The following is a 144179-nucleotide window of genomic DNA, read 5'->3' as shown; positions in this document are numbered from 1 at the left end:
TTAATCTTATAATGGTATCCGAATTCGATCTTCATTATCTAATGCAGCAGCCTGCAGAAACTAATTTAACATTTTGCTATCCTCAGGTTATAACGTTTTTGCTACCCTCTTAGGCATATTATATGGCAATTTTTAAACTAAAATATTATTTATTAGCTTTAAATTCATATTTATATGGCTGTACGAATTTTTACACGAAATGTAATTTAGTATGTTAAAAAGTTCCCATCCTAGACTTCAGGGTGCTCAGGAAATCCGGTTCTCTGAATCCAAGTTTGTATCCGGATCACGTGAGAAATTTCTTGGGTTAATCCGGATATTTTGGGTCTCGTCTATACGTTCTTTATTTCAAAGGACAATACTTTCATTTTCATTTTAATATTCTCGTGTTTTGTAGTGGCAGTGTAGAATTTTCTCACAAATTCTGCCTATCCTTATACATCTATCCGTATTCTTTTTCATAGAAAGCATTAAGTATTTTAAATTGAAATTTCAAATATTTGTAATCAATACGAATTAAAATCAAAATCTAAAAATGTATTCAATTTTACTTTTTTGGCAAGTATATCGGGGTGGAGTGAGAGTTTGAGAGTGGCAGCATTAATCATTTTTTTAGTGTCCTCCAGTCGTAGAAATATGGAAACCGTAGCCCCGGCCACTCCTATTGTTGGTATGGTCGTGTAGATATGGAAAGAGACTCTCTTAATGTCCTCAGGGCTAAAAGGATTAAAAATATAAAATATATTCGCTCCATTATGCAATTATATTTTTCGAAAAGTGATTTTTTTTTCAATATTAACATTATCTACGAAAATGCAAATACAGGATACAAAGTTTTCATTGTCAAATATTTTTAAATGTTCAAATGGTTGTATTTCTCAAACGTAACTATTCAAATACATTTAATTAATTTATTTATTTTGAACAACACATGTTAAAATATTATTTATAAAATTATATAATTTTTTTTATCAGCGTTTACTATTTGATTATTTTTTCTTAATTGTATTATTAATTCAGAATTATTTTAAAAATATGTAAAATCTATAAAATTTTATTTAAAAAAATATTTTATGAAAGGGTTTTTTTTATTTTACTGATAATAATTTTGTGCTAGATAAGTTAAAAAATTTAGATAAATGAGAACAAATTAGCATGATTACGTTGCATTCTATTTTAAGGCGATATTATTCAGATTATTGTCAGATGAATGTTAAACGGATCATTCTACCACATTATTCTTTTTCGCTCTCACACTCTTATGCTGTAATTATTATCGGCATGTGATTTCTAAATAATTGCTATTTTCTTATATTTGCGAATGTAGCAGATGACAAAAATATTTCAATTAAATTTAAAAATGTGTAAGAAAGAGCAGTTTAACATTCATTTGACAATAATATCAGAGTAATTTTATCAATTTCGATATTCAAGTATCGTAATGCAACAGAATCTTGATAGATTGGATTGATGGAAGGCAAACGCAATACATGGGAGATCTGCCCATTTGGAAGGACTTTCTATGGAAAACTGAAACGGGCTCTTATTTAGGTGTAAGAAACACGAAGAAAACCCGAAAATTTCCACGTGCTTTCTTCAGGCGCGAACTCGCAACCAATGAACCACTGTTCAGTGGTTTTTACCATTCAGTCTGGTGGATAAAATTCATCAAGATCCAGCCCACACTGGTAGACAGAATGTTGATGAATTTGTTCGAATTTAACTTAATAAAGAGTTCAACTAATTTAATAAAAAGTTATTTCAGCTTTTAACAGAAAAATGTCAAAGTATGTTATATCTTTTTTTTTTTTTTTTTTTTTTTTAATTTAAAACTAGCGTGATTTTCAAAACTTATTGTTTTGATACTTTCTTATAAGCATGTAGACAACTACCTTATGATCGAAGAAATTTCAATTTAATTCTATAAATGAAAAAAATATTTTAAAGATAGATTTAAATTTTTAATGAAGTAGATTAGAATAATAATCATCGGTTAATGTAACCCTTGGTGCCAAGATGGCGGCGCTTCCGGTCGCCATCTTGGATTGGCCTGGAGACTGCGCGTTTAGCGCTATTTTGATCGGAGATCACGTGTCTCCGAAAATATAATAATCTAAGATAAAATATTGATGATAAAACAAAACATACTCACGTTAACGATTCCTTTTTTATATTCGATCCTACCCTTTTTTCCCTAGCTTGGTAGATTCCAATTTCAATTTTTGCATGTCCTTTCTTCCCTAATGTTGTCGTTTCTGCTTCAACCTTAGAGGAGTGTTTGGCTGCCTTTTTATTCATATTTGCTGTTGCCTTTTCCTATTCCTTCTCTATTTTCAGTATTTGCTTCTTATTAAAGTTCGGAAGTAGTGCAGACGGAACATATTGTAGAGCAAACCATTTCGGAGTTTTCTCAGTCTCTGGACACATCGCAACCAATTGTTTTGCGAAAAATTAGAAACTGTCTCCAGGTTTTCTTCATACTTATTCAGATATATGCTTCGGACAGTGCCGAATGCTGTAATTTCATTTTGCCGTACATTTCAAACAATTTGAGGGCGAACCGAAAGACAAAATACGACCAAAATGGACATTGCCAAATATGCTTTTGAATGTTTCCTTCGTATGCTGAATACTTATTACCACTTTTACAAAGCTTAGAAAACATGATTTTAAGTCGCTTCTATAGTATAATTTACATGTTTTAGCACACGAGTTGCATCTTGTACGAGTTCGTTGTAGTCCTAATTTTAAAGCAAATTTAAAGCCATTATTAATATCATTGTCCCACGCTAATTTCAAATATTCATTTTCATCTATCTATTAGAATTTACAGAGTTCGACCTAACAAAAATTCACCGGACCTCAGGGCCGGATCATCGCATAGACAAATGAGACAAATGTCTAGGGCCCGGTTTTTTGAAGAGCCAGGTCAAACTGTCTATTTTGAAAATATTTGCAAATAAGATAGTTTACTTTTCTAAATGTTTATATAAAGCTTATTCGTATTTATATACGAGTACTTACTTTTTAAAAATATATTGGCTTTTATATTGGCTTATCTTTTTCATTATTCAATTTACCTTTAATGGGTAAAATATTATATTATTTAAATATTAACAAAAAAGGTTAAATTAAACAATTAATATTTTAAGGTAACATTGTTATTGTATAACAACTTTTGTTAGACATTTAATAAAATAAATTTCAATTTTTTTAAATTTATAAATAAATTGTTCAAACGTTTCTAGAAAAACTAAAATTTATTGTTGTATATTAAATATTTTTTATTAATAAAAATTTGTTTTAGTTTTTCACATTATTTAGTTTTGTTTTATTTATTGTTTTATATTTTTCGTGTGCTCTATTTCTTGTGGGAGAGGGAAAGGGCCCGGTAAGAAGAAAATGTCTAGGGCCCCAAAGTGGGTTAATCCGGCCCTGCCGGACCTAATTTCTGCATAACTACTAGACACAAAATTATCAATAAATAAATAGAAAAATTAACAACATTTTTAGTTGTTATTTATATCAAATTCACAAATACTATCGTTTAAGAACAATATATTTACCTTTTTAACTTTTTTTGGAAAAACTATTGAAAAAATAAAAATAAAAAATTCCACTATAGATTAAACGCAACACTGTCAGTATCGTCTACCTACTGGTTAATTTGCACATTTCCACGAAAAACTACTGTCTACCACATCATATTTTACAAATTTGCATAATCTTTCACATTCTTTTTTTACATCACGTTAAACGTCATTACGTATTACGTCAGTAAATTACATGATAGCTCCCTCTATCGCTATTACCCCACGACACCCGGATTAGAGATTACCGGAAGTGCCGCCATCTTGGCACCAAGAGTAACATTAACCTAATCATCATATATATGAATACAGTAATGTTTGTAACGCTTTTAGGATCTAATAAACTTCCGCATAGATCCTAACAATTTACACATTTTTACAAAGCTATGGTTTAGGATTCCGGCCTTGACCCTTACTTTTATTAATTCATTCTCAAAAAAGATTTTTTTTACAAAAAAGGATAACATTTATACTTCTCTTGCTTTTCGCTAGAGACAGTACCGCCAACTTCAATTACTTTATCTTTTTGCAATAGTATTTTCTTACTAACTTTACGATATACTTTCAATGCCAACATTGCAATCCGTGCGAACTTTTTTGGGTTTTTTTCACGTGTCTAAAATCTAAATAGGAGCCAATTCCCTTGGACAGCTCTCCCAAGAGGCATCTATCTTCCCTTGGCAGATCGCCCAAGTATTGGGTTGCTTTTTAATACCAATCTAATTCGAAATAATAAAAGCGAATGTACTTAGAAATCGAGAAGAACCGCAAAAATATTTATATTAGTGACTAACTCGGTTGATCTCAAACATTCCGTTCCAATAATTCCCTACTCTAGTTTCTGGCGGTAATAATTTCCCAAATAATTTGTGTTTTATTTTATATACGTGCGAATAATTCGTATAGGCATAATTTTTTTAAAAATAGATTTTTGCATTCGTAAATATATATCAATACTAAAGCAAAATATATGAATTTATTTGAGATTTTTCTATAATAGAATTTAAAAGATAATTATCATCTCATAAAATTCATTAACAATGAGAATTTGAGAATAGAAATTTATAAAAGTAAAAGCAACTTTCTATATTTTTCATATTTTAGTTCTAAAATATGAAATAAAATAACCATTAAATAATTATGTGGCATCCTAGTCCTTGACTTCAATTGGGATCATTTAGCATCCAAAGTTTATTGTATAAATATGTGATTTTCGCTGCTTTAATTCATTCAAAGTTTAGATATAATTGAAACTAATTATTTCTAAACGTTTAATCATATATATAATTAAAAATAATTACACAAATCTACGTCGTACATTGACTAGGAAGAAATTTAGCAAACAAATCACTTTACATAAACGTTTTATAGTAAATTAATCATATATTTAACATAAAAATGTGACTAATCATTTGATTAATCTAAATAATTACTCATAAATAAAATAGCTTGCAAGTTAATATAGTTACCCGGAAGAAAATAGATAAAAGATAAAGTAAGAATGATACAGTATTAGGGTCTTGTATTGTACTTTACATTGAATTTGATTTTATCTATCCATAAGAAGCAGAAAAATATTATGGACGATAAGGTCATTTTTGCTTTTGTCAATGACGACGTGGTCTGACTCGAAATGAAATCATTTAACAAAAGTAATAAATAGGAATGCATGCTCATTGCCATGGATGTCTACTCATTTAGTGAATATTTTCACTTGTTTAATGAAATCGTTCACTAAACTATTTCGTATCGCGTGATATTCTTAACACATTGCCAATCATATAGGCTAATTAGAGACTAAACATCCTGAACTGAAACGAATTTAGACTAAACTTTCTCATAAAGTTATTTACGACCTGTTCAATCCATGTAAGAATGAATAACGAGAGTTAGAAAGAACAGAGAAAATTTGAAGTTGTCTTCCGCTTTTGCTTTAAACCGGAAGTATATCATGAATAATTAATTGATTGATTAACTCGAAGCGTAGGCAATTTTAAACTACATGCTGGACTACAATTAGGGGAAAGGTGGGCAATGACTCCCAACGAGCAATCCACTTTGGTATTTTGAAATAGAATGAATTGTGAATGCGTAATTGTTGTGTCCAGATAGCAAATGTCATAATAAGTCTATAATAACGTGGTGGTCGCTATCGGAAACAGAGTTTTTTTCTTTCATTCTTGTGTTGTTTTTGAGTTGATCTCTTAGAAAGTTTTGCAAATTTCGACTGAAGATAAGTACATTTTTATTTTAAATTGCTAGATTTAATCATTATGTGTATAAACTACATAGGCCTATATTTATTTTTCCATTCCTGCTTTTCGTTTAATTTACAATATGATGTTAGGCCAGAAAAAAGTATCAGATCCAATATGACAATGAAGGTAATGACGCTCAGTAAGCTAAGTTCAACAACCAGTACCTTTAGGTGAAATTTCACTCGTTTATTGTATTTCAAACAATACCAAATGGCGAAAATTAAGCAGACATAATAGAAAATTCACAAATTATAACAGCTACTCCAGAAAATCACAGACTAGAAGCGATAACAAGTTAAAAAGCGAAAAACTAAGAAGACCCAGACAAAAATGAAAAAAATTGGTCATACAAAGACTGCAGAGATGTAGAGACAGACGCCAAATATTGGGTTGTTCGGAAAGTAATTTCGTTTTTTTTATCACTAGAGGAATTAGATGTATTTTTACTAGCCAATTTTATTTTATACCATATTTTCATTATATACTTCGACAGCTGACATTTTAAGGCTTATTTGTAAAAAATTTTGTTTGATTCTGTGCAATTGTTTTTTTTTCGGTGTCCCATCAAATATGGAAAATCGAAAGCATCATTTTCGGCATATTTTGTTTTTTTTTATAACTAAAAAACCAAAATGTTGTTGAAACAAAAAAAAATTGTGGTACATGTTTGGAGAAGATGTGTTGAGAGAAAGACAGTGCCAAAACTGGTTTACAAAATTGCGTTCTGGCAATTTTAATATCGAAGATACACCACATTCTGGATGGCCATTTGAAGCCAATGAAAACAAAATAAGGGTACTGATTGAAGCAATCTGCCGTATAACAACACGTGAAATCACTAAGAGATTAAATCTGTTAAATTGAACCGTTTATTATTACTTAAAACGAATTGGTTCGTTTCAAAGCTTGATATATGGGTTCCACATGCTATTAACGAGAGATGCTCTCTATAGTGGGATTTTAAAGAAATTTCTTTTTTGAGCTTTTACCAGACAATTTGACAATTGATTCGAAAGTGTACTGACATCAAGTAAACAAATTGAGTAATATCATCGAACAGAAAAGGCCAGAATTAATCAACAAACAAACTGTAGTGTTTTACCATGATAATGCCAAATTTCACACAAGTTTGGTAACTCGTCAGAAACTGTTATAGCTTAGATGGGATGTATTATTTATCACACTAACCATATTTGCCAGATCGGGCACACTCAGATTATTACTTGTTCCGGTCTATACAAACTTTTTTTTAACTGTAAGACATTTACTTGAAATGACAATGTCAAAAATCACTTGAATCAGTTTTTTGTAAAGAACGATCAAAATTTTTATGAATGTGAAATCATGCTACTACCAGAAACAATGACAACAAGTATTTGACTAAACTGGTCAATATATAATTCAATAAAATATTTATTTATTATAAGAATACAGTCAAACCTGTTTTTATGCGCTCCTTTTATGTGCGATTTTTATTTGTGCGATTTTTTTAATGCGAATTTTTAATTTGTGCGGTATAGTTGGCGACTAGTCTCGTGCGATTCGTCATGTCTCACGTTGACTTATTATAGCTAAATAAACTTATTATAGCATAAATGCACTTATTATAGTAATATTATTGCATGAATATGCGAAAAATGAAATAATTTACTTTTTAAGTCAACAAAACACCACCTGGACAAAAATATGTAAAACAGACGATAGACCAGACGATGCAGTCAAGTGCTGACATCTGTTGTCAATAAATTCTATTTCGTACGGTTTTGAGTTATTTTCTATGTGAGACTTTTTTTATGCGGTCCCTGTTGACCGCATAAAAAAATTATTTTTTTAATTGTGTTGCGAAAACTATTATTTACAGCCATTCGTGAAGTTTCGTGAGATTTTTTTTAATGCGTTTTTTTTAATGCGGTCCCTATCCCCCGCATAAAAACAGGTTTGACTGTATTGCGTTTATTTTTCTATGGAAAAAACGAAATTACTTTCCGAACAGCCCAATAATTATAATGTGACTTTTGTTGTAAGTAAATCTACAAATGAAATTATGAGTGCCAAATTCTACCATTGAGCCGTAATACTCAACATGGTTGGCATTCCTGCTCGATGGATAGCGTTGGAAATTGATTAATCAAAGTTTTTATAATAACTTGTATGTAAAGTAAATAAAACCAAATTGTAAAGAACACTTTAAACGTATATTTTACTAATACAATTTTGATGTTTATATGAATTCGAGCGTGTTATTTTAGTTTTCTCTTAGGGGAACGGCATTACTTTACTTTCCCTTATATCCAATACGGGCAGACTTAGCACACGAATAACACTTGAAATATTATGCATTAAAATACTTTAGTGTTACTTTTTTCCTAATGTCACGAAACATGGGTTAGTCCTCAAATGGTTTATTAAGAAGTAAAATATACAAGTACATTTGAAACAAAATATTTTTGTCTACATTGGAAATTAATGTAAAATCATTTAATTATTAATAAATTAATTAATTAAATTTTGTTTTATGTTGTATACTTGATTATGACTTGGTTTATTTCATCATATATATATATATATGATGAAATAAACCAAGTCATAATCAAGTATACAACATATTACTGTAAATGGAGTGGGGAGGAAATATATACAACATTCCAAAATCCGAAACACGTCCGGTTTCAAGCATTTTAGATACAGGATTGCTAGCCTGTATTCATTTTGTACTTAAAATGTAAACGTTAGATTGTTATACAATTATTATATATTTTAAATATACTTTTTAAAGTAAAATATAAAAGTAATAAACTCGTTCTTTATGTTATTAACTTGCTGCTCTGAGGTTCAGGTCAGACATCGGAAATTTTTATGAATGGTTTGATCAGGATATGTGGGATCTTGGCCCTCTCCACCCAGTAGGGTAGAGACTCCTATTGTCGACCGCTTCCAGTAATTGACCACGTAAACCGAAATCCGTGCATAATTAATCCATTTGAATAGGTTTGGGCGAGCTATCTTCACAGAGAGAATCATTACAGAATCCCATTCTTAATGACTTGTAAAAATAACAGGCCGCAATAATTTTTCTCACGGGGATGAGAAAAATTATTGCTCAACACCCTTTCTGATAGCAACTAGCTACCTATAGTATTGTCAGGTGTTTAAAAGACAACGAATGCTTCAGCGTTTCAGGTGCGTATTTTCTACAGAATGCTTATTATCGAGCTCGCTTAATTGTTTTTCTGGGTGGTAAACTATCAAAGCATCTATCGTAGCTAATAATTTGCGTCAATTCTGATCTAATAAGTAAAAAATGAGGTAGTCGACTACTGGTTAATATTTAAATATGAAGCCAATTAAAATCATCCATAAAAACTGAAAATAACAAGATTAACAGTTGTATAATTCATAAGTGTCAAAGCATAAAAATACCACTAGTAAAAAGCAAAGTCCAAAAACGCAAAGTCCATCAGTATATGGAGAAAGCACTCTCTGCTATTAGAGGCCGAAAAATGTCTATCAGAGCCGCATGAAATTCTGAAAATTCTGAAACTAATCAATTCGATTTAAATCTATTTTCAGTAATTCCATATACATCATCACATGGAAACGTGCCTCTTGGATTTCTTCTTCATTTGTATTAGCCACGACCAATTACTACAAAAAAAAAAAAAAAAAAAAAAAAACGAAAAAGATGTCCACCAAATGCTTCAAAGTCATGTAGAGAGTTCATATTAAAAAAAAGAAAGTACAAAACAGAAAAATAATAAAGGAGAAAAATGGAAAGACTGATTAAAAAAAAACATGATGGATTTTCCAGGAAATGTAATGACTGAGGAGGTAAACGCAAAACAGTCCTTGCATCGCTAAATATAAATGCAGTTGGAATCACAGAGAAGCAAATGTGTGTAAGTTCTGCCGAGGGTTTAGATAGTGACACAGAAATGGATAAACTAAAGAATTTTGGCTGCGACTATTGTAGCAGATAGTACGATATGAAATGTTCACCAACAGCAGAAACCTCTTATGATGTTGCTGCAACAATGCAGCTCATATGAGATGTTTGTGTAGTAAATAAACTATAATTCATATATATTAAATTTAAATTAATACTATAGAAATTTTTTATTGAATAAAATAAGAAATAAATAGCTATTGATAATGCTAAACGCCATCAATAATAAAAAGGAGTTTTTCGGATTTGTTCATGCGTCTAACACTTAAATAGAGGCGTTTTCCCATAGACAGTCCTCCCAAGATGCCTCCCCGTTGGCAGATCGCTTATGTATTGTCTTATTTCATTAATTCAGTTCAATACAAGTTGTCCCAAATGAATGCCTAGACTCCGTAGAACATGGAATAAATGCCTTCTTAGTGCCCAAAGGGCGAAAAGAGTAAAAAAATAAAAAATAAATAAATAAATCGCCGTTTGAGAAAACACGAACCTCATGTACTGTAATGTTAGACCTATGAATAAACTCATGCCTGACTTTTAAAAATGCTATATTTAGTTTTCAATTTTTAATAAATAATTTTATTATACATTAATATAAAACTTTACATAAATTATAACTTCCAGAAATAAATCGCTCATAACATTATTTTGAAGGTATCAACATATGGTATTTTTATTTAATCAATATTTACAACAATGGTACTTTCAAAATTGGCATTTGGCATCGAGTTTAAACGGAAGTGTAGTTTGTATTTCCTGTAAATGGTGTTTTACTTGATTCTTATCTCTTATTTAAAATATAGGTTATATTAATATGTTTACAGATCCGGGAAAGCAATCCTAGGAATTTTTTATGGTAGTTTGTTCCGGTTTGTCGATTCTCTTCCTCATCACCCCGCCAAAAAATCATGAAATATTCTACACTGGTACCAACTGCAAGGAGTAGCATTTAATCAGACTGATGTCTGAATGACCAAATGCCAATCGTTACAGTAATAATAATTATGAATAAGTGATTATAATAAAATAGTTAATAGATATTTCTTTGCAATTAATTGTTCATTTTTTAAGATTTTTATATTGCAAACAAATATAGATCGATTAGAAAGCTATTATATTTAATAAATTATTGCTGAATCTAAATGAGGAATCCAAAATTTTTTCACATATACATTATCTCTAATAAGAAAGATGTAAATCAACCTTATATTTATTCAAATCTGACAGGAGACATCTTTAATATTAAGATGTTAAATGTATAAATTTGCTATTCTGTATATTCGGCTGGATGATGGAGGATGAAGCCCAGAAACGTCGGATCTTGTTCGTAACCATAAAGCCGTTCCCAATTATAGGATCGGTCTTATCTGCTTATGATAAACCATTTTAGCGTTTATAAGCTGAAAGAGTTAAAAAGAAAACTTCGGAACTACAGTTTATAGGATCTATAAAAATTTTAGAATTAAAAATACTGATCATTAAAATATCATATTTTTCTAGCTTGGATCAATCGACTGTGTAATAACAATCTAGTCTATCTACGTGAGAGATTCGGATTCGAATCTAATTCAGACCATCTCATGAAATTCTGAACTAGAGGTAAAAGAAATGGATCCGTTATATTGGCATAATTGCTGCCAAAATACTGGTTATAATATTCTGATGCCTCGTTTAAGCCAATTAATTGATTAATTATATATTTTTTCACGAAAATAGGGAATTCAGATTAGGGAGAAAATGGAAAAAATTTTTACAGTAAATTGATTTTTTTTCGGAATGTAAACGTTAATTACAGAGCAAAATAACAGTAACGGAAAGTTTATTTGAAATTATTGATATCAATTATGCATAAAAATAAGAAATACGGAACAAAAATTGAAAATTATGCATAATAAATGAAATATTTCTAATGATAATATTATAGGAGTGGATTAAATAGAAGCGGAAGGATGAATTGTGAATTATCTCTTTGCTTCCTGCCAGCATATGTACTGCAACCTGGTAGATAAAATAGGTGGAGCTTTGCCGGGTATATCCGACCGAATAAAGGAACAGGTTGCAAAATAACGTTTCCTATAATTATTACACTAAAAATGCCCTTCCGACAATGTTTAAATAACATTATTATGATTTTATATTTCCATTTATTTCAAAAATGCAAAGGAATATACTTTTAACAAAACATTATTATTCTCATTATTTGTTTCTAGTTTAATAATGAATAATTTAATATAAAAATTGTTTGCAGTTACTAATCGTTATAAATAACAAAAATTAAACTTAATTCTAATTAAATTAAATTAACTTAATTCCCGGGAAATCTATTTCAATTATTTCGAAATTATAACTGTATAAACTAGTATGAAGGGTGACGTAACGTGGGCGATCTGCCAGTACTTTAGGGAAGACTTCTATGGGATACTGTCCCTTATTTTGAGGTTATATACGTAAAGAAAATCCAGAAAATTCAAGCCCATTGTTCAGGCGCAAACCTATGTCTAGTGTTCGGTGATGTTACATTGTACACAACGATGTTAATATTAAAGATAACTCCAAAATTTTGTCTTTTACATAAAAAAAAAAAATGATATAAAGGCAATAAAAATTAAAGTTACTTTTAATTGCTGGTGAAAAATCTGTTTTTATTGTTCAATTGATTTTTATTCATACATTTTCATGTTTACCGAGAAGAGTTGGATCCCATGTTTGTGAATAACACATGCCACCACATCTCACTCCTCTCAAGCTCTAATTATGGGCACTTGGAGTTTTATGCCGAAATCATGTATAAAAAATCGAGATAGATAACACTATAACATGTATTTTCACGCATGTAAAACTGTACGAAATTCGTGCTAAAATAAAAAACGATTACTAGAATTTTCCCTTTTCTGTAGAGTTAATGGAAAATATTAATAAATATTCTCTCCTTTCATGTAAGAATATATATATATATATTCAATACAGAAATAGGGATATTTTCTTTTTTATTTTCAATGTGTTATGCTTAACAAGACCGGTTCTGATGCTTCAGCTTCAATAAAAATGGATTTTAATTTCGGTTTTTCATTCATGGAACTCAAACAATAAAATTCTTATATTTTATTTAAACATTTACTGTTTTACATTTTTTCCTATTACAATAAACAAAAAATATTATTGTAAATTTTAATTCTAATTTTTAGAAAAATATATAAAAAAGGTCAAGACATTGTTACAGAAAAATACGCAGTGATAATAAAATATGAAGCATTTCATTAATTATTCCACTAATTAATTAAATATTTAATAGTAAAATTGGATAATCAATAATAAGGCTTTAATCCAAATAAATAATTTCTTTATTTAATTTTTGATTTGTCTTTAAAGCAAACATTAAGACAATTTTGAAAGATTATATATTTTAACGAGCAATTACTTATTGTGACATCATCACAATAATATAATATACCCCTATATATTATTTTAATATATAATATTTTAATGTATAGATAAGGTTACTATAGTTGCATGTATAATGGCTGGTTAGTAAATTCGGTTAGTAAAAATGACTTCCATTTTATAGGGATAGGAAAAACCTTAAGTTTTCTCTGCACCCGGGAAAATTTGCCAGCTCCTCTCTCGACGACTTTGCAGATATAGAATAAAAATTCAGTAAAAAATAGTATGATGAGACACCTAAGAAACGAAACCCCGGTCATAAACGGTTATATCCACGCATTAATGCAACTCTGAACAGAACAAATTTTTACTTTTTATGCGTGGAAAATTATTGTTGAGGTATAGAGACTAGGAAAAGTCGTGTTCACATATACTCTAGTCATGTGTTCACATCTCGATTCGAAAAATTGCGGATGCTCTTATCTCCAACACGTGTAAAAATCCAATGATTAAATCTATATTTGGTGTTAAGATTTCAATCTGTATTTAGAAATTACATATTAAAGTTTACCATTTTTTAACATTTAATAGTTCGATATTAAGTTTAATGTTGATTGTATTAACTATAATTTGTGGTGTCCCTAAATATATATCATACCGCATTTCTTTAAGTTATCGATTTATAACTAAGAAAAAAAATTAAATTTTAAATTGTTTTCATATTGTTTTAATGAAATTAAAACAATATGAAAACAATTTAAAATTTAATTTTTTTTCTTTAAGTGAATTTAAAGCTTCTGAATTGTCGAATATAAATGGAAATTTATAAATTGAATTGAAAATGCAGGATGCTTCCTAGTAGCAACTTTTAATGAACAGTATTTTCACTTTTAAGTCAGACAGTACTTTCATTTGATAATAATAGTGAATTCATGGTATTGTTGTATAATGTTATTTTTAGAAACGAATTGGGTTTTCACAGTATTTCCTTTCTATGAAATAACACATCTCTCTTTTTATTGGACAAGACAGTGCTACCAGGTCTTATCAGAGGGAAGTCATCAGAGCCATTTAATCTGGCGGTTTTCAGTTTTACCGCCGGCCAGCCTGAAATCCGCCAGATTTAATGGTCACGTGGAGTTTTCTGAGTTTTCTTCAAGTGTATAGCACTCAAATAGGGGCCAATTTCAAAGTCCTCCCAAAGGCACCCCTTGAAAGAATGTCCATGTGTTGTGTTACCTTATTCCATCAATCCGATGATGGAATTCTATCAATCTTTTCCTTTCATCACCAGTCATCATAAATCAAGTATATCTTTTCCCCTCTAAGTACTGTATGTCATCATACGATTCCCTTTACGTTTAAACCATTTACAAATACATAGGAATTATTTCAAACATTTCTTGATGACTGGGGAAAAAAATAAACGACGGGTGCAATCTTACATCATGAAAAATTCATTCCCTCCCCGATCGGCAATCATCAGATCAACTTCCCATAAACTTCTGCTATAAAGTTGAATGTGTTAGGGATGTGTTAAATATGTTCGCGGGCCGAAGTAACAATAGCCACTGGCCGGATTTTGCCCGGGACCATAGCGAGCAATATTAACTGTCAGTCTTTTCGGCGCAGATTTCGTGATTCCATATGCCTTCTGTCAAACCCACACCAGATTTTCCTGAAAGTGTATGGTCAGATCAATCTGAATCGACACAACCAACTTAATACTGTTCTTATTACTTTTTTTTCTTCTTATACTTTTAAATAGATTAAATAAAAATTAATAATAATTGGTATTTGATAAACGCGTATCGACAATAAAGCATGAAAAATCCTATATGAAATGTATCTTGCCAGCATAATTTTTTCAAATACCTCGGGTTTATTTATATTTACAACATCTTTTTATGCACTGAAGAGGGGTTGTAAATATAAATCAACCCGAAATGCATTTGTAATCCAATTTTGTAAAATAAAGATGTTTCTAATCGCAATGCTGTGAGGCAGGCTACCGAACAAGTTTTGAATTAAAGAGACACTTCATGTACAAGAATATATATTATTATCTGTTTCTTCTTATACTTTTGACAGTGTTTATGTCTCTCCTTCCATAAAATTTATATTAGAAGATCATTTTTAAAATTGGATATAGGACCACCACTGGCCGAGTGGATAAAACCACTAGACACTGGTTGGTTCCAATTGATCAGGTGCCAACCCACAGTTGGCACTTGATCAATTGGAAAGCCGCGAGTTTTTGGGTTTTCCTTACCTAAATAATGGTCATTTTCCATAGAAAGTCCTCCCGATACGCGCTGTACAGTACCTTCCCCTTAACAGATGGCTAAATATTGAATTGCTTTATTCCATCAATCCAACCCAATCCTTTCCTGCAATATTTATATCTGATAAATTTTTTTTGATATAAATATTGCAGGAAGAGATAAAATCACGATAAATAACTTAATGCATAAGATATTGAATACTATTAATAACAAAAATTTAAAAAGCGTAAGCATTGTAAGAATTTCAATAGTTGTTTTAATAAACTATTTTCGATGATCCTTTTTTACATAAAGTTGTTTCAAAATATTACTTCTTTTCATTGTTTAATTGTATAGGATGAATAAATTATGTTAGTAGACTATAGTTTGTGGATTCAAAGAATATTATTAAAATTGGATCTTTCAAAATTATCTGAATAATTTGTATTTTATCCTTTCTCAATTAAGTAGACTATGATCTTTGTCGCATCATTAATTACTAAAAATTTAATAAATTTTAGAAAAGAAATTTACATTTTGTAGTTAAAAAGTTCAAAAATTAACAAAAATGGTTAATACACAGATTTCTTGTATCAATAGATTACTGTTTGAACCCGCTTTATAGCTAAAAGATCTTGGAAATTAGCGTAATGGTGGACATTACGCCAATTTGATATCATTTTATACTTCACGTAGGTTATAGGAATGATTCAAATGTGTAAAAATGCACATTATTTCACAAAGAAAATTCAAAAATACTTTTATCATTAAAAATATTTACTCACAAATGAAAGAAAAGTTATTTACTATTTATATTAATAATACGAAATAAAAACATTAGAAATTAATAACTAGACAGGCAACAAAAATAAAGAGCTCTTCTTAGAATTAACCTTGGAAAAGATAAAACGAAGGAAGTGTTTCATTACCGAGAAAATGCATTTCGTTTTCGATATTATTATTTGCATATATGCATTTCTCTAAACACTATTTAAGCATTTTCTTTCGTTAAAATTGCAATGTTCTTATTAAATTTTCTTAATTGAAATTATGAAATAAAATTTAATTTATAATCTACCTAAATAATAAATGATATTCATATCTATATATGTAATATATTCTGTTACTTTAATACAATAAAATACCAAATTGTATAAGAGTAGATGGTTACATCTAATAAATAATAATAACTAGAAGTCATATTATAATTTTAATATCAGGGCTGTACTTAGGAATAAGAGCATGAGGCTCCAGAGGGGCCATATATCTGAAGATATGTTATAGATAATTTTTTATATCTGTATTAAAGTTTTTTTTACCTTTTATGTAATGAAGTAATAAGGTAAATAAACAATCATTGCAGTAAAATACAGGCATTCCTCGACTTTTGACGTTATGCGTACCTAAACATATGTACTGTACAGTACGAAAGGTGAATATTTAAAAGTCAAACAATAGTGATACATATTTATAGTGGGGGATCCCTATTCACTTAGCGGGTCTCTTTTCCAGTTGTTTTTTTTTTCTTTGAACAAACGAAATAAGAATGTTTCTTTATTAATTAAAAGCATTCTTAAATATTTTATTTTTTCTTAGTAAAAATAACATTAATTTATAGAAGTTGAAGCCATTACGGGCCTCCTAAGTTTTCTGTTCCTCCCTCTCGACGGCCTTGCCAATTGTAGAATCATCTATGATAAAACTGATAGTCCCATCTTGCGGCTCCCTTTGAAGTCCAACATTTTTGATTCAATGATTATTTGTAGGATGCGTATTTTACGAGTTATTTCAATGGATTGATTAAAATGGATTACCATGTACAATGTAATTGTAAACCTGAAACATTTCGCTAATTAATTGAAAATTATAGATTTTGTTTATGAAATCTTAATTATTAATAGCGTCTAGCATTTGCTTTAAAACATATTCTCATAGTATGAGGTTATTTAAATGAACAGAAGCTTGTAACTGGAGTTAAATGAGAACAGTTCTTATAAGTTTATTATGTTATAAACCCAGTGTATTTAAATATAAAACTAAATGGTAATATTAAGAACATATTCTGTAAAATAAGTCCATTTTAAGAATAAATATCGGTTATTTTAAAGACATTCAATAATGATTTATTTATCATAATGAGTAACTGTGGTCATTTGCGGTTGCTGTTATCTAAAGAAATATTCATTCGTTTCTAAAATATTTTGGGTAAAGTTAAGAATATCACTTTTCATTAAATAATTTTTAATATTTTACAAAATAATAACCAATTTTTATCATTTCTATTTTATATGAAATTTCATTAAACTTATAAATGCTCACATTAATCCAGGCTAGAATCTTTTGGAGGTGATTCTGCCACGGATGTGTCGAGCTCCATCTCTCACCATCCTGCCATTCCGTTGTAGACCTGAAAAAAGAAATAAAAAAAAAAAAGATTTTTTGGTGTCCAAAGGACAGAAAGAGTAATCAAAATCGAATCATTAATGAAAATTTCTGAATCCAAGATCGACGAGGAGAGGAATCCAGTCTATAGTCCAGGATCTGTATAGGGATCCAGGAAAAAATTCGTAAAATAAAATTTTTATTATAGAGTCTAGAAGATAAATTTATTTAATTTCAAGTACACGAAAGGAAAAAATGTGGTAAACCAACAGCGTGACATATGAAAATGGAATAGGATGATCCGGAAAGCTTTAACCTCAGACCGTGATTGTTTTCCACAGCCATGTATTACCAGTCCGAATTAGTGGTGAAAAATCCAGTTCCATTTCTGGAACTGAAACTGTTGGAACTGATCGGAGTGAAGAACTATTCCGACGGAACGGTTTCTCGGAACTGCTTAGTGTGTTGGATTAGACCAGTGAGTCCCAAAATGGGCGCTACCGCTCTTGAGGATGAGTAAATCTAGGAGCGATAAAGAACAAGGGAGTGGCAGGGGGCGCCAGAGGCAGATCAATCAGCAAGTACACAGAACTCGCCCGGGAACGGTATCTGTGGAGGATGGATAAAGTGCTTATTGTACCTGTCATTTTCTCCTCTACAGGTGTCATACCACACACACTAGACAAAAGTCTGGACACATTACAGTTGAATAGAAACAAATACATCACACTACGGAAGGCAACTATATTAAATATATGCCATATTATTAGGAAATTCCTGAATACAGACACACACACTGACACACTTATTTAAGTTTCGTCTTGTTTTGGTTGCTATGCCTTGACTCTGGTCAGGCAGAGTACAGTACACAGCAACCAGTGTCAACCAAGTATCATTCACTAAACCCAACATAATAATAATAATAATAATAATAACAACGAATTCTAATAAAAATATAAATTTTTAAAATATTTTTATAAATTTAAAATACTCAAAAGTAATTTCATTATTCTTAAAAACTCGTGAAACATTTTCATTTAGTTCAAGTTCAAATTCAGATTAAGAGTTTACTGTTCCGTGAAAAGCCGTATTCGTAAAAGTACAAAATGAAGAACGCGTTAGTAGTTCCGGCAGGAACTGTCTCGACACTTGTTTTACAACTGTTCCTAGTATTTCCGAGTCCGGAACGGTCCCGACCGGAACTACTCCTCTGGTCCGGATTGATGGCCGGATGGCCGAGAAGTTAAGGTGCAGGCCAGCCTACCAATCTGTAAACTCGAGAGGAAATTTGGAATTTTTCGGGAGGTAGTCCGTCTCGAACATGTCGAGCCCCGTCCTACACATGAATATATCCACAGTAAGCTCCACAACACCAGCGTCTCTATCAGTATAAATACTTGGTTTGTTACATTTTTATCTTAACTTCACAACAACACATTATCTCACTGAGAATTATTTATTAACTGTAACAAACGTTTTCACCCTGTTCTACAGGTCATCTTTAGGTTTTTAAAATTCCTGGAACATTGATAACTGTTCTTCTTGTATAGAACGGTTAAGAACACAAAATTCTTTGGAATATTGAGCTATATGAATCCAAAGAATAAATTACAATTATATATATACAATTTAAAATAACAAAATAATAAAATAGATAAAAAAGAAAACATTATGTTCACAATATCAGTTTTTGATTGTATGGACATTATGCACTATTCTCTGCATTGGCGTAGCCAGGATTTTGTTATGGGGGCCTAGTAGAGGCTGTAATTTTCTGGGGAGGGGCACTAGGTTAACTGGGGGTGGCCGTGCTGTAATTTTCTGAGGAGGGGCACCAGGTTAACTGCTTGGGGTCCGGGCTGTAATTTTCTGAGAAGAGGCACCAGGTTAACTGGGGGCACCCATGCTCCTTCCTGGCTACGCCCATGATTCTCTGATAAGTTCTTTTCAACCATACATTTCCGCGCTGCAGGTAATACCGTGGCATCCTTATAGTTTAAACATATTTCCAAAAGGTCACTTCTATAAATTTCAACTTTTTCCAAATTCATCGCTAATGTTGGTGAATGTACCGGTTTTATGATGTTTCGTTCCATTCTACCACTGATCATTCGCTTTTCGCCATTCTAGACAAAGCCGAACAATACCGCCCTTTCTCTATGTTACACGTGTGTTCTTTCTGTTCTTTCAGACGTTTATTAATGTTTCTGTTTGTAACCCCTATGTATTCTTTCTCCAAACCAATTGTTCATTTTTAAACAGGGATTTCTGTATATTCCAGCCTGCTCTCCTTTTTTAACTTTATCATTTCTTAAAAGGGTATACTGGTAAATGGTGGGCATTTTTATCATCGGACAGCCGAAATGAATGATTACGTGAAGAAATAGTAAGGCGTTTGGTTCAATAGAGCATTTTATACCGGTAGGTGTTTTAATAACGAATACATTGAAAGGAAAAACCTATAGAAAATAATTATTAAATTTTTAGCGCCATCTGCTGGAGATCGCGGGCATAACTAAAAAGCTTACAATCTGCCTTAAATGAAATAAAGCATAATACGATTTTTAAAAAAATTACAGCACTTAAATGAATAAAAAACCAAAAATTAAATTATTAATTTTTATGAATTTCATAATTTTAGTTTGTTTTGATAATTAAGTGAATTTAATGAAATTTTTAGTTTATTTACTTTATATTCAATTTCAAATATATTATGTTAATAAAACTATAAAATACATTAATGTAATGTAATTATATAATAGTTACTGTACTATAAATGTATAAAACTAATAACAATAATAGGCTAATTCGTAAAAAATTTGGTATATGCTAAACAAAAACATCAGACACATCTTTAGAGAGATCATTTACCACCATGACAGCATACTTATATTTTAGGAGCTGCTTAAATAAGGCTCTAACAAGTAAGTTATATTTCTGCACACGTAAAATGCGTTACTCAAAGTTGCAAAACGTAATATTTCACAGTTCTTATTTATCAAGTATTGTGTGTCTATGTAAGGTTAAAGTTTCATCAAAATCATAAGAATAAATCGAAGATATTGTATTTAGATGAAGAGAATAAATAAAAATATTATTTCCTCTAAAATCATTTTTATAAATTTCTTATATTGCTATTCATAAAATGAACTTAATAATAAATATAAATATCTATCAATACAATTTATAGTACATAAATTATTTGCTTATACACGTACAAAATATAGAGAAATGTAATTTGTGCAGTAATACATATTCATTTTCGTTCAATAATTAACTATAGGTGTGTTCAATTGGATGGAAAAAACACACTTTTACGTCAATTTGACGTCATTACGTCAGTTTTACAATAAAAATTCTAAAAATTGACGTCAAATTTACGTAAAAATATGCAGTATCCCAACCAATGTAACAGACCTTATAATATGCTAAAATTATCTAAATCTATCTTAAATAATCTAGAATGCTTTTGTTGATATGAATTTCTCTTTCGATATTTTTTGAATTCATATGTTTTTTTTTGTTATTTCGATAGAATTACAAATGATTTTAACGTAGCTGATGCACAATTAAAACACGAATAATGCATAAGATAAAATTCATCTATCGTTTTACCAGAAAATGGCGCCCTATTATGATGAGAAACTCTCTCGACCAATCATGGATGGCAATTGGCCATCCATGATTGGTCGAGAAAAAAGCCACGGAAAAACGTGTTGCTACTTTTATATCTAGGTCTTTACCGCGGCATGGAGATCTAGGTGACCATGGTATCCAGGGAATACTTATGATGATACCTTTATTTATAATGTTTGTTACTTTAAAACAAAAATAAATAAAATAATATATTTCGCCTGACTTCGATTAGGTAAGGTTAGGTAACTAAAGGCCCGAACGTGGCCGAGCGGTTCTGTCCCTGAACACTGGGAATTCGGTCGTGAGTTTGCGCCTCGCCCGGACGGGCTGGCCACGTGGAATTTTCCAGGTTTTCTCCATGTCTGTAACGCCTGAATAGGTCCTTTAAAAGACCTATTGGAAGGCATTTCTTTCCCGCGTAACATCGCGTATCCAGAGAAGGCAACGGGGCACCATTCTGGCAATAACTTCCTCTAGGACATCACTTGGCACGCAAATTAATCCCCCCCCGCATGTTTGCCGACCGACATCAGGGTGACCTGATATGGCACATGAAGAGAGAGAGAGAGAGAGGTAACTAAAGCAATTTAAGGTAGACCTAATTGAATAGCATTCTCCAAAAAAAAGACTAGAGACACATGCCTCGTCTTACCCGAATCTGCCTTCAGCAACATACAGCCTTAAAATCCCGGATAAGACACTAAGTATATATTTAGAAAAAAAGAATCTGTATTACAGGCCCATATTTAGCTGAGGCCCATTAGCTTTGCTTATTCTTATTATATATTAACTCGAATTTGAACCCTTTCTCTCAACGGCAAGCTTTACGTTTATGTTATCTGTTCATTTGCAAAAGTAACGTTCCGATTAATCTGTTTTTGCCTATTGTTAGCAGGTCTACCCCATAATGGAATCACCGATGGTCAAATGAATAAAGTTAATGAACACTGATGATCTCAGGTCCGCACTTGACCAACAGGCTTGCCATTTGGAGTTTTCTGGGTTTTCATAACGTGTTTAACACGTAAATGAAGACCAATTTCTCGTATAAAGTCTTGAAAGGAATTCCACTTGACAGATCGTCCATGTGTCGCGTTGTCATATTCCATAAACTATTAATTCCACAATGGAATCAACTATTCGTGAATTGGAAATGGAAAACGAAGTTTCTGTCAAAATTGTTAGTGAAAAATTATATGTTCCCTTCAGCATGAATGCAGTTCCTTCGCGGCAATAGACATGCTGAGATTTTTGATCGGTTCTAATCTACATTAAAATGTTAATTTTTTTAAAAAATTTTATGCTGGGAGTTTAAAGGAATTAAAAATAATATTGCTAACTTTTAAATTATAATTATATAATTTAATTCTATAAAAAATATAAATAATTTTGGAGGGAGGATATAAAAATGTTCCACGATTTGTACAGACGACAGAGGGCGCTGTAGGGTGTAAACATGTTGTCGGTATACAACGTGACTCGTAAAGAAGTAAAGAAAGCATTCGACGTCCTTAAAGGAGTTTTTGCTGTTAATAAACCAAAAAATACGCGTTGTGATGACGTTTCACGTATAATAACTCTCCAACTTAGTGATGGTGAATTTGTATTTTTAATAGTTTAATTTAAAACTACACTAGGATCTGATAAATACTTTGCTAGAAGTTATTTTTAGTTCATTCGTATATACACAAATGATTTCAAAGTAGCTTCTATCGATTGTTTTTCTTGCTGAAATCATTGTAAATCACAGATTTATGAATGATAATTTACTAAAATTATTCGAATCAAAGCTTCACGCTTTTATCTTCTTCACGGCTTTCCAGATTAAATTTGAAACTGTGAATTATAAATTATCTCAATGAAAACTCGTTCGTTTGAAAGTATTTAGTAAAGTAAATGATATGAGTTATCAAATAGTCTTAAAATGTTTCCAGTTTTTAAACTCAGAATATGCATTTTCAACTTGTATTAAATGTCAGTCAATGGCACTACAAATCATTTTATCATTAATAACAAATGATATCATTTTGGTCATTTGAAATTGTACAAAAACTATTTCACAAATGATAACATTTGAAAGTTATATGATATTTTTACTAAGGAAGAAGAAATATAGATGAATCCTTTAAAAAATTTTGAAATGAAAGTGTAAAAATAATTACATTAAGTTAGTTTTTGAAATGCAAATTTTATCAGAGTAAAAAAATATAAATGTAGATGAACTTTTATATACTTATAGTAAATATTATAGCAATATGGAATAATTTTCAATAAAATGATGAAGTTCTATAGAAATCATTCAAAAAGCACAATGCTAATAATTTTGAAAGAGATAGTTTATTACTTGATAAAATGTTTTATTTGTTGGCTCCTTAAAAATTTACTACTGTTGTGTCTTATGGATACTATAAATATGGAGTTGATTATCAATAGAAAATTAATCTATTGAAAATTTTAGATTATATTAAAAAATATTTTAAATTGTTATCTTGCATATTTTTATTTACAGATTTTGGCTTTCCTCTTCATGATTTTGGATTTAAAGTTCATCATAGTGGAAATTTGGAATATCCAGCAAGTGGTGTTTTAGGTAAAATTATGATATCAAATTAAAATTCTTATTAATGCCTATAAAATTATTACTTTGTTTAACTTTGTATAAACTAAAATATTTTTATTTGAATGTAATTTGAAAAATATAATTAAGAACAATCAAGCTTTTCTCCAGCCTGAAAAATTTAATTTGTGTTACAGCATATAAATGCCAACATACATGAAATCTTTCATACTTTTAAACATTATCCTGTAGAATTATTATACTGTTTCATACTTTTCAAATATAAGGGAACATTTAAATTGACAACTTGTATTTATAAGTTTATGATGTTTTTAAAACTAAAATTATAAAAAAACTGTCTTTTTCTGTTAATTTTTAACAAGATTAACACCAAAAGACAATATTTTTTAATTTTAGTTGTAAAATTTGGCATGCAATGCTGTTTTTATGTATTTATAATGTAATATGCATTTCTGATATATGAAAATACTAAAAATGTTGAGAGATTTTCATTAACATAATTAAAGTTTTTAATTGATTATGTTTAGTATATGAAATAAATAGTTATAGACTAATTTTTAACTTAAATTTATATTTTATTTAACTTTACTTACTCAGGTTTGTTATATATAACAGAGGGAATGTATGGCAATTGGTCACAAAATGACCACTTCAAGATTTTTACATTTTTGGACTCAGACCTTGAAATGTCTAGAAATGCAAAAATATTTGGGGTTGTTTTTTTGAATGTGTGGATGTTGTGTATGTGGCATGATTTTGTTTATTCTGAAGCTTAATAACTTCTTTGCTTTTTATCAAAAATTTCTGAAATTTTGCAGGGAGGTTTGTGTATTAGGGGGATTGATGCTATTAAATTTTGGTGATTAAAGGTTGAGGGGGTGGGGAGATAAGCGGTTGTATGTTGTATCTTGAGCAGGGTCGGACTTAATGATGATTTTACTTGTTTTTAGCATTTACAGTTTTTTTTAAAATCTACTCCTACCCTCAAAGTTTTTTTTTTGCCATTTATAATAGTTAAAAATATAAAAAGTTTTTTAATAAAATATCATAACAAATGGCACCACGCAAGCAGATTTAAATGTTGCCAGGAAAGTTCAGCAACTCATTGTTGGATTTTTTTTGTATAAATGAAGAGGAAGATCAAAATGACTACTAATATCAATTCATAAAAAAATACTTTCCAATTAAATGTTAAATATGAGAGAGTGTAAGACTAGACTAATTTTTAATTTTTGTAATTTGATTTATAATTATGATTCAAAGTATATTATTCAAAATAATTAGAAGCTATGTAATATGAGATTTTATTTATTAGCAAAATTAACATTTTCAGTCTAGTTTTAATATTTAGGATCTGTGCATAGTAGAGTTAGAGTTATTCTAAAAAATAATTCTTAATGAACATCAAAGCTATTAGCAGGAAACTCTAAAAGAATTATATATAACTTTTCTGTACCAGGAGTGATGCTGTTATCTTTGTTCAATACCTTGTAAGACTTACCAGTGCTCTAATGCACAATGTTTAATAAAGTATTTATAGTAAATGTGATTAAGTTTTCTTCTTTCATTATTTATTTGATCAGTAATTTAATTATAAAATAAAACTGTAAACTACTTACAGTGGTAATTAAGTCAATATTACAATATCCCCATTATTAAAAAATTTTAAACTAATATATAATTAGTCCAATGGTAAATATAAGATTAATTACAAATAATTTAATAAAAATAATAATTTAATTACATATTTTTAATAATATAAATATTTTTAACTTGTTATATTTTAGGCCTACACAATTTCCTCAAGTGAATGTTGGTAATGAAAGTTATACAACTGTTATTTGGTTGATAATAATTCAGAAAATAATGTAGTATATAACTTTGTTATTCATACATCCATGGGCATCTGTAGGGAGCAAACATGGTACTTGCCCCACTGGGATCGAGTAAAAAATTCCATAAATTATAATTGTCAAAGTGATGATTGTGAGATATGTAAACTTACGCCCTTGACCATGAGACACTTTGATGTACTACTGTATTTTATAATCTAGTGAAAAAAATTAAATAATCAAAATAAAAATTTATTGATATAATTACAGTATTTGTTTTCAAACTTTACCCCCTGGAAAAATTTTCTGCAGATATCCATACATACATCTTATAACTTTAAATTTTATGTTTTACACATATAGAGTAATGCTTAATGTAATCACTTTGGAACTCACTTAAATTGATAACAATAATAATAATAGATTTTAGTGAAAATTTTTTAGTTTTATTGATTCTCATATTAAAAGGACATGTTAAAAATTGTATAAAGTAAAATTTTATCAGATTTAGTTGTTATTATTAACTAATATTTAATTCATCCTGTACTAGCAGGAGCCTGTTTAAATTGATTGTTTATTCAATTAAAATACAATCAATCCAATCAGTTTATTTAAAATTTGGCATTCTACACAAAAATCATTAGTACAGCACCCGAACCATTGCACCTTTCTCAAATCTCTCTTTGGCAACATCATCTACAAGATGAGCTTTAATTTGACATTCAAACCATGTTTCTACCCTGAACTGTTCTCTCAAAGCTAGATAGTAATTGAGGTTTACCAAAATTGATATATAGAATTGTTTGCTGACTACAATCTTTAATAACAATAATTAAAGTAGGAAATGTCAATAATATAAACTACTGTATTTCAAGCAAATTACAATTAAAACAAGTTTAATATTTAAAGCATTGAATTATGACTGATAATTATTGCAGGTTATTAATCACATATTAAGACTGATAATATAAAAAACAGTTTAAAAATCCCTGTTTATCTAATGGTGATGATGTGACAATAAGTGAAAGTTTTGTGTGTATTTTAATTTGTGATTTGGGATGTGCTAATTTTGATTACACGAAACAACTGATAATATCTATGATTCAATAAGCAGAGTCTACGGTATATGCTATATTATGTTTTTAAGCTAATTTATTCATTTGTATTTTAACTTAATAGTTGAAACTTTGTCATTTTAATTCAAATAAAATTATAATCCTAATATTATACCACTTAGCTTTATTTTTCTGTACATTAAATTAAATATTATTTGCAGATTTAGATATAATTTATGGTGTTTTCAACTTTCATGAATATTTCAAAGGTTAAAAAGTAACAATGGGATCATGAATATGTAAAAATTACATGTGTCATGAACCAGAAGTTATGTAAACTTGAAGATGGCCTATAGAATAGGTTGAAAACGTCGGTTTTGTATCAAAATAAATAGTCTCAGCAAATTAAGGTGCTTTGTGAGGATTGTTTATTAATTAAGTCTACTGAGTGTAGTGTTGTGGTTTGTAAAGATTACTGTATAATTTTGATTCTTACATTAGATATATAATATGTTTTTTAAATTTTATTTTAGTCATTTCCATTTATAAATATTTTATTTTATGAAAATTAGAATTAAATAAAATATTTTTAAAATTTATTTATTCATGTATTTAATATTTATGTATTTATTTGTTTTATAATATAGTATGTGGTCTTGGTAAAACTGCAGAAAGTAAAATGAAATATATCTTAAAAGGAGAAAAGGTAATTCTAATCTGAAATGTCGTTTTATTTTAATTTTTTTCCAAGAATTTTTACTTTAATAAATTAATTATAATCAATATAAGCAATAACTTATTAATAATACAAAATGTTAAAATAAATTACAGGTCAAATAAATCAAAAATAGTCAAAAATCCAATCAAAGTCAAAAATAAATCAAACTTTCAATAAGACTTTTATTATGTTAATAATACAAGTATTTACAGAAACTTTCAAAATAAGCACATTCTGTAGCTTTTTATTTCTGCCAATGTTCATACATCTTGCAGCTCATTCTGCAAGATACAGTGGAACCTCACTTAACGAGCATAATTCGTTCCAGAGTCTTACTCGTAATGCGAAACACGTTAAGTGAAACAATTTTTTCCATAGAAATTAATGTAAAATGCGATAATGTGTTCCATGCCGAAAAAATGCTCAAATGTTTTATGTATAATGTTTATTCAAAAAAAAAATTGTACAATATACACTGTTAAAGAGCATGAATCATCATCATCTTTTCTTCTAGCGCAGAATGAACCATCCTGGAATGAAAATTCGATTTGCAGAAACAAAAAAAAATTACAGCTAATGTTTGATAAACACTCCAAACGATATGCCAAATTCTTGGGTTATGTAAAGGCTATAATTAAATGTTAGAAATTAATTAATTTCTAAAATTTAATTTGGAATCGGTCATTAAATTTAATGACCCAAGAATTTGGCATATTGGCATGTTTATTATATAAACGGGCTATGGTTGTTGATGTTTATAAGTAATATGTGTGAACACAAGTTTGGAAAACTATGTGATCACAAGTGACACTAAGATGCTAGTGGAACGAGTGCTAAACACACACTGATGGAGCATGCGCACAATTCGGGATTTCCCCTCTCCTCATCACTCATTATTCAAAATATCGCTCGTTAAGCAAGGCAAATTTTTACAATTTGTTTTGCTTGTTATGCGAAATACTTATTGTGCGAGGTGCTTGTTAAGGGAGGTTCCACTGTATATGAATTCCTTGGGGTGATCTCCGCAGTTGTTTTTACTTCTTTTGCTGATTTGAGTCTGTGACCTTTTTTTTAGTAGAACATTCATTTTGGAAAAGCTGTGAAAGTACAGGAAGTCCCATAAATAAGAAGGCTATGGCAGTATATGTATCTGGGATGTTTCAAATATGCAGTAACCTGGAGAGTGTAATGCACTAGGAGGATGATGATGATGATGATGATGTGAGGGAGAATCCAACATTTTGCTTGCCAGAGATAAGGCTTTTTTTTATTTTTATTTTACTGCATCACAGAAGTAACCAAAAATGCCAATGAATTTCTTGCACTTGTTAATGAGTTTACCATCAAGAACAAATTTGTGATGTATCAGGAGTTTCACATCGAAAAAAACCAAAAGCATTATCTTACCCTTTGGATCTGTTGAGACAATATTTTTTTCCCTTTGTGAAAAAGTGGCTTTCCATGTCAATGAGGTTTGTTATAAAAAAAGATCAGGTTTCATTGCCAATGATTATTCTGATTAGGATATCTGGATCTATATTAACTATGTCAGGAAGTTTTTCACTGATGACTGCCCATTCTTCATGCTCATCTGTTAAATTCCTCAGAACAATGTGAGAACTGATACAATACATTTTCAAGTCATAGTGAAGAATGGCTTCTATAGAACTATAAGAAATTCTTAAATGATGACTAGATCTATTGGCCTCTTTGTAAACTTAGAAAATCATTCCTTCATTTCTTGCTAAAGTTGTCCTATCTGAATGGGGATTGCCCTGTGTTGATTCAAAGCCTTCTTTAAAATGCTTATGTTTATATTAACACTGTTTTGTAAATACAAAACAATGTTAATATCATATGCTTTTTTATGCAGATTAAATGTTTCAATAGTTTTTATCATGTTTGATATAGAATTTAATACTGATTCATTGCTTGTTATGTGTTGTTTCAGAATTCTGACACTTCTCAACTACATACTTCAATACTTTTTGATGTTTTGTGCTTTAATACATCTGAATACAGATATCTACTGAACAAGTACTGATTGACATGTCTAAGAAAATGTTTTAACATATGCATGCTCACAATTACATATTTTCAGGCAACATCAAAAGTTCAGTTTATTTTTGACTCTCTCTAGTAATATATAAATTTATATATTGTAGTAACATTAATAAAACTAGTAAAACTAGTAAATAGCCAGGATGATAGTACATTTAAAGTTTATAAGAAAATTTTTATGAAGTTTAATACAGTGGGTGATTGGTTAATGAACAGTTCGGTTAACAAACAAATCGGATATCGGATAATGTACACTTTCATGAAAGGTTTTTATGTTCAGACAATGAACTCCTCACAGAACAAACACAAGAAGCGACATAAAATAATGAATACCGATTGGTCTTTCCTTGTCTTCGGGCAACAATTTGGAGTGCAGGAGACGTTAACATCAATGCTCATCCCAGTATATACTGATTGGATAGTATTCCTCCAAACTTTGAAACTCTCTCTTGTAATTCCAGCCTTTTATTTTTCTAACAGAAACAACTTTTTTATAGTATTTGCGAGACTGTCGGGCAGGCACTTGTTACGTTTTGCATCAGTTTTTATTTTTGAAAGGTGAGAGTACAATAGCAAATGTAGAGAGTGGACAGAAGATGTCTGATGTTGCTGGGCAGTATGACTTGAACAGGTCTACAGTAGGCCACAGTTCAATCTTATCTAAGAAAGATACTGTATAATCAAGAAGATTCAAGCAGCTTAAGGAGTAACAAAAAAACCACATCTGAGAAATACAGAACATTGAAGAGGTCATAATGGAACCTAAAATGGATCTGATGACAGAAGAATGCCAAGAACTCTTGAATGAAAAACACCAAGAAATTTGGCGAGATATGTTTTCTTCTGAAAAAGAGGATTAATGCCGATATCTGCCATTAAACATCTTTTAAAGAAGTGGGAGGATGTCAGAACAATGGTCTTAGAATGGCATCTTTAACCCCCACAAATGGAAAAAACATGACTAATAAAAATGCAAGACTGTGTATATATGTATTTATTATTACATATAAATAAACGTAGTAAGAAAGTATATATTTTTTATTTTCTGGGGTCTCCGGAACAAATTAATCAAATTTCCATAAAAACCTATGGTAAATCAATAATCAGTTAACAATTCGGATAGTGAACAAAGTCTTGGAACGGATTATGTTCGTTAACCGATCATCCACTGTAGAAGAAAATACAAAGCTGCTTTATTTTTCTTCATCATACATTTTTTCACACTTCAGGAACAAACAGTCTTATGGCAAAGTTGACCTTTTATTGTAGACTCTTATCCACCTCAATACGTAAAACATGTAAAAAAATTTTCTATTGGCAATGGCCTGTGTTTTTTTCTGCTAAAGTTTTTGTGAAAATTTTAAATTTATATATCATATTTTGTGACATGTAAATCATTGTTGTTTAAGATTCAAAGCTTCCTAAAGTTTTCCCAAAGACTAATAAATTTTATAGAATAGTATTGAGAGCTGACTTTATTTGTTCTTAGATATGCTCAAAATGAATTTGACATTTTCCTGATATAATATAGATCTTGTATTTAAAAGTTTTCTTCCAAAAATTAATGTGGTATTAATAAAAATTAAATTCTGAATTATGATTATTGTAATGACTATATTTTGATTTTTATAACAATATTGTTTTGGCTATCTATTGTATGCCATATTGTATGCCATATCTATTGTATATCATATTGTATGCCATATCTATTGTATGCTATCTATTGTATGCCATAAGCTAAAATGTGAACAGTATTATTTATGTAGTAAGACATTTTACATAAGATACTTTATTGTATAAAAATAATTTATCAAGTTAATAATCCAAAACCCTAAAACTATGAGTTTGAAAAGGAAAAAGCAGTTTTTTTAAAATCTATTATTTATCAATAAATCCTGTAATCCTATAAAAGTATAAATTTATTAAATTGTCTCTTAAATTTTCCAAATTTATTAAAATATTAATAAACTGGAAGAAAATTTAATCAAAGATTAACTCTGTTATATGATCAAAATTATTAAATTGAAAAATGAAGTCTTTCACTATGGGTCGCTATTGTACAAAAAATAAGTTTTCTTCTGACACATTGTAATGAATATTTCTTATAACATAAATGTATTTTATAATGTGTAGATAGGAAGTGGCAAAATATATACATCTACATATTTTCAAAATTCAAATTTAAAAAAGGAATAATTATTCAAACTAGATTTTAAAAGAAAATTCATTGTTAAGCTGTTCTATATGAAAATATTAAGAAGTCTGAAGATGGAATCAACATAGTTTCAAAAACAATAGAATATTCTAAAGCAGGGGTGTCTAACCTTTTTGTTTCACTGGGCAACATTGGAAGAAGTCATGGAGTTATGGGCCACAAGTATATTATATATACTTGTGGTCCAATCTTTAAATATATATACACCTATCCCTTGTTTTACACGGTACTTCTTTTACACGTTTTCGCTTTTACACGGTTTAAAAAATAAATGTAGAAAATAAACTGGCTATGATCAAAAGGAACAATTTTTAACTCTAATTTACATCTATATTTCAATCCACTTTAATTATATGTTATAGTTGATATTTAGGATACTAGGTGACAGTTTTATTTCAATCCGTCAAATAGTAACCGATAAACCGATATAGGGTATTTCCCCATACGCATGAAGTTGCATTCATTGCACATAGTTTTAAACCAAAAAATTTTAATTTTTCATATTCATAAGTAACAAACGATTACATTATTTTTAATTACATTTTTTACATTACATTACATTACACAATTACATTACATTTTTATGAATCTTTCAGATTTTATTTTTTGTTCCTTTGTACTTTGTATTTAATTAACAAAAGAATATATTTTTTTTTTTGCCTTTCAATATTTTTGTTTGATTTATGTACCTTTAAAAAATTGAAAAAATTCATAATTAATAAACAACGAAATTATGCGTTTTTTTGCATACTTTTCAATTTACACGGTTTTACATTCAAAAAGATACAAATTCGATTTACATGTTTTTCTCAGGAACCTATCTTCCGTGTAAATCGAGGGATAGGTGTACTTGTATATTTAAGGATTAACATATCTAGATTATAGTAATAAGTATTAAAACTTTATCACAAAAAAGGATATTTAAAAAAATTACTTCTACAGACACTTTCAATTTTTACTTAGAAATAGATAAATTCATTTATTATAAAGGAGACAAACAAAAATTTATTTGAAAAACACAAATATTTGTTTTATTTGGCTCTATAATTAATAAAAAAATGACAAAACACCATTTTCAAGTGCATTTTTTTTTCAACTAGTATATTTTTAAATAATATGTAGCTCAAAAAGTAGCCAGTGAGCCAAATGATATTTTTTACGCCAAACTGAAATGAATGGTAGCCAAATTTGGCACAAAGTAGCCAAATCTTGCAATAGTGGAAGGAATACTAAATAAAGCTGGAGTTGGAACTCAAAGGATTATAGACCCAAATGCGTGGAAAAGAGAGGAGGGAAAAAAGATAAAGTGAAGAAGTTGGAAAATTAATATTTGTCAATATTTGCATAACAGAAGATTTATTTAACCTTTCTCACTACTATTTATCTTTTGGCCTTTCTCTCTTTTTCCTTAATTTGGGGACTATAATCCTTTGAGTCACAACTCCTGCTTTATTTAATATTCCTTTCTCATTCACACATTTCCAAATATTTGAAAATATTTCTTTTCCACTCAAAAATAAAATATGTATGAAGGTTTATGGCTTTGTGAAACTTCTTTGTTGAGTTTATGCCGAAATAAATAAATAATAAAAAATTAAAAAATTTGTCGGTTTTGTTTATACATTTATTGGACCGCATGTGGCCTATGGGCCATGGGTTGGACACCCCTGTTCTAAAGACTTCTTTTTAAGTTGATTATACTTTATTAATTATCACATGGGGAAGTAAAGAATAATGAAATATTTTTATTTATTTGAGAGATTATTATAAGATTTCACTGACTAAATACATAACAGTATAAACTTCAATAAAATTGCTTTACAATATAAAATTTAAAAGCATAACTATAATTTTTTTAAAGTTTAACTACAGTATAATTGCTTTACAGTATATAACATTTAAAAATTATATTTATTATTTGAATGCTTATTAATGTAAAATCTATTTTAAAAATTTAGACATACAACATCACTATTAAACTTGGTCAAGCTACTGATACTCAAGACTTTCATGGAAATATTATTGAAGAAAAACCTTTTGGTAAGTACATATTTATGATTTTAAAGGTAATTATGGCATAATAATAATGCTATTTGATTACAATAAAAAATATTTTATAAGAAAATATAGTTACTTAGGAGTTGCCTAGAAGAAAAAATATAAAATTTGAAAGAGAAACAAAGAATATCTTTTATAGAAAATTACATTACGTTAAAATTATAAAATTAATAATAATATATTAAAAAGTGAGATTTTTTAAAGGATGTAATGATTAAGCTTCTTTGAAATTTTTTGAAATCAACTATTCATAGGCTGATGGAAGATTATCCTAGTTTCTGCAATTAATGATTTTAAGTTTATTTTGCAAATATTTATTGTTTCTGAAATTCTGTAGTTACTTAAAGGTTCAAGGGTTTGAGAATTGTTCCATAAAATACATTTTTATCAATAATTTCAAGTGTAATTGAACTGTAATCTCTTCTTACTGAAATCATTTGGATATACTTTCTGATTTTATTGGCTATTCATTTTTTTTTGGGTTCTGTATATGCTCTACATTGCTGTTATAATTTTTGTTTCTGATTTGAATTTTATATATTCTATTTGTCATTAGTGAGACACTACTTGTTTTAGCTTGTAAGCACTAAATTGGCCTTTCTCTATTGCTAGACTTATTACACCACTTTAGGACATTAAATTAGCCTTAGAAAATCACTTTATTATTTCAAAAATGAAGGCATTTTGGATCTAAGTCCCTCTTCAGCATGTTGTACAATAAATAATTTTGAGATTGATATTAGCACATTTATGAAAAATACAGTGACAATTGGTAAAATGACAATAATAAAATATTGGTTACAGATCAGAATTTCTATGTGTGATTTAACATGCTGATTTGGTGCTTAGAACATTAAAATCAAACAAGCAATAAGATGAAAAATATACTTAATAATAGACACTGTTAAAACAATAGAACAGAATAATAAACTGATACACTGCTAAACCGTAAAATAATAAATAAATAAACTGATATACTGTAAAATCAATAAGATGAACCAATAATTTGCAGTGCAAAAATAACAGTGTCTTTTATTAAATATATTTTTCATCTTATTGCTTGTTTGATTTTAATGTTCTAAGCACTGAATCAGCATGTTAAATCACACACAGAAATTCTGATCTGTAACCAATATTTTATCATTGTCATTTTACCAATCGTTGCAATTTCACTGTATTTTTCGTAAATGTGCTAACATCAATCTCAAAATTATTTATTGTACAACATGCTGAAGAGGGACTTAGGTCCAAAATGCATTCATTTTTGAAATAATAAAGTGATTTTCTAAGGCTAATTTGTCCTGTGGTGGTGTAATAAGTCTAGCAATAGAGAAAGGCCAATTTAATGCTTACAAGCTAATACGAAGACTAGACAAGAAGCATATCATAGTACTATTTGTTTTGTTATTGCACAAAATATGAAAGTGGATAAGATTCCTTTTAAGAGTTAATATGTTTTTTGGCTATCTGTTGTGCAAATTTGATAAGTTGGATGTCTGAAAAGCAGAGAAAACATGTTATAAGTGGATATGTATAACTAATGTATCAGAATTAGAGTTAGTAGAATTTTTCAGGAAATGACTAATATATTTTACAAACTCTTTTGAGTTGCTTGTCATTATATTATTTTAGAATAGTTGTCAATAAATTTTGTTAAAAAATAAAAATATAAAAAACAATTTAACTATATAACTTACCATTTTTCAGTTTTTGATAATTTTAATTATCATCTTAATTAAACTTAATAAAAAAGTTCATTTTTTGTAACTATGCCGGCCTTTCTTTATTACTAAACTTATTACACTGTCATTCAACACAAGAATACCTGGAAATCAATGATTTGTCTCCTGTATTTTGTCAAGCACTGTGATTTTATTGTACATTTCATAAATGTGTAGAATCAATTCCATAAATACCTAAGTTGAATTACAACCTTAAATTTTTACTTTTAACATAATCTAACTTATATGTTTTACAGTGGCGTAGCGAGGGGAGTGCAAGGGGGTATATTATGCACCAGGCGCCACTCACAGAGGGGTGCCCACATGGTCTCCAAGACAAACTATGTGTTTCTGGAGGGGGAGGGGGGTGCCAATAAAGTGTCGTGCCCCAGGTGCCAGTTATGTTTGCTATACCACTGATGTTTTATTTACTATAGTTACATTTTAAAAAGCTGATGAGGGACTTAAGGTCTGAAATGCATTCTTTTTGGAAATAAAGTGATTTTCTAAGGCTGGTCTTGTGTTGAATGACAGTGTAATGAGTCTAGTAATAAAGATAGGCTGACATAGTGCTTTCAAGTTTATACCCAAGACTAGACAAGAAGTGTATCATAGTAAAGTTCATTTCTGATACTGATTATCTTTGGAATTAAATTATTTTATTTTAATTAATTCAAAATTTTTTTTTAAATTCAAAATTGTCCCTGTAATGACATATATCATTTATTAATGAATAGTAATACTATATTTTTGTGCATATATATGTGTAAAAGATAATTTAAAGGGAGTGTGTTATATGCTGATTTTAAATTGCAATCATAAACTCGCACTTACAAAGCAATGGCTGCTCTCATAAGTGTCGGGCAGGTTATGCATAAGTTTATTTTTGTTCTAATTATTTTCTATAGACTATATGAGTACATCATCACAGCTTATATGCATGAAAATATGGTAACTAAAAATATGCTTTGTCTGCTCTCAAAATTTTATTGTTTTTATGAATGTGGGTTATAGTCAGGAAAGTAAGTAGTATATGTGAATTAATTTAATTTTTAGCCATTCAATAATTAAATACAGTGGTACTTTGTACTCAAACATAATTGTTCCAGAAGGTTGTTTGTGTGCTGATCTGTTTAAGCATTCATATTTCAAAACAACATTTTTCTGTCGTTGTTTTGAAATATGAGTTCTTTGAGAAGAGTTCGTAATATTTGTGAAACAGTTTAAAAGTTTTCATAGTTTTTAAAATAATTTATATGGCCTTATTTAATTTTTGAATAGTTAGAATTTAGAGATTTTTGTGACAAATATAAAATAATAATATAATGATTAACTGGTAGTAAATTTTTACAAATGAATTAATATTTAATAGATCACATAGACAGATATCAAATAGAGGAAGCCTTGAAGCTATTTCTTAGACCTATAAAATTAAAAAAAATTAATCCAAAAGCCTTAAAAATGGATTTAGGGCTTGATATTAAAGAAAAAAAAGAATGTAATATAATGTCTACATTGGTTATTGCTGATAAAATTAGTTGTACTGATATCAATCTACCATATATTTCACTAGGTAAGTGATTAGAATCAGATTTTTGTGACATAATTTTAAATGTATATTAATAAAATTGTTTTAATTAAAAATTATTTTGTAATTATTATTATTTTTTTAAAAATAAACTATATTTCCACAGAACTGGTTCATAGAAATCAATTTTATATAAGAAGTTTTGCCCATTATTTAGGAAATGGTGAGTTTTATTCTGATATAACTATGATAGTAAACCAAATATTTACACACCAGTTCATTTTGTTATGTATACATACAATGTAATTTTCCACTATGATTTTTTTCAACTTAGGAAATATGAAAACATTTCATTGAGAGGATATTTACTTTGCTTTACGTTCAGCTTTAAAATACAGCATTTATTCTTTGACTTTACATATGGTAATGTTCTAGGAGGAGAAGTAATTATTTTCTGCCAAACACCTGATTAAAATAAGCAATAAAACAATTAAACTTTGAAAAACAAACATTTTCAGTTAATTTAACTAGTCACCTTCAGGTTTGAACTACATATAATAATGGTTCAAAATAATTTGAACACAGTGCACATTCCATTTGAAATATGTCATATTATTAAATGACATTATTAAAATAAATGAATACCTGTGAAAATAACACACAAAACTGTACTAATAATAACCTAAAAAATAACAAAACCGTAAGGTTACATAAGTATATGAAGGTGCAATATAGAATTCTGACTTTACAGTCATGATTCTATATTGCACCTACAGTAATAATCTAGTGGTATAGTAGGCACTAAATGCTTGGTGGCTTCTGTACGACTAGATTATTTTATGGTCAAGATTCTATATTAAGGTGAGCTACAATATTCCTCAAAGTAAGAATCAATACTTTTTTTTTTTTTTTTTTTTTTTTAACTCTTTCTGCCCTGTGGGCACCAAGAGGGCCTCTTTTAGAGGAGCCCATTATGGGTTCGGCCAGGCCCACAATGGGGCGACCGGGTGGTGAGGGACGGGGCCCGACATATCCGAACGGACCACCCCCCGAAAATTTCATGGGGATTATTCGACTAGAATCAATACTTAGTATTGATATCTTTATAAGGAATTGATCCATCAATGAAATGTATTACTTTTTTATTTATATCTGAAGTGTACTATGAAGAGTACTAAATACACTTTAATGCATTTTCTAAATGAATTTAAAGTACCAAATAAATGAAATGCTGCAAATGTTAATAATATAATGTCAGAAATGCATTGTTATACAAATTTTTCTTTTTATATTTATTAAAAATTTACTTTTTTATGAAAAGTTTTCAATACATGTATAAGTATTGATGGAACAATAAGCAGCTTTTATGAAATTTTCAACTTGATGCTGTATTTTTTTTTACGTATTGAAATGCAATGAACGAAGTGAGCAAGCTTTCTTGGCAGTAACTCAAACAGACAAATTGCTGGAACACATTTTGCTAAGTATGACTTGACCAATTTGAACGAAATTTTGCACATTACTAGAAGTAATAAAATGGTGTATCATTCTAGGCCGAATTTTAAAATTTGATCTAGAACAGGAGATATTGGGTCAAATGCCATCCCCAAGTGAAGTCAATGGGAAAATTTTGTTCTTTGAATTTTAAAGAAAAACAAAAACATTGTATTTTATAATTTAATTTATTATAATCATATTTCAAATTTAAAGAATTTTCTGGAGGATTTTTCATTATATAAATAAATAAACACTAAATAGTTATTTGATGTAATATGAAACTGACTTTCAATAATGTTTTTATTTTTATTTTTTCATATTTATGAAGGTTAAAGCATTTTTTGAAATTATTTGATTTTTTCTATAAGAATAATTAAATGAATAAAATTAAAGTTAAAAATAGTTTTCTTATGTAAAGCTTAAGTTATTTAATTTTTTTATTATATTTTTTGATTTATATGTAAATGTATTTCTATAAATTATTTATTAATTGAATATTTTCAGTACTCAAAAGTTGTGCTCATGTTACATCCATAGAAAGAATGTCATATGGTATATATTCAAAGGAAGATGCTCTTGTTTCTTATGAGTGGTCATGGTCAAATATTCAAAAAGCCATAGAATTAAAACGTTCTTTACTTAATGAATATTGTAATAGTATGAAAAATCAAATTAAATAAAAGTTAATTTACTAATTTATGTTAAATGTTTATATAAAGAATTTATTATTGTATTTTTTATAAATCAAATTTTGCATAATATTAGTAAAATAGTCATCAAGTATAAAAAAAAACATCTCATTTGATTAACATCTCATTGCCAAATAATAAAATTGTCAAATTCATTCCTAAGCAATCAGACATTATTGGTGACAAATGCTTTTGATGCTTCTTTGCTTTCTAGTGAGATCATTGATTTACATTTTATGTTTCTAGCAAAAACATTTCAACTAAAAATTGTCAGAGAATTGTGCATCATTGTTACACAAATAAAAGTCATCAATGAAAGACAGAAAAGATCATCTTTAAATCCATAGATATGTGTTCTAAAAATTTGTATTAAAGAAATTTTACTTCTAAAATTGAAAAAATTTCATTTTGCAATTTGTTTCAAAATATAATACAGGGTCTTTCAAACAGAATGTTTAAATTACTCTGTACTTATATTAATTGTTATTTGAGAAGTATATGAAGTATACTACCTCTAGGAAATGCCATAAACTAAAATGGCAACCCCATAACAGAGAAGGCATTTTATATTCTATAGTCTAATTTTATATTAAAGTCAGAATCATTCATCATTGTGCAACATGCGTAATCTGCAGGAGCTGCACAATTTAATCTGCAGATTACTGTAGATTGATAATTTGTAGTGTGTTGGAAGACATGTATTGTGTGGAGTCTACAGTATTGTTTTCATGTTTCATGTAGATGATGCTCTGAGTAAGAAATTTTGGCATGTCTTGTGGATTGATAATGATATGTGTTAGGTGTTTAGCTAGTTCCTGGTGCAGTGATGTAAACTTTTTGTACCAAAAATTGTGATGTCTACACCAGGTGTTTTTCAGTTGTGTGTTCTGTTAACAGATTATTATTATTAAATAGTTAAGAAATTCTAAAGTGTCTCAAAGATCTATATAATGTGGGATCCTGCAGGTGTCTAGACACTACTCACCTTAATACCTCTTCCTTAATAATTGTGTAAAAGAATGTTTTGATTGAATTGTTGCATCCTATCATAATAATAGGAACTTGCTTGGATCACATTAATATATGAATAACTATCAATGAAAAGTATACACCATCTGATTTAAAGCAATGAGTGTCCTAAGATTAACAAACTATCTCAGACTGGAATGTAATACAGCATCGAATTGTTGACATCACCTTTCCCGTGACCCAAGAAGATCTCTAATTACAATCCAGTTGTGAGGAGGAAGATTCGAACCCAATCAGAATATTAGATGGAGGGACCCAATCTAAAGAGGGGTTTTCAGTTATTTTTGAACAAGTTTATTACAAGAGAAGTCAATGTAATAAGTGTTTATGCAAGTTTTTTATTTGTTCCGTTACTTCTGTAAATTGCCCAGAATTTCTGTTTCCATGAATTGAACATCTTTTTTTAACCATTTTGTCACCATTCATGTATGCAAACTTTCCAAACATCATCTAATGCTGCTGCTTTTCAGTTAAGCAGCTTCTGTTTCAGCCAACCAAATCCAAAGAAGTCAGGAGAATTGGCTTCACAGTTCTTCATGGGTATGTTCTTAATGACGTAGCTGTTTTCTGATAGAGCTATGAGAACCTCTATCAGCAATCGCTGATAGAGGTTCTCAAGATGATGATCGATCAATAGACAGGTGTGTGAGCTTGCTTTGTCATGATGCAGAAACACTTTGTGCATCTCAATAGGGTAAATATTAATATGTACTATACAGTACTGTAAATGGATTCTACCCACCTGGAAAGCCAGGGATTTTCATTGGTATTCGGAAAAAGTCGTGGAAAGTTAGGAAATTTTTCAAAAATTGCAGCATTGTCAAAAAACCCTCTGTATAACTCATTTTTCATATAGTGTGGCAGTGGTGTAGGCTAAATGGAAATTTTAGTCTCTTAAGCAAAATGCAATAAAGAGTACTCCGATGCTTAGCCCTCCATATTCATGATAGTATAGGAATTTTTTAAAACTTTTAATTTCCAATTTTTAAATTGAAATTGTTAGAAAATATAGGTAGGTATATTAAAAAATATTTGTTTTCATTGTAAGTAAACTTAATATCGAACAAAACGGAGAAACACATTCCAAAAGTAACCTACAAAAAGTTTTATAAACAAAATAAAAATTCTTATTTGTAACAAAATAACAAAGGTTAAAAAAATTACAGAATCACAAAGGAATTACAAAAATAATCACAGCAATTGCGTAATCGCATAACAATCAGTATTTTGGTTAAATAATTGAATTGATGGATAAGTTAATATACTCCCTATGACCACCAATTTAAAATCACAAGTTTATTATTTTTATTATTAAATATATATTGCATAAGTGATGCCATTGGATATTTTTTCTCGTCATATTGTTGGCTAACTACAGTCAGACCACTTTTTTTTCAAAACTGCAGAGTGAAACATTTCTGAAAAATCCCAATAAAATAGTTCCACAAACGAAGCAGCCGCAAAAATAAACAGATATTCATAAATATTATTATTTATATAATACACTGTTATAATATATATTAAAACTTGCAAAAGCCGGAACTGGATAGGACTTATTTTGTTTTCCGTGTATTTGGATTTCCTCCAATGACAGGATCTAGTCTTACTATTTTTCTATTACTTTCTACAAATGCCCTGAAAACATTTATTCACACTTTTATGGAGTTAGGTGAAAAAAATGAATTTCTTTACGATTTGCGTATAATTATCATTTGTTAGAGATGTCTGCATATGTTGTAAAGAATTTATATATGTATAATCAAATGAGCAAAGTTCAAGTCTAACGTCAGTGGGTCTCAGACAGAAAAATGGAAGTGTTAATGGATAAAGCGATCTTAATCTTGAAAGATAAATCTAACCGCTCACCAATTTTCTAGAACAATTATTACATCTTAGGAAATAAACCTTTATTAATAAGTGGAGGCGATGAATACACCTTAGACGGAGTGGATGTGGTTAGCATCCAAGTGTGATTTTTTCCCTTTCGCCATTCTCATAAAAACTAAATTCAGTTTCTGTAATTTTATTTTATTTATTGTTAGTACCCTATAGCTTTCCTTTCTTTTTTCAAACACTTGTTATAATTTGCAGCAAACTTTAATCTTGTTTTCGAATTTAGTACACCCTATATTTTCGGAATATACTTATTTCCTATTAATTTTATAGTGATGAAAAATACAGAACACGCGAGTTTCCGGCTTTTTCGCTTGTACAGTACTTCCCCGTATTTGGGTTGCAATAGTGCAATTTCTTTCCTTCCGTCCGCGACTCGTAGGTTCCGGCTTTCAGCAACATTTGTTAGGTTAATATTTGACTTTTCCACTTCCGGAAGTTTATGCCTTACTCAGGTTCTGTCTTTCATAGGTTTTATTGTTATTAAATTTCCTATGGTAGCTGTATTATATGTTGATCTAGTAATAGTCTCTTTAATCCGAAAAATATTGACGGTAGACTGCCTCACAGCTTAACAGGTTCCAAAAAACTCCTTTATTGCCTTTTTACAAATGCATTTCGGATCAGTATTATTTTTTCCGACCCCTCTTCAGTGCTATAAAACAAAATTTATATATTAACAAAACTAACGCGAGCAGAAAAAAGAAGAAACACTTTAAAAAAACCGTTTTTCAATACCTTAAGTTCTTCATATACTCCTTAACACTTGTACAGTACTTTGGAGTTCTGTTTACATTGCCTTCTAATCTTACTTTTAGAAGGCAATGTAATCAGTACTCGAAAGTACTGTACAAGTGTTAAGGAGTATATGAAGAACTTAAGGTATTGAAAAACGGTTTTTTTAAGGTGTTTCTTCTTTTTTCTGCTCGCGTTAGTTTTGTTAATATGTAAATTTTGTTTTATAGCACTGAAGAGGGGTCGGAAAAAATAATACTGATCCGAAATGCATTTGTAAAAAGGCAATAAAGGAGTTTTTTGGAACCTGTTAAGCTGTGAGGCAGTCTACCGTCAATATTTTTCGGATTAAAGAGACTATTATTGTAAAATAACAATACTTAATCTAGTAATAAGTGTTTAACGACTAGAAACAGTATAAAATGAATATACCGTCTTCATTTTAATTTGGAATAGTAAACGTTTATTTAAAATCGATCGTTTCTAGTCAGAAATACAAAAAATAAATAAATATTTTTCTTATGTAATTAAAAAATTCTCTTATGGCCCGTAAATGTCGAGCATAGTTTCTCTTTATTCTGATAACCTCGTTACTAAATAATACGTAAAATTTTACTAATAATTAAACTACTCGCTTATTGACCAGTAATATTTTTGTATATGTTTCTCTATATGTGCCCCTCTGTTTGTTTACGTTTGTAAGTGCTTAGAAAAAAGGTTATTAATGTAATATTTTTTTCTTACCAAAAAGAAATAAAGGGAACACGAAAAACAGAATTACATCTAAGCGATAATAAAACCCAGACTTTAGTGAAGGCCCACCAGTGGCCCAGTAGATGTACTCTTGTGTTCAGTACTCTTACTGAACACAAGAGTATTGTTGGTCGCGAGGTTCGCGCCTCACCAACGTGGATTTTTCCGGATGTTCATCATCTAAATAAGGGTATGTTTTCTATAGAAAGTCGTCAATCCCTGGTGTGTTGTGCTGCTTTATCCCATTACTCCAAATTCAACAAACAACGAATAAATAATTAGTTTTTGATTGAATAATGAAATATATTTTCTAGAATTAGAATTCGTGCTTCATGACATCAACATATGAGGCCTCTATCATGCTTATCACGGATTCGTCCAGACCCATATTGAGAGTGATGAGGGACGAGACCGACTATCAGAAACAAACTGCTTCGTGGAGTTCTTCACCTACCCGGATTCGATCCCGTGTCCTCTAGAGTGGCAGGCTGACCCTTTTCCTGCCTCAGTCATCCGAGCTATGATGATAGGCTACTATTTTAATACGTGGCCTTTTATCCTATTGGAATGAAATGAATTTGGCCAGTACGGTAGCGAGGAACAGGACATTCCAATCTTAATCTTAAATATTCCTGTATATGATAAATTATTAGGTCCTGCTCAGATTCCAATTTAGGCTTCATAATTACTGATCTTCTTAAAATCTTTGGTTCCATGAGAGCTTTCCAAAATGTCCAACTCGAACGTAAAAGCGAGTTGAACACTGCTCAACTCGCTTTTACGTTGGTTTTACGACCTGCTAAGGCGTAAAATATCATGGTCACGTGATTAAAAGCTTTTACGGTGAGGGGTTTTACGGCCCTTTTACGGCTAGTGGAGTCGCGGCCTTAGGTGCATACCAGTGTTCGATGATCTTATGACCTTTTAGAGTTGGTACCCATGTTTATCACCAAAGACTTTCAAACTATCGAATTCAGACGGCCGGATGGCCGAGCGGTAAAGGTGGCAGCCTACCGCTCTGGGGGACCCGGGATCGAATCCGAACGGGTCGAATAATCCCCAGGAATTTTTCGGGGGGTGGTCCGTTCGGATATGTCGGGCCCCGTCCCTCACCACCCGGTCGCCCCATTGTGGGCCTGGCCGAACCCATAATGGGCCTACTAAAAGAGGCCCTCTTAGTGCCCACAGGGCGGAAAAAGTTAAAAAAAAAAAACTATCGAATTCAAACTTGTGTGTAGACCTCGCCATTATGTAATTCTTATTGCTTGAGGATTTTTAGTTTAGTGATAAAAATTTAGTCAAACCTCTGAATAACGGCCACTGACGGGACATAAAAATAGTCGCTGTTATTGGGAGGTGGACTTTTTTTTGTAACTCTTTCCGCCCTGTGAGCACAAAGAGGGCCTTTCACAGCAAGCTCATTATGGGTTCGGCCAGGCCCACAATGGGGCGGCCGGGTGGTGAGGGACGGGGACCGACATATCCGGGCGGACCACCCCCCGAAAAATTACTGGTGATTTTCCAGATACGATCCCGGGTCCCCCAGGGCGGCAGCCTGATAACCTTGACCGCCCGATCGCTAAGGGAAGTGGACGTTATTGGAGGTTAATATAAATAAATAAAAATGAATTTATTTGCAGATAAACTTCGTAAATTTATTCCTTCTTCTATGCATTAACATAGAAAATTTCTATACTTATGCATAGAAATGGAAATAAGTGAACCCAACCTAATTTAATTATTTAAGGGGTTCACGCGAAGAGAGAGCTCAAAACAAAGGAAATGCTCGAACGCTGTCTTTTTACAGTTCAAATAGGCTACATTTGAATGCAATTTAAATTGTATTTCTGCTTATTTTCACTTGTTTTATTTGAACACACTCACTGTCGGAGTGTAAATTACACAAAATTATTGGTACAGTGATGATTTAACTGTATTCGTTTGGTCCGAATTGTGTACACTAAATGACGTTTAATAATGACGTCATTAATAACCTAGTACACTATTTAGACAAAAACAACGCACTTTATGTATAATTCTATTAATAAATTCTTTTAAACACACAAGAAATTTTCGTAAATACTATAAATAAATTTTCTGAATAAAAGAAAAAAATTTTTACGTAATAATTCGAAATAAATAATTAGAAAAATTTTTCGACCAATAAAAATCATTTCTTTTGATAATGGATAAATTAATATAATGAATAAGAACCGGTTCGATCCGGTTAGGCGCGAATTTGAAAGCAGGTTTATAAGCAGCCATTAGATAAGGAGTCGGTCGACCGTTTCCAATCAAAATGGCAGCAAAGAAGCGAGGAGGGAGGAAACGTGGTGCGGAAACCAAGAATCAAAACGAATCTAAAACTAAAAAGACCAATAATAATCCAGAAGAAACTACTAACGAAGAAGAGAAGGATACGAAGAATGAAGAAACAAATGACGTCGATGTAAAATCGGAAGAAGAAGCGAAGATGGAGAAAAGTGAAACGAAAACCGACGAGGAGGAAAAGAAAGTCGAAAATTCAAATAGTAAAGAAAAAACGTCTACACCACCTCTTAAGAGGGCCCTTCGTAGTAATAAAGGGGCACAGAATTCTAACACTCCTAAGAAAGAAAAGAAAGCAGCAACCAAGACAAGCAAACGTGGTCCAACAGTTGCCGCCGAATTTTGGTAAGGATTTATTATAACAGCAATAAACCCGCCATTTTTATATTTAAAATAAAAGAATTTCCACGCTAGTGTTTTTTTCTTTTTTAAGTCGAAATATCTTTGGAAACTTATACCTAATTATAAATTCTCATTTATATGAAATAATATACTTTATTAATTTTGAATTTTTAAATTAAGATAGATAGAATTTTCTATACGAATGATTTGGATGTAAGTACAAATTTAGAAAATGGGCTTAATGTCTTAATAATTTATTTATACTCTTTACAGAAGTAGAGAAATGAGTTGTTCGAATATAGAAGAATTTAAAATGTAAAGCTGGCGGATTGCTGCTATAGGTGTGTGCCGCTTAATGGTGTGACGAAGTTCCGTGTGATTATAGCGGAGCTGAAAAAGTGACGGTTGTCCGTACCTTTTCTTTGTTTAGATATGTTTTGATTTCCTAAATACTTTGCTTTATGCTACTTGATAAGTAGTATACTATATAGTATTAGTTGAGTAGTAGACTACACTAGTGCTGGCAACAAATCTAGTTTTTGGTAAAATGTGTTGCTAAAAACAAAATTAGTGTGAACTGACGATGACGTCGGTATGGTTATGGTATCGCCGTGTTTACGGTTATCCCCTGTATAATGCTAGTTAGGTTCTGAAAAAGTGCCATGTTATGTGAATCTGTGCTTTGAGAAACAAAGGACTAATACAATAATATAGGGTTCAAAAGTTAGCCAGAGTGTACAATTGTCTTTCGTAATTAAGAGAGATGCGTTTATTAAAGCAATTGATAATTAACTAACAATCGTAATCAAAAGTATTGCATGCTAATATTGTTTCTTCGCTGCTAAACGTCATTAAATGAGGATGTTTTCTTTTTGTCTGAGCTTTCTTGTTGACCTTAATCCCAGTTATCACCAACATTTTGCTTTTTCTCTGTTTTTTTTTCACAAAATCTGACAGGCAAATGCAAGCAAAGACAAAATCTTTAAAAATTTAATCTTTTTTATATAGTAACTTTTAATTTAATCTATAATACAAAGCACAACAACAGTCTTTCCGATTCATTTATAGTGCTATCGCCAATGATGGTGACACCTAGTTTATAAGAAAGCCGGAATAGGAAGCTGCGACAAGGAAGAAAAATTGTACAATCAATTCTTGTTACAGAAAGCTGGGCAAAAAGCATGAAACATGATATTGAAAATTTCAATATCAATGGGGAAAATATGAGACGACACATGCTTGCTTGAATAAAAAAGTATCGAATGATGGGGTTATGACATTTTGTCTTGAGATGTTCTCACACCATATTAGAGCAAAACTGTGTTGTATGGGAGATATTCTCAATTCTTGAACCATGTTAGAGCAAGAGAGTATTTTAGGAATGTTGTATTGTACAAGGTTTATCTGTAATTAGAAAAGCCTTACTGTCCTTAAAATTTATTATTATTTAAAGTCGTCTACGTGGACGTTATTTATTAATAGGACCGGATATTGCTACTACAGGTGATAAAATAAAGAAATTTTTCTGAATTAACTCTCATTACTGTGCCAATACACCAGTACAAGGTCCTATTAATAAATAACGTCCACGTAGACGACTTTAAATAATAAAGGTTTATCTGTACTTACCATTTTTTGACTTTTAGTTGGTAATAAAGTAAGCTTGGATTTAAAATGATTATATATAACTGATGCAACACTGAAATTTTCTGGTAGTAGATTAAAATTGAATGTGTTATAACCATAAAACTTGATTGTTCTGCATGGATGAAAGTGTAATATATTACTCTTACATATCACTATCAAAGATCTCAGAAGTTAAACAACACTGTAATACTCTCTGAAACTCATTATTTTTTGTGTGTATTTACACTGTAAAAGTTATTACATAACTTAGAAATCAATTTACTCACAACTTTGATTTTGTAACATAACACTTCATTCACTTATATCTTATACAAAGCATCAAATTATCATCCTTTTACTTTTTTAAAACAATATCGTATATCATTCATTTTTAAATTTTAAAATTAAAATTGACATGACAATTAGTGTGAATTAATTTTAAAATAAGTTTTCAAAAACTATTCTTCAGAATTTATCAATGTTGAAGAAACACTAACCTTTTTTTTTTTTTTTTTTTTTTTTTTTTTAGTGGAATACCAGCTGTGATATAGGCATATTTATTAATCTATGCTAGTATTTATTACAGCATTTTATTAATAATAAAATACTAATTTAATAAAATGCAATAATAAAACATTAATTTTGCTGAATTCAAAGATATTTTTTTTTTCAAAGTGATCAGTTTTCAAGAACTCTTGGTTTTTGCCAGCACTAGACTATCATATGAATTTATCTAAGTGTACTCTGCATTTAGCAGTCATCATAAAAGTTGCTTAGCAGCATATTTCTTGAAATGTATCACTGTCATTAAGTGCACATACCTGTATGTAACTATAGGCATGTTTTTGTTTGTCAACCAGTTTACATTTAACTGAAATGACTTCTAAAGCCATGGTCACACCATGTGATTTCCGGTTGTGCAGGCAACTGCAACCACAACGGCTGTTCTTGTTAACTAGTAAACCCCCTTCGAAAACCACTGTGACTGCAACCGCGACTAGAAACAAAAAGTTTGTTTTACTTGTACCAATTGCAAACGAACGTCCAATCAGCAAACGTCTTTGTGCCACATCATACAGTGACAACATTGAAAATAGTTCATCATCATTGCGGAAAGTTAGAGGATTGTTACTTTTACAGAATCGAGCTTATTCAGGCTCACGAATGCCTGTGGGATTTTAATTCTTTGTAAATCGTAGATTTTATCTCTTTGTGTATTCTCGAAGCTCTATGAAAATGATCGCCTTCTTTCTTTTATTCACTGCAGGAAAAGGAACTGCTTGCCATTTTAATAAGAAAAGTGGCGAAAATTCCATAAATACTCTGAAATAGAACGTAAACCGTTGGTAAACTCACGAAAGGGGTGTACTATAGATTACTCCCTATGGAATTTCAGGACTTTGATTATATATTTGAACTCGACCGAGACGAGTTCAACTGTACCCTATTTTTGGACCGAAGACGAAAAATAAAAAAGTTATCACGCTTTTTAAGTTACCATACTTTTTTAATGCTCTCATGCAGACGGCACCGTAGTTGCTAGTATTGCCATCTTGCTGTAAAGTCTGCAAACCGTGACGTCGGACTACGGTCATCTCCCGGAGCGTTAAACACGCGATACGAGAGCGGAGAGAGCGACGCGACTTCCGATCATCGCGCGATTGCCATTTTGGTTAATGTTACTTATGGCAGCGAACATGGTGGCCTGACTGACCTCTCGTATGGGCACCACCACACGTCGCCATGTGCTCAACAAGTGATCGATTCACAGTAGTTCTTGAACAAAGTAAAAAAAGAGGGAAAACGTCTACTAAAGGCAATTTTAACAGCAAGCAACGGGACTCCCGATTGTGATAGCGAGGCCGACTTAGCGGAGAGCGACGCGACTCCCTATCATCGCGTGATCGCCGAAAAAAGTATGATAACTTTTTTATTTTTTGTCTCCGGTCCAAAAGTAGAGTATCGTTGAACTCGTCTCGGTCCCCTGAGTTCAGATATATACCCAAACACACAAAATTCCATAGGGAGTAATCTATAGTATAGCCCACGAAAGTAGTCAAAAACAAGCTACTGTAATTTTATTGGTTTATTATGGGGTCATGTGTTTCTGAGTTGCAATGCCAGCGAACAATGTGGGACCATGAGAAGATGTGCGTGATTCGTGCTTGTTGCAGCTGCGGTCGCCTGTGCAGCTGGAAATCGCATGGTGTGACCACGGCTTAATACTTGATTGCTTTTTGTTTTTTTTATGTTCATTGGGAAAAATGCAGAAAATTGCTGTGTCAAACTTATCATACAGGAACACACATGGCAAAGAGAGTAGACTATTATTTAACACATTATTTCTGTACAAAGTGGTGGAGATACAGTTTGGGCTGTTTGCCCCTCTTTAGTCCTTTTTGTACAATTATAAATTCTGCATAATAAAATACATTAAATGTAATGTTTATTTAAATTACATATGCACAAAACACAAAAGAATGAAAGTTACCCGAAACAATATTTACTTGTGACTCCTGGATAAAAGGAGTAGAATTAAAACAAGAACAAATACAAGTGAAACTAAAATGAATTATGAATAATTTGATCTTTTTTTTTATTCTTAATTCATTCATTTTGGTAATCTTCATTTTTTTGTGTTTTGCACATATGTAATTTAAATAAACATTAAGTTTAATGTATTTGTGGGTAACCAGGGTTAGGACGGATGTCTTACCCTTTTCTTTGGCAACAGGTTTTTTTGAACCTGTCCACTTTGTCAGTGGATGGCGTGTTTACCTTTTATGATCCCATGAAGTGGGGATCAGTCAGGTTGAGTGGAGGAGGGAGAGAGGGGTTGTCAGTAAGGTGTAGGCAATATACCATAAAGGAATAAAGAACTTACCTTTCTTGTTAATGGTAAGTCCTTAACAAGAAAAACAAAAATTTAATGCTTAACAATTAAACAATTAATGAGATAACTTGGAAAGGCTGTATTTGATTTCGATCTCTTGTGTTTCCTCACGAGCCCAACTCTCGTGTACAATTTTTGGGGAGCCAAGAGAGTTACACGGATTTGATATCATACCTCTTAACAATTTGGCTGAGGTTTGAATATGTATCCTTTTCTTGGGTACCACTTAACTGTTGTCACCCAACTACGATAATGATCACTGGGGTGTGCACAAGATCAAACATTTGGAGAGACTGCTACAGAGGGTGGATGGATTGGTCTTATATTTGGATCGGCCTGGGAAAATTGCTCAGGTGACTGCATGTTGTCAAAGACGAAGGTTACCCTTAGCAGGTGTAGGGTCATAATGTTCCTGGGACAATGCAAAAGTAGTGACATCGGATGTCAACTGTAAACTCTGATTCGTGCAATACTAGAACGACAATATTTGTATGGGCGAATGTTGACGTTCTTGAAGGAAAGTTATAAACTTTTATCAGTTGTTGTGGATAAATTCTTAAGGGTTGTTGATGAGAAGGGTGACACTCAATCCCTTTTTCCAGCAATGTTATTTTAAAGATTATGTTAAGAAAGTAGTTAAAATATTTTGAAAATTAGGAAAAAAACATTCTTATAAAAGTCTGGATCTCACATATTTTATTACGCAGAATTTATAATTGTACAAAAAGGACTGAAGAGGGGCAAATAGCCCAAAATGCATCTCCACCACTTTATACAGAAATAATGTGTTAAATAATAGTCTGTTTTCTTTGCCACATGTGTATGATAAGTTTGACAGCAATTTTGTGCATTTTTCCTGATGAAATGACATATGTTATATATTTTTGTTTCCTTGTCTTCCAGTTTTGTTGTCTTACTAGAAACAGTTCAAGTCATTTAGTATCTTGGCCAAAGAACTAATAAGTTGTTTTTCTGTTGATAAACTGTTTGCCAATGGATTAAAAAAAACATTCTCTGATTAAACAATACAAATTGGAAGTGATGATGTAAAATGTAATCAATCAAACAGTATTGTGATTAGTTACGTGAAGACCCACTTTAAAGTAATAAATTTATCAATTTAAGCATATAATTATATAGACCTATAACTTTAACACTGACTGTAATTGTGTACAACTTACAAGTTCATGTTCACAATTAATGATAAAGTGAATGTTATTAATTTCTAATTTTAAGTATGTGAATATTTAAATTATTTCTCTTGATCACAGATTGCAATTTGATGATAATGTCTAATATATAATGTATATAAAATATAATTAAGTTGACTATGAAACTATAAACCTGGAGACTTAGTTGTGTGATTACCATTTGTGTTCTATGATCATAGCCAAAGTATATTGATCATGTGACAAATACCTTTATCCCATCTTTACTCAATAAGCCTGGGTAAGTCCAAATATAAGAACAGAGATGTGCAAACATATTAGAAGACTTGGATATATCCAGCAGAAGCAATAAAAATAGTTTAACAAACTTCAGCACATTAAATCCAACTTATTTTGCATATATATGTTACATCCTCAGGAGTATTGTATATGTACTTTACAGTACTGTACATGCAGAAAAGAGAACTACTGTGAAGAGGAATAGCATACTCAAAAATTTGATTTTTATTTTATTTAGTAGTCCTTAAAAATCACTGCAACAGGAAGAAATTACATAAAACCTGGAGTTTAGGAATGACGTGCAAAATCAGAGACTTGAGTGTCAAGTTTAGAAACTTGCTGCAAAATTTGCAAAATGCAAATTTAGCAAAAAAGTACAATAAAGGAAAATTTGATTGGAGCTTTTATTTATATTTGCTGAAATATATATTTGAATATATGTTACAACTTAGTAAGTAATGTGTGTTATGCATTATTCAGTTGTACAGTGCATTTTTTTAGTATAAATATATAAATCACTGACTGACAGAAGCTTATACAGGAGCTTTCCCACTTATGAACTTTCAGACTTGCAAGCACCTTCATCATACATTCTAAAATTTAAATTTTGCATCAATTCACAATTTTATTTAAACATAATATTTTATAAATCAGAAACTGCACACTGGGTTGTATAACATAAATTCCACCTACTTGAACCTGTAACCGGTGCGTATGAGGTTTATTCTTCCAAAACAAACGTTTTCCTAACCCCTTCTGGGTTCTTCAGGTAAAATTAGCTGGATCGAAATTGGAATAAGAAAATTTGAAATAATCCAAACGATGTTAGTTTTCGAATGTTCGTTTTGTTTGCGTATTCGGTCACGTGACGTGTTGAAAAGCGTTCGAATTTGACCATCAACATCCAAACGGTAACGAAAGTTAGGTCAGCATACATAAAATACGAGATTGAAAGATAAATGATTGATAATATTCACACACGTTGTCAAGCATTTTTCTTTACCAAGATTGTTAGTATAACACTGTCTCTCCATATGTAGTAATGCTTGCCATGCCATGGAAAGGCTAATTTCGTCCCTCGTATTAATGCATGTGGATGTGCAATAAGCTTTAAAAATTTCAATTTCCTCTAACCATTTTAGGTGGTCAATGTGTGGTGAGGTAACAATTAATTGTGCTCGTGTGAAGTCCGCCACGATTTCGGGGTCGGTGGCGTAAGTGGAGAGTGAGGTGGTGCATCTTTTACGTTGTATGTCGGAGATATGTTCCTTTAACCTAACTCCTAATGAACGTTTAGTCGATCTTATGTACACCAAATCTCTGTTAAATCGGTTGTCCCTAAGCGGGACACTATAGATGTCTGGTAATCTCCCCATACTGGATCGATCTTTTCTGTTATGTAAGATGTCGAACAGAGTAGGTCATCTCCTGTAGGCCAGTGTAACATTACATTTTTTTGCGATGGAACTGTATAAAGTAATACCTCTTACTTTCAACCCCTCTTGAGATTTTTATACAGTTCCATCGTGAAAAAATGTAATGTTACACTGGCCTACAGGAGATGACCTACTCTGTTCGACATCTTACATAACAGAAAAGATCGATCCAGTATGGGGAGATTACCAGACATCTATAGTGTCCCGCTTAGGGACAACCGATTTAACAGAGATTTGGTGTACATAAGATCGACTAAACGTTCATTAGGAGTTAGGTTAAAGGAACATATCTCCGACATACAACGTAAAAGATGCACCACCTCACTCTCCACTTACGCCACCGACCCCGAAATCGTGGCGGACTTCACACGAGCACAATTAATTGTTACCACACCACACATTGACCACCTAAAATGGTTAGAGGAAATTGAAATTTTTAAAGCTTATTGCACATCCACATGCATTAATACGAGGGACGAAATTAGCCTTTCCATGGCATGGCAAGCATTACTACATATGGAGAGACAGTGTTATACTAACAATCTTGGTAAAGAAAAATGCTTGACAACGTGTGTGAATATTATCAATCATTTATCTTTCAATCTCGTATTTTATGTATGCTGACCTAACTTTCGTTACCGTTTGGATGTTGATGGTCAAATTCGAACGCTTTTCAACACGTCACGTGACCGAATACACAAACAAAACGAACATTCGAAAACTAACATCGTTTGGATTATTTCAAATTTTCTTATTCCAATTTCGATCCAGCTAATTTTACCTGAAGAACCCAGAAGGGGTTAGGAAAACGTTTGTTTTGGAAGAATAAACCTCATACGCACCGGTTTCAGGTTCAGGTAGGTAGAATTTACATAATATTTTAATAATTTGTAATTTGATAATTAAGAAATGTATTTAGTTAATATTTACTTTTCAAACTTTTTAATGCTCTGTGTTATAGTATTCAGATTATCCAATCTTTATTAGATCTCTGTTTAGGTTAGATCCGTGGTTCTCAATCTGTGGTCCGCAGAATACTGGTGCTCTGCGAAGCCACTTCAAGTGTTCCGCAAAAAAACAAATATACAATTAAAAATTGTTGCAAAAGAAAAATCAGTACAATGTAAAATAATTTTTGTATGAGAATGTAATTAGCAAATGCCAATGTTATCATCTACTAGACTAAGTGTGCTTGGTTTCAAAAAGCCATCCCTGCTTTAAAGCTGATGTATTGTAAATGTTCTGCGGGAAAAAAAATGTGAAAGTTTAGTGTTCCCTGACTTCAAAAAGATTAAGAATCACTGGATTAGATTAGATAATCAATGTTCTGTAGTATTTGATTTCCTTTAGCTATAATTTTCCATTGAGTTAAATGTTTATAATATACTCCTGCTTACACTCAGATTCTTTAATATTATAAAACCAACACACCTTATTACTTAGAAAGTTCATTTATTCTTCCAAACAAACGTTTTCAACTCACTCTATGGGCCATTGTCAGGTTAAAGACGTTCGAATCTACAATGCTTTGAACACCAGGTTCAAATTTAAATATAATAAATTAGAACTTACGTAATATATTGAAATTGAATTAAGTAAACCAAATATAACGAAAATATTACAGAAATAGAATAAATAGACTAAAATAAAATAAAATACGATAATTAAACTTCCAAATAACATCAACGCTTATAGTATCACAGGCTTTTTTCTATTGAGCCTATTGAATGTATCACCCTACAAGTTCTGTTTTATTATATACTTCCAGACAGAAGGTAAAATGATTGCATCCTTATAATTTTGTCATGTTTATAATATAATAATTTTAATTTCTTTTTGTGATAATTATTTCTTATTTTAATTAAATGCATATTTTTTTACCACCTTTATTCTGAGGGTAAAACTTATGAAGAAATCTATTAATAAAATTGCTTGTATTAATATTAATACAAGCAAACTTCTTTTTATTCCTCTGATTGTTTTCAGATTTTGCTTTATAATTAAAAGTTTGTTTAAATTTTGCAATATTGTTTCATGACAAATTATATCTAGGAGACAAATAGTAGCATTATTTATTTCCGGTGCTTATTTCGGGTAGCCAAATGTTAACAACACAGAAATGTTTTTGTTCTGAATTAGAATACTTTCAGCTTCAAAATCCAACAGTTAGACTATAAAGAGCAACTTTCAAATTAAACATTTTATGTAAATTTAAAAAGTTTGATGTTGAATTGAATTCAAAAGTTGTTGCTCACATTCTAACTGCTGGATTTTGAAGCTGAAGATATTCTAATTCGGAACAAAAACATTTCTGTATGTTTTTGGATGCCTGGCGGCATTGGAAATAAATAATTCTAGTATGGTGTCAAGTATTTATAGAATTGAAACAGTAGCATTTCAATCAGATGATAGTACTGTAAGCAACTATCTATGAGTTCAATATTACTGTTTTAGTGATTCAGGATGCACTATATCTAGAGATATATCTAGATATTGTGCATCCTGATAACTGATTCCCAACTGACCAATATATCTGCATGTGGAATATTCCACATATATTGGAATCAATTCATTTTATAAACTGATGTCCGATCTATTTCTTTTTGTAGTCTATGGATGCTAGCTATAGCAATGTGTCAATGTGCATCATTTTAAATGTTCAAGCTGAAACCTCAGTTCACAATATGACAAAATTATAGCCTTAATCAATGATTCCAGCAGATAATTTGACTATTCGAATTTGCAATGATAAAGACCTGAGGAAGACTGAAGAAAGTCAACATCAGTCTTGCAGTAACATTTTAATCAGCTGGGAATAGTAAGACTATAATTTTGTCATGTATCAATGATTTGGAATGTTCATGATGTATTCATTTTATGAACAGATTCTGATACCAAGAACATTGCAATCCATAGACGTAACTATATTTTTAAGCATCTCTAATTATATCCCTTGAATTTAATTTCTTATGAGATCATGTAAAATTTATTAAATTTATTGCCAAAATACTTTGTTAACATTTGTTTTTTTATATTTGTTTTTGAACATTTTTTAAAATAAATTAAACTATCAATTTTATTGTACTCATTGTTCTGTTATTGCAATAGCTTATAATCATTTTGAACAAATATATTTGTTATTAAGAATAGTTATGTTTATAATAAAAAATACTCTATAATATGCTGGGTAATTTTTTCTTGCATACTGTTCTGGATATTTGATTCATAAATTTTTTCATTTCTGTCCTAATATATAAACTATGTTCATACTGTATTCATAGCTTTTGTTATTACCTAATTCTAATAAAATTTCTAAACAAATTTTTATTTTCTGATTTATTTTATATTCTTTGGGTTTTATCTATTCAGGTTTTTTAATTTCTTTGCCAAGCTAAATATATTTCATTCCTTAAGTTTTATTTATTTTTTTAACAAATTCAAGCACTAGTATATATTCAAAAATATTCCATCAAATTGTACAAAGAAATAGAAAATCTGGACAGGAAAAATATATTAGACCCAATGAAATATAAATGTACTGTACATCTTTTGTTAATATTCCAAGTAATATAATTAGTTAATGCTGTGCTAATTAAAGCTGTGGGACATGCGGATCAAATCTTCTATTGGAACTTTTAATTCTTCTAAAATTAATCATGCTTCATATTGATATAATATACTAATGGCTGAATTTGTTAAAAAATGAAAAATTAAGTTTATTTCTTTATTAACTTGGAAAATAAATCAAATAATGTAAACCAAGACAGATATTTTTATCTATGTCTTGGTTTAAGTTTGCATTTCAAAGGATAAATCACAAAAGAAAAATAAAATGTTGAACAAATTAATAAAATTAATATTTTCTTCATTTTAATATCAAGTAACCAAATGTTTTTTGAAATTTGAATAAAAATGTCTATATTTCTAAAAATAATTTTATTTGTCAAAATATTCACTTTCACATTCAAATACTACAACAGGAGGGCAGTTTGAAAATACTATTTTTATGAAGCTATTCATTTTAACATTAAAAAGTTGAGTTACTTCCTCTTTTATAATTGTGTGATTTGTAAATTGTTTTCTGCACATACAATTATCCAAAGATAAAAAAAGGTGATAATGAAGGATGAAGTCAGGAGAATAGGAAGGATGAGGTAAAAGCTCCCATCCCAATTGCACTATTTTGTTTGTTGTATGAGTAATTTCTGCAACATGGGTGAGCATCATCTTGTAAAAACAAAACATTTGAAAATTTGTCAAAGATGGCTGTTTTTGCCTTAATTTGTACTCTTTGTAGCTGCTCACTGTACAAATTGCTGAGGATTTGACCAACAATTAAGTAATCATGATAAACAATACTAAGTCCACCAAATACAAATCTTTTTTTTTTTTTTGTTTTGGTTTAGCATTTGTTGGCACAGAATCATTTTGGTGATAACCAGTGATGATTACATTTGTAGTTAAAGTATAAAATCCACTTTTCATCAGTGGTCAAAATTTGATCTAAGAAATTCTCAGATTTCAAACACGAAAGAAGCAATAAACAACTTCTTACATAAATACTGGAATGCGTACAATTAACACTCAAGAGGCTTAAAAATCCAGTAATAACACATTTAATAGAAAACAAATGCAATTTCGACCATACCCCAGTCTTCTTCAGGTTCTTCAATGGTTTTAACTGTTTTCTACATGTGCCTGGAGTGTTCCATATCTTTAAAATAAATTTGTGCAGTTGCTGTTCCATGCGTTTTTTAAAAATACTTTGTAATTTTTTGTTTGTTGTATTCACATGTTCGAATCTCACTGGTTTAAAACCCTGAAGACCGGGAGTAAGGTCGAAAGCATTTGTTTCTATTAAATATGTTATTACTGGATTTTTAAGGCTCTTGAGTGTTAATTGCATGAAAGAAGAGATGTACAAATGTTAAGATGGTGTAATTTGTTCTCAGTACTTAATGCATGAGGAACCCATTTACTTAATTTCCATTTCTGCTTCAATTTATGTAAATGAAGTCTGATTGTTTCATCAGTTACTTTAAGTTTTTCAGCAAGTGTTGACACACAAAATGTGAATTCATCTCTATCATATTCTTTAATTTGTCTATATCTAAAGTTAATGCAGTGATCCCAAATGTGGCATAAATTGTTGGCCTGTTGTAAAATTTGCAATTTGTGAAAATTTTATTCATCTGGTAATTGGATTGCTGAATAGTCAGAGTGGTTCTCAAAAAGAAAAAACAGGTGGAAATTGATTTTAAGAAGGCTTTTGAAACATGGGTTTAGCATCCATGAAGATTTCAGTTTTAATGAGATATGCTAATTACACTATAACAAAAATTTTACTATTAATAAACAAAAATAAAGTTGCTTGAGTAACTCAGTCATAAAAACTCTGCTTTTTTATATTGTGGGTTGTTTTTTCATTTCTGGTTCATAAAGTCATAGTAAGTGAAAAAGTAACCTGGCAAATAACTTTCTATTTTTGGTGAATAAAAAATGTGTTTGGAGAATGGATTGACAATTACTATAAAAAAGACAGAGTGACTCTGGTTAATGGTCTTCCTAACCTGGCTTCATCTTCTAAGGACTCTGGACTTCCTGAAGGAAACTTTTTAAACCATCTTTGAGCAGTTCTTGATGTTGCATCTTTCCCAAATGTGGCATAAATTTTTCTAGAAGCCTTTTCATTAATTCAAAGTTTAAATTCATAAAGCAAACATGCACAGATAGCATTATTTGGCATTTGGCACAGACATTTTGAAAGGTTGAAATATTTTTATAAATTTATGTTAAGAGCTTGGAAATCAAGTAATGAATGAATAAAAATATAAATTTTATGCAGTTGACTGACAGAAAGTGCTTAGTGGTTATGTGCATAAATTGTTACTCAAATTATAACTCGGTTCAAAATGAAATTATTTATTTGGTTGCCTGATATTAATCTGATATTTTAAATGTAGTGATTATTCAGAAATTCAGAATAGTTAAAGAAAAGCTATTAAATTCTTTAAAATTTTTATTATCATAAAGATATTACTATAGCTTTGTAAACAGACTGCTGTTCATATTTTAATCTCAATAAGTGATATTTATTATTATTTTATAATACTTTAATAAGCTACACATGACATTGACAGTTTTGTTTCCATTTTCACAGCACATCTTGACAAGTTTATAAAAAGAATGCTCTTGCCTTGGCAGAGGTTTTGCATTCTGTTGTCCCTGAGTTAAATATAGAATTTAATACTGTCAAGCCACGAAAGAAGAGTTTTGAGTTCACCTTAATCAAAGACAATAACGAGGAAGTTGTTCTATGGTCAGGGATTGAGAAGGGTCCACCACGCAAGTTGAAGTTTCCTGAAAATTATGATGACATTATTAAAATATTAAAGGATTCTCTTGGTATTGAATAAGTTGTAAGGTTAGTTTAAATACTACTACTATTGTAACTGGAGAAACACTAAACTCACGTAACACACCCACACTACAGCAGTAGAGTTCAATATTTACACTGTAGAATGAACATTTTTGATTGTCTTAAGCCCCACCTTCAGGATCTAAAGCCTTTTTGAATGTAGAACAATTCTTTTAATGACTATAGAACAACAATAATTTTTATTTCTTAAAGTAGAATGCCATGTGTGTTGGAATTTCTTCTTTCTTTCTTTTTTCTTGTTAATATGGAGAGACTATCCTGTTGACTTTTTCTCCAAAGCGCGCCACTTAGCTATTAGGTGAAGCGGTTAGTTCGGTACCCAAAACGTTCCAAGGATTCGATATGTTGACGAGAAGGAAGGTCGGCTTGTGGCCAATATATGGGAGTTAATGTACGAACAATGGAGAGGTCCGAGGTCAAGGAACGACCCAATTCTTGGCGGGTCCCCGCGTACTGCAGGCAAACTAGCCAATAGCGAGATGTTGTTTCTGACAAGCCACAATAGGGACGGTCAGGCGAGACGCGCAGGTGTCGAGAGTGAAGAAACTCGTTCAACGGGACTGTATCAGTATGAAGACGGGCCAATACAGTTTCAGTGTAGTGACAATGCGTGATGATAGATCCAAGAGGAGAAAGGGCAGAGATGGTCACAACCTTTTCTCTTGAGAATAGTGGACCAGGTGTCAGTGTGAGTATGAATTATCGATTCCCGCAAACTTGTCATGTGCTGTGAATTATCAATTCCCGCAAATCAACGGTCACATGCCATGAGAGGCCTCCACCAGGAGCCGGTGAGAATATTATTGCTAGCTGCCTGGTCAGCGGCTTCGTTAATATGGATACTGATGTGACTCAGAGTCCATCCAATTTCAAGTGGTGTGGGATGTAAACTGTTGGAATTTTTAAAATTCAGCATTTAAAAGTTCTGCTGATTGGTTGGTTTGTGCTAGTGATGTGTTTTTTAATCCTAAATTTTAAAAATTACAACACGTGGCATTCTACCTTTACTTTCCCAGCTGTTATACATAACAGAGGGAAAGTTGGCAATCAGTCAAAAAATGACCCCCACCAAAATTTTTACATTTTTGGACTTGGGACTTTGAAACATTGAGAATTGCAAAAGCTTGGGGGGTTTCTATATGTATGGATGTTAGTGTGTGTGGGGGGCATGATTTTGTTTGAAACTCTTTGAAGCTTAATAACTCCTGTGCTTTTGGTCAAAAGTTTCTGAAATTTTGCAATGATGTTCTAGTTGATCATTATTTCGAATTTACTTAACTAGTTTAATTTTCAAATACCTTAATACAGTAAGTCTTGTACTTACGAACTTAATCCGTTCATAGCAGTCGTTTGCAAGTTGAAAAGTTTGTAAGTCGAAAAGACAATGTTTGGCGCAAAAACTCAAATACAACGTTGTTTTTACAATTATGTAATGTTTAGGCTACTTGAATAATGTTGAATTAAGATTGTTAAAGGAAAGTATAAATTTAAATCAATCACATGCACAGTACATTATTTATTAAAATTATTCATTTAAAACAACTACAAATGTACATATGTATGTACTGTAAATGTTTTAACGTAAAACTTCAAAAATAAACTTGACTATACATAAAAAATAACCAACTGCACTTTAACCCACCATCTGTTGGCTTTGTTTGTAACTTCGAAAGTTTGTAAGTCGAATGTTCGTAAGTAGACGACTGCCTGTATTCTTGGTAAAGTAATTATATATTTTATAAAGTTTTAATTTATTTATATTGTTTAAATTGTTTTTATAGTTATGTGAAGATTCTACTTCTAGAATTTGAGTATTTGAATATTGAGGAAATCACAAATTTTTGAGTTTTCGGCATTTTAAAAGTAGATGTTCCATTGAAGAGTCTTTAGCTTTGCACCGTGGACATTGATTATTTGAGAGGTCAATTTAAGTATTATTAGTATAAATGGAGTATTTATTCAATCGTAATTGTGATACCAGTCTTTTTACATTGAAGTTAATCGGCTTCATTATATATGGTTGTAGAGAAGGTATATTTAGTATTTCTAAATACCAAGGATGATAAGAACTACATTTCTGAAATTTTGCAGGGAGGTGATTGTGCTAGGGGATTGATTCTATTAAATTTTGGTGATTAAAGATCAAGGGAGTAGGGAAATGAAGGGGGTTATGTGTATCTCCAATAGGTTTGGACTTGATGATTTTACTCGTTATTAAAGTCTACAGTTTTTTTTATGAAACCCCATCCCTTGCCTCAAAATTAAGCTTTTTGCCATTTTATAATAATTAAAAATATAAAAAACTTTTTTAATAAAAGATAACAGATGGTAGCACTATCTGTTATGATATTTTATTAAAAATGGTTGCCAGAAAAGTTAAGCAACTCAGTGCTGGATTTTTATAAATGACAACTATCATTGTTTTAAGTTTGAAAAACTTTAGAACCTGAAGATGGGATTTAAGAACCCCAAAAATGTTTGTTCTACAAAGTAAATATCGAACTTTACTGCTGGAATGTATGTGTATTACGTAAGTTAAATCGTAAGGTTAGAGTTTTTCAAGTCTTATTTTTATCAGAAACTTTTTAATTTTTTAAAATAATTTCTTTTCTATACAAACTGAACACAAGTAAGTGTTTGCAGACGTCTCCTACACTCTTACCAGCACTTGTTGTGCTCAGTTTACTTAAATAAGGAATCATATATACAAACATGTTTCTTCTTTGTGTGATAAGTATTTGGTTTACTTAATGTTTTTACTATTATTGGAGATTTCTTTTAGACTATCTTCCATCAGAATTCAATTAATTACATTCAATTAGAGAAAATTGAATAGAAAAATAATCATACACTAAACTTTTCTTGTGTGTTATCATTTGATTTGTATGGAAAAAAGACATTTCTAAATGTAAGAGTCCACATTTGTCTATAATTTGTCTTAATTTTTGCTACCTTACAGAAAAGTTAAGCATTTGAAACTTTGTGATATGCACCAAGAGTCAAAATTATAATGGTTAATTTTTTAATGGGTTCACAGTACTTTTAAAAGAAGATACTGTACATTTTAAAAAACAATTCAATTTTTCTAACTGTCAAGTTATGTTAGTATCAAATAAGTAATAAAGCAAGCAAGCAGGCTTGTTTGCTTGCTTTGTTTTATTACTTATTTGAGAAATAATACCACAAAGTTCCTAAAATATTAATTACCATATCAATAATAAAATTGTATATATGTGATTATTATGTTCCTAATTTAACAGATTCATAATGATGATAATTTACTATTATTTGGAATTGTTATAATTACATGGTTGGTTTTCACATCAGAGAACATGAAATTTAAAATTTTTCTTTTAATAAATACTAGTGTAAAAGTAATATTTTTATTGTAAATGTATTGACTTTCCTTTGAACCCTATATGTCTTCTATAACTTTTAAACCACCTGCTGTAGTGCCACAGAAGTAATTGGAATCTATAGGAAAGTGACCATGTGCAATTTATTGATTTGGTATTTTAGCTCCACTAGTGGCAAAATACAGAACTAAAGAAAACTAACTCAAAAATTACCAACAGAAATGCCAAAAATTTGTATTAGTTTTCTCTTACGATTTAAACAAAGATGGATAGTTGATGATAAGTTTATTAAAACTAATCAACCATTACAGTGAAAAGTTAATCTGTGGGATGTGTATAATAGAAATAGAAATACAGGTACTCCTCACTTTACGACCGAGTTCTGTTCTGACGATTGTGTCATTAAGCGAATTGGTCGATAAGCGAGGAGCTTGCACTGGGAATATAGGATCATTGTAAAATTATACAAATTATGCAACAAACTTCAAATTTATTCATAAAAAGACTATTATAGTATGCTATTAGCCTATTATAGTACTATAAGACTATTATAGTACGCTTAGTGCGCATGTCACCATTCGCCACTGACCGACACTCAAGCTGAGAAAGGGGATTCCCTGAATTGCAGGTCAAAACTTGATTGGTCGTAAGTGCGAGTGGTCGTTAAGCAGATAGGTCGTAAAGTGAGGAGTACCTGTACTGTGGAATTTGGTTAACTTGAATAGGTCTTGAATAACAAGTTGTTCACAGACATGTTGTTTAAAGTCTTCTCTGTATTTATTCAGTTTTTCTTGCTCTTTTTCAACAGTCCTTGGATCTTCTGGGATTGCAATGTTAATTAAATAAACCTTTTCTTTTTCAGCTACTATATATATTATAAAGGTAAAATTTTGTCACAAAGGTTAAAATTTTTACATAGAATTGGGCTCTTCAAGTAATTTGGGGGAAGCATGCATTAGTTTCACATGCAAGTAGTTCTAGTCATGTTGAAATAAAAAGTTTGAAATTGGAACATCGTTTGAACATGCTTGAATTTCATATTCATTTTAGATCTGGCTGGTTTACAATTAAATGATACCTGAAAAAGAACTCAGAAAGGGTTAAGAAAATGTTCGATTTACTAGATTTAATCGTAATACACACTGGTTAAAGGTTCAAGTGAGTCTAATTTTAAAGTTCATTGATTTCACTGATAGGTCTTTAAACTCAACAACAAATTCAAACTTTTTCAGTAGTCAACAAAATGTGTGTGAAATGTCTTCTGTTATGGAAGATAGATCTAAGACTACTAATGAAAATTCTCTCACCAAATCAACATTACCTAGCAGCACACGGACACTTTTTGATATAAAAGATGATGTAAGAAAGGTAGAGATAATTTGGGCATTGACTGTTGTAAAGAAAAAGATGTCACTCAATTCATATTCTGATGTTAATAATATTTTCAAAAATATGTTCTCTGACAGTGCTATAGCCACACAACTTCAGTTGGGTCCAGGCAAAGCTTCCTACATAATAAATGATTGCCTATCCTATTATTTCAGAGAAAAATTGGTTGATTCTGTTAAAAGTTGTGATAATATTATGATAACCTTTGAGAAATCACTAAACGAAGTTACTAAAAAAACTCGAATGGCTCTTGTGATAAAATACTGGGACACAAGAGTAAAGATAAGGTTATGACTAGATATTTAAATAGTGTTTTTCTGGATCATGGTACAGCAGATGATTTCTCTGCATTTCTCAATGGCCTTTCAGACATTCTCAGATCTAGCAGAAATTTTTCATATCTGTATGGATGGACCAAATGTAAAAATATATTTTCTGAATAAATTGGAAGATCTGGAGACAATGTTGGGAAATCATTTGTGAGAATGGGAACATGTGGTTTACAGGTAATCTATGGTGCTGTAGAAGCTGGTTTTAAAACAGTAGATTGGAATGTGTTGCTACTGTTACAGAATTTGTACTATTTGTTAAGATTCACCCACTCACTGTGCCAAATACATTGCTATAAGTGGAAGTAGATTATTTCCTGAAAAGTTTGTTCAGTAAGGTGGTTGGAGAATGGAGAACACTTTTAGATTGTGGAGCAGTAGATGTTGAATTTGTGAAGATATACATAAACAACAGTACAAAGTTGAAAGACAGCAAGGTGGCTGCATTCTTGAGACAGGCTCTCAATGAATCATTTACTAAAGTTAACTTTTAATTTTTTGACACATTCAATATGTACATGGCTAAGCACTTTCTTGCTCAATTCTAGAGCAACAAACCTCTTGCACCATATTTTTATCAAGTAGTAGTTCAATTATTAATGAATCTGATGAGAAAGTTCGTGAAAAATGAGTGTCATTGATAAGCAGTTTTTAAAGATAGATTTAGATACTAATGAAAACTTGATATATCTGAAGAATTTTGATATTGGTTTTGGAGCAAAAAAGTTTTAAAAGAATTGAAAATAAGTGACAAAGATATTCTGTATTCTCTAAGAGATTGTTGAAATGTGCTGAAAGTGATGACACAAGATTATTGAGTTATTGAGAAGGGACCTGTCAAGTACAAATGTATGAAGGTTCTCAGCAGTGTAGACCCAGAAATTATTAAAATACAATCAAATGTTGGAAAATTGCATTTCAATGTTTTATTGGAGGTTCTACATGACACAGATAGGATTAGTGAGAAATGTGCTCTCAATTCAAAAGAACAGTATGGAATACTCTACAATAAAGTATCCATGGAACCTTATTCTACAAAGTTTGAGGAATTCATGTCAAAAGGAATGATGATGATCCATCTAGACATATAATATGGAATTGTGAAGGATGATAGGCAACTGCAATGTCTATGATCTGTAATCAGAATTTCTTTCTCAGTTGGGAATGCAAATGTTGAGTGGTTTCTGGGTTAACAAAATGCTATTACTGAAAATCTTAAGGAAGAAAATATAGTTGCTGAACATTTAGATTATGATGAGATTTATTTTACAGATCAAATAAATGTAGATCAGAAAATGTTAACAGTCAAAGGATCTATGCAATGATATTTTTCATCTTTGCGACAGAAAAAAGACATTCAGAAGCAGCAGGCATTGAGGGCTGAAGAAAAAAGGAAAGTTACAAAAGAACTTAAGGACTTAAAACAACACAATAAAATGTTAAAACAGATCACAAAAAGGAAGAAAAAGATTGAAATGAAAATAAATACACTTGAGGAGAAAAAGCTAAAACTACATTAAGATAGTGCTTGTGTTTTGTGAGTTTTAATTAATTTTTTTATTTTCTGATTGTCTATTTTGATTGTCAATTTGGTAACAAGAAACAAAAAAGATTTTACAATAAATTAGACATATTTGTTGGAGAAGCAATAGTATATACTTATTCCTCTTTTTGCACAATCTGTTTTTATACAATTTTGAAATAACGTAGTTGACAAAAGAAAACTAACCTTCTTTTTATATGATCAATTTTTTTACATGGGAGAAAAAACACTTTATTTGAAATCTTTTAAATTTAACATTTTGTTAAAATTATGTTACTGCTCACCACTTTCAACAAAAAGTAACTTTTTTGTAGAAAGTGGTTTTAAAATTACATGTTTCTAAATCAAGAGTTCATTTCTTTTTTAAGCACAGTACCGCACTGTTTGTATGTCAAAGAATACTGTTTGTTGATTTTAAGCTACCTTGTGTGTACTATATTTATATACAAATAATGTTAAGTAATTTACAAAATTTTTTAAAGCTTTTATTCTATTTTTTTCATTGTATTGAAGTTGTGTATCCTATCAAGCATTTTTATTATAGGATGTATGTGTTTGTACTTTTTTTGTGGAGTTCTTTGGAATGTATCCATTGCTCAAAAAGAGAGATACATGTACTTTATTTTCAGTTAGTAAAATGCTGTTTTATTATGTCAGTATTTCACACTGTAAGGAATTCAAAACAATTTGAGTAGGAACCCTTGTTAAATTGACAAATAGAAAAATTTTTTAAAATTAAATTGAATATTTAAAGTACTTGTGAATGTTACATTCATGAAAATAAAATCTTTCTATACACAGTATAAACTTTTATGCTTAGTGTTTTGGTTATATAATAGGAAACTATCCAATGAAATGTACAGGTATCCCATGGTATAGCACAGTAGTTACGTTCCAAAAAAGTGCCGTGTTATGTGAATCTGTGCTACACAAAACAAAAGACTAATGCAAAACATGGGGTTAAATTCCAGAAGTTAAGTATATAATTGCTTGCTTGAATAAAAAATATCAAATAATGGAGTTTGCACTTAAAAATTGTAAAATTTTAAGAGGATTTCAAAAATCATGTTAGAGTGAAACTGGAAGTCATGTTATATGGGAGATATCCCCAATTTTCAAATTGTGTTAGAGCAAAACAGTGTTTTAGGAGTACTGTGTTGTACAAGGAATACCTATATATTATATAATTATTTTTGTTGTAATGCAAATAATACAATATAATGCAAGTGCTAGAATATATATTTTCTGTGCCATCAAGTGATTTGAAGAAATTTAGGAAGAAAATTTTAATTTATTGCTCGTAATACCAAAATTATCATTCTGAATTCTGATAGTAACTCATATAATTTGAATTTTATTTAACATATTGCCTGTATAGTTGTCTTTCAAAAACCTTTTGAAGTCCAACAATATATTTAAGTAAGAGTAATTCTAGTAGATAATTTATTTCAATATATTCCAAAAACAGCTTTCAAAAAGTAAATATTAAAATTTTTCAGAATATTTCTTTAACCAAGGAATTTTGAAGATTTATTTTAACAGAAAATGCAGTAAAGTATTATCTTCAGTGTAATTAACAATTTAATTAAAATGCAGATTTTAGTGTTATAAATTTGCTTTTTATTGAACAAATAACACAGTTAAAATTTGCAATAAAAAAGTTATTATTTATGCTATAGAATAGTCATATAATTCATCATATTTCATAACTTAGTATAAAATAATTACTAAAGTTTCTAAAAATTCTGAGATGAATATTGTAGGAAAGGATATTTATCTTGTAACTTTTGTTTGAGATTTCAGTGTAAGTTTTATACTTGGCACATGCAGTGTGTGACTATTCTGTAGTTAAAACTAATACAAAACAGTTTTTTTATTTTGTTTTCTGAGACTTTTTAATATGAAGAATAGTAATTTCAAATTTATGAAGAATGCATATAATCTAGCAAAGTGGTTTGATTTATAGTTTACCTTGTTTCATAGTTTAAGAGACTTTTAATGTAAACTAAATTTATTAATTTTTTATTTCCAAAAACAATTATTCACATAATAAAATGAATAAAATCAGTTTCCAGAATTATTCACAATTCTGGAACTGATTTTATTCATGAAATATGCTGTAAGAATACAGAAGTACAGTAGAGAGTCGTTTATCCGAATCAATTGGGGACTGGGGTTGTTCGGATAAATGATTTTTTGGATAACCAATTATGTATGAAAAAAATGTATTAACCTGTCCGATGTTGAAATTTTTTCTCTGTTGCGTGTCGCTTTGTGTTGAATTTTCGTCGATTTTAAGCCTAACGAAAATTTTTATAATAATAATCAAGGCTATTGTATCATTAAAAATTATTTCTTTATTTTTGTACAAACAAAATAAATATATTGAAAAATATAAAAGATTATACTTTAGAAGTAAATCTAGTATCAAAAAAGTTCGATTCAGCACGACACAGTCCAACTGGAAAGTGTTCGGATAACCAACGTTTCGGATAAACGATTCTCTACTGTACTTACATCATTTTAAAAATAATAATTACAAATTTTTAATGCACTACAGATTATATTCTCCAGATGCTGGAAAATATATGTACAACTTGTTTTGACATGAGCATAATAATGAACTGTCACAAGTCTAGTTTAAAGATGGGAAAGCAATTTATTCAAGTCACACAGTTAATAATTCAATTCCAAGTCTAATTTGTACTGACATGATCATAATAATTCAATTGCAAGTTGTGCACTACAAATGTTCAACATGGCCTTCCTTTGTTATCCTGCAAACATTGTGCAATAATCTGTCTTGAATCAAACCAGGTATAGTGTTGATGACTAATTGTTTATTTGCCTATGCCTCTTCACTGAATTTTTCAGTTGAACCATTTGCTTTTCATTTTTGACTTCTTCACTATTTTGGTAGCAAATTCATGGTAGATTTCCCCATCACTGTCATTCAGATACTTGAGCCACGGTTTATATGGCTTCACTTTTAGATGTTTCTAAATTATATGTCAAATTGTCAGTTCCAGTATTTCCAGTTGATGGCTTGTACAGACTTTTACAAAGACATGATTTGTGGCATCCAAAATCTTGTCCAGGCAGACCTCGCCTGATGAAAGTTTCATGATGTGCAGATAATACTGAATTTCAAACTTGCAATACCATATTTCTTATTGTATTGGGTGTCAATGACTGCTTACGAATTGAATTGTCTTACTAGAGGATGACATGACGTTGAGGTCACTGATTTTGATCAAACTTGGTGAGGCTATAGTGTATTCCAAATGACTGACCTGTGCCAAGCAGTAAGGCACAATACTCAAAATTAAATGAGAAAGTCGTGGTTGAAAATTGCAAATCACTTAAAACTGCTGCAGTTAAAAGATGCACTGTTTCTTTTGTTTCTTATTGGGCTGCAATTTGAAAAAATTCTAGACCCAATACAACATCAGAATGTTAACGTGTGTTTATCACAAGTTGGAGGAATGATGCATCCAATTAAATAGCAATCATATAGAACCTCCTGTAACTTTGAAGTGATTGTGTAATAAAATGTAGGAGAATTCATAATTCTCCTACATTCTATTACACATTCTCTTCCTATGTAGGAGAATTATGAATTATTGTATATCTAGTAATGACATATTAGTTTTTGTTCTGAAAAGAATATTTGAATTTTGTATGTTGGAGTCAAAAGTTTATAAATCTGTTGTTTACCTGCAAAATTTGATATTCTGGGATGCTTTGATTTTGTTTGTAAATATTCAGGAAATTATTTTTGAATTGAAAATTTTACTTTAAAATTTAAAAACTGAAAAAAAACTCGGTTATGGTGGCGAGAAACTAAATACATTTTTTTTCTTATTTTGAAAACGTAACATTTACTTTTGTTCTTTATTAAAAATTATGTTCTTTATTATTCTTTATTGTACTTTAATTACAACTTTATATTAATTATTAAAACTGTTTTTGTATTATTGTTCTATACAAACATTACATAACAGATTGAGTGCTGTGTTTTTGTATGAATTTTCAGAAATGTATTGCCAATATTATTTTTATAATAGAAAAATGTAATATATCTATTTGTTTGCTATTTTATTTATATTTTAATTTAATATATTAATTTTTAAAAAATAATTCTTAACTTTTTGTTTCTTTAAATGTAGATGACTGTCCACCAAAACTTGATTGTCGTAGGTCCAATGAAGGGTGCATAAACATAAAGAATAATGGTTTCCACTCTGATGATCACCAATGACAAGGAAGATTGGTTTATTCAGTTACAACAGTGTTTCATATTTGGTATTTTTATTACATAATCAAAGAGTTTTTAGCATTTTTTTTTCCCTTTGTTTTATTTGCAAAATGTAATCAAAGAATGTTTGTTTTCTTCTTATGAGAAACTTTTTTTTATCTTGTATCCTATTGTTTATTTTTATTAAATTTGACATTTTTTAAAATAATTTTTTACAAATTTGCATTGATTCCTAATTTGTTCAACTGAGATTAATTCTTTGGATGAAAGTATACAAGAATAATAATAGTTCGTACTGGAAAGTAATAAGACTTTATTGCAATTTGCTGTTGGTAAAAGAAAACTGTAAATAGTTATTTTCAAATTACTAAAGAATTGATCAATTATATTTAGTTTTTTAAAAAATATGTTTTTAACTTATACATTATCCAATTTCACATATATAAGAGGGCCTAAAAATCAATTAACAATTCTTAAATTACAGAGTGGTGCAAAAATAGGCATACAGTTGTGAATCTGAGAAGTATGGATGCTTGGTGCAAATTTGTTTATTTATTTTCTCTTATTTATTATTATTATTTGAAATTGATGACAATAAGGAACTGTTCCACATTATGCCTGAATTTAGAAACTTTTCAATACTGAAGGTTAGCAATTTGAGTAAGTAAAAGTTTGTATATAATTGCAATTTACAAATCATTCTTATTGTGACATCATAAAGTTATTAAATAATCATAACTGTATACCTACTTTTTCACTACTGTATATTTCACTTAACTAGCTTTTGGGTCACACCGTATATTTTGATTATTTTTGTGAGAGATTATTTTTACTTTAATGTCTTTCAATAAGCATTTAACATTTTTTTGTTCTGCACATTTCTTAGTATTAAACATGTAAAATGCTGCATGGATATCTAGAATTTGATTTAATCTAAATAAATAACCATCTCTTATAACTCGTATAAAGAGACAGTTATTTATTTAGATTAAAATTTAGACAAAAAATTTCTTTGATATACTTAATATACGAGTTATATTAAGTATATCAAAGAAATTTTTTGTGAAATCTTAAGCAGTTCAGATAAATCTAGGCCCCATACTTTGCACAGAAGAAAAACCTTATTTTTTTGTTACATTGTTTCAAATTGGAAAAACATTTTAATACTGAAGCTCTAAATTTCAGAAAAAGTAGCTATTTATGAACTAGTGCTTTTAATACCTCTTACCTTGTCAAGATGGAGTTTTGTACAGAATTGAAGGTTAGGGTTAAAATAAACTGATTACCTTTATACTGGAGGGAGGCTATAAAGCTTATATAAATTTTATGGCCTCCCTCCCTAATCTTCAAGATCTGGAACAAACTGATGCAAAACCTTCAGAAATGTCACTGTCAAGTGACATGACGCTGATGGTATAAGGTTCTCCTAACAGATCTGGGTTTTATAATCTCTCTTTGACCTTTGTCAATGAGATGTATGAGCCATTTTCTCTGAAAGTGGTGTAAGTTATATGGAGATATTCAAGGGTTCATATTTGAATGGTTGAAAAATATTCATATATATTAATATGCTCATTTTATGTTTTTTAAATATTAAATTGATTTGAGTTTATAATGTGATCATTTTTAAAGTATTAGTTAAAAGAAATATATAGTTTTGATGACCTCAAATGGACTTGCACCACTTTCGAAGTCAACAAAATGTGATTTATGAAATATTAAATATGAGATTTCAATTGAATCAAACCAATTTTTTAATGAAATTTTTATTAAATATGTCAAAAAAACAAAATAAAAAGGCTTTATTTCAATATTTCTTCAGGTAATGCCATTTAAATTACTTTAATTACAACTATATATTCATATGTTGCCATTTTTAATTTTTATCATTATGAGGAAGTTTTTGAAAACAATCATGATGTATTAGAGGAATATAAGTAAATAGATCCATCATATCGTTTCAATATTTTAGATGTGATGGGCCCGGCATGACGATATAAAGGTGCTAGATTATATTTTCAAATTTTCATTCATTCACTGGAATTTTGGCACTTCCTGTATTTTTTGTAGAGTATAAAACTTAGTAGTGTGTTCTGTTTGTTCATTTAACTTGAAGTAAATAAGTGCGATTACCTCTAAAATTACTAATAAATTTTTAATTTTATAACAAGTGTGCATTTTATATTATATAATATTCGAAATAAATTTATATTGACAAAATGAAAATTTTGAAGGATTTTTTTTGGGAACTGTTTATAGATAACGATGAATGCAATCTGCTATGAGCTTTTTATCATTAACTAACTTTTTGTCAAAAATGGACTTACACCACTTTCAAAGAAAACGGCTCATATATGTGGTATATGTTTTCAATATTTTAAATAATTTATATTTTAACCCTTATTCAAGAAATGAATAATAAAGAAATTGACAATATATATACTGCAGAAATTTAATTCTTAGTAAAACAATTGTTCTGAAGAAGAATTACCCTGTGGACCACTAAAATATCACTGTTAACCTCCAATTTGGTATTTTTTTTTTTCTGTTGACCCCCAGTAATGTTACATGGACCCCCTGTTGAGAATCCCTGATCTAGATGAAGGATTATCATTCCAAGACTACATCTGAGACTAACTATAAATATTCTGTTTTGCTGCACAAATTCATGTTCTTGTTTTAACAATATTTACAGTTACAGGGGTCAGCAGTTAAGAAATGATTGTTTATTTTTTTTTAAAGGAATACAATATATGTTATAATAAAAATGATTAACTGGTGATTTATGCATAATCACCAATCATCTTGGTGAGTTTGATAAATTTCTCACTTTTACCAGAGATTGTGTAATTCCCAAACAAATTTGGTGAATTTGATAGATATTGTTGAATATATTTCAGAGCACTTATGTCGCCATTTTGAAATGGTGAAAACTTTTAGATATGCATACACTTAACACCTTATTCTTGCCGAGAAATATAAATTTATTTAAAACAAACAAACGTTTTCAGCCTGATTCACAGGCCATCTTCAGGTTTAGAATACATTTGAATTAAAAATTCTATCATTGGAACACAAAATTCAAATTCAAAATTAATAAGAAACATTTAAACAAAAAATTAAATAGACAACATAAATACCAATAAAACTAAAACATAAAAATATATAAACATGCAAGAAACGAATATATAAGTATTAATAAATGCAATACTAAGACATTCAATAAAACCGCTATAACTATTGGTTAGAGCCCTTATTAAACTTCCTAACCATGAACTTCCACGCAGAGGGTAGACTTTCTGCGTCCCTCGCATTTAGACAGCCTTCTTGTAATCTACTCCTATAAATCTGCAACTTTTCTGCTGTCAATGCCAAAGATGGAGAAGATAAAGGGTTTATGATGGTCGCCTCATTCCATTTAACTATAGCTCCTGGCGCTTGCGCCATTTGGGACAAAATTGTTGCATTAGACCTCTTTCTGATGTTATAACTATGCTCCTTGATTCTAAGCCCTAAACTTCTAGTGGTTACTCCAATGTAGTCTTTTTTAACGCCCAATTGCATGTTCTCATACGGAATTTTATAAACTCCTGCTTTCTCTTCTGATTTTATACCATCTTTATCATTCCTGAGGATTTTGTATAAATTAGGCGCCCTTTTTAAAAGCATTCTCGAACCTTTTTTGTGTGCAATCTCCTTCATGACTGCATTCATACTTTCATTATACGTAAATTTTACGCTTCTATTGGGAGCATTTTTAAAAAACCTTTTTTCGATGTTGGCTTCATATTTCCTAATTATTCCCAGAATCGTACTTTTTTGGTAACCTAGGGCCTTGGCTACGTCTATTATTCTATTTATTTCTTTCCTCCTGTCTTGTACTCTTTCACAATACAAAAAAGCTCTTCTTATTAAAGCTCTGAAAGCCGCAATTTTATATTTATACGGATCCTTGGATTGGGAGGGAATATACAAAGGGCTGTGTGATGGTTTAATAAAAACGTTAGTGGACAGGTGGCCTTTTTTGAATGTAATATCAATGTCGAGAAAATGCAGATTCAAGGAACTCTTCTGTTCCAATCTTAAAGTAAGGCCATCACTGTTATCGTTGATCTTATCCAAAAAATCCTTGATTCTGCTGTTATTTCTCCATAATATAAATAAGTCATCAACGTATCTGCTAAAATACATGATATCATCCTTAAAATCATGAAAAACTCTTCTTTCCAGCCTTCGAACCACCAATTCACATAGGATCCCTGAAAGCGGGCTTCCCATAGGGACCCCTCTTCTCTGTCTGTAGACCTGTCCATTAAAAGCGAAGCAAGATTCACGGCAGACCAAACTAGCCAAACTCTCTACTTCTTCAGTATAATTAAGCAATTCTGAGTTATTACAGTATAAGAAGTCCAAATAGCGCCTTCACTCACACCATGCTATCCTAACCGACGGATACATGCTCTCATAGATCAGAAAACGTTTGTTTGTTTTAAATAAATTTATATTTCTCGGCAAGAATAAGGTGTTAAGTGTATGCATATGTATATTTTGCTGAGTGCTTTGTGATATTTTGTTATGAAAACTTTTAGGCCATTAGACCAAAGTTACCATTCAATACTTTAAGTTAAAAAAATGGAATGCGGATGACCGTTAAATTGTGTGCTGCTGGATTTGAAAAGAAAAAAATTTGACGATAGACTCGTTAGAAGTTTCTCACACTCATCGAGTTTAAAAAAAAAAAAAATGACGTATGCGTCATGACCGATGATACCGATGTTAAAGCATCAAATTTCGATGTTCGCTCCGCACTGTTAAGCCACGAGAACTGATAATACCACATGTACTATTAGTGTGTTTGCAAGCGGTTAGTGTTTTTTTTTTCGTAAACATACGTTTTCTATCTAACAATGGAAAATTGTACCAATTGTATTTGAAGTTTTCAGTGTGAAATTCGAAACGAAATGGTAGCGAGTGTTGGAGAAAAATAAATCGATTTTGTCGATATTTTTTCGTATACTAGTATAAAGCTTTTAAAATTAGTGTAAGAAATTTTCTAATATGTAAATGAGCCCTTAACGGGCGTAATTGCGAGTGGCCGTGTCTCCTGTTAACTAATCAACCAGTTAGTCGTTAATATGTAAATGAGAACATTTTTAAAAGTCGGTGTTCTACAATCGATAAAAACTGACTCGTGATGTTATAGAGAAATTGGAAGATGCCTTTGATATGATTCCTGAGTCAATTTCGAAAAGCTTAATCAAAAAATATATTGAGTTAGATTGGGCCAAAATATACTTATTACGAAATCGTACAATTTTGCAACACAGTATTGACAAGGCTAACGAAAATTGTCTCATTTGCTTCGATTTAGATGCAAGTGTAAGCAGTTACTTTACAGAACAATTACTAAAGTAAAACGTATATTACAGGAATAAAATTTGAATAATCGTTATTAGAAGGGTATTAACGTTAATAAGAGTTTTTTCCCCCCTTCAAAAGCAAATATAATTAATTATCTGAAATCTCGCTAAAATAACATGTTATTGTGTAAAACCAACACATTAAAAATAGATACAAAACAGGCTTATGCAGTACTTTCTGAAATCCTAATTAATTTAAGTTTTAAACATTTGAAACACGTACAGTACTTATATTGGGGGTTATTATCTCTTATTTAGAATTAGTAGATTAGATTATATTTTGTATTCCAGCAAGTAGCAAACAGCGAGTTTCCTCAATAATTCAAGTCATCTTCACTAGCGAAGGCACTCTTAACATAGATGAAATCGAGATTAGCTTTGGCAGATTCTCCTTAAACCGGATTTGACAGGACTGGTCTAGGGAGTTTTTTTTTAATATTAAAGTTTTCATATATTTAACATCAACGTAAAACTAATAATAAATTTATTTTCAATTCGTTTCGATAGTGTTTTCGACTCCAATGATCATGTTTAATTCATGTTTGTTTCTGCTCAACGTTTTAATTGGCTTCCTTGTTTACGAGAAGAACGTAAACGTTACCAGGAATAAGATAGTGATCTACTGTTGGAAGAAGACTATAAAGTACAGTACATCTTGGACCTATCCGGATGGCGTTTTTAAGGCATTATATTAGGCTTATCCTTGGTTTATTACGTGTAACGGAAAAAATAGTTAAAATCTACTTGATATACCAGAAAACTATAAGATGAGATTAATAAAAAAATAAGTTACATTTTTTATAATTTAAGATATAGAAGCGTACAATATTTTCTTATTACAATACACTTTCTAATCCGGTGTACCCCAATCTGATCGCTTATGCGCTTCCGTTTCCACGAAAATAGTCGTGTCACACATCCTGTTTTCCTATTTACTCACTCGAGTTTTGTTTCTGTATACTGTATTGCATGTCGGTGCGCCGTATTGCACTACCAAAGGGCGACAGGTCACGTTATTCGTTTCTTTTATACAAGCTTTGGATACGTACACTCGGTAATCCAGCGCTCTCGCTAATCTGGCGTCCTGGTTAGAAAGAGCCTAATGTATTTTAATCGAAACAACTGGAGCTAGCAAGGAACAAATCAAAAATGTCTTTTTTTATTAAGAAATTTATTCTAAGTTTCATTCTGGATGCCAGTATTTGATAAGTGATAATCATGAACAGTAACAAGAGAAAAAAAAATTGAATGCTGTTTACATGTTCAAATAGCATCATTATCTTGTTGAAGCATGTTGATGTTGATGAAGATGTTAAGCATGAAATGACATTGCTTCGAAAAGACAAAAAAATATAACAACTATTGTATGAAAAGTAAAACAAAATTCTAAAAAAATCTATAATCAGAACATCTGTATTATCAGAATTATCTATAAAAAAGTTATGTAAATGAGGAAAAATTACATCCGATTAACACGAATAAAAACTAAAGACACAAACTTATTAAAACTACATTTTTATGTAAGAAGAAGAAAAATTCTAAAGACAATATAAAGTATGAAAAATGAAAATCATTTTACGTCAGTTCGCTATTTTTAAAATACTCATCAATGACGAAAACATTCAACAAAATGATAAAATCTTTATTGAATTAACCAACATTTTTATACGGAAAAGTGATGATAAAAAACGAAGTCATGAATGTTAATAGAACTGCTGATAAGGTATTACTATATAAGCCATTCGATACACCTGGAAAATTTACTTAAAAAATACCGAACACCTGCCTATTAGGCTTTAACGTCGGGTATACTTTTTAAAACTGAAAAGGTGCTTAACATTATACATAAATTTTAAATGTACTGTACTTAGAATTCCTTTAACGTAGAAAGTTTTTATGCTTTCCAGCTAATGATATAGAACTTTTTTTCTATATCTTCTGGAAAGGACACACATTATTTGTGACGTAGTGGAATTAACTACAGTCATCAATCATCAAATAACAGAAAGACATCCGAAAAAGTCGCACCCCTGTTCAAAGCTTGAAGCGTTGTTTACACTTTTAACAATCGGATAGATCACTCAAAACACATCTTTTATTTATAAATGTGTTCGTTTCGTCAGTTTACGTCAATTTGACGTCATTTTTATATTTGTTGTTTTAAAGTGACGATAAAAGCACATTGAGACAAAATATCGCAACAATCGCACTTGGTTTTCGTAGATTTCATTTCAAAAGTAATTTTATAAAAGTCCTCCCTATTTAAATTTCTATAAGCCGAATATCTGTGTTTATCTATCACCATTATATCACAATCAATATTTATATATATACTGTATTACACAGAATAAATAAAGCGTAATAAATATACTAAGAGTATATTCATTAACAATCATGAGAAGACAAGTAAATAAAACATATCTCTCCATCACTTGTCTGGTTAATAAGTAATGACATATTTATTGTTACCGGAATTGATAATAGAGGTCGCTATAATTTCACATTGAGATCTTGTTTTCTAAATTATTTTTTCTTTCTAGACGAGGGATTAAAGTAGATAATATGATAAAAGTGAATTAAAAATTATATTTATTGCAATAATTATCAATTATTGGATTTAAATTTTAATGTTTTTACTGTCGTCGCTTCGTTATCAGTCTGCAATGTCAGCCAACAGATGGCGCTAGTGGTTCCAAGCCGACGATTGCATCTCTGATTCTTCCGGAACATTTACGAGATGCTGAGAGAGAATAATCAATGGAAATAATTTTTCTCATTTTCGAATGAAAATGAAAATCGTAAAACACACTTTGTTTTATGGAGGTATTCAAAGAGATTTAAAATAATTGGAAGAATCTTCTCATTTTTCAATAACCGTCTCCATTTAATCAGAACGGGTTTCAAAGTCGGTAGAAGTTTCAATTTCTTTGGTTTCTTCTTCAGTCCACGGACAAAATGGACACTTTCGATATTCCGAACATTTTTTTTTTGTACCGCTGGAGATTCCGAAAGCGTATCCACTTTATTCATAAAATTTAATTTTCTGTAACAGTCCCGAAACAATAAGAAATGTTACATTCGATTTGTCTTTCCTAACAGAATGGGTATCTTTATTCCGTTTCTTTTTCGTTCTAACGGAATATATAAATTTGACCGTTTCTTCTATTAAATTAGAATTAATTATAAACGATTGGAACAATAACATTAACAGAGGAACTTCTCAACGCTAACGACCTTCTGTTATCTGGCAGTCGATCGACACTTATTCTTAGAAGACGCACAAAATGCATCCATTTAAATCTGCAAGTATTAATTGTATCCAGACTGTTGATGGGAAACACATGCGCATTTTGTCCTTGACCTTGAAGGAGGTTCGACTCAGTAAACATATACTTGGCAAGATTCCGAGTTACCCCCAAAATAATTTGAAAATTAAGTAAACAGGTTGAGTAATAGTTCCTATCCGTTACGGTTCTTTCCCTAAAGGAGTAAAGATTAGACATAACCAGGGATTGCGGTGTTTACGTTTTAGTGCAAGGTTATTCTCGCTCCACTGGAAACACTAAATGTGTAAATAATCGGAGAAAATACGTTAAAAAAACAACTATAATAAATAATAAATAATAGAAAAAAAATTCGTGATGGCCTCCGGTATTATTGAGATAAAAGACACTGTTTTTTTAGTTAGTTATTTAGATATAATAAGTAAAAAAGACGTCAAACCGGGAACACGCAAGCCAAACCCCAGGTATTCTTTACGTTAGTAGCGGTTTCGTCATCGTCTCTTATTCTAAATGAAAGAAGACAAAGTTTAGTAAATGAAATAAACTTTTATTTTAAGAAATTGGAACAGAAACAATAATATTAGATACATGAAATATGTACAGAAATTTTGAAAGACATCTACATAAAGGACCAAACTCGACAGCATCTCGGATACCCAGCCTTTTATCCCGGTATTCCCCTTTTCGTTGGTGGGGTTCGATCCTCCTAATGGAAAATGGAGGCGGATGGATCCGTTCTCGTCTTTGCTCCTTTAAAATTCCATTTATTTTTTTTAAGAACTAAAAAAATTGTTTTAACAATTTTTGTTTTTTTTCTTTTTAGGTTTAAAAGATTTGAATCTAAAAGATATCAAATTGTTTTAGTCGTCGACGAAATATATTGCAGAAGTAAAATACATATGTATATCTCGATTACGTAGCAAATCGACGAGAATGATATCCGCGGGATGTATATAGCCAATCCGAGCCTTAAAGGCAGCAAATTCTTTTATGTAAATCCGCACTTCTCCTAAAAATGACTATATCAGAACATTTCATACGATCGTGGAAAAAATCAAGACAATTTCCTTACATAATAACCAGACTACAAGACTTTGGATGGGATACTATTTACTGACATACTCGATGACGAAGCCTACTCATATAAAGCATCATACAAGCACAAATGTTAAACAGCCTGTACTTTCTACAGAATCATACAAGAAGCTGAAAATTATTTTGTATATACTCTCCTTTAAAGTCCGTCAGGCATTATTTTATTTTTATTTTTATCCGGAGCATTAATAAGATCGACAGGGTATAGTTTATTTTATTTAATTATTTTTCGTTTTTACACCTGGGTGGGAAAAATAACGTTGGCCAAACACATTGTGCACGCATCGGTCAGACCGACGGTTTAGAAACTGGCAACATATGGGAAAGTGGAACTGTGCTACTAATAATTAGCTAAAAATTTATCATCTGTCGGAGTGCGCTTAATTTTAAATACAATTATTGTTATTATCATTATTCGAATTTGCTTTTTTAAGCTAATTTTATTTTTATTATTATTTTTTTCTTATTTTTATTTTTTAATCAGGCGTGGCGAATCGGGAAATAAAATATCGTCGCCTCGGATTCTTTTTTTTTGTTTTTTGTACTGTGACCCTGCAACCGTCGTATTTTGCGCCAATTTTCCGCGTATATATTTCATATGTCTGTATTTACAATATATGAAATATATACTGTAGTAATTACTAATATATATATTTATATATATATTTATATTTTTCTCTTTCGATGCAACAACAAACAACATTCTTTACACGATTGCTAATAGTGTTTTCTCTAACTGCTGCATAACATCGATAAGGATGGTTGCATTGAAGTGAAAGAGAATTGAGGAAACCAGTCTTGCATATTTGTTTCTAATTTACGCCGTTTAAAATTCAGATCTTTTTATTATTATTATTTTTTTAAAGACATTTCGACTAAAACGATCACATGTTTACAACACTATGGGCAATTAAGAGTATTTTTAGAAAATACTAGTTGAACGGAGCTGTTCTTATGTATAATAAGAAATCTCTGCAAAATAAAATGAAAAATAATCTTTACAACTGAAATAAATAAATTTGAGAGCAGCACATCACATATGCTATTGCTCATTTGGCAAGTATCCAATGGCCCATCCTGAGAATTTTAATTACCCCATCCCCTTTTTAGACTTGGTAAAGGTTATACAATTTTTGTTCTAAGAGGAATCGCATCGGAACGAAAACGAGTTCTGTTTTTGTTTTATTTTGTGTATATATACTTTTTTTCACCATGATATGTCCGGGCCATTGGTGAAGAGGTTGGAATTACACGAAAATGATTTTAAAAAATCTAAATCGCTATGGGATGAAAGGGGGGTTTAAACGGAAGGAACCGGGCGTTGATTTTTGAAGCACAGATCAAATACTGTATATGTGTTATGTACGTGAAGTGTGGCCGGGTTATATTGCAGAAGGGAACAGGATCCCGATTGCGATCACGAACACATAATTTTGAGACCCACCGAAATACATCAGAAGAGTGCCCATTATTTTCGCGTGATTTAAAAATGGAATGGTTTCTTCAAATCCATCGAAATGCCCAAATCGGATGGCAGGGTGGTGGCAGTCCACAAAACTATTTTCTTATATATTTTTTAAATCCCCCTTTTATACTGGTGTGCATGCACTGTCCTTTGCAATGTTCTCAAAGAATACTGGCAGTATTAAATGGACATGGTAGTTTCACCGAGAGTGAGCCGTTTGGTGCTGATGGAAACTCCTCCGTCGCTCGTCACGCTCTGGATGCTACTGTGGTCATCCGTATCACTTTGGTTACTGTTGTAGCCGATGATATCCACTTCATCTGTCGAAAAATAAATAAACGTTAATTTCAACCACAATAGAAATGTTTTCGAAAAGAAACACTCATTCAATTGGATTAAGTAACGACAATAAACTAGAGAAAGAAAATAATAGTATGGAAGAAAAAATAATGACGTTAAGTGATTATCGTTCAAAGACTATTGTTCGGATTTCCGGGAAACGTATTTTAAACCCGGTTATAATTACACGACATGCATATCTGTGTAATATCTATTAATAATGCGTACACGTAGAAGTTGAAATTTAACTGTTTTAACTGACGCGCAATTTTCGCTAAATTTAAATGCATATTGTTTTTTTTCAATAACTTTTCAAAATTATCGTAAATTAATTCTCCTTAATTTCCAAATTAAAACAGTAATTAATCAGTTCTAGGAGAAATTAGAAATGTAGAAACTGCAACTTTTGATTTTGTAAACATTTCTCAGGAAATATATATTTTTTCTGTGCAATTCTATTCAGAAGAAATTAATTTGCGATAATTTTTGAAAATATAAATAAATAAAACTGCTTTAAATTATTGGGAAATAAGAACTAATTAACTATTCCCAGGAAAAAAATTCGATATGAACTATGTTTCCTTTGATGATTGTTGTGTGGGAAGAATGATAAGTTCAGTTTTCCAACGGACGAAGTATTTTTTTTTAATCTAATAATCAGGATATTCGTTCTTCGTTTTAATATTTTCCAAATCTTAATGCTCAAGTTACGAATTGTTCCAAAGAGAGAAAAGTGGAAAATTCCAAACAACAATATATTACTTGTATTATTTATATTCGGGATGATCGACATTCAAGGATTATTTATTGTATTTTGTTTTTATCATTGTTAATAAAAATAAAGCATTTTTAAAATACAGATATAGAATTACTTATATGCATTCTGCACATGTGAAAAAAGCTAATGGCTCCACGTGATCATAAAATTTAGAACACTATACATTTATAATTTTCTATTACTATACATCACTTAAAAAACTCTTCTTAGTTAAAAGGTCGGTAGTCTTCGATACCCCCGCCCGCCAGGAGGTCAACGAAAACACGAAACTACTTTCGAGATAGTTGTTATCTAATAGATCTTGACCCATCGTTTTTCGCCTGAGACTAACCCGTTATTTCCATCTAGTTTTCCCATTGTTAAACGGCGTCCTTGAACTCTACTTGTCATCGTTATTTAGAGAGGAGAACATCCCTGCGGAAAAAAAACCGGCGCAGGCAGTGCATAGTCTATCCAGCTGCTATCGTTTATTTATGAGAAACACTTAATCTTTCGACTAACCAAAAATATAATGTCACATATTTTGACACAGAAGGGGGTTTCGAAAGTTACAATGGTTGCGGAATTTATGTGAAGCGTATTACAGGAATTAATTTCCTTCGCCCTTTATTCCATACAATGAAACTGTCTCCTGTGTCCCCAAACTTTCACACGCTTAAGTAGTAGGTCTACGAGTGACAATAGCGAATGGAAAATTGGTTCAAGGTCTGGCTGATTTATAATTAATACGCAAAAAGTACATTTCCGTCTGGGAACGTGGCTAGTTTGATATAAAGTACAAAGTGAAGAAAAGGGGTGGTCGTACCTGTTTCGGATAATGAGGATGAGTTTGTGGAAATGGAGGTTGACGAACTGCATTCGCTAATGCTTCGTCTTTTGTGCGAATTGAATGGCATTCCCAACTGGTCCAGCCTCCTTCGTAAGTACCTTTGCTCCCTTAGCAATTGATCTTTTTGGAGTTGATGCTTTCTCTCTTTATCCTCCAGATTCTGTTATAAAAACAAAATTTTAAATTATGGAAAAAAAGAAACAATCATAAATAAAATTTCTAAAGAAAAATCTCACTTTAATAAAAGTTTTGGCTTTAGTGAGAAGACCTAACGTCGTATGACGATTTGACTCTGGACCCAGGGGGACCATCTCCTTCAGTTTCTCCAGGCAATTACGCAAGTGAGCACGCCTGAAATGTAAACACATTGTAATTACGAGAATTTATGGGTTAATCCTAAACATAAACGCGATGCTAACATTAGAAGATGAAGGAAAAAAAAAAAAAAAGGAAAAATAGATATGAGTGATGGTACCAGTAGTGAATTGACAACACGGAAACGTCAACACTCAACAGATCGATTGCATTCTTCTTCCGGCGTACAGGCGCCAGAATTACCAGATTGTTACCAAAGTCGATGCGGTAAAATGACGAAAAATACGGCCGAGAGGTCAACGTTATTGGAGGTGAACGACCGTGAAAACAACAGAGTAGAAGTTGGAGTTAAACCACACCTACTTTTCCGGGAATCGACACTGTTTATGAAGCGCAATTATTCGCTAATTTTTCAATGTAAATAACACTTGTCGTTTCTAAAAATTAGTTAGAAAGCACCTGTTACCATTTCTTAAATGTTAATGAAAAATGTCGACGTCGACAGTTGCTTCTCTATCAAATCAGAATGTAAACTGACTGAATTAATCGAGTATAGTGACATTGCCTCGTATCTGTATGTAAAGTACGTATATAAACTTAAGAATTACAGTTTACTTGCACAATTATAAATTCACTGAACTGTAGAATCCGTTCACTACGGATTCTGTCGTGAGTGAACACGTGTAAATAAACTACTTTCGATCAAAAACCACTTCAAAAGCAAAAGTTTCGATAATATATAATTTTAACTTTAAATCATAGTCACGTTTAATTCAATAATTTTTATATTTGTAAACTAAATTCTTTATTAAAAAAAGAGCAAAATATTAAAAAACACAAAGTATATCTTCTAAAATAATAAAAAAAATATGAAAAATGATAAGGATAAGTAATCAATCGTTTCAATAAAAGGATATTATTGCTTAAGAAAGCGGCATGCTTAATTATTCTAATGGACGATTCAGATGAGATAGATTTTGAAATTTATATCGGTTTTGAATATCGTAATTATTATTACATCGATTTTATAATTAAAACTAAATTCTTGTAAATCGTTAAGGCACGCACAAAGAAACACGACGTAATTTAAATACTAGAATTTTGATTTAACGATCTGTTGTAAATGATTTTAAAATGAAATATATGCTGCTTAACAGTTCCGTTTAATTAATTTTATAGAAATTAAAATAGAACATTTTAAACTGCTTATAAAGTTTTTGGTTAAACTGAAAACATTTTTATAAAATGAATATTTGAACCGAAATTTGTTAAATTCAATCCGGATTCTTGAAACTATTGATACAGTACATCAGCAATTTGTCATTAAAATGGCCAGCGATTTGAAGCAAGATGTCGAACGAAATATTTCATCTTTTACAGATTTTCAGGACATATTTCTTATAAACGAACGATGAAGGTTCTGCAGATATAATGATTAACAATTAAAAAGTATACACATGTATATCCTTGTAATTGTTTTATTATTTGTGAATCGAATTATAATCTTTTATCTTAACAACAATGTAGTTATTTTTTAGTTTAGTAATAGGAATATTATAGATTTTGAATAAAGTAATTTATATTTGTTATAAAATTTATACATTTATATTGTTTCTTCTTAAGTCATTTCTATTTTTAGGGGAATAGCGAAACAAAGAAAGAATCCAATAAAATATAAATGGAAAGGAAGTGGGAAAATAGATATAAATTAATAACCATTTTGAAAGATTAAACAATGTTTACGGATATAATCACATCGTTCGCATACATAAAACTGATATATTTGTATTATTTATAAAGAAATCTTACAAAATTATTCTAACGCACCTCCCTATTAAAAATAGATTAAAAAATAAATACCAAATGAAAAAGGAATTCAGACTAATGGTTTAAACAAAGTATAAAAGAACTCATTCACTCAAAATTATATCATTTTCTCAAACGAATAAGTAATCGATAAAACGGAAATCCCCTGAATAGATGCAATGCCTTGTAATACAAACATTTAACTTTCTATAAATGAAATTCGATAAGTGCATGTACCGGTAATAAGTTTTCAATCTTCATTAAGTAAAATATATTTACAAATTGAATACTTAACTATTTTATTTTAAGAGCGTTCTTAGTTTTACATCAGATCAACAGTTTGCAAATAATAAAATATTTTATTAAAAGACAGGATATTATTTAAATTTAAGGTTAAATAGATTAAGCAGCTGTCAAAAATGTTTGCAATTACTACAGTCAATACAAGGAAAAGCCAAATTACTACGCTTTTATTAACCTATTTATTTTATAAAATTATATTTAATGACATAGAACGTATTCATAGAACTAATTTTTTCATATTCAGTTATAAATATTTTCAAAAATTCAAAATACTTTTAAATGTACAATCTCAATTTATCTTTAATGTTGTATGGAATTTCAAAATAATTTAGAGCTAATTTCTTGCATGTTTTGATTTAAATTCATATAAAACACTTACTAGTACTTGAAACAAAGATTTAGAATATAACAACAAAATTAAAATGATGTTATAACTCAACTTTTCTAAAGTATAAATTCTTACAAATCATCATTATTCAATGCAAATACAAACGATTTCATAAAAATCATATTATACGTAATTTTTTAGTATCTTCTTGGAAAATCCAAGAATATACTAACACAAGTTAGCAAACATATTCATTTTATTATCGATCTCCGCATGCATCGGTATGCGAAATATGCCAAATAATTTTAACATGAAATAGTATGTTGCCAAATCATAATATTCTGCAACATTTCTCAAAAAATACTACAGAAACAATTAAGCCCTTGTACAAGAAACGTTGTAACCAACAAACTGGTGGAATTAAGTTTGATATAAAAATACGATCCTTAAGTACGGACGCAACTTTGCATCATTCGAAGAAAAAGAATCTGTACTCAAATTTTTAAAGATGTGAATTCAAATATTTATTGCATGGAAAAACCGTTGTATGTAATTACAGTGTTGCCGAGTAAAATGACTGTCGGGAAAAAAAAATTAGAATTGTGATATAAATGTGCAGCAAGATCTGAAAGTTATCTCCGTTATGTGGCTCCAAATATCTTCAGATGATCCCACAGCGTGTGCAAGAATCATGATGTCATGCAACCCTGGGACTTACAAACTTTTACCTCAGCAGAGAACAGGTGCATGTGGTGCAAAGGTAGTGTCCAGATTTTAAAATCTAACAGATATTTCTTTGTCTTTTCTATATAATGGACCACTGCTCATAAGAGCAATATTAAAGGCAATATTTAGCAGAACATAATGCTTATATTTTTAGATTTTTAATATTTTTATGATAAAATTTTTAACGAAGCTTCTTTTTAAAAATCAAATTGCAATAAAATCCACGTTAAATGTTTCCTCTTGTGAGTATGTTGTCAGATGTCCCGGTTTTCCGGGATTGTTCTGGAATTTTTCCGACTGCCATCTAGCAACAGGAAGACTTCTAAAAACTGTTCTTACGATTAGATATCTTTTTATTTTTTACATTTCAAATGATTTCTGCCAATGACAGAAATACATTTAAAAAAAAAAAATACATCTTGAATATCCTGGAATTGAAGTGTCTAAGTATCTTTCGGGAAGAATTCATTTTGTCCCAGATTTTATTCCCATCTTCCCAACGTCTCAACTCTGTGTCGGAGCGAAAGTATTATCTAATTCATTAAGAACTGCCATTCTTTAAAGAATATACTTAACTACCAATAAATTTTTAATAATTAACATTTACAATCTAATGCTAAATGCAAACATTTTTCCTCCTAAAAATAACATAACGAGGAAAGACTTAAAATATATTTATAAAATAAAAATTTAAACAGGTATGGCACTAAAACTTCATCTTGATCATTTTAAATGTTACAGTTTTTTTAATGTAAATTTTCTAAACGATATGCCCAATTAGACCAAACTCCCAAATCTCTAATTATTGCTTTTTATGAAATCTTCGGTTTTTGAAAATAGTAGGATCATTTTGTTTAAAAAAAATTATCGCGTTTCTTTCTCTTTAACTTGAAATTTATTGAATAATGAGTTGCACAAATTGCTTCAATCTTTGTTTGAGCCTTAAAAGTAATCGTTTGAAAATATTTTTGATGGAATCTAATTCTGTGTTAAATATTATACTTCGCAAAATGACTGACTGTTAACAAAGCAAAATTGAAACTTTATCTATTAGAATTAAACTAAATTACCTATTCCTCGTTTCTTCATACATAGTATACATAGTAACACTAGCAGATAAGCCTGGCGTTGCTCGGGCAAAAAATAACAACAGCAAAGATTAAGATTATTAGATTATTTCGTATTTATAATCCTTCTATTATATTATAGTATTTTATTTATATTTACAAAGGTCATCTTACGTAAGAGTTTATCATACCGAATGACCAATCTAACACATTTTAAAAATTCGTTAAATTATGTACAGTTCAGTTCAGGAATAAAGAATTTTTAAAATGTGCTAAATTGGTCATTCGGTATGATAAACCCTTACGTAAGATAACTTTTGTAGTTATATAAATCAAATACTATAATATAACAAACATTAAAACGAAAACTATATATGTAGTTTGATTATTTTAGCCTACGATTGTCAAGTTTATCGCGATACTCTAAGAAATGGCACAATTTCATGGTCAAGTAGACGTCATATTTTTTCCTAATGTTAACTCTAAGAAACTGTACCATTCACAGCCGAATATCAAACGGTAATCTTCCAACCAATCAAATTTCGCAAAAAACAGACCAAATATTTAAACTCGGCACCCTCGAAAACAGCTTAAATCATATAAGCAGCCCGGTAACCTTATATTATGTAATTTTTCTATTCGAATGCCACCATACCATGCTGGTCCGATAGAAAAAAGTGGCTGTTGCGGAAGGGGGTTGAAGTAATTCGACCAAAAGTAGTCGTTGACCTCCTCCCAGAAGAGTGGTCAACGACTACTAATTAAAACTGGTCTACTATTAATATTTGAAAAGTGATCCGTGTTAGGTTGTGATAACACGCGTGTTATCACATGCGAGGCCACCACAACGTCCTAAAGTCTTCATATAACTTGTTTAAATTTTAAAAAAATCTTGTCAAAATGTGAGAATAATTGAATTTAAGTGCTAATAAAGTGTTTATATTTTGGCAATTGACTGTATAAACTATGTGGGAAGTATATTCTCGTAAATATCGCGTTTATAGAAAAATTATATGGTTGCAATTTGAAAAAATTGTAGACCTATAAATTCCTACTGTCGACTGTTTATCTGTGTCTGACTGTCCTTAATCTCGAGAAAGGAATTAGATGAAAATCGAGACCAGATGTGGAAAGCTTAGGGACAGGAGGCCTAGATTAATTAGTCCTATATACAAACTTTTGGTGGATGTCACGTTACTTCGATTCCAAATTTTTCCCGGAACGGAGTTAATTAATAGACGACCGACACAATTCTGTTGCTAACAAGAAACGTATGATGTACACGGGTAAGACCACCACTGAAAGAATTGAGAACATTGTGACGATGTTACAATAAATAAACGCTCCTTAGAATTAGTTTGATTTATTTGGTTACGGCAAAGCGACACGTGAGCGATCTGCAGATGGCGATGCATGTGGGGAGATTTAGCCCCTATTTAGGTGTTACTAACGTAAGGAAAATCCAAAAACCTCACCTGGCAGGCCCGTTGGCCATACCCGAACCCAGAACTAACTAATTACCAGAGTTGGTGGTTTTATCCACTCCACTACTGGAGGGCATTTATTATTGATAGAATTAAGAAAGTACCGTTCAGAAATGAAAAGACCCGAGTCGTTAGATGTGGAGAATTAAATACTTACAGACTTTTCACAGGGTAACACTTTCGATTCCACGCAGGCAAGTGCTATGTGCTACCTATCTTAGTAATAATATAGCGCATTTATTTTGCGCTATATCATTGTCGCAGTAATTAAATTAATATAATATACATTTTTAAAAATTATATCCTTTTTTATAAGAATTATATTTAGTTTATTATTTTGTTATTTTTTGTCAATAGATGGCGCTACATACAAATCATCAAATAGAATGTAAATAGAAATTAATTGATTTACAAAAATTCAATAGATATTTTGGGGTGAGATGTACCGGTACCACATTATGTAAGTTAGAAGTATGTAAACGTAATTGCCGAGTTTCATAGTAATTGGTTGAACGGCCTAGGAGTGTATAGCAAACAAACAAACATTCTCATTTATATATATCAGAGGTGGCCAACTTTTGTGCACATAAGATCTACTTTTTATCGTAAAAATGTGTCGCGATCGACTTGTTGTCATAGGTATAGTCTAAGTGGGGAGGGGGAAGTGTGAAATACATACTATGTTTATACACTGTGTTTCAGTACGAAGTGCACTCACTGCTTTTGAGTCGAGTCATAACTGCATGCATACAGTTGCGTTCGGTTACAAATATAATACATTAAGTCAAGACATCGCTAGCGATCGACCAGTCGATCGCGATCGACTTGTTGGCCACCCCTGATATATATAGATAAAGATAATCTCTACGCTTTGGTATTGCGTAAAATACATTTGTAAATGCTGGCTACAATAAAAACTAAAAATTATATTTCCGTGTAAATAAAACTTACAAACCTTATTGTGCTTTGCAATTAGTTGTGAAAACCAGTGGCGTGCCGTGACATTTGATGATAAGGAAGCTGTGTTTCTGTAAGAAGCCGACTTTCAGGGGCAATCAATTAATTGCGCGTCAGGGCCCGTTCGTATTCGTTTGTTCGATAAGCCAGTAAAAACCGTATACTTCTTTAAATGTATTTTCAATAGATTATCTGACGTACTTAATAAATAAGAAAGTTCAATATAATTACCTCCGTTATTAGATTAAATAAATTTCCTATGCCCTCTAAATGCCAATTCTTGCTTTGAGAAAACACATATAACATCTATTAATTTAGATATACCTATTAATCCTAATTATCTCGTTATAATTTTTAATATTTATTTTATATTGTCTACCAATGTTAAATTCTATTCTATTTTGATATCCAAATTGCTTCAATTTTACGAAAGAATCGTCATTCGTCATAAATTTTATCGTCAAAATGTCGAAATTTTTTGTTGACGTATTTATATTTAATTTAGGCATTGGTCTTTCTCTTTTAATAATGTTTTCTTTTTCATTATATGGTCTTGAGCCAAAACTTTTTTAAAATAAATTTTTGAATCACTAGCCACGATATAAGGGCTAAAATTAAAATTATCAGAAAAACTTACTTGGTAAAACAAAATGTGTGACGAATATACATACCTAGTACAAAAAATTCTTCAATTGTATGAATATACTTTTAATGAAACTTATAATTAAATATAACTTTGTGAAGAAACGTACATAAAAATAACAAAATATTCTTTACTTTTTAAATCTTAAAACAATCCACTTAGTGAAATAGCTCCCTACGAGTGGCTAATGAATGGAATCAGAGACGTCCTGGTCAGTGGCGTAGCGAACATAACTGGCGTTCGAGGTACGACACTTTATTGGCGCCCCCTTTCCCTTTCAGAAACATATAGTTTGTCTTAAAGACCATTTGGGCGCCCCCTCTCCTTCCAGAAACACGTATAGTTTGTCTTGGAGACCGTTTGGGCACCCCTCTGCGAGTGGCGCCCGGAGCATGATACACCCCCTTGCACCCCCTCGCTACGCTACTGGTTCTGGTAGGTGTGCGGCGCGTGCATGCACCAGGTTGCCAAATCCCGAGGGTGCCGACCAATACCGGTCAATGTCAAATGCCTCTTTTGTCGCGTCATTAGTATATCTCAAAGGACGCCACAGGGCTGTTGTAAATTTTAAACGTTTCTCACCATAGCTGTAAAAATCTAAATATGTTAAAGTTAATAGTCATTTGTTTTCTAACTAATTCGTTTTAATACCAGGTGTACACGGAAATCAGTTCCCCACTGTACTGAGCTAGTGATTGGTTCGGTTGAGCTTTTGTTTAAGTAAAATTCTGGCTCTTTCAGCAGGGTTTTATTTATGTCCCCATTCCCTAATTTCTTAATTATTTAACTACTTCTTAGTAGAAATAAGTCGAAACCACTACTTAGTAGAAATAAGTCGAAACCATTGTACTTGAATATCTGTAGTCTTGGGAAAACATTGGAAAGACACATTTTTATGACAACGGATATATAAATCGTAAATTTAAGGAAAATAAATTCTAGAGCTTTTTTTTGTACCATTGTATGTACTGTACGTCTCATTCATTAAATTTTGTTGTAAATGATGCTGCCAAAGTAACAGTTAATTTTTTAACATTATGCAAGAATTGTACACGTTTTTTCTGCATTCCCTTACAGATGGGACATACTATAATCGTAATATCACCGGTTTAACATTGAAATTCGTAAGTAATATAAGATGGGAGAGCAGAATAAAAGTAGAATAAATATATCAAATATTTTAATGGATTTTTTTTTAAAACTCCTGTCAACTATACAGAACTATCATAAAAACATGTAAGTAAACTCCTATTGGTTGGGTTAAGTTATAAATCTAGTCTAGGGTGAGCAACCGTTTTTATAACATGCGCCAGAATAAATTTTACGTTTTTTCCGTGGGCCGTAGTAGTCAATTGACGTCTTCTTGTGACTTGTAATTTTATTAGTCTGCAAATATGAAATAAATAAATAAAAAGTTAATTACTACATTTATTTCTCTTATCGTTTTCGAAAATTACAAAGAATTGGAAAAATAACTATAATTAGTTATTTTTCCAATTTAATAATCTATTAAAGATCTCGCGGGCCGGATAGAAACTTTTCGCCAGCCGTAGCTGGCCCGCGGGCCTGGGGTTGCCCGCCGTTGATTTAGTCTGCTCATGATTCACATAATCGGGCGAGGGTGGCCGAATATCTAGCAGGCGGCTAACAGCCCACAATCGCTCTGGGATATAAAGTCGCGTACTCTTTACGCGTGTGTCGCTTCTACCAGCTAAACCGTGACGTTGGTGCTCTGTAAAGCGCATGCGCCAATGCCTATAATCTGGCTGCTTGGAAGTTGACAGGCAGGCGGCTAACAGCTCAGAACCGGTCCGGGTTATAAAGTTGGACTCCGTACGCGTGTGTCGCTTCTACCAGCTAAACCGGGTGAGGTTGGTGCTCTGTAAACCGCATGTGCTAATGCCTATATAATCTGGCTGATTAGAAACTGACCCGGTTTCGACATTCCTTCCGCCACTGAATTATTCGAATATACAATAGCAATCTTATCGTTTTTTTCACATGTAGTATAGAAATTTGTAAAAGTTACATAATGCAGTTATAATAAAATATTAATTTTAATTAATTCAAAGTACGTTAAAATATGAAAATTTATATTTTATAAAATACAAGGGAAGGTCATTGGAAGGTGGAAGCGACGCTTCCATCGCTTCCAATGACAGCACGCCACTGGTGAAAACTGTTACATCATTAACGTTTTCGGTCCACGCCTGGACCTTCCACAGATAGAACTCCCTAAAAAATCGAATCTTACTGGTTTCCAATACATTGGAGTCTTAAATGCATTCCAAGTGTGAACGAAAATGTTAATGAGGGAACAGTTTTCACAACTAATTGCAAAGCAAAAAAAGTTTGTGAGTTTTATTTATTGTGATTAACGCTTTGTTGTTGGAAGACTATTTTCCTGAAAATTTTATTAAACAGTCTTGCTGCAACAATACAATAATAGCATAAAAATGATATTTTTCAATGGATCTACCAATGATAAATTATGGAACAAAATATGTAGACGATATTATTTGGTTCAATAATACTTCATTTCTTGTAAAATTGCATAGTAGCCTCATTTGGTATCTACAGTCTCTTTCTTTGGGCTTAATTATTGAAAATTAAGAACCAAATTAAATCTGATAAGTGTTAACAGTGTCTCAACATCTTTTAATTATTAATCTATTAGACAAAACTATGGTTTTGTCTAACCATAATTTCTAATGTTGTGCAGAATCTACTTATTCATTTATTTTTATGTTAGTTTATTCATACTTCATCTCACTTTCTGATATACAATACAATAAAATAATTTAGATAGATGTTATTATATTTCTTTAAAATATAAACATGACATAACGATGAACCGATATAACCTTTATTTACTTTTAAACATAACTATATTACTGAATTATAATATTAGTCAAATTTTTAGTTTAAATCCTTTTTAATTTCTTTCTTTTTGTAATAATATGAAGTCACTTGAATCTAACTGCTATAACTATTGAAAATGTGTCCACTATTTAGTTAATTTTAATTTTTTTTTTCACTTTTGCTGAAAGTATTTACATACAATCAATCTCATATTGAATACAGGAAAAAAAATGTGATACAATATGTTTTAAACAAAGATAATTAATATAATCTGATGATAAAAACAAATTAATTTAGTAGCTTTTGTTTAAAAACAACTATTATTCAATTAAATATTTCAGCAAACATACCACATTTCTTTATTGTTATTATTTATAAATTAAAAAACCCTGTCTTTGACTAGAAAAATGAAAGAAAATACTTGCATAAAAATTTAAAGTAATTAACAGTATAAATGTTATATTTCTATTAAAAAATAGTGTTGTACCAAACAGCTTTATAAACAATATACAAAGTTGGTAAAAAAAATATCAGTTTTTTTTTTAATCAGAAAAGACTGAATACCAACATTGCAATTAGAGTCTAGACAAATAACAGGTTATAGTAGTGATTCAACTTAAATACCTATATATACCCTCATGAGCTGAAAAAACCCTCCTAAAAAAACTGACAATCAATAGAGTTCTGGTTTAATGCAATGATATTAAATGAAATGATACATCTAGCTTGTTCTTATTATATATATTTAAATATATATAATAAGAACAAGCTAGATATAACATTTCAATTAATAATTCCATATATAAGTGCTATGATTCCATATATTTAAATATATGGAATCATAGCACTTAATAGCTATTTACACACATTAAATTATAAAAATTATTTTAAAATATAATAAAAAAAAACTATAATAATTCAATAAAAGTATTTAAGTCTCTATACATACTGTAAAAGAGAACTTCTGTACTATTGTAGCTTAAGTTTTGTAATTAATTGTAAAAAGATAACTTTGTTAAAAAAATATGTCAAATGACTAGAGCATTCATACTTTGAGATAAGTTTTAAAAGTTCCATTAATGCAAATGTATACATTTGCATTTACATTTAATGGAACTTTTAAACATATACACACAGTAAATATTATATTACTGTAATTTCTTTATGTTATATTTTGATACTTCACCTTTAAAATGGATGTTCAAAAAATGGAACATCCATTTTATTAACTTATTACATGTAGAACAATACTTTAAATATATCTTTAAATATATTTAATATATTTAGATTGAAATTGATTTAAAAATGCTACTTAATAAGGGATAGGTTGGAATAATTAACAACATTACGGTGTTAAGAAGAATGCTTAAAATAGGAAGGTGTTAAATTGTTAGAATTATCTAAATGTAGTAATTATTTATTGTGACATTGTCACAAAGCCATGCAGCAATTTTTAGTCATATTTTTAATTTATTTTATTTAAAATATATGCTCTCCACTTCATATTAGTACTGTAGTGTCTTGCCCCTGTACATCATACTTTTCTGTTAGCATTGGAGTCGTGCTGGTCACCTATTAACTGCTTTCAGGGGAAGTTTTGAATTGAAATAATGAGACTTCTAGTTTGTATCAGAAGTTCATATATAGTTAATTGGAGCCTCCTGCCCCTAAGCTTTCCATGTCTGGTCTTGGATTTCATCTATCTAACTCTGTTCTTGAGATTAAGGAAAGACAGACAGATAGATGACAGTGGGAAGGAATTTATTTGTCTACAATTTTTTCAAATTTCAGCCCAATAAAGTATGCAATGAGATTGACAAAAGTTGTTATTAAATAACTTTAAGATTTGAAGATAGTGTATAATTTTTGAGTAACCTTTTCTAAATATTAATTGAATGAACAAAATTCAATTTCATCATTCTATTGGTTCACCTGACAATTACAATTCATCAAACCTACATCACAAAAAGAAAGTTCATCTAACTACAAGTTAGATAAAATTAACATTTTTGATACTTAACACAGTTTAGTAGTTTGGTCTGAAAATATTCTGCTTTTTTTGTTTTACTAATTTTATAATTATATCCAGTGGTGATATTCGAAATATTTAACAAGGGGTTCGCTAACAGAAAAGTCTCTCAAAATACAATATCTTTTTTATTTTGCTGTCGATAGTCCAACATGTGTTCTGCAGCCATCTTGTATTTTCTCACGCACGTGAGATTGTGGGATTTCTCTTATGACTGGATCTAGTTTCAAGAACTCTCTTGAGTAGACCGCGATTTACCTCGTTTCAGTTGAGATTGAAACGGTCAAGGGTGGTCACACCAAGGCATAGTCCCCGACCTTGGTCACAATCTAGATTGAAATGCTCAGTGCGAACGGGGTATAAGGCTCTAGTTTAGTAGTGTTACAGAGTATAATACGTATATTTTAATATATGTTTTAAAAGAAACAAAACCACCGAGAAATGTTACGTGTGTTTAACAAGGTTTGGAAAACTGAAAATCTTAACAACGGGTTCGGCCGAACCTGTGCGAACCTGCTGAATATCACCACTGATTATATCTACAATGAACTGTCAGCAAAAATAAAACTGAATGCTTGAGACTGTATCTTTTATTTGCACATTAGTTAAATGAAATGTTTTCAATGGCAATTTCTGAGGGGAGAAGCAGGATATATGCATTGTCAGTTATGGATATTTTAAACTCATCTTAGTAATTTTCTATGGGGTATAAGCCTCTGTGGGTAATACAGTGGCCACTGTTATCTCAAGGTCAGAACACTCAATGTATGTGTCACAAATGCCATCCAAAACTCCTGCTTTAAATCTGGTTAAATTTCGGTTTTAATTTCATACATTAAAACTGGTTAATTATAATTTACTAAAATGGAATTTTTACTCTATTATAACTAACCATCTTTAAAGATGAACTTAAAATCAAATTTTAACCAGATTTAAAGCAGGAGATTTGGATGACATTATGATGTCATAAATTGAGTGTTGTGACCTTAATATGCAGGGAATTATGGTAATTCAAATCTGAGAGGAATTTGAAATATAGCATATTAAAAGATTCAATTTAATGATGCAATATTTTTAACAACTGAAAATAACTTAATTGTAATTCATACATTTTTTTAGTTTAAGTGGAAACATCTGAGCACATTCCTGATTAAAGATTATAATAAAAAAAATTAAATACTTATTATTTTCTCATACAATGCTGCATCAGCGATATTATCCCAATTTCTTTATCATATATGTTTACACACAGTCGCCAATCTGTACTCTCTCAATTATAAAGCCCATGTCTACAAAAAGCTGTAAGGAACACCTGTTGGTATAAATGTATTCTTACACTGTTTAGATCAGGCCTGGCCCGCATGCAGCCCGTCACGTTAACTTGTGTGGCCCACTAAACGATATTATATATCTATTAAAACTTTTGTTTCCTGTTATGTGTATACTAAAACAATTAAATAAATGAAAATTTGCATGTGTCATTGTTATAATGCACAAGTATGAGTACAAACTCTTAGTATAACAATAAAAGCTTATTCATTTTGTATTTGTTTTACTTTTTTTTAAAAGCATGTTTGCCTAAATTGTGGTCCACCGTAATGTTACGCATGATCAAAGTGGCCAGGTGAAACAATTTGGGTTGGTCAGGCCTGGTTTAGATGCATTAAAGGAGGATCTATTTTTATGTAAGCCTGAACTCTTATCAAATGTCAATAGATGTGTTGTCATTCTAGCAAAAATTGTCACTAATTTTTAAGAGAACAAATATGTGAAATAACTAAAATGGATATTCCATGCACAGAACATAAAGAAATATATAACTCTCACTCATCTAATTACTTGAGACAATATAATTCCACCTCAATGCATTTCAATTCAGTTTGATGTATCTAATATTCTACCATCTAATAGTCATTTGGAAGAATTAATACTGGACATTGAGAAAATTACTTATGGGTTGAACAACACTCAGAGGGACTTTTACTGATGGAAATCTCCTTCAGGCACAAGATATGAAACCAAGCATAATGCACAACATTTTTGGGACATACTCCATAACAGGAAGTCATGGTTAAAATGGAACATAGTCCTCCTGAAAGCTGACAAAGTGAAATCAGTTACCACCTACATGGACAGATTGAATGAATATATTACTGAACAAAATTCAATTTCATCATTCTATTGTTCACTTTTAATGTTATATTACTGATACTGAATGCTCTCAAGCCTCACTTTCTCTGTTTGTTACAACAGAGGGTCTTTAAGGGAACCTCCCTTAGGAACATCTGTTAGAAATGCAACATTCAATTATCCTTTCATATAATGTAGCACAACTACTTGCTTTTGCCAAGACCTATAAATCTGGCACACAATTAAGCTTGTTGTTGAAAAATGTTCTTTGCCCACCTTCTTATTAGCAAAACAGTTTGTCAAGTTCATTAACTCGAACATCCATCCACATAAACAACTCCAAGCAACTATTGGAACAGTTACAAACTGCAGCTTTACACCCACATGAAAGCTTGCCTGCTTTACTGCCCACATGAAAGTTGAATATTGTCCATCTCAATATCCACTGTAGTCACAGCCACATTAAATGCAAGCATCCACATATGCATGCATTCAATTGCGGAGATGTTGTATGACAACCTTCTAGATGGCAATCTACACTAGCTACATCTGCAGAGTTAGATTGGCATGGTAGTTACTGGTTGCAGATGAGCCTGGTCCATTATCCAATCATGTCCCACACATGCTCTATTAGTGAAAGATTGTAACACATCGACATCTGAAAGAGCATATCAGGTTGCAACTGCAGTATGGGAATGGGCATTATCCTGTTGAAACAGGTCTCCTCAATACTCTTCATGAATGGCAGAACAAATGGTTCAATCATCATTATGATGTAAATGTTTGCTGTCATGGTATTTGGGATAACACTGGTCTAACTCTGACCTTAATCTCTAGGATTGGACCTCAGTTTGTTGACAATGAATGTTGCTTGCCAAGAGATATTCTCCAGGCCTCCTCCTGATCTACACAAGTCCATCACTGGTACCAAGGCAAAAATGGCTCCTCATCTATGGAAACCACAGAATTCCATTCTGCACTCCAATGACACTACTTGTGTAACACCACTGAAGATAAATCTGACGGTGGATAGGAGTAAGCAGAAAACATGCCTCAGGACATCTGGAGCAGAGGCTAATCTCTAGTAAGTGGTACTGAACAGTTCTTGTGATGATACCAGGTGCCACTGCTTCTAATTTGCATTTGCTTTGACATTTGTACATGTATGTATTTAAAACTGTTTTCAGTGTAATAAATCATATAGATAAATATTCTGTGTAATTTTTATTCACATAGTATAATGCCATCTTAGTGTTGGGATTTCCATTTCCAGCAGTGAATTCTTGTAGCAACTGATGAAGATGTATCAATCTAGATTAAATATGCTTTTTTGTCATTAAATTGATTTACTGAAATTTAAAAAGGGAGTTTCTTTTTCTAATCAATATGTTTTAATAATTACTTAGTTGATGAAATTTGATTTAGAAGAGAATTTTTTGATAAGTATATTAGGAAAATGATAAACTACATAATAACTGTTTTTTACTTAATGTACAGTACAATGGATAATATATAGTCATTTGAAAATTAATGTGTTTTGTATTCCAGAAATAGATATTTTATTTATGAGAATTTTTAGTTTCTTATGGTACAATGTATAAATTTCAGTTTTATAATGAGTACATATAATTATACATACTCATTATGAGTATTTTGATCAGTTGACCAGACTCATCATGTCGACCAGTGTAATTTATAATATAGCCTACTAGTATATTCAGTGTCATAGCTAGCTTTTATGTGCCTCATGCAAGATTTTATTTTTAGCCCTATTTTTCTGGAAAAAGTATATATATTAAAAAAAAAAAAAACAAATGCAACAAGAATGGTTGGTTAATTTTTAACTTTAACATAACACATTATGGAATCAGTCCCAAAAGCAAAAAATTTTAAATTTGAAAATGGAACTATAATACAGAACATTTTTGATGCCCCATTTAGGGTCCCCCTTTGTCCTGGGGCCATTGCATCTTCATTGTTATGTTACTGATTATATCTGTGAAAACTAGATAAAATTTTCTATTCTCAACATTTTCAAACAACAGAGTATTTAATTCAACAAATAAAACCTAAAAACAAAAAAAAATTTCTAAAATGGAATGTTTTGAAAATATAAAATCATCAATTCAAAAATTAATATTATTATTATGTATGTAAGTACAATGCTATTTATGAAATTCTGTTCATTAAGTAAACAATTATTATTCTTATTATAATCTGATTTTCTCATTAAACAACTAATGAGCAGAAACTGTTTAGTAAACAGAAAATCGAGATTAAATTGTTAAAAGTTTTATTATTTCTATCAAAAAATATTAGCTTCTAGGTTATCTTAAGTTAACAAATGATAATTCTGCATTTAAAGTATTGAAAATCCATATTTAATGAAATTTACAGTTGTATCTTTGAAGTTTTATTAAACATTAGTTTTCCTTATTTAATATTTAAATGACAACTTTATTATTTTTAAGTCATCTTTTAAATATTAAATAAGGAAATTGTGAAATTCAAATATATTGGAATTTCACAATCTTAATTTCCAATATACTGAATATAAAAATAAACCTTCTTAAATTTTGATGTATGAAAAAAATTTGTCTTCAGTATAAAAAGCAAAAATCCTTGTAGTTTTAATAAACAATCATCAAGTACAAAAGTCAAGTTTAGCTATTGGATATCTGTGTTAGTACTAATAAGGTATACATACTTAAGATTCAGGCTGATTAAAATTTAGATATACTGATTATAAAAAGAGAATAATACTATATCCATCAACCTTGTTTTTATTTAAGAATCTAAACTTAGTTTTTAAGATATTTATTATTTCTTACTATTACATGATTAAAAAATAAATAAGTATTTTATTAACCTAAAGCATCCAAAATATATTTTACAAAAGAAATATACAAAGATAATGTTAAGAATTAAAACAGAAATAATAATAATAATAATAATAATAAAAACAATAATAAAAACAGTTTTGGCTCCTTTTAAGAATGAATGTTAAAAATCATTATCTGCCTGTTTCATAATATATTATGTGAATTAAATGTTTCTAATTTAAATTTATTCTGTTTTCTTACTCAAATTATTTTTCAGTCTTATAACGATATCTGATTAACACAGTCAGTCAAAGTATTTAGCATGAATTTCAAGATTTGGCTTTCACCCAAAAGTCAAATTTTTGAATTTATGCAAAATTTACATTTTTTGAATTAATATAAGTTTACAAAATAAATTTTATACTTGTTTGTATTATTTAGTTTTTAAAATGCCCTCAATATTTTTTATGGCTATTTCTTGCAACAATAAAATATAGGAAGTAATTTGTCAAATGCTTTGTTGTTGTTATTATTATAGGTTCCTTGTGACATTAGGAATAACAGTGACTGGAAATTACTTAAATAATTATAAACTTTGAAGTAATATAAATTATGCAAAAGTTGTTTAACACAGATAAAAAATTTTTGTTACTTTTACATTTGGAATTAGGTTTTGAATTATTTCAAGCGTTCTTTCTTTTCATATTAAATTTTTAGTGTTTCCGGTATTACAGTAAATCCTTGTTACAAGTTTTATCTATTGGAATTCTGTAGATATTATTGCTATCCCCCATTGACATTTTAGATTTATTGTTTTTGACAGCTTGGAAGATTATCAAATTAATAATTTCAGAGATCAGTGCATGTCTCTAACTGGCCTTTTCAAATTTGAATGCTACATGACTATTCTATTTGGTGCATTCCAATTAGAAATGTTATTTCAACTTAGAAATGAGCTTGTTTCACTTTCCATGTTTTACTGGATGCTAGAAGTTCTGTGATTAGATATAAATAGCATGTAAAATTCAATTGATGACTTTTTTTATATTAAAATACAAATGTTTTTCAAGTTTAAATATGTAATGCCTTATTGCAAATTACAAACCCTATTTATCTGAACCAAACAGGATGACCTAATATGGATAAATCAAGATTAGTGGGATATTTGAAATAAAAGTGAAAAATTCCAACTGAAAATACTTTTAATAATTGAAAATAAAATTACATGCTTTACTGACTTGAAAACAATAGGAACATTAACATTATATGAACATAAAAATTACTCAGAACATACAAACAATATGTATTTTTCTCCTTGTAAGTGTGAGACTGCTACTTAGGTACTGTACATATTAAGCTCATAAAAAATGTTTCAATGATCTCACAAACATTTCAAAAATATTTTTCTACAAAATGTGTAAAAATTTAAAAAGAATGACTATTTAAACCAATCTGGATGAACAGAATCTAGATCAGCATTTCTCAACCTGGGGGTTGCGGTGATATTAAAGGGGGTCGTGAAACAATAATGAAATCATTTTATGAGAAAAAATCGTTTATTATAAACTTATAAACATTTTACTTACAATAAGTACACATGTAAAGAAAAGAAATTAATGTGATGGTTGCATCTGTTTTTCATTTAAAATTTTCTCCATACATGAATCTATGTTAGAAACACACTAAAGCAAATTGTTTTCGAGTGATAAAAGACGAAAACAATCCTCATACCGGTACATCTAAAATCCAATACAACTTCTTAAGCCTTTTAAGTTTCCGGTACCCAAGACGAAAAATTAACAACCAACTAACGTTTTCGATTCTCCTCCGAGATCTTCATCAGGTTCTTTGACGGTTTTGAAATAGAATGCAATGCAAATAGAATGTTTTTGAAATTCAAATGATAGAACATCTTCCGCGTGCAATCATTGAGACCGATCTAACATGCATTTAATATACATGATACTATCATAAAAATGACGCTGTCCATCCGTACAGGAACATCATTCGATACGGACCACATCAGGGCCTTGGAGACCCTTGAGATTTACAAGGCGTCAAAATCAGGGAAGTGTATTAATTTCAAAGATGGCAACGTTTTATCGTATGCGTGGCGATATATCTCCGAGGTGCACTCGCAACGGTAGCCGTGTAGTATTCCTGTACAGATGGACAGCGTCATTTTTATGATAGTATCATGTATATTAAATGCATGTTAGATCGGTCTCAATGATTGCACGCGGGAGATGTTCTATCATTTGAATTTCAAAAACATTCTATTTGCATTGCATTCTATTTCAAAACCGTCAAAGAACCTGACAAAGATCTCGGAGGAGAATTGAAAACGTTAGTTGGTTGTTAATTTTTCGTCTTGGGTACCGGAAACTTAAAAGGCTTAAGAAGTTGTATTGGATAAAAGACAATTCCTGTGTTTAGTATTTAGCGCAACCATACATGAAAAACCCTTTTCACAGAGATAAGACATGGTGAAAGGGATTAATATTTTCAATGCCAAAACCTATTTAAATCTTCAGATGTAAATTGCAGTTGTAGTGTTTTGTCGGCAGACATTTTGATGAGCTGGTCACAAATCTCAACTGGTAACTTAGCAGTGGCAACATTTTCACTAAACAGATTTAATACCCATCTCTTCAAGAAATCATATAAATAAACAACAACTAACCCGTTATATATAAAGACCAACAACTGCCGAATTATTGGGCTAGCAAATAGCTACTATAGCCATTTGCTAGCCCGATAATTCGGCAGTTGTTGGTCTTCAAGAAATCATTTTTATCTTCCAGAAAATACTCCGTCAACTGAGTTTTTAGCTCACGCAAATGCATCTTCATGCAATCCAAACTGTGGTGAATGTCTTGTTCATTCAAACTTTTCTCAATATAATCCGAAGTGAATGGGAATATATCTAAATTTTTAAGGTGAATAATCCAGATATCAAGCTTGTTAATAAACGCATGAACTTTGTCTGTCATTAATAAAATGTTTTTATCACATCCTTGTAAATTCACATTCAAGTCATTTAAATGCATAAATATATCAGCTAAGTAAGCCAACAACAACATACACTCATTATTCTGTAAAATCAATGAGAATGGTGTTTGTTTATCCTGGAAAAATATTATTAATTCATCTCGCAATTCCAATACCCGGGTTAACACTTTCCCTCGTGATAACCATCTAACTACTGTATGGAAAAGAAGAGATTTTTTTATTTTTGCCCATTTCATCACATAGTTTAGCAAACAGCCTGTTCTATAACAGTTGGCTTTTAATAAAATTAACCAACTTTACAGCTTCACAAAGAATTTGATTGAAATTTTCCAGCATATTTTTTGTGACAAGAGCATGTCTGAAAGAAGCAGTGTGTCCTTTCTGCCCTTGGTATAAGACGATCTGTTAATATTTTCATTAATCCACTGGTCTTTCCTGTTATTGCCTTTGCACCATCACTACATACTGCAATACATTTTGTCCAATCTATGTTAGTATAGTTTCTTGTAGCTTCATAAAAAAACATCAAAAAGACATTGTCCTGTTGCATGACCTGGTACTGTTTTGCAAAACAACATATTTTCTTTGATTAATGTGTCCCTATCGCATTCATACCTAACAAAACATAAGAACTGAGACATGTTTGCTTCATCTGTTGATTCATCAAATTGAATACTAAAAAATTCACTTGAACTCACTTACTGAATTATCTGATCGCAAACATTGGCAGCCATGTCATCGATTCACCTTGATATTGTGTCGTTAGAAAGTGGAATGTTTTTCAATTTTTTTGCTTCTTTCACACCTATTAAAACACTGACCATATTGTAGCGCTTCACAGCTATTATATATATATGTATATATTTTTTTTGTTCGTTTGTTTTATCTTATATTTTTGTTTTTCGTTTATGTCGTGTCGCGTGTATGTTTCTGTACGGGTCATTTTCGTTTCCTTCCATGTTACCACCATCTACCTGCTGGCTGGACTTTCATTGTGGTGATTGGCCCGTCGTGGGGTCACATGGGGCGGAGTGACGTCGGCTAGCGGGAAGTTATAAAAACTGGTGTAACCCATGTAGAAAGGGATTTTTTCTTTTTCTTCTGTGTCCTGGGACTGCCTCGTGAGGACTGATTTTGTTGGTTGGAACCCCGGAAGGCAGCGAGCCGTTAGAGGAAGGAAGCGGAGAGAAGAGGACGAGCGCAGGATAGGTGAGTTACGGTGCTGAAAGGCAATCGACTTCCATCGAGGGAATTATACAAAATGAAAAAGTGATTACCGTCTAATAACGAAGAGGACCAACTGTAATATCACTGTGGTCAACGATTTTTGTATTTCAAGTGAAAGTTTGTATATTTATCCATAATAATTGTCGGGTAAAATAGGGCCTCGCGTAGAGAGTTGGTAACTTATGAGGGTGATGATTGGATAGTATTAAGATTGTAACGCGATCGGATTTCGGGACTGCGTCGTGTATCGTCAATTAATCGTGTTTTTTTTTGTCTCCAATAAACCTTTGTTTGTTCTTACACGTTTCCACCGACTATTCATTTCCAATTTTTTTTTTGGGGTTTTATTCCCTTTCTTTCAAACCCGCAGACCATGTGTTTGCGGAGTTCACAATATCAATTGCAGCAGGCAATATGAGGTTTTTGGCGATTGTATGGGGTTTGGACATCTTAGCTACTCTTAATGCTACAAGATAAGATGCTTCAACTACACTATTATCAGTATGGCTTAACTTACAAATAGAAGTAAGGTAAGTAAGTAATTGTCTCTTCAATCCAAAAAAGAATCCTTTCGGTAGACTACCTCACAGCTATTCCGGTTAAAAACTCCTTTATTGTTTTTCACAAATGTATTTTGGGCTAGTTTAATTCTCTAGCCCCTCATCAGTGCTACAAAAAGTAAAATTCCAGTCATTGAATTGACAAACTAACACGGGTAGATAATGTTAACTAACAAAAAAAAAAAAAAAACACATTTCATAATACCATAAAAATCTTCACAAATTTCCACAGCTTATTTCTCACGCTCATATGGTACTTCTAGTTCCCATTTACAATATTTACATAATCTTAAAATAACTCTAAGGACATAATACAAATAAATAATACAACTACCATTAGAAAATTAAAAAAAAAAAAAATTACAAATAGAAGTTTGTTGATTTCTCAAGATATGTAATTTTTTTTTTCAAAAAACTCCAGGGATTTGTTTAAAAAAAAAAGGGAGAAATTAGTTTCCAAGTGTCAAACTAATTTTGATGGATGGCTTCATGCTTTCATCAGAGACAACTTGAGAGCAAACAACGCACTGCGGCTTTCCATCCAATGAGGTGAAACCATAATTTAAATAACTGTTATTGTACAACCTTGTCTTTTTACCAACCAATTCACTGGATGTAGATAGCTCACTTCATTTTTTCACGAATTTATTCATTTTGCATTAGAAATTTAAAAAACAATTCAGTTTCACAGTTGACAGCACACTAAAATAAAAGCACCAGATGCACGCTTCACGTTCGAAACTTAACTGAAGTGGTGCAATTGCCAGCGTCTCTTTTATACTAGTGACAGCATGACTTGTTGAAACACATCCATATGCATGTTCAAACATGCTCTCACAGAGAGTATTATAGAAGGAGATCAAATTACAAAGAGCACATATACATCAAGTTGAAACTTGTAAATTGCTCATGTATCTACACGTCATACATGCATGTTCATACCCATCGCTATAAACGCAGTCACATAAAATAATTGGAATAGTTGTATTACATTTTTTTATACTGTCAATATTTTCTTAATGTATAAAATAAGTGCAATGTGATTATATATTTAAAAAATTTACATTTATAATTACAGTCAAAATTCAATTAGTAATAGTAAGGTTTACTGTTATTATTCCTTTGGGTGGGGCAGGGGAAGTCACAAAATATTAATTTTATTTATATTTACTATTTGGGGAACGCGGAGTTAAGAAGGTTGAGAATTGCTGATCTAGATACAGTGGACCCCAGATATAATGCACATGTCGGGTGAGAAACAACATCCCGCGTTATAAGGTGAACCGCGTTATACTGAGCGGCGCGGTGTAACACGATTCACCTCTTTACTTTAGCAATGTCAAGCTTTTCTTTCACACTGTAAGCTTTACTTTTACTCATCATGCATACAATAATTAAACACTATTCAAAATACATGCAGAAACTCAATACATACACAATTACTCAATACGCAGTAACAATAAAATGAGCTACTCACTAACGCCGCACGGACCTGTATAAATGTGTTTGAGCTTATTGCATTGTGAACATTGCCCGCGCTATAACTGAGTGCGCAGTATAGTGAGCAGAGCTATAACGAAGGTCCACTGTAAATGGGTTTGACTGTAATTCATACTATATTTCTGTGCATATAAGAGCATGTTCTTATATGTAAAAATTGCTTGTTTTCACAGTTTTGAAACATGTCTTGCTTTGCTTATAAGAGCATGCTCTTTCATGTGCACAGTATTTGTTTCAGAGTGATTAATAGTTCATGCAACAACTTCTTATGGATGATATATGCTATCAGTAAATCCTATTTAATACTTATTTGTATTTTAGTTCACTAAAATTATCTTGCAGCATAGTAATTTTAAACATTATTATTATTCATGTCAGAATTTTTATAAAAATTTTTAAAATGAAATTAATGAATAGAAACTATTTTTATATGCAAATTATGATTATATTAGCTAATGTGATTTACTTAATATAATTATGTTGTAGCAAAACATCATGTGATTCCAAAACACTTTAGTCACTGATGAGTCAAGTGCCTTGGTTGAAATCAAGCAAGACATAGCAATTATGCAGGATTTAAAGTTATTTTAGAAGTCAAAATGTAGTCATAGGCTGAGTGATATATATATACATATAGACTGTTTATGCTATATATATAGCATAATAAAAAGTCTCTGCAACATTCAAACTAAAATAAAAATTATCTAGATACCAGAAAGCATCAGATGATATAGATCACTGAGTGATTCAAGTGTCTTGGAATCATAAAAACATTAAAAAGTATTTATGTAAAAATATAAGAATAAACTACACTGTCTTTTGGCATTAAAGTCGTTTACTTAAAAACTTTTTAACTACAAGCAAGAACTTTCGACATTATGTAAAAATAACAGGACACAATAAAAAAGAAAAGATTGTCCATTATATTAAAAAAGAAAATATGTTCTTGCATTGAACATATTAAATATAAATGCTATATGACAATAAATATGTTAAAACAGAGTATGGAATTTTCTTATACTGTTTTAAGATTTCCTGTTTACATATTACATGAAAGTTAAGACTTCAAAACAACAATGCTCAAAACTTTCCAGTACTTTTAGAATATAAAATTATGCAAGGAAAATTTAAATTGGTTTATGCTGATTTTAATTATCTTTTTAAGTCAAACATTTTTTAATCTTTCACCAAATTCAAAAATGATAGAATCTTTTATTATTGTTTTTTTAACACTTATTTCCAAAAAATTTTGCTAGAGACTTTCAAACATATGAGTGATGACTATTAATGCAAGATCTTAAAGACTCAGTGAAGTTAAATAATTTTAGCCTGAAAGCCATGGACACAAAATATCTTAATTATTCTAAAAAACTTGGTAAAACAGTAAGTACAATCTTCCTAATGGTTAATTTATTTAAAAGTAATTCCAATCCTCAAAAATATGTTCAAAGAAAATTTGTAGAAGCTAAAATTATAAGCTTTAAAATCTGTTGTTAAAAAGAATTATTTTTCATATTGAATTTTGAACATAGTTGTACACAAATTTTTAGTTTATTTATAACTAAAAATTAATATTTAATGCATTAAATGTAATCAGTTCACTTTTAATGAAATGTTGCTATACAGTATTGCAAATATAGTCAGAAAATTCAAATAATGATTGGTTTGATTATTCAGAAAGACTTATTTTTTTCAGTTTTATAAAAATAAATGAATTTTACACACCATATTTACTTGAATACAAGACAACCTCGCATATAGGACGAGGTGTGACTTTAAAGATCAAAATTAAGAAAATTTGCTTTATTAATACAATTCTAATTTTATTTTGTTTAATCACAAGTAAAACATCAAATGAACGTAAATGCACATATTGTCCTGCAAAAATTAGTGGCATTTTAAACTTTAAGGAAAAATCTTGTAAAATCGACAACATAAATTTTCATTTAAAGCCAGACAATCGGGAACTGCCAATTCTTAACAGTTTTGCCAATTTTGCCAATTCTTAACAGTTAAATCCACTCTCCGTCGATTACACTTATGAGTTTCTCTGAATTCTGATTTCCAAATAATCATCTGTTTTCACGGGGAATGGATTAAAACTTATATCATGTCATGTGATTTTGGAATTTCAATGTGGATTCAATTCAAAAGCTTTGCTTTTCCAAAGCTATTTATCTTTAATCCTGACAATATACAAGAACGATTCAAACAACCCAGATAAAATACTTGTTTTTAAATACAAAAGAGTAAGCATCCAGTAAAAAAATGCGAATACACGGTTCACAAAAATTATTTGCAAAAACGCAAAGAATCTTTCGTTCTCATGTATAGGACAACCTAGGATTTTGAAGTTGTGATAAATGAATAAAAACCTCATCTTATATGCAAGTAAATACACTATGATTCTCTAATAACTGAAGTTTTTTATTCTCATCTCTTAAGAATAAAAAATGATATATATTGTAATCCTTCAGAAATTATATTTATAATTCAAAATATATGAATATTTGACATTTTATACCATACACTTATTATTCTGCTTTATCAAAAAAATAGTTTATACTTTATAGAAGTTTGCTCAATCTTATTTGGTTGGAAGAGTGTGACTGATGAGAAAAATTAATTTTCAGATATTTTTTTTTAATAAACAGAGTAAGCAACATATGAAAAAAATAAATTTAAAGCTATGAGAAACAACTGATTAGTCATTAAGCAAGAAAAAAATGTATAGTTATATGATACTATAATAGAAAAACAAACATTTAGAATTATTAGTGTATTTATGGTATAACAACCCTGAAGGTTACATTGAAGTTTTGTTTAACAATGTGTTGACTATAAATTTTTTTACTTCCCTTGAAATAATTTATAAAAATGATTTTATTAAGTATTTATCCACAATATTTTTATATATTATCAATATATTGGATATAATGACAAATTTTTGACTAGTGTTATTTGCTTGCAACACAAATCTTTAAAAAGTTTAAATAATAAATACCAACTAAATTTATTAAAATATCAATAATTCACATAAAGAGGCACTAAATAACATTTTAAGAATCAGTAAAATTGTTGGCATAACATCCTCTCTATATATCTAAGTTACTTATCAAAAATTCCTTTTTTTTTTTTTTTTTTTTAATAATTGTTATTATATCCATATGACAATTTATGAGAATGTTTGTTCATAATGTTACATTAGAAGAAAAAAAAGTGAATTGCTCAGTGTATATATTTTTTTAAATTAAATATTTTAGTTTTGAAATTTTATCAGAAGTAAAATAAATGTTTAATATTCAAATTTACAAATATCATAAATTTAATTTAAGATACATATATAAAGTTTACCTGTTTTTTTCTAATTCATTATGGCTTGATCTGAAAAGAAAAACATAAATTGCAAAATAAATACTAAAAATATATAAAAATTTTAAATCAATAACTACTATAATATTAAAATTATCATAATCATCAAATTTTTATTGTTCTGTAATATATTATTTGAATATTCTGCATTAGTTAGTATGATATTTGCTATTTTGAGAATAATTTCACAATAATTTCAATGATTATCATACATTATGGAATTTTTAAATATTTATAGTTTTTGTAATTATGAATATCAGATAATTTTGTATTAAAATAAGATTTCTTAATACTTTACCACATTCAGTAATTCAGCTAATGTATAGTGTGTAATAAAACTCTGTACCAATATTTTAGGATAGATTCTAGAGTCAAAAAAACCTCAAAATCCTTCATAAATGTTTTTTCAAACTCCACTTTGTTTTCAAGATCTGGCCTACCAGAAGAAGAAGGTACTTTCCAATTCCCCATCAAAGCACCAACAAGGAATACTACACCTATGTCTCCCACCAGAGGCGTAGCTACCATGGAGCAGTTGGAGCAAACTGCTCCAGGTGCACGAATCACAAGGGCACCAAGTTAGAAAGGGTGAAAAAAAACTTATAAAAACATTCGTAAAAATTTTTGGATTTAATAATTAATCAATTAACGATTTAAATCCGTTCGACAATTATGTACACTTTTCAAGTGCTTATCGCCTGCATATCTTGTCACATCATCTGATAAAAATATTCTGGAACAATCAGAATTGTTACAATCGGCATATCCCTTCGACATTCGCCTAATTTTGGATCTCAACTACTTCAATTTAAAATGTGTTTTTATAGTCAGGTAAAAGAAATTACTTCTATAAGCAAAATTGCTGAACTACTTTTATTTCACACCGCAGCCTCAAATAGGTTCTCCGACATTATTGCAGCATGCCTCATTTTTTTTAACTTTATGGGCGACCACAACAACAGCAGAACGAAGTTTTTCAAAACTAAAATTAATCAAAACTTATTTAAGAAGAATGTCACAACACCATCTTAACTCTGGTTACTATATCCAGGGACGAATCTACATAGGGACTAATAGGGCTTAAGCCCTGGGTCCCCAAGCATCAAGAGCGCACAAAAATTGAATTATCATCATAAATTTTTAATACTTTTTCATTAACAATGAACATTTATTGTGTAGTACAAAATAGTTAATATTAATAACAATATAATAATGATAATTTATAGTATTATTTGTATTAACAAAAAATGGGTTCCCATTGGAATTCAATAAGCCCTGGGCCCCAAAAAATCTAGATCCATCCTGACTATATCAACTGAAAAAACAATAGCTTGTCAACTTGATCTGAAAAAAGTGATTGACCAATTTGCAAACGAAAAAGTGAGAAAACAATTTTGAAGTTTTCTTATGTTAGTATGTTTTTAAATTAAATGTTCAAAATAAATTTTGCGAGCCTCTGAGGAACAAGGGACGCACCGATTCTACTTGCTCCAGGGCGCTGATTATGTAGCTATGCCACTGTCTCCCACTGATTTTGATGAATTTTGGCACAAAGATAGTGTATGATATGATGATGCAGTCATGCAAATAGTTTCATTTCATGAACCATAATGAGAAAGTTATGACTAATTAAATATGGAACTACTCACGGCAGATGAGTAATACAGATCAGGCAGATCAACACCCGTCTTGTGCGGGTGTTGATCTGCCTGAGATGAGAAGAGCAACAAGAAAGGTTGATGGTGTGTTCATTATTCATGCTCTGATATTATATCCCTCATTAAAATATTCACATAATTATTATCAAAGAAATAATTTCATGTAGTGGGCTTATTTTATTTATTATCCCAATTGAGACAGTAGCATCTAGTAGATTCTCTATAGTAATTACTTTTGATGATTACATTAATATCGATATCCTTTATACAGGGAGAAGTGGTGTAGAAATAATAATTGCTTTCAATCTATAAATGGTGCACACAAATGCATTTGCAACAGTGGGTGCATTTTACAAATCTATTTTGATCACAGTCTATGGAATCACAGACAAGACTGTCATTCTCTGTAAATATGAAGCACACTTCCTTGATGCTGAGGAATTTTTCTCTACCAATCAGAAGTGCAGAAGAATACTAAGAGTAATGAATCATAGGTTTGAAAATGTCAGCAGATAATTGACAGTGCAAGAGAGATTGAAACTTGATGATACCTTTTGTGCGTGTTCGAATTGTCATTGTTGTGTACCCTTTGGCATTAAGGAATACCTCCAATCCTGTAGGAATTTCTCTGGCAAAGTATTTTAACTCCTGATGAAAAGTGGTGTCAAGAGGCTGCACTTGAAAAGTACAGTTTTCTGGCATGATTTTTAAAATAATTTCTGGTGTACTGGCAGCCTGACTGAAGGATTTTGAATATCAATCCATACTTGAAAAACTTTTTACATTTGAGATTATTTGATTATTCAAAAAGAATTCATTTAGAGACTTGCTCATTTTTCCTGATATGCTACAAATGAAAGTGACATTAGAAGACATGAAATTATCAGTCTCTGCACTTTTTGCCTGAAGATCCTCCCATGTTCTTGTAAGTATAAGAAAATGTTGCCAACAATATCACCAGTCCTATTAATAACATATTGTACAGTGTAGCTTGTTGCCAGATATTTTGATGATTGAGCCTACCCAAAAATTGATTTTTTACCTTTGAAGATGTAAGTCCTTGTAGACAGTATTTTGTATTGGAAACCAAATTTGGTGAGTATTGAATATATGGTCATCATCAAAGTTCTTTGATGTGGATTTTATGTCATCCTGAAGGATCTTTAATGTCTACATAACATTTCTGCTGATTGCATGCTGATTTGCTAACTAGGTTTTTCTGTACTATTTTTTTGTCTACAAACATTACAGAAACTCTTAAAACAATTCTTATGCCATTAATATTTAATACTTGTAAAGTTTACTCATGTTCTATATCAGGCTGCCAAGTAGTTTTCTCTGAGAACTGTTGGTGTCTATAGGATAGAATAATGATGTTTATTAACAACTTTATTTTGAACAACATTCTATACATAACAGAACATCTTTTAACTTCAACAAGGTCAGACACCACTCTTTCATGCTCAAATTTTGATAAGAGCAACTTACATCATCCTTTTCAAAAGTGCTCCCTCACAGATCAATTATTAATAATAAAAAAAAGTAAAAAAGTTTATCTTTGGTTTCTAAGATCCTCCCCACCTTGAGTACATGGAAACTGTACTGAACTATAGGTATCAGATCTCTCTGGTCTTTGTATTGTATATCCACTCCTAGTAGTAACTTACAGCAAGGTAATCAGTGTATTTTCTGGAATGGATTCCTCCGTCTCCCTTACTGATACTGATGCCATCTTTCCTCATTTGCATAACTATTATGAACTTCCAAAGAATAGATACGTTACATTGGTCTCAATATTTCTCCTCTACTGGTTTTCACTTAGGCAATTCAAACATGGCTGTCTCTTCCAAGACAAAGTTTTTTTTATTCTCTCTAACTGCCAATAAATTCATTTGCTAATAGCAAGGTTGCAGCTGAAGTTTTCAATGTGTAAACATGAATGTTGGACATTCAGTGCTGCCTTCCTGTAAGCCTAGAAGTTTGACAATGGTATTTGGAACCATGTTCGACATTCCAAACATCATTGTCAAACTTCTATGCTTAAAGGAAGGCAGCGCTGAATGTCTGACATTCACATTTTCACGTTGAAAACTTTAGCCGCAACCTTGCTATTATTACTTCCAATCAAAACAACTTGTCCTATTCTTATTGTTTTTTATTCTTACTAGTCTTCTTGGCATGCTTAAGTTGGCCCAAATATTCCAAAATCTCTTTCGTAAATCTTCAAAGAGTCTAAAATGAAGTCATCAACATTTCGTCAGTTCAACATCACACTTAGGTGATCAAAATCAATTGTAGAACCCTCAGTGTTGTCCCTCAAGAACAAGTTGGGATCAGTGGAGATTGTCCATGTCCTCAGGTATATAGGTCAAAGATCTTGAATTAACCACATTTTGCACTTCATACAATGTAGTAAGCAGCTCTTTACAGTTCAAACATGCCCTCCCTAAAATACTCCTCAACATTTCTTTATGATTCTAATCAACCTTCCCATCAACCTCTTGACCAGGTAGAAGTAGGAGGGTTGAATTTCCATTTAATTTGTTAAAGTATTGCTCTCTTCTCTACCTCTTTCCAATCAATTTTCCTAAGATTTTTTGTTCCTATAAAGTTGGTGCCATTGTCTGAGTATATGACACTTGTGGTCTTCCTCTTCTGGTTATAAATTTTCTCAGGCTTTGCATAAATGCTTCTGTGGAGAGTGAACTAACCATTTCCAAATGTAAATGGTGCATGTCCCATGTTGGACCTGGAGTGCCTTTACCCAAGAACAGTCAACGAGAAGCATGGTTATAACTGGCCTATACAAGACCTCAACTGTTTTCTTCGGCACAGAGACACCTATAGTGCCCTAATACACCTAATCACTATGTATTTTAAACGGACTGACGTACCAGCCTTCACTTAGTGACAATTCACCTCTTCTTGTTTTGCTCAATTATGTAAATATGTGCGCTTGGCATAAATGCAGCTCTCTGCATCTTTACATTTGTACATGCACGTGATTTTACTTTCTCGCTTTACTATGTATTTTCTTTGCATTTTGTTTCTGTATATCTTTTTGTTTTCAAATTATACCATGTAACTACCATTGTAATCTATATTGTTCTGTATTTTATTCCTCTGTCTGTGTAACAACCTGGTTATGTTTTCCAGCACCAGCTATGTACTTCTAGTATGTTACAAATAAAATAACTGAACTGAACTGAACTGGTGCATGTATGAAGTACAATCCAGGCATTTTTCTGTCCTTGAACAAACAAAGATCCCATCAAATCAACACCAGTAATTTGGAAAACTGGACAATCATTTATTCTGTCTTTCAGTAATGGTATCAGATTTGCATCAAAACTCTTGACCATAAATTGTCAAAACTGCCCTCAGTCCTTTATACCACACTGGACTGCACACTGACACTTAATAATCCAAAATTTTTCTCTTAGTATTGCCAGCAATGTTTGACTTCCTGCATGTGAATTTTTGTTATGAATATCTTCGATTAATTAATAACTTTGTAACAATGTGATCATGAGAAAAAATTACTGGAAATCTGAATCTTTAAAAAGGGGACAGCCCCTTTTTAAGATAACTTTGTTTTAGTTCTTATTAATCCCATGTCATCGACAAAGGGTTGCAATGAAACAATTGCCTTCAGTGACAGAATTGAAGCATTCCTCTTGAGCTAGTATCCAAAGAGATTTTTCTGCTTCCTCATATTCCTCAAAAGTAATGTCTTCCTGTGTCCAGCACTCTGATCCAATTCTGACATTCTTGCAGAATCATTTCAAGCAGGTGGCCACTCTTATCACCCTTTTGTATGAAGAAAAATGGTTATAGAATGGGTTCTTTTAATTTGCAACATTGAAAGCATTCATAACCCAATTCCTTCTTTTTGAATTTGTTATGACTTTATTGACTAGTACACTGCCCCACTCACTGTTGAGGTTCAAAGTTTTGGTTAACCATGTCAATTTGGGGCTATTCCACCACTGAGCTGCTGTCAACTGTTATAGCGTCCAGAGGCTACATGGCACATCCACTGGGTTTTAATAACCTTGAACATGGTACCAATTGTTTGGGTCACTCAATTTCCTAATTCTCTATTGGTTACAAATGTAGACCAAACATCTTGCTTTATCCAACAAAGTGCATTGATGGAGTTTGCCCAATAAAAACAATGTTAACTAGATGCAGGTCTTGTTTTATTGTTATTGCAAATCTGGCACTGATGAGATAGGTCAATATCAGTAATCAAGGTATCATTATTCCTTTTAGAGGGGTTACTCTGGACCTTGCTTGCACTAGTTGACAAACTGCACCTATTTCATTCTCCAATCTGAGAAATATGCATGAGGCATAAGCTACCTTACTAGTATCACAAAAAAATATGCAGACTCCAAAATTCTGCATTGGTTAGCAAATGGCTATAAAAATCAAGAATGTGATAAATGGAGTCTTTTAATTCTAAGATTTGATTTTGCCATCATCAGAACCCTTTTGAAATTTTATAGGGCACCTCTTGATCCCTCATTAGTTTCAACTTACAATATTCTTGTAGGAGGAATTTTGGTTTCAGTGTTAATGGACATAAAAACCCAATAGAGTAGAGTATCACCTGGGTCATGACCAAAATTTCTGTTTACAAGCTATACGATAAAATAGAAACACAATTACAAGTGTTAGAAAGTCTGATGGTGACAACAGAGAAGTATGTAGCAATGTTATATCACTTAGTAGAGGCTTATTTGCCAGAATACATGTTAAGAATTTGAGAATAAAATCTGGCTTTGAATGATGAAGGTATTACAGCAAATAGCTTAGAATCACTAATGAATTTTTTGAAAAGGAAGTGGAAGGTGAAGAACAAGTATCAATGATTAAACAAGAATTTAATTTGGGGAATCTATGCCAAACAAAATTCATTTCAAAACAGAAACCAGACATAAAGAAGATACCGACAACCACAGGACTTTTGAACAATGAATTATTGAAGAATAAAGATAGTAAAAGAGGTTTGTACATTTTATGAAGAGAAGCACAAAAGCATGACTCAACAGAATGTAAATGGCTAGAGATATGTCAATGAAGCAAAAAAGGTAGACATTAATGAAGAAGAGTGCTAGATGACCGGAAACTAAACATGTAAAACACACAAAGATTTGCAAGAAGCTTGTGAAATGCTCAAAGTGCTTTAAGAAACATTATTTACTTATGTGTCCCTATAATAGTGTCATACATCAAGAAGGGAAAGAATCAAGTAATACCGATGTTGGAAGCAATGATCATATGTTAACGACAGGGCCGGATTTACCAATCCAGGGGCCCTGGGCACAAATTCGATGGGGGTCCCCCCTTTAAGAGTAGGCAAATTTGATGATTTAGAAAATTTACACAAAATACTGTACTTTCAATTAGATTTGAACTAGGAAGTTGTAAATTTCATTTAAAAATAAGGTTATTGTAAACATACATATATTTTATTGTGTAAGACTAATTATTTTAATTTAACTGAAAAATACCAATGTGAAAGTTTTTCCCGAAATTTTCCGACGTTTCATAGGTTTTTTCCCAGGTTTGGTTTTCTCTGCCTGTTGCCCTCAAGATTAGGCCACACTAGGCTGTCGCGGTAATAGAAAAAAAATTATGTTTAAACATAATTTTTTTTTAGTTTTGTGGGGGCCCTGGGCACAGGCCCCAAATGCCCTTATGTAAATCCGGCTCTGGTTAACGAATCACATAAGCACTCCAGAAATACTGATGCAAACTTTAACTGTTTGAGTACATGGAAAAAGCAGAATTCACTGATAATGGGTCGGAAAGGTCATACGTTACAGAAGAACTAGCAACAAGTATGGAATATGAACCAGAGAGCATAGAAAGAATGAAACATACACTGTTGCCATTAGCAGTAGACTATACAGGTGAAAACCTTAATTTTTGAACCTTGATAACTCCCTCATTATGGCCATAAAATGAAATGGTTTGGATGATTGCATTATTATATCAAACACTACCTTTGTGCCAAAATTCATTAAAATCGATGAGGGACGTAAGTATAGTACTCCCAGGACTGGTGCTACCATTTAGGCAAACTAGGTGACTGCCTAGATGCAAGCCATCAAGGGGTGCAAAATTTCACACTATGCTTTATTCATACTTTTCTAAAATATCAAAATTGAATGGTTATATATGATTTAGGTATCAATTCTTTTTCCTTATCTCTCACACATCACACTTTTTTCTATTTAACTCTTGGTTCTTTTTTGTTCCTTACCTGAATGATTTGAACTTATTGATATTTAAAATTCAATTAAGATAAATATTTTAAAATACTAAATTTTGGTATTTTATAACTTTATTTTGTAAATGAATTATAACAGAGAATTTTCAAATTAATTAAAAAAAAATAAAATAAAAAAGGCGCTGTTTTTAGAAGGATTGATAAAAATCTCCCCAACCTTCTTTTTCACCTTGAGACTATACCTGTTAATTTAACCTGAAAGACAATTTTATTTTGTTTAATGTCAATTAGAAACATTTTAGTTTATGTGGGGATTTAGTTGGTATTTTCCAAACAATGTGTGGAAAAAGTGGGAATTTTTGGGGAAGGATGTTGGATAAAGGGGAAGAAGTCAAATAGCATGTGGCAACATGGCCGACCCAAAGTTCGGTTAGTAGGCACCTGAAACAAGAACAAATAATAAATAAAAAATATCTTTGAAAAATAATCTGTTCAGAATATTTGTAAAAGATAAACGTGTTTCAATATCTCCATAAGTTGTTCCAAGTGTTGAGCAATTGAATCAGGTGAGTTCATTTTATTTTCAATAATCAATTATTAAAAATAATTTTAAAAGGATTTATTAATTTTTCAAGTTAATTTTAGTGTCCAAAATGAATTAATGATATTATTAATTAATTTAACATGTGAGCAAAACTTGTTAAAACATACTTGTGTTCAACAATGTCCCAAAACAGGTTAATAGATTTGGCAACAATTTCAATAGAACACCAGCAAGCTTCTACACTAGATTTAAAGGAATTAGTAGAAAATTTTGCAAAATTGAAGAAAAGAAAAATTAAAATTTAATTTTTATATATTATACATATTATATATTATTTTGTATATTATTAATAAAGCATGCCAAAATAATTTTTTTTCATATTTAAAATTTCATTTAAAAAAATATCCAACTTGTAAAATAAGGGGTGCACTTGTAAACTTTGCCTGAGGCACAAAATAACCTGACACTAAGTACTTCTTGTAAGACTAGAGCTGTCAATTTTTTAAAGTAATTTTGTATTTTTTTATGCTTCTGACAATAGACCTGAGGTAAGTAAATGCTGCCCAAGTATGCCCTACTATAATAATTGTAAACAAAGCTACTTTAATATTTTGCAGTATCCATCTACTTTACAGTAAAAATAAAAAATAGTTGGAAAGCAAAAACTTTGCAAGCAAGAACTTTGCAAGAAAGCAAGAATTTTGTAAATACATAATGTTATTCAAAGTAGATTTACATTGAAATTTCAATGTAAATCTACTTTGAATAACATTATGTATTTACAAAATTAAACAGAATAATTTACATGGACACAACGAACATTTGAAGCAGTTCAATTGCCATGTACTAAAAAATTTTTTTTTTTTAATTTTAAATAAAGCTTCAGTTTGTATATGTTGGTAACACAAAAATGGTAAACAAACAGCAGTATACTTTTGGTAAAAGGTTTAAAATTGACTTCTGAAAACTACCTTTATTTGGAAGGCCATATCTTGAAATCAAAACAGAATTTTAAAAATGTTTATAGAGAATTTTAAACTTATTTTTTGACAATAGAATATATTCCTAAAGTATATTGGCACAGTGTTTCATAATATTCTGTATAGCAACTGATCATATCAGATATATAGTATGCAATGATGGAATTTCTAATATTATAATTCTAATTTCTAATATTATGTATTCTTACATTTTACATGCTCTTTTTATACTATAATATTAGTTTTAAAATTTATCCTTTTTAGCTTAACATTTATAATAGAAAACGGATGAAAAAATAAAAAATTTGATTTTGATATTGATATTAGATTTGCAGCTTGTAGATATATGTAAAAATACTCATATACTTATTTTCATCAAAGATGCTCTAGTACATTTTTTCATTTTTTATACTAAACTTGGTTGATTTGTTTTGATAAAGGACTTATTTATTCTCAAATAATTTGTTTTATTGCAATAAAAAATTATTTTATTTATTTATTCTTTAATGTTTTTCAATTTAGCTTTTAAAATATGCACAAATAGAATATTTAAAAAGTTTAAAATGTATGATAAAAATGGTAAGAATGTCTTCAAGATACAGTAGACCCCCATAACACAGTAGATACGTTCCGTGTTATATGAATCCGTGTTGTACAAGTCACTTAAATACATGAGCCAATCACAGCCTGGCACATGTGCAGTTTAGCAACTACAGCTGTTTGGAAGGTTTTCTTCCATAAAATTAATCGATTCTAGACTAATTTGACTCAACATTACTAAATCACGTATAATTTTTTGGGAATAATCCATATAAACTATGCTATAAACAAAAAATTGTAGGATTACTTACCGAGTGTGAACCGTTCGACAACGCCATTGCTTAAGCTTGTTTTCGTCGTGGAGCGGCTCATCGAACGGCAGACGTGTGTTTCCTGATCAGCAAATTTTTCACAGAAAAATAACTTAACTTTGGAGACATCATTAATAAAAATATAATTTTTATGGCTGTTGAATAATAAATGTTTTTTAGTAGGTCCAGTGCTCGTTTAAACTCAACAGTTTGTACAATATCCGCTATTGGTCCAGATTCGACCAATCCTGTCACGACACGAGTCAGCGATGACGTTTTACCATGTTATATGAGTCTCTTTTAGCCTGTTATACGAATACAAGTGCAATTTTTTTGCCTTGTTATACAAATCCGTGTTATACAAACCCATGTTACAGGGGGGTCTACTGTACTTTTACTTGTTTGTCTACTTCAATTCAGCAGATTATTAGAAAACATTATTTATTTTATTTTCTTAATGAAGAAAATATAAAAATTTAATGATATAAAATCAGATGATCTGAAATTTCAGAAAATTATATCTGGAATACTGAATTGGTTCAAAATCTTGTTATATGATTTTATATCATAATATTGTATCAAATATATTTTATAAATAATGTTCAGTTCCAATTTTCCTTTCAAAGCAATAAAACTGGTAAAAGCTAAATCTCATATCTCATTTTTTATTTAGTATCAACAAATGTGATAAAATAACTATCATATTTTCTATTAGTTTGTTGTAAGCTAGTATGTTTTCCTAATATTAGTATATTTCAAAAAATATACTACTAATCATAATGAGAAAAATTATAATACCAATAATTGCAAAAGTTTGCTAAGGCACAGTATGTTCAATATGTTTATCAAAATAAAATTTATATAAAATACATTAAAAATATATATTATCATAATTGTCATTACAGAAGATTATAAACAATATTCGGGCAGTGTTTATGGTTGGCGCTTTTGGGCATATTATAATTAATAATTTAATTTTTTTTCAGGTAAGATTAATGGTATTATTCATTATGTCTAAAAGGAAGACCTATTCACCAGTAAGTCAGACAGATAGGTATAAGATTTTTCATCCTGACCCATTGGAGGAGACAGGGATTTTGGAGTTACTTTAGGGAAAACTTGATATTGAGGATGGGATATCGTTATTAATTCAACTACATTTAAAGCAGAATACTAAATTGGAAGGAATGATTGCTAAAATCAACAGAATTTACAGCTGGGTAGAAAATTTGGACAAAGCTCTTGTTAATTTAGAAACTAGATTTGAGGATTTAGAGAAAAAATTTGCATATGATACCAGCAAGGTTTTATCGGTTGATGGAATAGACCTGGAGAATAATATTGGCTGACTTTACATTAAGTCAGGAGCAATTTGAGTGTTTTTTAAGGTAAAATAATTTAATAATTTCTGGGTTACCTAAGGTCAGAAAATGATAACTTGCAGGTTAGAGATGTAGTATTGAAGTTTTTTCGAAATAATTTAAGTGTTGATCACGTTAGTTTAGAGCGGTGCTATAGATTGGGTCAATAACAAGGATAGAACTAGGTTGATTTATTGTAGTTTTTTGGATTATGGTGATAAATGTAAGATTAGAAGAGTGACATTTAAATTAAAGGGGACTAGGATATTTATAATGGATGACCTTCCTCCTATAACTAGAGATATAAGGAAAATAAATAATAATTTGCTAGAGAAAAAAGGAGGATGGGAACTTCAGTTACTTATTTAAATAATAGAAATGTGGTAAAAGTTGATAACAATATTTATAAATATAATATAGTTTCTAAGAAAATGAAAGAGCAATTTTCAACTTGACTGGGAGTAGTCAAGTTAGGTACATCAGTATTTTCATGGAAATGTGAAGGTATTGTAAATAAACCTAATTCTTTTTGGAATTTTTGCATACTTTTCTTAATGGAAACATGGTGGAATGGTAGGACTGCTATTCCAGATTTTCATAACATGGATAATTTTTCTGTTTTTCTGAAAGCAAGTTATCGAGAGACTGATAGAGGTCATTTTATTGGTGGCTGGATGCTATTGATAGCCAATTCTTTTAAAGTGAATATTTTGGAAAAAGACAGGGGCATTGGATTGTTGTGGAATTAACAATAGGGCATTTAGCAATTTCTTTTTGCTTTATGTATATAAGACCTGCTTTATAGATTATTATTTGAACAGAGGTAGTTAGTTAGGTTGGTTTGCTGTTATAAGATAGATTTTTAATTGGTAATTTTAACACTCGCATTGGGGTGGAGCTACAGGAATGGATTTATGATTGTAATGAGGATCTTGATCAGGATTAGATGTCGAGGCTATCACAAGATATATTGATAAATAATCGTGGAAGAATGGTGTTGGATTTTTGTGAAGATGCAGGATATATAATTTTAAATGGTAGAGGATCATCTGTGTCTAAAGGTTATTACGCTTATGTGGGTGAAATAGGATGTTCTGTAATTGATTTAGCCTTGGTTAAGTTGACTCTGTTATCTATTGTAAAAAGTTTTTCTGTATTAGATAAAGTATATAGTAATCATTTTCCAATTAGTGTAGTTTTAGATTGCAAATTTAAAAAGAAAATACGAGAATTGTTTAAATGGTCCGTGGGTAATAGTGAGAGAATTTTTTGAAGGGAAGAAAGTAGTGAGATGGTAAATCATAAATATAGTGAACTGTTGAGTGTGATTCAGAATCAGTCAGTATTAATGTTTGAGGTTTTGGATTATTTAATATCCTCATTTTCAGATTGGTGCCAAAGGCTGGCTGGAACTTCCAATTTTTCATGGTTTGATACAGATTGTAGGTTGAGTATTGCAAGAAGAAATCAGGCATTGAACAGGGTGAGATGAGCAAAGATTGGAAATAGTGTTGCTATGAGTAATTCGAAACTCGTTTCTTTCAAAAAGGAATATATTCGAATTTATTACTACTAAGCCTGAAGAAGAGCCTAGAAGAGGCTACGAAAACGTTTGCGACCCGAATACTAATCACTCCGGTTATCTGGTTTTACGTAAGTGTATTTTTTGCTATGAGTAATTTTGTTAAAGAATGTAATGTGACCCACAATTTATGTAAAGCTCCCAATATTGTTTAATTTATATCTAAATCTACTTGTAAGAAAATTTAGTGACTCTGAATTAGTGGGCATTGATCTTCTGGGAATGGAGGTGAAAATCTTAGCATATGCAGATGATTTGGTTGTTATGGCAGACTTACCTATAGGTCTGCAGAAAATGATTGACTTTTTGGGATATACACTACAGGAGTTAAAACTTTCTGTTAATAATGATAAATCAAAAATAATGGTATTCCGAAATGGAGAGAAACATTCTAAAAATGCAAATTAATTTATACAAAATTTTAAAATAGAAATAGTTGATGAGTATAAGTATTTGGGTGTAATTTTTCAGTCTAATGGGCAATTTTTAAAGCATTTAAAGTATATTCATAGTAAAATGAATATTGGAACTGAAAAGAGAAAGATAAATTAAAATTATTCAAGTCATTTATTCAGTCAGTAGTGTTATATGGGTTCAAGATTTGGGATTTCAATTGGAGAGAAAATGATGATAATTTACAAATTAATTTTATTAAACATTTATACTCCTTAAAAAGATGGATTCAATCATATATTATATATTTGGAGTTCCAAAGGGTCCCTCTTTATTTTAATATAATAAAAAATAATTTAAGATGGTTACTCAAACAGTCAGTAAACTTACTGAGTCTGCTAAATTGTTGTTAATCTCTCAAAGAGTAGCATGGGGAGATCAAATTGTCTCCTTGTTGCAAAATTTTGGCTATCGAAATGATCCTATAATGTTTCAATATTCGATTTTTAGTGAATAGCTAATGTGTGGATGCGCCCTTAAACATAAATATTTGTTTCTCCTGGAAAGTTACGCAACTCGTGGCTGGATTTGTATTTTACTGTCATATATTGTGTTCTTGTTTCAAATGAAACTGATGTTTCTGATATTTTAATGAGATTGGCAAATACTTATATAAATGAGTTTAAAAATAGAGCTGCTAACTATAAATATAATAAGTGGTTTTTGGATATTTTTAATGAATGAGACTTGGTAACCTATTTGAATATAGAAAGACCATTTTGCATTATACAATCAGTGTTATATGTGTGATGTAATATATTTAGAAGAATGATTGCTCCGTGTTTGGATTATTGAGAATTCTGTTGCTCTCATGTTAATTTTAATGCTTTTCATGTAGTAACTGAATGTAAGGCTCTGACGTCAGTCAGACAAAAGTGTTTTGGTGAAGATTATTTATCGGTTCAATCATATAAGCAATTGTTATAATAAGATTATAACAAATGTCATTGTATTTATAGTTTCCTTATTAAGATAAATGGCTAAAGGAATCTAATTTGTTTAGTCTAAGAAGAAGATTTTTTTTTCAGAAGTTTAACCACCAGGAGGTGTGAATATAGAATATTAGTGGATGATTTAGTGCTTGACAGTTGGCAGCATTTATCATCAGTGCTTTTGGGCATATTATAATTAATAATTTAATTTTTTTTCAGGTAATTGTTTAATTTTTTTTTCTATATTATTTTATAGAATTTTTTTTGTTTGTGTCAACTATTCACTGCCAATTTTGTGTGTATTTTTATTTCTTTTGTGGACATAATTATTATTGTTGTCGGTTTTGTTTGTTATTGGTATTAATATTGTATTACTCCTTTTTTCTTTTGACAGGCTAATTATTACATGCTGTACTGTTAAAAATAATGTATTTTGTACTGGAATTAATACTGATGAATGTAATTTTTTTTTTCTGTTGTAATATGCCCATACATACAGGTGTAGCGCTTCGCCGCTATTAACTATATGTATATATTTATGTATTTTTTTTTTGTTCGATTGTTCTATTTATATGTTTGTTTTTTCGTTTATGTTGCGTCGCGTATATGTTGTTGTATCGGGTTTTAGATGTGACGCACAGCCATTTTGTTGTGTACCGTACCGTCTGTTGTCGTCATTGCTGTGCCGTGATTTTTGATTGGCTATTTGGAGGATCACGTGGGAGGAAAAGAAAAAGCTCCCGGATGGTGGGAGATATAAACGGGTGACTTCCACATGTCGAGGCATTTTTCATTTTTCTCTTTCGTGGATCGGGGATCTGGAGCGGTGAAGAGACGAGAGAAAGGATTCGAAGCAGAGCAGCCGATCAGGAAGAAAAAAAAAAAAACAAGAACCAGCGAGAAGAATCTCATTTCGTAACAACGTGTCCCACGAAATACGGCGACGGTATCTACCATCTTGTAAATGTTTGTATAGTTTTTTAAGGTTTAATCGCGTATTAGTTTTAGTCTCGCGATTAATTACTGTTGTAATCATAGTGTTATTGTCATCCTTAATTTTGTTAAGAATGCTGTTTGCCTGTTTAAATCAGGCGATCAATCCCCCTTTTTTTGTGTGTGTAATTAATAAACCTTTGTTTGTTTATCTATACGCTTCTACCGACTATTCATTTCCACTTCCTTTCATGCCCGCAAACCACGTGCTTGCGGAGTCCACACAGGGTTTCCCTTGTACTATTAAATAAATAAATAAACAATATTCAAGTAAGTACACTTCTTGTATATGTATTTCTTGTTATATATGACAGTAGTCTCTAAAGTGAGGTACACCCATTCCTAGAGTATGCAAGAAAATTATTGAGGATATACAGAGTGTCCAGTGTGACTATAACTGGAAACAGATCTGGAAATTGTCATTACCCAAAACATTAAACCAAAACATCCACAAATAATGAGAAACATTCAATTACAATTAAATCTGTCTACTTTGAATCTCATGGGAATGAGACAAAAATTTGAGATATAGAGGTTCTTACACAGTAAACAATGATAGGTTTGATCAGAGTACAGTATTTTATTAATACAATAGCAAGTACAGTACATACCTGTATTAGGTATAAATAAAACATTTTTGACATACCTTAATAGAAATAGTTTGTCAATAGTTTCTGATGCTTTACTTTCTTCAACCAATAAGATGCAAGCCAAACTCAAAGCCCCAGCCCACCAGTGGCCAAATGGATAAAACAATTGAACAATGGTAGTTGGTCATGGGTTTGCACTTTGTCAATGGGCTAGCCACATAGTTTTTTCACATTTTTCTTCATGTTTGTAACACCTAAATAGGAGCCAGTTTCCCAAAGAAAGTCTTCCCAGGTGGCATCTCTTGACAGATTGCCCATATACCATGTTGCCATAAACAAATAAACCAAACCAAACTTATTGCCAATCAGAGTAAAGCAGCATTACTTTCAACTATGTACTGTATTACAAGAAATGTTTCTCAATTACCATTTATGCTATCAAAATGTAGTCACTGGGCTTTGAAATTGTAATTGACACTTCTGTCCATAATTTGAGATATAGAGGTTTTGGGAGAAAAGTAATTGAGATAAACATGGAAAATATATTGAATTTATGCTGAAAATGCAAAGAGAAAAATAAATTTTGAGATAAAGAGGTTTTTGAGATAAGTATTTTTGAGATAGACAGATTCAATTATATATTGCATTACTTTTTAAATAAAAATGGCTAAAATATGGATGTATTTTATTTGGTGAAAAATGTAATAAATTAATTTACAAAAAACTGTATAAATTTAAATTAAAATGTTTTTCTACTTGTGCTGTTTCTCAGTATCCATTCTTTATTAAAAAAAAAAAAAAACATTCAAGAAATAGATCAGAAAGATGATAATTTTTAGACTTTTAGAAAAACCTCTTTTTATATTTATCATATTATTATTAATTTTTTTATCATTATTTTTCACATAGATTGAATAAACTGATTCAGGTTAAATCAACATATATTTCATGCATTAATATGTTAAAACATCATGCAATAACATTTAGTACAATTTTTAAATAAATTAAATCTGTGATTTATGTTATTTTATATAAATTAAAAAATATATATATACAACTGTCATACAGAACACCAATTTTTACAGATTGAATTAAAAAAATACAGTTTCTTCCAATAAAACTATATACAGTATATATTTTAGCTATTCAATTTCAGTGAATTTTCAATTAAAATAATATTGCCAATGAAAAATGATTTACTCATTAATTTTAAGTATAAACAAAATTTAATGTGAAAGGATAAGCACATGGCCAAAATGTTAACAATGAAGATATCAATACAATAATAACAAGTTCTAAGTCAGAAATGATCAATTAGCTCTGCTCAGTCAGCTCATATTAAATTCTTTACAATTTCATTTATTCTTCAAATTTTGTTTTTTAAGAAACATAAAACTGTAGGTTAAATTTATAGCTTGAGATTCATTAATCATTCAGAATATATAATTTCAAACACAATATATATATGTTTACAGAATTTTCATGAAATATACCATATAATGTTACAACAATTTGTTGAAGCTTTGCTGTAAAGAGGAGTAGTTTTTGGTAGAACAGTTTATATCGTTCTCCACTTTGCTTCAAACATTTCCTCATCTTAAAACCCTCATGTGGTTTAAGAGATAAGCAGTTGTGAGATTTTTCCCTGAGATGTAGTTGATTGTGTAGTCATATCACATGAGCCTGAACTGGAATTGATGTAGCCAGGGAGAGAGGTTGCTAAGTGGTTTGGTAGTAATAATAGGGACTAGAGATAGAGACTTCAGATAAAGAGAGGGACATAGGGACAGATGAACTTTCAGTAGTATACACCTATGTTAATAATGGTAAAAAAAAAAAAGATCCTTACTCAAAAACCCTGTCTCATTCTAGGAGAAAAGATAGAATCCAACCATCCTAAAAGATATCTTTCTCTATGAATCAAACATAATAATCCCTTCAAATATGTGTAAAAAGATGTTAAGGAAAATCCATGAAGGCCACTTAGGCACTACCAAATGTAGTGCCTGAGTGGCCAGTAACTATTCCCTCCAATACTAATGATATTTGAGGGAACAATCCTGCTTGAAGAGGACAATTATATACTGTCAAAAGTACTCACAAAATAAATAATTTTATGTAATGCTGACAGACAGTATCTTTCTCCAAAAGTATAAATTGTTATGTATAGCTTTTTAAGTTTTATTGTAATTATATTTGTTTTTAAACTTAAAGGAGATGAAATATAAAAAATATTAACATCAAAAAGAAATTTTTTGACTCCTATTGAATTATTTTGATGTGTGCTTTAACATGTTGAAATCAAATCCTGATCAAGACTTATCATATATTACTATTCCTCATATTTGCATGATAATTTAATTATGGCACTCATATTAATTTATTTTTTTACTTTCTATGTTATGCTATTTTATATATTTAATAGTTTTTATTGCATTGTTTATTAATTTTTATTAATTTCTAACAAAACTGTAAAGTCATTCAACTAACTGTTTTTCAAAAGTTGTTCTAGTCCTTACACATTATTTTATCCTATCACCTGATGATATCTTGATCTTATCAAAGTTACTTGTTATTAAATTAATTGGACAAACACTGGAAGATAGTCAATTTTTATTGTTTTCTTTTAGATCATGTAGCATTTACCATTTTAAATTGAATTTTTTTTCATTTTCTACCATTAAAAAGTCAATGCTTGTTCAAATCACACTTATGTTTTTTTTTAAATTTATATTTCTTTAAGCTACAGGTTTCTAAACTTTTCTCTCTTTCTTGAAAAAAATATTTTGTATTCCATCTCTTTATAAAATAACTAAATTAATATTTGTTCTAGTGTTTCATTCAGTGAAATTAAAGAATGTTTAAAATAAATTTTTGGTTATATATATATATATATGTATAGATATAAAAATATATAACAATGTAGTGAGAAATAGCTTATTTTTATCAAAGTTGTCAAAATATGGCATAATTATATTGTCACTTGCAATTTCTTTTAAACTACAGGATGATTATAATTAAACTGACCATACTCAGAGCCACTGGGTTCTAATGGACATATGTTGATGAAACTTGGTATACATGCTATTCACATCATGGGAAACAGATTTCTGAAAAACAAAAATTAGTTCAAATTTTCAACACTAGGCAAAAATATGGCACTTCAAGAACAAGTAAGTGATGAAATGTTATGAAAAGCACATGTTATAGCCCAGGCATGTTATGAAAACAACATGCCTGGGCCATAAGTCTGCCTCAGCTGAAGATCAGCATTACACAGCAAATTGCCAATATTCCAATTGGAATGCTTTGTGCAACAATTAATCATGCCATTTTATGCTTCCAAACATGTAATTGACACAGATGGCTTGCATACTGAACACCTGGTGTAAAACAATATTTTACTTTACTGACTTAATATTTTTGTTCTGGAGCACTATATTTTGTAGTGATAAAAATTTAAAGTAAGTTTTGTATCCAGAAATCTATTCCCCATAGTGTGAATAGTATATATAGTACTAAGTTTCATCAACATATGCCCATTAGAACTGGCCACATCCTTTGAGTAGGTTCAGTTTAATTATAACCACCATGTATTAGTGAAGATTGATATTTGGTCTTCATACTAGCTAGTTTTATAGCAGGCCTTTCAACTCTGTGTTATTGTAAATAATAATGAAATTTTATAATTATCCTTTTAGACAAATTTCAGAAGATTCATAATAATTTTGAAAAATATCTACTAATTACTCCCTCTATAGAGGCATGATAACCTTTGATAAAAGGCACAATGGGAATTTTGCTCTAGACATTACTGGACTTAAATTTTTTTTTTTTTTAAGTTACACATCTATGTATGCATAAATATACATGAGTGTATATTTACACATACATAAGTACATATATATAATAACTAGATATTTTTTCATGTAATTTTAGAATTACAAAATCATATAAATAATCTCAAATAGCTTTGAACAAAATCCTTTATTTAATTTCAGTGTTTTCAATGTTTTCATCTTATCACCAATTCAATAGAATAGATTTCAAAATAAAAGATTTTCAAATTTAAACATTCTCAAACAAAACACATTTAAAACTTTTTAACTTAAAATAATTATATAAGATAAACAAAATAAATAAAACTACAATTCTCTTATTACTATGTTAAACAATTAAAATAAACAGTTTATTTTATTTTTTACATTAAACAATAAAACATATCTAAGAAACATTAAACAAGAAAATATTTAAAACATGAATACAGTATATGATACTTTTCTTAAACACTGAATATACTTTAAACTTTATTTAACTTGTGTTTGTACTTGTGTTTTAAACATATATTGAATATTAAATTTCAAAGAATAAAAATGCAAAGAAATTTTATACCACTGATCAAATTAAAAAATAACAACAATCATAAAAGAAATACTAGCTGTCTACAGCTCATTTCATGAATCTTGACCAGGCTGTAAAAATGTGAAACCAATCTATTTACTTAGTGAAGGGAAGAGATTTTTTGACAAATTTGTGACAAGGTCACTCTGCATTTCCAAAAAGATGCTTTTTAACTGTCTAAACTTCCAGAGCCTCAACCAAGTACTGCACATTGCATGGCCAAGATACATAAAACAATCTATACTAATCTGTAAAAGTATAATTAATTCATCTTTATGGTAATCCCTTAGTTGCTTTTCTCACATTTTAAATGCAAAGAAACAGCCTGAACTATAATTTTCCAATAATTTGTAATCAACATTTCTAATGACTGTCTGAAGCTTCTTCTTAGAATGTCTGAAACTGCAGAAATCTACAAAACCAAATGTTTTCACATATGTTGAACTGTCATTGTCAAGCTAAAAGACCTTCACCTGACAATGACTGTTCAAAAATGGGGTGAAAATGTTTGGTTTTGTAGATTTTTGCAGTTTCTGCTGAATATCGGTTTTGTGTGTGGTATTTAATTATGAATACCTAGTTAAATAATTAAATGTCTTTTTTCTAATTCTTTCACTGTCATAAAAAAAGGAATTAGTATTTTTTATATTCACATAATAAAAGAAATGAGGATTTCATTTGAATAGTTAACATCCTATCCACATTGTGTTTTAGTGGGTCTGCTGGCTTAATATGTAAGATGCTAAGAAATGGAACTAAATGATTGGCTATGTAACTGATTTAAAACTGATGCAACTGGCACATAAATAACAACTCTGTTCATTGGCTATACGACATTGTTAAATTAAAAATGCTTGGATGTTATGCATTTTTTTTCCTCTGCTCTCTAAATGTCTCTGGTAGATTGACTTCTATTCTCAGGTGACCAATATAACTAATCTAACTTATTTGCAATAGGTGGGGATGCCAAACATCTGATTTTAAATCAAACTGTCCAGTTCCAATTGAGAGGTCTAACCAAACACCAGACAATTTCATCTGAATAAAGGACTGTGATAATTTACTAATAACTTAGTATAATCAAAATTATCATGGTAAATTATTTCTGTTTCTTGACATTGATTCACGACACTGTTTTGTTATCTTTCTTAATGTAAAAGATGGATTATATACTTTCTTGGGAATTCTATACTGATGCCATTTTGAAAAAATAGTCACAATGATTAACATTTTTGGCAGTCATGTTTACCATTATTAATTGATTTATATCATGATTACTTCTACATATCATTCTTTTGAGTGCAATACAGTTAACAAAGTAAAAATTTGAAATAATTGGCAATATAATAACAATCTACTTGTTTGAAAGGAAGAAGTTCTTGTTAATCTGATTCATTAATTTTCAGCACCATCTGTCTATTTTTGAAAAATTTTTCAAAAATAGACAGATAGTGCTGAAAATTAACTGATGAGATGTGACAATTGGCTATGAATAAGATTGAACCTTATTCCTTAATAAAACATATATTTCTAAATATTTATCCGTACCATAACAGAACATTTTCAGTTTGAATAAAAATTTTAGAGAGAAAATGAATACAAAAACTGTGGTTTCTAATAGAACTGGACATATCACATGATTAGAATTATTGTTATTAATTTTTACCAATTATTCCAATTATTAGAGAAGCTGATTTGCATTCTTAACAATTAGCAAACATTTTGTTTCTTAAACTCAATGAGTTCAGATACACGGATACTTGGCAATGTTCATCTTAAATTTATTTTAGTCGAGACATACACCTGTATTTGTGTAAGTTTCGGACTACATAGGCCCTCTTCAGCCAACACAAGATTACAAAAGGGTTTTCCTTGAAAATCCATGTAATTTACATTATCACATAACAAACAATCCCTTGGGTTCCGACAAAAGACCCGATAAAGCTTCGCGGATTTTATATTCAAACATTCGAAAGGCACTTCCCTTGACTTTTATCATCGAATGCTCAAAAGGCACTCTCCTTGACTTTTATCTTGCGGAAGATAAGAATTCTTCACAGAAACTGACTTTACATGTTCAAGTATCATACGCTGTTTGTTTTCAAGGGACATCTTACATAACATCTGGTTCTTCGGATGGTGGTATAAATCCTTAAATGCTCGTTGGTTTTCCTTTCGGTACATTAATTCATGGTGGACTCTTAAACTTTCTGCTGGTACCAGTTCTCTCTTTATATGTCTTTCTGTGGGCGAAAAAAGAATCCTATTTCTCAACGAGCCTCTGTCTTTCGTTCCCCTCTCTTATAACATGTTCTAATAATGTAAATTACATGGATTTTCAAGGAAAACCCTTTTGTAATCTTGTGTTGGCTGAAGAGGGCCTATGTAGTCCGAAACTTACACAAATACAGGTGTATGTCTCGACTAAAATAAATTTAAGATGAACATTGCCAAGTGTCCATGTATATGAACCTCATAGAGTTTAAGAAACAAGAATTACCGGCACGGTTTCAAAATACATCTAATTAGCAAACAATTAATAGGTACAGTACATTCCTAGTCTAAACATATGGATATTCTAAAATATACAATCTGCCAATGTTGAACTGACAAAAGTGGAAAAAGTCTTTATTTTAATTTTACAGACAAAAATGATTTAAAGAATTTGTGGTTGTTTGAGATTTTTCATATAATGAGAACATGGAATCTGTTTGTAGTAGTGTAGTAGTAAGATTTAAGAAATCTTTTTTTAAGATATCATTTATAATTTAAAAACATAGATTTAGAATATAAAAGCAAAAATAAGCTAAATATCAGTAGATTTTTAATTTTTAAGTTTGTCTAATCACACTGATTTTTTGAGTAACAGCATTATTTCTCTATTCTTTTGCAATCCTATTATTATTGATATCAAATATCTGTAAAAACATTGATCATTAATGCCATCTCTAATTAACAATGCTAAATTGTTAATTAGAATAATACTGGTAAAGTGGAAATGTATATTAGCAATTTACCAAAGACAGAATAAAATAAAATCTACCTTGTATGAAACGAAGATTACAAAATAATTTTATACAGTAGTCATCGCTGCGTTTTGTTGATATAATATCAAATTTATAAACTATCAAAAGTGATATCATCAAAAAAAATATATCACTATGTATTTTTTTTAAAAATTTGTATGTTTCTTTTTATTGTTATTATTATTATGAGCTGAATGGAATGAATCCTATTCAGCTTATACAATGCCTAGTGCTATGTCAAACAAGAATCAAAGCATAGCTACAGCAAAATTGTTGTTTTATTTATGTTCTATTCATGTGTCTATGTTTAAAAATTTCCTGACTACATGATATGTCATCTATTTAGTAGGGCATAAAAACACTGAAATAAAAGAAATTAGCAGTAAAAAATTTTTTGTTGGAAATATAAGATATTGAAGTTATATATATGGCAGCTGTCTGTACGTGATGTTGTAAAACATTAATGTTTCAAGATTTTTGTGGTATATGTGTGTTGACGTATGCGTGCAGTATGACACCTGTGCATGAAAATACTACTGACACAATAAGTATCTCATCCATTTTGCATAGATGCTTGGACAAGTTTTAAGTATTTACTAATTTTTTCAGTTTGTCTTTTATATGTTATGTTTTATATAATTGGGTGTTTGGTATAGTTATGTCTATGATTAAGTGATTTTGCTTTGTTTATCAATGTAATAATGGGCTGTTTTATCTGTGATTAGTTTGGTCAGAATGTATTTGTAGTATGATTGCTGGATGTGTAATAGTTTGTAAACAACCACTTACCACATCAGGATATAGTTAATCACGTACTCTGATCCAATTACAGTGTGTAGATAATGAAAACAAACAAAAATACATGTCTTTGAATTCCTTCTGAGTTCTTCATTGGGTTTTTTAATGATTCCTCAATGGTTCTTTGTTTTGGAATAAAATTCAAACAAGAATTCGAATATAAGTTCAAAAAGATCATTAAAGCCACATCGTGCCTGCACAAAGAGTCACCCTACCAGGACTCAATGAATGGCTAAACTGTGCTGTCAATCAACTCTTGCCAGGCCATTGACAAAACCAGGTTGACCATTGATTGACAGCACAGTTTAGCCATTCGTTGAGTCCTGGTAGGGTGACTCTTTGTGCAGGCATGACATGGCTTTAATAATTTTTTTTTAACTTATATTTGAACTCTTATTTGAATTTTATTCCAAAATAAAGAACCATTAAAGAATCGTTAAAAAACCTGATGAAGAACTTGGAAGGAGTTCAAAAACATTCGTTTTTGTTTGTTTTCATTATCTACACATGATAATTGGTTCAGAGTACAGTACATAAGTAATAGTTTGTGTTTATGTGCAAGCTTTTGATATACAATATTTGCTACTTAGTTATATTGATTTAAACAGTTGATTTTTTATAAAAGCTTGAAACCCACTGCAATTTGTTGTGTAGTTTCTACATTACATAGTTGTCTCTTGTAGGAAATGCCATAAGTGTTGTGTCTTTTAAAATGCACTTTTTGTAATTTTTTGTATTTATGACTTGGTCTTATATGGCTATCATGAGCCCTTCCATCTCTCTAAAGAGACATCCATGGGTCAGCCAACAGTTTGATGCAGTTGGTCCAGAAGGAGCTCATGTAGAAATTCTAATAACTCTCATCAGGATCCAGAATCATTAGAATTCCTACTGTGGATTTCCTTCTAAATCCAAGACTGCCTAATGCAGAAAACTCAACCTGTAATTTTGGAAAAAAGCTGGTATCATGGCTTAAAAAACTGACAGCCAAAATTTTAATCAAAACATGGTGGTTTTGACTAATTTGATGGAATTCTCTAGTGTAAGACCTACAGAAATGATAATCTTATATCATATTTATCAAATTCATTTTGTACTTTAATCATTTTGCACTTGTTATACTAATACAGTTGAAAAACTAATTGTCCAGGTGAAGGGCAGATAGTTTAGAGCTCTGCTATTGATGTCTATGCATTTTGTGTACAAGCATTCCTCACTTAACAAGTGAGTTCTGTTCTTACGACTAGGTCATTACGCAAATTGGTTGATAAACAAGAAGCTTATGTAATTGGTTTATTTATTCTTGATAAAGAAATGGTCTAAAGAAAACTCCAACTTGATAACTTTGTTTTAATTTGCATCTCTTGTATATTATGAACATAAAAATACAATCAGCAAAAATTATTAAAATGTATTGTACCAAAAAATTACAGTTCATTCATTTAAAAAATGTCACTCAGATTAATATTTTAATCATTGAATCCTTCAAAGGGTTGAAGTCAAAATGCTTCCAGGTCATCAAAGTCATCATTGGAGTTATTAGCAGAGTTATCAGAAGCTGCAGAAGACTCAGATAAGGAAGACTACAAGGAAATGGAAGTATTTGTAGGGGTAGGAGTCCTGGGTGTAGCTTTCAAAAATAATCTCCTTAGTAGTGTGGTCTGCTTTGTAATTTTCCTTTTGTTCTTCATAAATTTTACAACAGCATCATAAATGTTCATTCATTGCAGTTCCACTTTTGTGAACTGTTCAACATTCAGATCCATACAGTTTCTTCTAGTTCTAATATAGCCACATTCAATTTTGAGAACACATTGCTAACTCCTTTCCTCATCTTCCTCTTCCAACTGTTGCTATGCTTCCAACTCTGTTGCTTTTCCTTCAATTCTTGATGCTTCCTCAGGTGAAATCATGCTCTTTCTTTTTTCTAACATCTTATATTATGGAATGCACAATAAAGTACAAATTTACAAACAAAATATGTAGTTTTGAAGATTGGAAACACTTTGTGTAGTAAATACTGACCAACTGCAAAAATAAGTCAGATTACAAAAGGAAATTCCAGAGACTCAAACTGAGAAAGGGGATTCAGTGCACTGGAGAGCTGGTCATAAGTCCGAGAGGTTGTTAAACAGGTAGATCGTTAAGTGAGGAGTGGCTGTACTGTTAAATCCAGATCAGTATTGTGTAGTTTTAATAGTGTATTGTTTTTGTCTGCAGAAGTTAAAGCTTCATGTAACTGTGACAATTCTTCTTTTATAGAAAAAATGTGTGTATATTTGTTTGTAGAAAGATATACTATATCTGTTAGGCCACATCCTTCCTTTTTATGAAGAATAGTCAACCGTTCTGTGGATTACTTAGAGTGATGTTTGTTATGTTTTGTTAATGTTATTTTAGTTTTCCTTTCTAGTTGTTTTTGTATGTGTTCAATGTATAACTCCAAATAAATATGCCATTACTGGGACAACATTAATAATAATAATATGGAAATTGGAAAAATTAGTATAAGTCAACTATAATAAGCCACATTGCTTGTGTCTGCACAATGTCAATACATTACTACATCTTAGATTCTTGGGAAGAATCTGATGTGTAAAATTGCCAACACCAGCAATACAACTGTTGGCTGAGAAACAGAGAAATACTAATAATTAGGGCCAGAGCATGGAATTAAATCCATCATTAATCCTTTGGAATCACTTTCATAAACATTTTTTTGTTTTATAAAATAATTTTACAAAGTTAATAAAAGTTTATGATCTGCAAAAGTAAATCAAAAGTAATCATTGTTACATTATTTTTATATAAACACTTTTCAAGATTTTACAAATGCTTGTTCTTGCTTTATTTCAAGATTTGTCAGACTTGAACATTATTTCTAACTTCCTTTTCTATTTGAAAAATAATTTTACAACAAATTGCAAAAAAACAGACATTTCTAAAATAAAATAAAGTATAATTGTACTATACTATGAAATTAAACAACTCTATGAACATTTTATTTTACAATTATCTTCTTATATTGGAAAAAGCAATTATTTATTGTGACATTGTCACAATGTCAGGTTGCAATTTTTAATTTATTTAATTTAAAATATATGCTCTCCACCTCAAATCAGTAGTGGCTTGCCCCTGTACATCATACTTTTCCTTTATCAATAGAGTCGTGCCAGTCATCTATCTAACACTTTACAGAGGAAAATTTTTAAATTGAAATAACATGACTTCTAATTTCCATCAGAAGTTCGTATATAGCTAATTGGGACCTCCTGCCCCTAAGGTTTCCATATCTGGTCTTGTCTTTAATCTATCTAATTCAGTTCTTGAGAATATAGAAAAACAGAGAGATAACAGTGGGAATTTGTAAGTCTATAATTTTTCAAATTGCAGCCCAATCAATTCAAATGAAGCCCAATAAATAAAATTTTATTTATATAATTGCAGTAGCTCTTAACTAGTATTCAGCAACACACTAGTGTGCCACAAAGCCATTCTAAGTGTGCAGTATGGTAAATAAAAAAAATTAAAGCAACAAATTTTAAAAGTTCTAAAAAGAAACAACAGAATATACTTCTATGTGTTATCAACTATATTTCAGAAACTTGTTTTAGTAAACTATCACAAAAAAGTTCTGTGATTGAGATGGCCAGTCAGTAATATGTATGTTAAAGTGAGATACGATCTTCTCATGATTGTTTAAATGTACTGTAAGTACAAAAAGGTTTGGAATCACTGATTTATTGTATAAAATAAATTTTTTGAGTTATTAGAGATAAACATTAGAAACATATTGAATAATGCTCAACTTCTATACTAGACTGGATATATATAAATGATAATTACACATCTTAAAAATCTTTAATCATCAGTAAAAAACTTCAATATACTTAATTTTTAGACAAATGTTCTCAATCTGCTAGTAAGATCATCTTCATGTTTCTTTAACAGATTTTTCTCTCTCCTTTTTGTAATATATCATTTTTCATTTTTACATTCCTATTTTGCAACAAAAAAGACATGAAGACGATCTTACTAGCCAATCAAAAACATTTGTTTAAAAATTAAGTATATTAAAGTTCTTTATTAGTGATTAAAGATTCTTAAGGCATGTAATTATCATTTAAACATATTCAAGTCCTAAGAATAAAATGGTGAAGCCAGAAAAACATTAATAATGTCTAACAGTTTTGTATTAAAAGAATTAAAATCTTTTAAGTGTCCACTATTTGCAATCTTACTTTTATGTTTATTAATCTAATCTGTTTCCAGCTTTTAGTATTTTAATAAAAACTATTTTTAATTTCCATACACAATAAATGCTTCAAAGATTATAATATACTTTAACTTAAGTTATAGTTTCATATCAAAATAATAATTGTTGAAATAAGAATCAAGGAATATAAACTACATGTACTGTACTTAATGTAGAAATTCTATGGCCATTTCTGAATAAGTACTTGAAAAAAATATTAAGCATATTGAACTGACATCTCTAATTTTGAAGTTCTGAAGTTTTCTATTTTCACAACTTATGATTACACCCTTGAAAGACTTATACTTGACAAAAAACAATAATGATTTTTAGTGGACCTATAGATTTAAGTATTAATTGCTCAAGCTTCTCAATTTTTTAAACATCCTAATAAATATAGTTGTTACTTATTCGATTTAAACACTAAAACATTTGATACGTTTTCATTTTTATTTACTTTTGTTTGGTTTTATTTATGTTTTATTATTTTTATTTCTCATATTATATTAATTTTACTGCAGACCTATATTAAAAATTTTATTCAAGTTGAGTCAATTTTATTTGTGATGTATAAATGTAATTGATTACATGCAGAGCTTTTATTCCTATGATTTCCTAGAGATCTTATATGTTTAAAATCTTTTTAAAATTTGGACTATTCCATTCGATATAAACTGTTCAATTCCAAAATCACATCTAATGGTTAAACAAAAATATAAAAACTTTAAAAAGTTATTCTAATTTAATACAATATTTTTTTAACATTAAATTTTATTTTGCTAATAATTAAATTAACTTAAAATTTTCATAATTAAATTTTTTATGACTATTTAAAAATACAAAGCAAAATGGACATATAAAAGATCTTTGCTATTATTACACAAACTTATCAATATTCAACAATTTCAATAGATTATATTGTTTTTCTATTAATATAGCATGACAACATTCCATAGCAAATACATAATAATATAGAGAAAAATAGAGTAAATTAAAATATATATTATATTATTCTACAAATAAGCAACAATATAATATTATATAGATGAAACTAATTGAATGGATGATTTCTAATGACACAATCCACGACAATAGTAATTTATGATTGAACTTTTTTTGACAATAAAGCTTCATTAGAATTAACTAAATATATGACATTTCTGAATAAAATCTTTTAAACTTATTTTAGATTAAAAAAAACAAACTATAATGATATACAAGTATTTAACAAAGAAAAATTTTGAAAAGATTAATTTTATTTTTAATTTAATGAAAAACATTACTAAAATATTTTAAAACAGCTCATGATATAAGATGATTTACGCAACAACACACAATTTAAAAATTAATTTTTCATTGTATATATTAAAAATGATATTATTATTCGAGATAAAGTAGAAATGTTTGGAAGGTTTTTTTAAAAAGCCGATATCGAAAACGTAATTAAAAGAATAGAAAGATGACTTGTCGAATAGAATAAGAAAAAAGTGAAGTGTTTACCTGATGACTTTTAAAATGAAATTGTACAAACCTTGTTCCCTGAGATTTCTTCATCTTGTGTTGTTGTTGCTTCTTGCGAATGTTTTCTTTCGGTTGCGGTGGCATAGTAGTTGCGTATCCGTGTTCAACTTCTTTAATTTTTGACGTGAAAAGAAAAAAATAACTTCAATGTCAAAATCAGCTGATCCCCAACTAGGCCTAACTGGTTAGTGTTAACGCTAAGCCTAAATGAACTAAACGATATATAAATAGTATAAACGTCAATAATGACTAAATATTTACCTCGATCTCTTCTTTCTAGATACTCTGCGGCTTGTATAAGAGCAGCGATGCTCATTTTTCTGTATAAAACAACACTAAACTTTAGTTTACTCCAAGAGAAAGATAAAGATGGCGTTCAGTTTCCACACGCGTCTGGCGTTTGTTTTGCACGTTCCATCCAAACATTCCCAATATGGAAATTCTCGTAAAAAAAAACAGTAATTGTAGATTTTCCATTGGTTGTTTAAATCACGTGGTTACAGTTCGGTTCGTACGAATATCAGACACCAATGTGATGCTGTGTTTATCGATGACGTCACTACAGTTAGCTTCCCACGTGCTTTCCACGCCCTTCGTTCTCGATGTGGCAAGTATTGTTTTCAATTGTCAATATTGTTTACATTCGCGTAATCTTTAATTTTAAAAAACAAAAACGTAAATTCATCTATGCTACACCTCATTTTATAACATAAACACGTCATAAATTATGTTTGAAATTTATTTTATATATTTTATTTTTTTTAATTACAGTTGTACGTGAAATTACCAAGTCAATGTATAATATTATTAAAAAATTATTTATTTAAAGTTTAAAAATTTATTATAAAATTAGTATAATATCAATTACTTATTATTAAATACAAAAGAAACCTATTAATGAATTAAAGTTACTTTTATAACATTTTTAAAAATTTAATAATATATCTTATGTATTTAATATAAATTTAATAAACATAAAACTTGATATGAAAAAATATTCTATATATTCTAAGGAGGGATTTACTTCTTAAACACTTTAATTAAATGCCAAAAAATTGTTTAATATTTTATTTAATGACAACACGTGAATTTAAAGGAAAATAAATATCCTTACTTAAGTAGGCTTTAATGAAGATGTAGGCTAGGATTATTTTCAGAACAACTAATGAATTCTATAATATTTATAGTCACAAAAATGAGGTTAAACAAATCCGACAAGGTATTTAGATTCGCATGCTGTTCTATCCAGGACACTACCTGTTATTTATCGTTACTTTTGGGAGTAAAACTACACAGCGAGGGAGAAACTCTTTTTATATAGAAAAATAATAATAATATAACTTAGTCTGATTTTTACGAGTTTACTGGACCTTTTGGATGAATGAATCTTCATATTCTGAAAGAAAAACGGAATAGGCTTAAATAGAATATAATTTAGATAAAGATTTTAATTATTATAAACAATATTTATTTTCACTATTATTTTAATTACGTGCTTTTTTTTAAATGGTTAATATGGGGTGGCTTATTTGGCATCTGTATAAAGAATAAATATACGAACCGTAACAATAAAATTATTATTTTAAAAAAATTAAATATACATATATAAATTAGAATACTTACATATAAACACAATATTAAACTGTACAGTTTTATTGTTATATAGTACAGACTCCTCTATAGAAAGTTTATTATAAAAATTATGTAGGAAATAAAAAGATTTACAAGTTCATGTCCTCCATATTTCTGGGAAATGTTAAGCAATAGAGGTCGAAAATTTGCAATTGAAATTTTAGGAATTGCATTTAATATCAATTTATTATTTAAAATAATATTTGATTATTTTAAAAAAAAATTGTTTCTCAGATGACTAATGTAAACACATGGAAAACATGATCTGAAATTAAGTCTTAGTAACTTACTTATTTTTGAAATGAAAATACAATATTTACTTTATTATTTTTCTTGCAATTAATTGTAAAATAAAATATTTTTTGCAAACATAATATTGCATTTTAAGTTAGTGTAATTTAGCTAACATGCATTTTATTTCTTTATCATTGACTGATCTGCAAATTGGATGATTGATGCGCTCACACTGTATTACATTTATAATAATTGAACGTTATAATATCCATCAAGATTAATTATAAAGATATAAAGCATTCTATTTAAGTTATATATAAACTAATAAAATGCAAAATTTAAATTCAATAATTTCTAAATTGACTGGTAATCATTATTGAACGTTTTAAAATAATTATATATAATTTAATTCGTGTATTAAAAAGTTTTAACTTCAATTTAATTCTATATTGCAGAAATATTTAAATATTAATTTATATATCATATTTCTCTAAAATCACATTTGCAAATCGATTCTGTTTTTGAAATTATGTATGCTAAAAAGGAAGATTTGAATTATACAGGCTATGAT

At 30.3% G+C, this 144179-nt stretch overlaps 3 protein-coding genes across 4 annotated transcripts; 2 read left to right on the top strand and 1 right to left on the bottom strand.

Moving 5' to 3' along the window:
- Positions 1 to 22908: 22908 nt before the first annotated feature.
- Positions 22909 to 39416, top strand: LOC136975437 (pseudouridylate synthase TRUB1-like). Its single transcript, XM_067270492.1, has 7 exons — positions 22909 to 23049; positions 23964 to 24044; positions 27567 to 27625; positions 33872 to 33953; positions 37065 to 37265; positions 37387 to 37443; positions 39222 to 39416. The coding sequence occupies exons 1-7, from the start codon at positions 22911 to 22913 to the stop codon at positions 39395 to 39397; spliced, it is 795 nt and encodes a 264-aa protein (XP_067126593.1). The 5' UTR covers positions 22909 to 22910; the 3' UTR covers positions 39398 to 39416.
- A 6614-nt stretch (positions 39417 to 46030) lies between these two features.
- On the top strand, positions 46031 to 71411 carry LOC136975434 (uncharacterized protein DDB_G0286299-like). 2 transcript variants are annotated; one of them, XM_067270489.1, is made up of 2 exons: positions 46031 to 46489; positions 60050 to 60197. In XM_067270489.1, exons 1-2 carry the CDS (start codon positions 46116 to 46118, stop codon positions 60057 to 60059), a joined length of 384 nt encoding a protein of 127 aa, XP_067126590.1. In that variant the 5' UTR covers positions 46031 to 46115; the 3' UTR covers positions 60060 to 60197. The 2 variants fall into 2 exon arrangements, with proteins under 2 accessions (XP_067126590.1, XP_067126591.1); XM_067270490.1 differs by lacking the exon at positions 60050 to 60197 and adding an exon at positions 71115 to 71411 and having other exon boundaries at positions 46035 to 46489.
- A 9022-nt stretch (positions 71412 to 80433) lies between these two features.
- Positions 80434 to 142323, bottom strand: LOC136975431 (max dimerization protein 1-like). The gene is made up of 6 exons (XM_067270486.1): positions 142004 to 142323; positions 141753 to 141852; positions 111539 to 111568; positions 84650 to 84764; positions 84390 to 84573; positions 80434 to 82787 (listed from the first exon to the last, which is right to left on the bottom strand). The coding sequence occupies exons 1-6, from the start codon at positions 142056 to 142058 to the stop codon at positions 82648 to 82650; spliced, it is 624 nt and encodes a 207-aa protein (XP_067126587.1). The 5' UTR covers positions 142059 to 142323; the 3' UTR covers positions 80434 to 82647.
- Positions 142324 to 144179: the final 1856 nt, after the last annotated feature.

Source organism: Centruroides vittatus, unplaced genomic scaffold, assembly GCF_030686945.1.
Source record: "Centruroides vittatus isolate TY-2023 unplaced genomic scaffold, ASM3068694v2 contig_371, whole genome shotgun sequence".
NCBI lineage: Eukaryota > Metazoa > Arthropoda > Arachnida > Scorpiones > Buthidae > Centruroides > Centruroides vittatus.
This window is presented reverse-complemented; position numbering and strand designations above follow the sequence as displayed.

Bases quoted from the DNA above. Each gene is read 5' to 3' on its own strand.
- LOC136975437 (XM_067270492.1), top strand. From the start codon at position 22,911: ATGTTGTCGGTATACAACGTGACTCGTAAAGAAGTAAAGAAAGCATTC. The intron at 27,626-33,871 runs GTAATTCTAATC...TTAAAAATTTAG, and splicing joins ATATCTTAAAAGGAGAAAAG to ACATACAACATCACTATTAA. The intron at 37,444-39,221 runs GTGAGTTTTATT...GAATATTTTCAG, and splicing joins TGCCCATTATTTAGGAAATG to TACTCAAAAGTTGTGCTCAT.
- LOC136975434 (XM_067270489.1), top strand. From the start codon at position 46,116: ATGGCAGCAAAGAAGCGAGGAGGGAGGAAACGTGGTGCGGAAACCAAG.
- LOC136975431 (XM_067270486.1), bottom strand. From the start codon at position 142,058: ATGAGCATCGCTGCTCTTATACAAGCCGCAGAGTATCTAGAAAGAAGA. The intron at 141,853-142,003 runs GTAAATATTTAG...CAAAAATTAAAG, and splicing joins TCTAGAAAGAAGAGATCGAG to AAGTTGAACACGGATACGCA. The intron at 82,788-84,389 runs GTACGACCACCC...ATTTTTCGACAG, and splicing joins ATCCTCATTATCCGAAACAG to ATGAAGTGGATATCATCGGC.